The 121,896-nt window shown below is 40.9% G+C and overlaps 3 protein-coding genes across 7 annotated transcripts; 2 read left to right on the plus strand and 1 right to left on the minus strand.

Moving 5' to 3' along the window:
- The first annotated feature begins 23,836 nt into the window (after positions 1–23,836).
- CRBN (cereblon) lies at positions 23,837–48,040 on the plus strand. 4 transcript variants are annotated; one of them, XM_047746371.1, is made up of 11 exons: positions 23,837–23,951; positions 28,124–28,236; positions 28,858–29,060; positions 29,934–30,083; positions 34,006–34,165; positions 42,410–42,472; positions 43,681–43,765; positions 44,545–44,660; positions 45,314–45,378; positions 46,024–46,155; positions 47,370–48,040. In XM_047746371.1, the coding sequence occupies exons 1-11, from the start codon at positions 23,885–23,887 to the stop codon at positions 47,548–47,550; spliced, it is 1,335 nt and encodes a 444-aa protein (XP_047602327.1). In that variant the 5' UTR covers positions 23,837–23,884; the 3' UTR covers positions 47,551–48,040. The 4 variants fall into 4 exon arrangements, with proteins under 4 accessions (XP_047602327.1, XP_047602355.1, XP_047602335.1 ...); XM_047746379.1 differs by having other exon boundaries at positions 23,856–23,951; positions 28,127–28,236; XM_047746390.1 differs by lacking the exon at positions 23,837–23,951 and adding an exon at positions 25,031–25,356.
- Positions 48,041–49,340: 1,300 nt separating this feature from the next.
- TRNT1 (tRNA nucleotidyl transferase 1) lies at positions 49,341–69,085 on the minus strand. 2 transcript variants are annotated; one of them, XM_047746408.1, is made up of 8 exons: positions 68,959–69,085; positions 67,767–67,942; positions 60,978–61,171; positions 57,440–57,578; positions 53,008–53,134; positions 51,476–51,669; positions 50,446–50,699; positions 49,341–50,263 (listed from the first exon to the last, which is right to left on the minus strand). In XM_047746408.1, the coding sequence occupies exons 2-8, from the start codon at positions 67,912–67,914 to the stop codon at positions 50,009–50,011; spliced, it is 1,311 nt and encodes a 436-aa protein (XP_047602364.1). In that variant the 5' UTR covers positions 67,915–67,942; positions 68,959–69,085; the 3' UTR covers positions 49,341–50,008. The 2 variants fall into 2 exon arrangements, with proteins under 2 accessions (XP_047602364.1, XP_047602373.1); XM_047746417.1 differs by having other exon boundaries at positions 68,932–69,041.
- Positions 69,086–81,306: 12,221 nt separating this feature from the next.
- IL5RA (interleukin 5 receptor subunit alpha) lies at positions 81,307–118,387 on the plus strand. The gene is made up of 12 exons (XM_047710142.1): positions 81,307–81,371; positions 82,654–82,797; positions 87,114–87,198; positions 89,003–89,148; positions 90,392–90,530; positions 93,452–93,605; positions 93,680–93,867; positions 95,892–96,037; positions 99,761–99,899; positions 111,732–111,828; positions 112,920–113,004; positions 116,917–118,387. Exons 3-12 carry the CDS (start codon positions 87,126–87,128, stop codon positions 117,001–117,003), a joined length of 1,254 nt encoding a protein of 417 aa, XP_047566098.1. The 5' UTR covers positions 81,307–81,371; positions 82,654–82,797; positions 87,114–87,125; the 3' UTR covers positions 117,004–118,387.
- The last annotated feature ends 3,509 nt before the right edge of the window (positions 118,388–121,896 follow it).

Consider the following 121,896-nt stretch of genomic DNA (forward strand, 5'->3'; position numbering starts at 1 on the left):
TGTGTGTGGTTTCATAAAATTTTGGGATTGTTCTATTTCTGTGAAAAAGCCATTGAAATTTTGATAAGGATTGCATTGAATGTGTAGATTGCTTTGAGTAGCAGGGACACCTTAACAATATTAATTCTTCCAGTCCTTGAGGAAGGATGATCTTTCCATTTATTTGTGTTTTATTCAGTTTCTTTCTTAATGTCTTACAGTTTTCAGTATATAGTTCTTTCACCTCTTGGCTAAATTTTTTCCTAGGTGCTTTATTCTTTTTCATGCAGTTGCGGTGGGATTGTTTTCTTGATTTCTCTTTCCAATAGTTTGTTTGTTATTAGTGTTTAGAAACACAACAGATTTTTGTGTTTTGATTTTGTATCCTGCCACAATACTGAATTCATTTATTAATTCTAACAGTTCTTTGATGCAGTCTTTAGGATTTTCTATATATTATATCATATCATCAAATAATGACAGTTTTACTTCTTCCTGTTTGGATTCCTTTATTTCCTTTTTCTTGCCCAATTGCTCTGGCTAGGACTTCAATACTATGTTAAATAAAAGTGGCCAGAGTGGGCATCCTTGTCTTTTTCCTGATCTTAGAGGAAAATCTTTCAATTTCTCACCTTTGAGCAGTTAGGCCATCTGCTTGGCTTGGGGTGTAGTTCTCAGTGTGCTTCCTGAAGTAACACTGGGGAACATTCTTAAGCTTCCCCTCAGACCTGCAGAATTAGAACTCTAGGGAGGTGAGACTTGGCAATCAGTGTCTTAGTGAACCCTCAAGATGATGTTGATGGACTGCTAAAGTTTGAGAATGAGTAGCCTAAGGAATGCTATGGAGAATTAAGGAATGGTATCCTGTTTATGCTTTTAGGACTGGCAACTCTTTCACTTATGCCTTGTCAAGGAGAAATTCCTGTAAGTTTTCTGAAGGTTATAATTCTGTAAGTTTTATCCTCATTGTGTGTTTGTCATATTTGTTCCCTGAATTGCTGCAAATAGGATTTAAGATGACTTGCAAAAGCCAGTCATCTTCAGTAGGTGAGGTTTTAGTTCTCTTTCTGTTATACCTAGGATACTTTCGCAGGGGAGATGTGATTTGGAGGAGAGACAGTTGGAGAATCCTACCCCTTGGTCCATCCCCCCTACCTTCCTTTTTATCAACCTCCTACCCCAACTTCCCCATCCCCAGCCAGGTCAGCCTTGTGCGTATTAATTAAGAGTCAACAAACACCATGTTGGAGAAAGTTGGGTGAAGTACAAAGCCAGTGATTTGCAGAATTAAAAAGTATTCGAAGTAGAAGTCTCTGAGATTATTTCGCAAGGCCCTCATTTTACAGAGGACTCTAAGGCCGGAAGAGGTCATGCACAAGGTCATGTGGTTAATGTGGAGCTGTCAGAACTAGCTGCCCAGATTCCGGATTTTATGCTAGTCCAGTGGACTCCAACAAGTCAAATAAAAAGTATGAGTTGTTTTCACACAAAACAAAGAAAGTTGACTAAAATAAGGTGAATCTGGCCTGCTCTCATTTTCATTAAATGTCCACACTGTGAGGAAAATCAGTTAGCAAAATGTAAGGATCAAGTTACTGGCTTTAATGGCGGGGCAGAATGAAATTGAAATTTATCTGAGGTGCGTCCAGAACAACGGTAGGCATGAGAAATCTTTGCAGTTCCGTAGAAATGAAAATCTGTTGAAGGCAAAGGTGAGAATTTTAGAAAATAAGACCATTAGGGTAGATGAGCTTTATGAAGCCAGTTGCTGGGGTGGGGGTACAGCAGGGAGTGGGGACGATTTGTACACACAAAGGGGAGGACTACGGAAAAGGGGTAATTTGAAGAAAAATGTGAAAATCCAAATGCTAAATTATAAAGCTAATCCAAGGAGTTCTTGAAATCTATTTACAGAAATAAAAATATACAAGAAAAGCTGTATATACAAAGGGGAAAAGCTGCATAATGGAGAATAGGGATTTCCTTTTATTTAACCCAGAAGATGAAAATAATGATGATTTTTTTTTAATTTTTTATTTTTTCAGCATAACAGTATTCATTATTTTTGCACCACACCCAGTGCTCCATGCAATCCGTGCCCTCTACAATACCCACCACCTGGTGCCCCCAACCTCCCACCCCCCACCCCTTCAAAATTCTCAGATCGTTTTTCAGAGTCCATAGTCTCTCATGGTTCACCTCCCCTTCCAATTTCCCTCAACTCCCTTCTCCTCTCCATCTCCCCTTGTCCTCCATGCTATTTGTTATGCTCCACAAATAAGTGAAACCATATGATAATTGACTCTCTCTGCTTGACTTATTTCACTCAGCATAATCTCTTCCAGTCCCGTCCATGTTGCTACAAAACTTGGGTATTCATCCTTTCTTTTTTTTTTTTTTTTTTTTTTTTTACAGCTTTATAAACATATATTTTTATCCCCAGGGGTACAGGTCTGCGAATCGCCAGGTTTACACACTTCACAGCACTCACCATAGTACATACCCTCCCCAGTATCCATAACCCCACCCCCCTCTCCCAACCCCCTCCCCCCATCAACCCTCAGTTTGAAAATAATGATGATTTAAACAGAAGAGTGTACAGAGATACAGTGCAGGCAGGGCAGGGAGGGGGCTGGTGATCCTGATCCAGTGTAGAAGTAGAAAATGTAAAAATTTCTCACCATGGTCTGACACATAAAAAGTGTACACAAAAAAGTGGGGCTCTTAAAATAACCAAGAAGGTATTTTCTCTTGCATGTTTGCTTTTATCTTTCTTTCTTTCTCTCTCAGTGAGAGGGAATGAGGTTATCCTAGCAGCAAATATATTTTAGGAATTGGTAAATTCAAAAATTGGCATCAGTATCTAGAGTCGGACCACCCAGGACAGGCCACAAACCCAGTCAACTTTAGTTTTCACAGACCAGGTTTAGTGAAATTGTTCCCATTTTTAAAAATTTGGTTGAGGATTTTTTTAAAAATGCCCTTCTTTTGTCATTTGTTTTCATTTCTCTGTTCCTTAGGTAGAAACAGAGTGTGTGTGTGTGTGTGTGTGCGCGTGCCTGTGTGTGTGAGTCTGTGAACAGTACTGCAAAGGTCTAATTCCCTCCTGCCCAAGGCACTCTCTTAAATATCAACCACGCCATCTTGTGGCAAACTGACATTCGTGCACAGGGTTTAAATTTCACTTTGAAAAATGAACATCATATTTGGGGGGGGAAAAAAAGCAATAACATGATTTCTCCTTACCTTCAGTCATTAAATAAAATATTAATTCTGAGGCCATGAGTTTAAATTAGAATGCAAGTATATCTTAGCTAGATGCTTGTTATAAAATATTTGTGTGAAATGAAGGACAATTAAAAATTTAATAGACACAAAATCTTTTACCAGAATCTTACACACAAAACTTGAGAATCAGATCAGTGTTTACAATTGTAAAGACTATTATGTTTTGCTGAAACTAAAGTAGGTCATCCTCATCCTTCCCTACTTCAACCCCATATCATTTCCTTCAGATTATTTATTACAAATTCTTGTTATTTTATTTGCTTCTTTCCTCCAGGAATATTGTTAGAATGTAATAAGTTTCATGTGATTAGGGGGTTGCTTTTGTGTTTTTCACCTTCATATGCCCAATGCTTAGTAGTATTCCTGGCACATAATAGATACTCAATAGATATTTGTCAACTGAGTTTCATTGGATTAAAAAATACTTCATAAATAAAATACACTCATATAAAAAGAAATTATATGAACGCGTATAAATTAGAAAAACCCCTCTGACTGAGGTGAACTAACATTGTTCAAGGAATCCTGTCACACTGGTTCTGATCTATATCTCTCATACTTTGAAAAGCTGCTCAGGGAAGTGCTACCCACAGTAAACCACTAGAATGTATCCATGCTTCACTGATAGGTCATTAGCAATGAAAAGCTCTCTTATTCAGGCTGGGATCTTAGCAGTAAATGGGTGCCTTTCAGAATCAACAATCAACTCAAAGGACAACTAGGAAATTCACATTTGATGTTTCCCAGATTTCACTGGGTTATCAAGTGACATGTAAATAATTGATCTACGCCCCAACATGGTTAGCATCGTAACTTACTAAGTTTGTAGATGTCAGGGCACTGGAAGCAACCTTCTAGGGCTCTGCTTTCTTGGATATAAACTTAGTCATGTCACATCAAATATTCACTTTAAATTCTAGTACACATCTGTACTTTGACTTCTGACAAATGCCAAGTGTTTCCCAACACACATATTCTTATCATGGGTAAAAGCTATTCAAATGCCAGCAGAAGAAATGATGGAAAGGTAGAAAGTGGAATTGCACGTGGTTTTGAATTTGACACTGTGTAGATTTTGTGTACACTTGTCTTCATTCAGTTTAGAGAGCATCTTGTGCATTCCCAAAAGTTCATCAAGGGGCATTGTTCACTTCATTGCAAGTCTGTGAACCTCCCATAGGGAATGGGGTGCAGATCAATTAACGCACATAGTACATCAAAGTCCTAGTCTTATTTGGGGGAAAGGATGTGTTCTGGTTGGCTCTTCCTTCTTCTCCAGCTCCCTCATCCCTCACCAGAGATACCAGTAAACCATGAAGAAAGTATGGAGGTGGGGATCTAGCAACTGAATTGTTTTTATTTATAGCAGTAGGATTCAAAATTTAATGTGTATTGAGATCACCTCCAAAACTTGCTAAAATACAGAGTCCTAGGCTCTGCCCCTTCTACCTCTATGGATGTGTAGAACTCAGAAATCTGGTTATCAGGTGAAGCATAGAACCCACTCTAGGACACCTTAAATTACTACTTTCATCCCTGTAAATATAGGGACTCTTCTTCACCACTGTATTCCAATGCCCCTGGCACATGGTTGATACGAAACAAGTAACATATAGTGTGGGACAGTAGGTGGGTGGGATGATGGATGGAACAATGAATATGTAAATCTTAGGGACTCAGAATAGCCAAAAGTAAAATAGCCAAGGTCCAAAGATTCTTTGAATTTATCCTTGAATTTCTGATACATCGTATGTTGCGCTTGCCCCTGATTTTGTGTGACCTTTATTTAAATACCATCTCCCTTTGGCAACAGAATAATTTTGTCACTTGGGATTAAAAGTGATATTTTTTTACAAAATGGCAAACCATCTTGACATTTCATTACAAATCTTTTAACAAATTTCTGTTCTCGTTGAAACTGTTCTTCCAAGTGGAACAGAGACCACCACCCCCAATCAAGGGTTTTAGAAAAACAAAATGCCTCTTTGTGGGGAGTTTTGAATTTGACACTGTGTAGCTTTTGTGTGCACTTTTCTTCATTCAGTTTAGAGAGCAGTCTTGTGGGGCCACAGGGAGTGGCTAGGAGCAAGGATGGCTGGATTCCACGTGAATCTCCTCTGCTAGTCCCACCTGTGACCTAGAAATGCCTGAGCCCCAGTTTCCTCTTCTGTAAAGTGAGAGGTTCGGCCAGATGGTTTCTAATGCCCTTTTTAAATGGTACATATTACTTAATATCACTTTGTAGCTTCGAAATCCCTCATCCTTGGTTGCAAATAAATAAATAAATAAATAAATAAATAAACTTTCTCAAAAGCCTCCATTGATTACATTGAGGGAAGCAGAATAATGGCTCCCCCAAAGATGTTCATGTTTTAAATTCCCACACCTGTGAATATGCTATTTTACATGGAAAAAAAGGGACTTTGCAGATGTGATTAGGTTATGGGCCTTGAGACAGGAAATTATCCTGTTCATCCAGGTGCACTCAATCTAATCACAAGTCTTCAAAAGCTGATAATTTTTCCTGACTGTGATTAGAGACAGAGATGTGACTGTGGAAGGGCAGTCAGAGAGGACATTGGTGGCTTTAAAAATGGAAGAAGGGAGCATGAGCCAAGGAAGTTGTGCAGCCTCTAGAAGCTGGAAAAGACAAGGTAACAAATTCTTCTCCAGAGTTCTGAAAAGGAATGTAGCCCTGCCAACACCTTGATTTCAGACCTGAGTCAGGCTTCTGACTTGAACTATAAGGTAATAAATTTATATTGGTTAAGCTGCCAAGTTTGTGGTAATTTATTATGGCAGCAGTAGAAACCAAATTAACCCTAATAATACGGGTAATATTCAGAAGCCCGGCCCTTTGCATGGCATTTATGGGCAAACCAGGGCCATCTGTAAGCGAATCCTTGAGGGTCATTTAGCCTGGGACTCAGACTGGGCACATATTTGATGTCCTTAACAATTCCAATTTAAGAATCCTCGAATTTAGACTTTTTGACACTGATCTCCAAACAATCTCTTCGAAAAGTGAACGTGTGTGTGTGTGTGTGTGTGTGTATACATATATATTCATTCATATATATGTGAATATCATATATATATCATGTGTGTGAATGTTACATATATATCACATGTGTACATAAATACCACATATATATCATATGTGTGTGAATGTCACACATATATCACATATATGTGTGTGTATAAATACATTGAGTCAGATATATTTAGCCAGGTTAATTTTCCACACACCTAGAAAAACCACTGGATTTTATACTGGATGACCAATATAAAAACTGAATTGATAACTTGTAACAAATGTCACTGAGGTTAAGCCAGTTGCAGTGGGCATGCCTGGTGTAAATAATAAAAGTACATTCTGAGGCAAGTAGCCTCTGTCATGAGGTTCTGAATCAGAAAGATAGGTGGTCTGGGTCTGAGAAACTTGGAGACCACAAGCAGCATTTGGATACATAGGATGGAATGGATACATGGGATAGAATAGAATAGAATAGAATAGAATAGAATAGAATACCTAGAAGGTCTCCCAGGCCTCCTCCTAAATTTCTCAGATAACCAAACCAAGACTCAAAGATCAGGAACTGTCCCAAAACTGAAGTAGAATACACCTGAAGTATTCTTTCTGCTGTAATAGAAGGTCTTATGATCAGAAGGAAAACAAGATCGCCAAGTAAACTTTGATCACTGTGTCCTAGAATCTGCTTGAGCCTATCTTGCAAGTTACCTGTCACATCACATTTTGAGGTCTTGCTACACAAACCAGGAAGCTGATCATGATTCTGAGTCAGCAGGTGAAGGAGGAGGCTGCTGGGATATGAGAACAGACACATAAGCTCTCAACTCACGCTGGCTACAAACAGGCATGCATATCTGGAAATATTAAGTAGAATCTCAAAGCAGGCTGCAATCCATCTTGACCTAAATTATCTGGATAATTTGCATACTATCACTGGTTTGATTCCATAAGAAACATTAATGGGCACCGTCTAGAATGTTAGAGGTGGAAGAAACCTTATTCATCCCCAGAGTTGTACAAATGCCAACAGGGCCAAGAGGTTAAGGGATGCATCCCAGTGGCAGGGCCCAGGATTTCGGCCCCAGTTGTCAACTCACAGGCACTTGCTCATTCACTGTGCTCTGTGAAACCTCAATGATGCTTTAGTGTGAAGACCCTCAAAGCCTCATGAAATGTAGGTTCAGTCTCAGCCCTACCCTTTGCCTGTCAGTCTGAAAGTTGTGCCTCCAGAGTTCAGAATTCATATGCAATGATAGAGAAGAAAATGGGTTTCGATTCCCAACTTCTTGGTGAATAAATAAAAGACAGTTTACCTGCAGGCTGAGGACACAATTTCTTCAAGGGGACTGAGATGGAAGGCACTAATGATTCATTATTCACCAGCGATCTGATACCCTAACAGCCACAGTGTTAGGAAAACCAGACTTCACTTCCCTTTCTTCCAGCAAGTAACAGTATGTCAACAAGCTGTCATTGAGTCCCTAGACATTCAGCTTAATATATTTAACAGTAAAGATGTCCATCCAGAGCCATTAGATAAACTCAATTTTGATAGTAATTTGACAATATTATTCTATTACTTCAAACCTCAGGCTTTGCTAGGGCAATTACTCATATCTTTATTCCCGATTTCTCTAATTTACTCTCTGAATGAAGGAGTGCACAGGATGCTTACCTGCCAGGTGCTACTGTTCTAGGAAAATTCATTTTACTGTTAACACGGAAGGGACAGGACAATTTCAGATTGGAGGTATCCGAATTCTGTTGGGGTACTGGATATGTGTCCCTGTGCTCATTTCAAATCTCATTCTAGAAATGAAATGCACAGGTAGGAAGAGTTGTGTTAAATGAGCACTACCCGTGGATTATTCATTTGCAAAGATTGATAATGCCATAAAATACTCCTAACTTTGAAACTGTGAGTAATAAAATGTAATCTTTCTTTGATCGTTCTGAGTGCACTTTAAAATTATGCAGTGCCTCAGAGTCATTGAAGAGAATATTACATTTTGTAGATCATAGGACCACAGAACTTAAGACTAAAGGGACTTTTTGTGTCATCTGGTTGAGAATTGACAACTAGGTTTTGTAGAGTTGCCAGCTACTGGTGACGGCTATGGGTCTGGTATGCCATGCTGAGGCTGGTTATGGGCTCGGTAGACAAGTATAATATGATTAGCAATGTCTGCCATGGGTGGAGGGAAAGAATAATCACTAGTAGGACACATATATACTATCCTTAACAATTCCAACACTTCCATTTTAAACATGAGTAGCCAAAAATCTAAGCATAGCTCAGAGAGTTACCAGAATGAACCAGCTGGTCTGTGGTTGAGCAGGGCAGGCCACTACTGTTTCTGTCACAGCATGCTAGCTCTGTAATATCAACTCCTAACTTCTATGAAATAGAAAATCAAATAAGGGTTTCTTGGGTATCTAAAACCTTTGGCAGGGAAAAAAAAAAGGGGCAGAAAATATCTTTGGATGGTGATGTACATTCCCTAGGAAACTGGTGACAATTCAGCAAATAATTATTTTTTTTTTAATTTTAAAGATTTTTATTTATTTATTTGACAGAGAGAGAGCCAGCAAGAGAGGGAACACAAGCAGGGAGAGTGGGAGAGGGAGAAGCAGGCTCCCCACTAAGCAGGGAGCCTGATGTGGGGCTCAATCCCAGGACCCTGGGATCATGACCTGGGCCAAACACAGATGTTTAACAACTGAACCACCCAGGTGCCCTTCACTGAATAATTTAGGAAAATTGGAAGTTAATTTTCCAGGGAGGTACCATGTACTTTAAACTATAATCAAGCTCTCAGAGTTCATTTTTATGAAGTCAATAAAAATGTTTTAGTGTCTTCTCTATACAAGGTACTGTTTTAGAGTCATGAGAATAGTAATGAGACAGTCTAGGCAAAGATCCCCTAGCATTCATTCAGCAGACATTTACTGAGCACTTGCTCGAGTCAGACAATGTACTCTGATTCAAAACCAAGCAAGATTCTGCCTTCCATGAGTTATTTTCCTGGTAAGCAGTATCTGACGCCATAACCAATTGTGTCAACCAAATGCAAACCAACTTTGTTTGGTGTTTAGATCCATAGGAAATTCCAAGAAACCAAAGATAGAGATAATGCTCTGAAGAAAAAGGTCAAGTGAGGGAGATGCTGGCCATATTTTTTAAAATAAATGCCTGATGAAGATGGGAAACTTCAGGCTTTAAATATTTTAAATCTTTGTTAATGAAGTGTGGCACATGTACCTCAATTAAAATGCACAGCTCAGTGAATTCACACACAATGAGTGGAGGAATCGGTCATCACCCAGGTCAAGAGATAAAACATTTCTGGGGCTCCTGGGTGGCTCAGTTGTTAAGCGTCGGCCTTCAGCTCAGGCCATGACCCAGGGTCCTGAGAATGACCCCTGCATCTGGCTCCCTGCTTGGTGGGAAGCCTGCTTCTCCCTCTTCCACTCCCCCTGCTTGTGTCCCCTCTCTTGTGGTGTCTTTCTCTGTCAAATAAATAACTAAATTCTTTAAAAAAAAAAAAGTAAAACATTTCTAGCACAGAAGCCCCCCCTTGTCCTCCTCCCCAGTCAGCCTCCGCTATACCCGCCCCCAAGGATAAGAACTATCCTGACTTCCCACACCAGCCTGGTTTTGTCAATTCTTGAACTTTATATAGATAAAATATAGATAAAATATAAAAATATACATAAATATAGATAAAATCACATTTTATTTATTGTTTTATATCTGGCTTATTTTATTCAACAGTATTTTTGTAATAATTATCCATGTTCTGGAGTAGCTAGAGCTCATCCATTTTTACTACTATTAAATACCCGTTAGTTTCTTTCTGTGTTCTATCGTTGTGGGATATTTGTCTTGCTTCCAGATTGGAGTCATTACATAAAATGCTTCTATGGACATTCTTGCCCTCATTTTTCCTGGAAATATACCTAGAACCGTAATTTCTGAGTCATGGGGTCTATTTATACATAAATATAATACATGGGGTCTTTATATACATAAAGGTCACTATATATATATATATATATATATATGCTTCCAAACAATTTTCCAAAGTAACTGGTAATCAATTTTAACTCATACCCATGGTGCTGGAGAGTTCCCAAAGCTACACATGCCCATCAATGTGCGGTATTTTCAGTGTATTTAATATAATCCATCTAGTGGCTATTTCATTAGTTTTAATTTGCATTTCCCTAAATTACTAAGGAAACCTAACACATTCCCACATTTATTGGGCATTCAGATATCTTTTTGTGAAGCCAGGTGTTCAGACCTCTTGCTCCTTTTTCGTGTGGATTGCCTTCTTTTTTTATTTGTGCAAGTTTCTGATAAGGCAGATTATATTTAAGGTCAGAACTTGTGTGCCTCAAAAGACACAAGTGTTTCTGGTAGAGTTTAGTCAGGTATATGATCCACCCCAGTTATTTGGAAAAAGAGGATGTAATGATATAGAATTATTAACTAGATTTAAGAAAAAAAAAAAAAAAAAGAACTGCTAACCAGATAACTAAATAGGCAACAGGAAGGCACTAAGGCATCAGGTAGATGGCAACTGCTGGAAACGCTATCTCCCTGGAATGGCAAGAACAAAGGGAAAGGATGACATTATTAAACTCAGAGCCTGGCGACTTCAGCTGGTACTGGAGTCTCTGAGAGGGACGCCTTGAGGCTCCTCTGTACGTGCTGGAAAAACAGCAGACTGGCTCTGATCACCCCCCTGGGAACACAGTGACAGCCGCAGTGAAGCATGGCTAGTGCAGGGCTTAGCAACGGGAAGCCTGCAGGAAGGGGCCAGTCCCCGCCTCCGGCCTTGAGGTATCCCTCGAGCACCCCTACTGGCAGCTGTCGAAGCTGACCCCTGGTTTGCATCGTTCAAGCCGCAACATCACAAAGCCAGAGAGAGGATGATGGGGTTGTTGCTGAGAGGCAATAGCTTGTTACCTAGCCAGAGAACAGAAGAGCAAACAGAAGAGTGAGGGAAGATGTGTATCTGACGGTAGGTGTGGGTATTGCTTTGAGTGATGCCCAGAAGTTAATAACAGCCAACCTCAAAGTTACCATGTGCCCCCTTGTTTCAAGGCTTTACCACATTATCATTTCTCCCCTCACAACAGCCTTTCAGGTGAGAACTCTCACTATTCCCACCTGAAAGATGAGGAAATAAAGGCAAGAAAATTGACATAACCTGCCCAAGGGCACACCTCCAGGAGGTGCCCATTAGAGTAAGTAACAATTCAGATCCCATCTAATTCGTTTTTATCTTCACACTCCAGCTCAAAAATAAAGAGGATTTACTGTAAAAAAAAAGCTATAAAAGATTATGGTAAATGAGACATGAAAATTAATAGCAGGTCTCCTGACTGAAGGGAACTTTTACAGTAATCAATATGTTCTGGTCATGTTAGCTCATAAAAATATGGCAGATGGCATCAATATCTTTCTTTCTTTACCTTCTACCATCTTTATTTTCCTCCAGTTGTTCCTTTAGGAATCCTTGTCACTGTGGAGAAAAACCACAGATTCTACGGACGGGTTTGTTTAAAATTACATTTGGGGGCGCCTGGGTGGCTCAGTGGGTTAAGCTGCTGCCTTCGGCTCAGGTCATGATCTCAGGGTCCTGGGATCGAGCCCCGCGTCGGGCTCTCTGCTCAGCAGGGAGCCTGCTTCCTCCTCTCTCTCTCTGCCTGCCTCTCAGCCTGCTTGTGATCTCTCTCTGTCAAATAAATAAATAAAATCTTTAAAAAAAATAAAATAAAATAAAATTACATTTGCTGCCAGTTGCTTTGATTTCTGTACCTTGTTCTGACAGATGATAATTGTGTTTGGGTGAGGACAGTCCTTCTTTCTCTCCTCTAAAATCAAAACTTGGGCCCGAGCTGCTCTCAGAGCCATCACCCACAGGACAACTCTCTCACGCTGGCTGTACACAATCGTTTGGATGCATGTGAACCACCTATGAACAGGGCACCGCCATATTGCTTTTTCTCACTCACAGACACTGTCTCAGTGTGCTGATCTGCCAGACATTTGGAGAAAAATATATGAACTTATTTATTCTCAGACTGAAGTGTAGAGTCAGCTGCAAATCTGACCTCCTGGAAAAGACAAACCAGCATGGCAGTCTTGTGGAATTAGCTCCCAAACTAGCACGGAGGTTAACATGAATGGGGCATCCTCCAGGTCCCAGGCACTCTGGTGCGTACCTTAACTGCCTCCTAATGGGGGTCTGCTCATCCATCCCCCTGTAGACTCAACTCAAATGACCCTCCACCCTGTAGCCAAATGCAAACCTGATCACATGACTCATTGTTATGGGGGAGATTGAAAGTCTTCACTCTGAGCACCAGACACTGCTTTCCCTGGAGCTTGACTTCAGCCAATTTCACCTTCACCCCCTGACCTCTATCCCACTAGGTCCTTCTACCGCAGGGCTCTTGCATATGCCTTTTCTGCTTTTTGTATCCTGTTCCCCACATACACCCCTTTCCAACAGTCAACTCTTACTAATGCTTCAGATATCATTTCCTGAGGGAAGCTTCTTTGACTTCCCTTTCCGGACAGGTGAGGTCCTCCAGTTAGAGGCTCACAGTCCCCTGGACTTTCTCTTCATGTCATCCGTCATTTATGATATATGTTCGCATGTCTGTGTGAGCCTTGTCTGTTTCTCCCACTAGACTGTAGGTTCTAGGAGAAGATGGGCATGCCTGCATTGCTCACCATCATGTGCCCACAGCACCTAACGCTGGTAGGAACATGGTCACCATTCGAGAAGGATGTCATGAGGGAGTCATTAATATCCATGATCACAGCTGGTAGGGGACACGGAGCAACCTGTTTATTCTGCCTCCAGTCTGAATTGCTCCCTCCACAAAAGCCAGGACATATTCATATTCTCATGTCAGCTGTGTTCATTTATTTATCTATGTCGGCTATCCTTGGTCATCACTCTTGTGACAGCAGCACACATGAGGCCGTGAGGGTCACTGCAGGAGCAGTTGGACTGTGAAGTTCTAAGGTGGGGCCTGCGGTTGTTCATTTGAGCAAGTGCTCCGGGTGCCCTGGGCCCACCTTGAATGGCACTGCCTCAGCCCCTCATCCTACTCCATCCTCACTCCCAGATCAACTTGACCTCAGAAACGTCTTCTCTGCTTCAAGACCTCTTCCCCTTGGGCCCTGCATTCATCTCCTTTCCCTACTGTGCCAAATTCCCACAAGCTCCATGCCTAAAATGGTGCAAGTATAACTATCTTACAGTTCTGGAGGTCAGAAATCCAGAGTCCATCTCTGGGCTGAAATCAAGTGTTGGAAGGACTGTGTTCCTTCTGGAAGCTCAAGGCGAGAATTTGTTTCCTTGCCTTCCCCAGCTTTTGCTAGCCACCATGTGCATGGGCTCCCACTTCACCGGTTCTCTGCTTCTCTTGTCATGACTCCTTCTCTGACCCCATGGATCCTTCCTATAAGGACCCTCAGTGATTCTGTTGAGTCACCCAGGAAGTCAGGATAATTTTCCATCCCAAGATCCTTACTTGAATACATCTGGAAAAAAACATACACCGTTTTCCATGTAATATATTCACAGGTTCCAGGGGTAGGATGTGGACATCTCTGGAGGATTGTGACACAGCCTAGCACACACTCCAATCCCCACCATATCATTCTTCCTTCCTACTATTTCTAGGGAAGACATGTCCCTTGTATTTGCCAAAGTTTACACCATAACCCTCCCACACCCCCACTCTTCACATCCTCCCATGTTGTGTGCCCATCATATTCTCAAATACTGCCTCTCATTTTCTTCACCTGTAGTAAGTTCTTTTTGGAGACAGACTGGTCTGGGCTTGAATTCCCAGCTCTGCTACTTTAGTGCTGGGTAGGCTTCATCTCAGAACTTCAACACTGGTTCCCTTCTAGTAGACTTACAAATGTCTCCCTTCAGGGCTGTTGCAAGGATTAATGGAAATAATAGATGGATATAATAATAGTCTCTCTCCCACAGCCTATCCAGTGGAAAGCATTCAGATAAAGGAAATGTCACTATGATTATCTTCATTGTTTCTTCCTTCTATCTTAATTTGCAGTGTGGAGGTCTACCACCACTCGTAAAGATGGTTGGGCTCTGTCTATAAGCCATCACTCCAGTAGCACATTCCATGACTGGACAGACACAGACTAGCCTCTTCTATCTGCCTCATTGTTTTCTAAGCTGAATTCAGTACAACAGTTGTTTATTAAGCCCCATTCCTCCCCTGGGCTGTTTGCTGAGCGTACACGAGTCAAGCACAGTCCCTGCCCTCAGCAGGCATTCCTCACAGTTGGGCAATAGAATGTATACAAATAAAATTTCAAAGTAAAGTGACAAATGCCCTAGTTGCTTGTAGACATCAGAACAGATTTCTGGATAAAGGGATACTTGAGCTGAGTGAAGTAGGAAATACTTTTTGCAGGAAAAGGGTTATTTCTCTTTGTATTCATCAATTATATCACTGCCTAATGCAAGGGTCCAAACTCTTATCATCAGCAAGATTTAAGCTTGAGTGTTTCAAAATAGTAAGAGCTTCACCATTCTGTTCTTTCAAGCCCCAGCCTGGCACAGAATAAGCCTGTGGTGGGGCCTGGTTAATCCCAGGATGCCTGCTTTTTCAGGGACGGGCATGATATAAATTTCCAGCAGCACCGTCAATTTGCTTGATTGGAGTGTGGTGACTGTCCAAGCATCTACAGCCAGCACAGAGAGACTCCTGCCCACAGGAACATGGCCATGTAATAAAGTATCAAGAACATCAGGTTGGGCTGTACATCAGCGGCTGTCCGATTTTTTACATCTTGACTCATTGCAGCAGAGCGGAAAATGTACCTCCACACATCCTGAGCGTGCCAGCTTTCTAAAGCAAAAGAATTCTGTGATGGCTAAGTATTGAAGCGAGCACATAACAGTAAAATCCCTGGAAGTATGTGTCACCAACCCGGTGATCAACCAAAGCAAATCCCAACATAATTTCTCAACAAAATGAATGCAATAAAAGGAGCAACAATCCAAAACCAAACCAACTGAAGGCAGCACGGGTGCTCTCCCTTTAACACAGCACCATTCCAGAAAGCCTCAGGAGTCCCTCTGCTTCATGCTTGCGTGTTCTCAGCAGAAGCTTTGCAGTATTGCCAAAGCACTGGGTGGCTTCCAGACTTACTGATAGAATATATAGTGGAAATTTTTTAGCAAACTCTAATAATGCCTTAATTTTAATTTATGAAAGCCAAGTTTTAGTTATCCATATTTTTAAACCTTATTAATAAGCAATCCTTAGTTGTGCATCAAAGTGAAAAATCGATGGGCTTGTGTCTACTACCTGCAAACAAATAAACAAAAGGGCTTAAATTCTCAGATCCACTTATAATCCATCCAGGAAAAGCCTGGTAAGCTGGAGTGGACTCAAGCGATACTCAGAGATACTCTGAGTGAATGAATGAATGAGTGAATGAAACCAACATGCATTCTTCATCTCCTAGTCCCCTCATGTGGTTCTCTTTTCATCTTTCTTGGGAGAAGCGAAGTGTCACACACCACTGCAAACAAGAATCTACAAATCTACAGTAAGAGCAGGAATGTGGAGGTAGATCCAGGTCCTGGAAGTCCAGGGACAAAGAGGATAGGACAAAGGTTAAGGAACACACAGTGAGCTAAGATCTGTGGAGACTTGAATTTACAGATTTGTAGACAATGAAAATCATTCATCTTGAACCTCTCACTTCACAGGGAGAAAGGGACTTGTGATCATACAAAATAGAAATGATGAAATGACCCTCCCAAGGTTGCTGTAAATTTGGTGAAAGGACACATGCAAAGCACATGGATTGATTTTGAGGTCTGTCAATGTTTAATAAATGTTTGTTCATTCCTGAGTGACAGGACCAGAATAAGTCTTCTCATTTAGAGGAAGTGCTTTGTCAGGCTGTTAACAATCCCCAGCATACAGGGAATTCATATTGAAACAGTGGTAATCTCAAGAGCATGTTCCTGGATCCGAGCTCTGGTATACTATGAGGGAGTTCATATGTTTCTGTTCAGATAGGCATGAATCTCAGGCACAGTTTAGGACTCCGTCCAGTAAAGTAATTCTTTCTATGCTATCCTCCCGTGGCAGGAAGTTCTGCTACATAGCTCTTGCCACATTATGGCTTATACAATTATTTACATGCATCTCATCTCAGCTACTCCTGTGACTTCTCTGGGAAAAAGTACACTTCCTTTTAATTTGTTTTAATTATGAAAGTAATTACCTATAATTTCATATACTCATAAATTACTTAGAATTATGACCTATTGGAAAAATAAAGGGGCACCTGGGTGGCTCAGTCTTTTAAGCGTCTGCCTTCAGCTCAGGTCATGATCCCAGGGTTCTGGGACTGAGTCCCGCATTGGGTTCCTTGCTCAGTGGGGAGTCTGACTCTCCCTCTGCAACTCCTCACACTCATTGTATCTCTCTCTCTCTCTCTCTCTCTCTCTCTCTCTCTCTCTGTCTCTCTCAAACTAAATAAATACAATCTTAAAAAAAAAATGTTTTAGATGCTGTGGGGGTTGGAAATCCCAGCATCCAGAGGCAACCACTCTTTCAGAATATTTCATCGTTTAGGCGGTACGTTGTTTTGTTTGTGCTGTTCTTTCTGTACACAAGGCAGGGTTTTCAGTAATGAACAGAAACTGACTTTGGATTACTTAGGCAGATAATATTTTAGTAGGAAGATAGCCGATCACTTACAAAATATTGGACATTTTGTTTCTGCCTTCCGTGTTTTAAATAATACTGCCAAGAACAATCTGTGCACAAATTTTTATCTGTTATTTGAATTATTTCCATAGGATTGAACTCTAGGAGGAAGGACTCAAGGTGAATTCTTTTAGGTCACGGGATCCCTGTTTTGGGGTCCTGAATTTTGATTAAGTTCTTGGATAGAGAGCATCAGTCTGGAAGTAATTTTTATGAAGGAGAATGAGTGATAAATGTCTTCCATGTGCCTTCGTGTCTAAGACCCATATAACGTCAGGTCTACCCACTGCTCTTTGTCCCAACTTTGGCTCCTGCTGCAGCCAGATGAAGGGGTCTGATGTCACTGTTGGAACGTGGGCAGTTGGAAGAGGGGCCTCCCTATGTGGCGGCTGCCACACCAGCCCCGTGTCAGCACTGTGTGTAACCATTGAGACAAAGTGGCTGTGGCCCCCTTCCACTCAGTCCTTCTCCTGGGAGAAGGTCCCTCTGCCCTTCTTGTAAAGAAATGTGCCCCTCCCTCTCCAGCAGCCATCATGGTTCACTGGTCATAGAAAAAGCACACAGTGTGGCCCCCAGCCCTGGGTACCCTGCTACGTTGTTCATAGGCCTGCTTCCCCCACCTCTACCCTCACACCATAACCCAGTCAAGGACAGAGATCTGTCTGAGTCATCTTTTTTCTCTGCTAGCTCATTACCCGCTCTCTCCCAGTGAAATGTAAGCTCTGTCAGGACAGGCACTTCTGTCTAGATTTTTTTTCTGGCCATTTCCTCAGCTCCTGCAGCAACCCCTGCCCCATGACATACACACAGTGAATGCGATGATTAACCTGAGTTGAAGAATAGCCAAGCAATACAGAGTCGAGAGTCTCAGTGTGATTGTTTTTCTCTCTGAACATATCAGGATTCGTTTCTTAGCTCTGGCCCTGGCTTGCAAAGCATCTTAGCCCTTTTTTTTTTTTTTCTTTTCTTTTTGGTCTTCCTGGCTCTCCAGTTAACTCCTCACTGAGCACATTATTCGACTCTCTTTTATCCATCTTTCTATTTTTCATTAATTAAAAGCCACATTGTTCAGGCATATAAGGTATTTTTCCCAATGAGCACCTAGGTTATACATTTTCCTGCTGCTTCCTAATATAAATGACAAACTGATGTCAGTTGCAGCTAAGGATACATGTACGAGAACTGGGGAACCCAAATTCAATTCATGCATTTGGAATTATATGTATTCAGACCCTAACTTGATTGGTTTTCTGTCTCTCTTTGAATTTCCCTCATAAGTTGCTTGACTTTCTCATGTACAGATACAATGAGATAGATTTTTCTGATTACATCTGAATTTGGTCATTGTCCTGGTGTCTTATTTTCAAGCCAGTGGCTTATGAAGTTGTTTAGTTCCAGGCCATTGGATCGCATCACAGCATTTTAGAACCACCAGGGATCCTGGAACTTGGTTCCTCTGCAAGTATAGAAGGGTGAGGAGAGTTAAAAGTGTCAACCTCAACCATTCCAGTTTCCTTCCTCATAGTTGTTTATGCATGCGTGTGAAACGTTGTTTCAGTGAACTATTTTGAAATATATATACTTAGGAATACCTGTGTGAACATATGTGTGTATACAAATAATATTCCTTCGCCCACATGTACATATGCACACACAGGAAAACCTCTGATGTCCTTCCACCCTGTGGCAGATGTTACAAAACATGGAACCAAAATACAGCGTAAGTATATTCCTTTCCTGGCCCCTTGAAGTCAGGCTTGGCCCTCCAATTCAAGGTGGCCATTGAAAGAAGAGTGGAGGTGGTGTGTGTCACTTGCAGCCAGAAGCACCTAAGAGGTGGTGCTCGGTTCTCCAGAAGCTCGCGCTGAGATGGAGGTGCCCGAGATGGAAGCAGTCTACACTGGGGGTACATCTCCAAGAGTTCCCACACCCAAAGCAGACTTGATTTGAGCAAAACATATCCTTGCTGTGTTAAGGCACTGAGATTTTGTTACTGTGGCAAAACCTCCTGCTTCCTGGTCATTGCAAACCTTGAATACAAGGCCAAGAGAGAAGATACTGAAACGACCTGGCTGTGGCCCAAGGTCACCATGGGAGTCGAGGCCATGGGTTGAATCTAGGACTCCTCTCCCCCAGCATTGTTCTCCTCTCCCTGCAGCACTCTGTACTCCTTACTACAGTGGAAACACCCCCATGCAATCAGGAAGAGCTAGAGGGTGAATCATGAAACAGTTTTGTACACAAGTTTAAAAACATAAATTGTTCACCATTTTACTATCTTGCAAAATCTTCCCTACTTTACCTGTCAAACCAGAGATGGATGTGATGGAAAGAAGTCTCAGTAAATTGCAACATTAAGTAGCGTCACAAATAATCATTCTTGCAAACAATCCAACAGACCTGAGACTTGAATAGGCTCTGGGGTACCTGAAAATATTACCAAAGCAGTGAAAGACATATATAAGGGTGTTTTTTAAAATCCCAAATTATTCACCAATATTAGTGAAATATGAAAGTGAGTAGTTAATAAAATTGTCAACATTTTGAAAGGGCTGTGAAATATCCTTACTACGTCTCGTCCTTATGCCTGCTCACAGAGCAGTTTTCCCTGTTCTCTCCCCTGCAGGTCTGCATAAAGCAGACGAGATCCATCTTTCATCCCCTTAGAGCCCTGGGATTTATGGGATCACAGATATCTAAACACACATTCTGATGCAGTGGCTGCCAGACCCAGAACTTGAAGGTGAGAAGTAGACAGAAGAAAGGGTGTAATCCTGGATATATGTTGTGGGTTTTTTTGTTTTTGTTTTTGTTTTACCCCTGATAGGTAGGTTGCCAAAAAATTTTAACTTTCTCCACTTGGACAAGTTTAGGAAAGTATTTGTGGCTTCTGGAGACCATAAATAGGAGAATTACCATAACTTTATTCTAAAGACTTTTAAGATAGTGACAGCACCAGTAGAATAGCTCACTGGAACTAGGTGGAAATGATCCCCTTTCTGATTGAATCAAAGAGCTACAAAGAACTGAACCATCCCCAACTCTGACTCTTAATTGTCAAGGGAGACCTTATGTGAGCATGAAGTCTTGAATGATGGTCGAATCAGCTCTCAAAGGCCGGACCCAGAGCTTGGAGCACCTTTGAGGGACACAGAATTCATGGTACACGCGAGCACACTTTGGAGACAGGATGGGGGAAGCAGAGTGTGCTCTGGCAATAATTACCGTGCTACACCAGACACATGCCAGGGCTGCCCGGGCAAGTCATGGGGTGTCGCTCTGTCGATGTGTGCTCACACAAGAGGTTGCAAACACAGTTATCTGCCAGATCCGGGCAGGTAACACACTGGCCCCAACAGGCGCTACCCATCTACATGGACCACCTGCCGCTTCCTTGCAGACAACTGTTCCCCTGCTCGAATCCCACCTACAGCTGCCAAATCTTCCTATTTAAAAAAGAAAGAAAGAAAGAAATCAATATTTATATGTGTACGTTTCAATTTCCAAATGTTGCCCACAAATTGAAAAACTCAAAATATCACAAAGACCAAACAAATTCTCATAATTTTCGCTGGGAGGTCACCAGTATTTGGCCTCTTTCCTGGGAATGGAAGAGACATGTGCTTTTGCACCAAGGAGTAAAGAACAGGAAGGCGTATGCAGTTTCAAAATTAATGAATTAATCTCTTAATTAAAAATGGTAACAGATGAAACACCACCCTTTTCCTACCCTCTCAAACGGCTGTGTGGAGGCTCTGGGGGCTCAGGTTGCCCCTAATTGACTGATCTGGTGGCTGGGCCTCTTGCCTGGAAACTAGGGGTGGGGGAGGGGGAGAGAAGCATTCCAGGCAAATGGAACAGCCAGTGTAAAGACTTTGGTGTGAGTGTGGCCCCTACTCAGTTGTGAAACATGAAGGCCAGGATTGATGGAAAGTAGTGACAGCCTGGAGAGAGTAGCAAAGGGGAGCCAGAGCAGGGTGTGGAAGCCCACTGTGCATTATAAGGGCACCGTTAAGAACTGGCTTATACGTGATGGCAATTGAAGGAAGTGTTCTAGGCAGGGGAGTTACATGATCTGACTTGTGCCTTCCTGGGATCATTCTGGCTGCTGTATTAAGAATGAGCTGTAGAGGACAAGGATGGAAAGCCTAGGCAAGAGATAATTGACTGCTTCAACCAAGGTAGCAATATTCTGCAATACATTAAAAAACAAGAGAGCAATAATACAGAAAAACAGAAAGAAGTCAGAAATTTCTCTTCCCAGTATATTTATCCCTTGCTGCTAATAAAATGCAGAAGCCAGAAATTTTTCATTCTCATTTTCTCTCATCTAATACCAGTCTTAATTATGTCCTATTAAAGTCAATGCTTGAGCTACAAGGCAACCATCTATGAATGTATATATTTCCTTCCCCTCTGGTTTGCAGAGCTCCTGATCAATGAACACATTTCATGCAAACAAGAAGAAATGTGAGGGACTCAGTATGATACTTTGTTTCAGGATAAAGTTACTGAATTAAAAATAAATATGGGGGCTCCTGGGTGGCTCAGTGGGTTAAGCCGCTGCCTTCGGCTCAGGTCATGATCTCAGGGTCCTGGGATCGAGCCCCACATCAGGCTCTCTGCTCAGCAGTGAGCCTGCTTCCTCCTCTCTCTGCCTGCCTCTCTGCCTACTTGTGATCTCTCGCTCTGTCAAATAAATAAATAAAATCTTTAAAAATAAATAAATAAATAAATAAATGGGAATGGTCGTGTTTTCCTTTTTGGTTTTAATAATCAAGGCTTGGGGCGCCTGGGTGGCTCAGTGGGTTAAGCCGCTGCCTTCGGCTCAGGTCATGATCTCAAGGTCCTGGGATCGAGTCCCGCATCGGGCTCTCTGCTCAGCAGGGAGCCTGCTTCCCTTCCTCTCTCTCTGCCTGCCTCTCTACCTACTTGTGATCTCTGTCTGTCAAATAAATAAATAAAATCTTTAAAAAAAATAAAATAATCAAGGCTTAATCCAAGAAACTTGCTTACATGGATGTTTTTGTTCAGTAATCATTTGTTATCATCCTTATTGAAAGATGTAGCTTTGGATGAATGGGTAGACTCTGGAGAGATGAAATGAAGGAGGGAGCAGATGGTGAATGGGAATGGTCGGGAGAAAAAGGAGGAGAATGGGGAGTAAAAGGTCTGGAGATGGTAGCATTTTTGACCCTGGAGCAGGGGCCAAAAGAAGAAAGAACGAGCTAATGCTTTTCCAGCTGCATCTGCTGACCCCACCGGACTTACAGCTGTCCTTTCTTGTCCACACGGGTTTTGACTGACCCAGGATGCAGATCACAATTTTGGTGTCACCTCTGGGGAAGACCATGGGCAGGTCATGTCTCCTTCACGTCAAGGCCAGATGCTTGATGTATAAAGAAACGTCTCGTACAGGTAAATGCAGTTTGTTGAAATTCTATAAATCACAGTGAGGTTGATAATGCTACAGCATCAAACATGTGTATCTGTATACTTGCTTTCATCCTTTCCCCTGGTTCACCCTCCCTGACACCCATTCCCTCCACATTCTATCCTGCATTTTCTTTTCCGTCATTCTGGCATATACTCACCCTTCAATTGACTAGAGTGATCATCTTACCACTAAATATCACAATGATGTGTTCTATGTAATTGTCATTAACCCAAATGTAAAAGGTGATACTGTCATAAATATTGCAGACATTTTTAACCAGAACAAATCGGGGCAGTACTGGGTCTATTCTCATTCTGCAAATGGGTAAACAGAGGCCTGAGGCCATAAATGACTCTGCCAAGGCCACAAAGTGATTTTCGGGACAGAGGGCAGGATGACACCAAGTGGATTCCTGAATTTCACTCATTAGGAGGTTTTAGCTTTAAACTTTTCAGTGAGGCACATTTTCTGAACTTCTATTTAAATCTCAGATGTATTATTGTTTTCTCCAGAGCAATGCTGCTGGTTCCTTGTAACCCCACCCCTTCTTACCATGTTGAGATATATTATTTAATTTCAAGATTTCTCAGCTCTCCTCTGCAGCAGAAGAAATGGTGGTGAGGACACTACAAAAATTTTTGTCCGTTCTCCAAAACCAAAATCTTACCAGTCACAGTCCCACTACTGTAACAGAATTATATTCGTTGTTGCATACCTTACTTCTTTCGCCATATAATAACTTATTTTTACTTAAGTCATAATGACTCAGCCATTTTATATTCAGTCTTACTTACCAGTCAATCATAAGCCTTTTTCTATTCTGTGTAATCATTTCAAGCATTTGCTTCTGATTAATACATATCAATTTGGAATACATATGGAAACTACTGAAATTTGTTGAAAAGAGTATCAGCTATAAGCTGACTGCCCTCGAAAAAACTGATGCATTTTCCCAGTCTTCATACGTATACTTTGTATTTTGGGAATCAGAGTTAATGCCCTATAAGCGGGTTTCTATTTGCTCCACGCCCCCTTCATTAAGCGCAAGGTGGAGACAAGGACCCAAGCCTCAGTTTCCCCACAGGTGAAATGTCACGCCAGGAGCGGGAACCTAGCAAAGGCTCCGCAAAGACCGCAGTAGGCAGGAAGTCACGAGTGGCAGGGACAGCTTTCTGACCCCGCGGCGCGTCCGCCTTGGGGCGGGCCGCACGGTTTCCCGCCGCGCTGTGGGCCCCGGGGGCCGCCAGAGGGCGCTGTGGCCCCGGTGCGCGGTGCGGCGGCGCGGTGCGGACTCTCCCCAGGCTGCTCGGGCGCCGCCCTGTCCCAGCCTCCTCTGCGGGTAAACAGACATGGCCGGCGAGAGAGACCCTCAGGACGCTGCGCACAACATGGGCAACCACCTGCCGCTCCTCCCTGGTAACCTCCCGGGGCTGGCACCCGGCGGCGGGACGGGGCTAAGCTCGAGCCTTGAGCGGCGCGGCAGGGCTAGGGAGACGGGCGGCGGGGCACCGAGGCCTGCCGGGGCGCCCCGGAAAGGCGACTGCACGTCAGGCCTCTGGCCAGAGACCGGGTCCCGGCGCATCTCTCTCACGCCGGGTCGCCCCAAGCTATGGGCGAGGGTTTTGGGATTGGGGAGGGGCCTGCTCCCAAGAACAGAGACCCTCCTCTCTCTGTCCATTGTGTGTCCAGAGCTTGGCTCCAAGGAAGCGGCTTAAAACTGAGGGGGAAAGAGGGAGGGGATATGGGGGACCCGGACAGGTTAACAGCCGTTACTTTTCTGGACTTCTTCCGTTTAGTAAGAGTGACAGCTAACAAGTATTAAGCACTTAACCATTTCAGGGGTCCTACAGTAAGCGCTTTGCATACATCTCTCTGTTTAATCCTCCCCGCATAACTTCTCTGATCCCGATTTGGTAGGTGAGAAATGGATTAGTGGATTAGTTCAGTGACTTGCCCAAGGTGACACAGTTGCAGAGCCGGAACTGCAGTTCTAGTCCTTCAGTCAGCATAGCCTCTGTCGCTTAACCACTTCACTGCCAAGGCAGTATTGGTATGTTTTTCTCAAGGTTTGTAGCTCAAGCAGGTATAATATGCTTAGAATATAGATTATGCTCGATAGAGACTTAGGAGTGTGATCTTATATTCAGTTTTCTTTTTTCCATTATATTTCACGAAAATTTAGACCTTGGCTTTATATTAGAATCCTGGGCGGAAAAAAAGTGTATGAATTCATTGTACAAATTTGTCATGGAAGGCTATAGAAGTGATGCTTTTTAAGAGGTTACCAGACAAACTGGGTCTGTTAGGTGAGTTCCTTCACCTCGTGCCGGTTAGATGTTGTGGAGTTGAAAATAGGTATGATACACAGTCTGGTACTTGAGGAGGTTTATATTCTCTATGAGGCAAAAGGTAGTTGATTTAGGACCTGATAAATTAATGCTGTTATTGTCCTTAAGAGGGATTCAGGTAAAGCACTGTGAAATGGATCTGGAGACATCCGAAAGCATACACTTAGGATGGGGTTGTGGAAGAGAAGGCCTAGGCTGAGGTAGGTTGAGTCTAATTTGTTGGGGGAGCTTGAGTCTCTTGCCAGTGGGTTGAGGCTTTTTTCTGTGGGTTGCCAGGAAACAATTGGGGGTTACAGGGAGTTGCCCAAGGAAGACTTTTCTCGAAGGATGAATTTGTCCCCTGGGAGTTGTGTGAATTGAAGGAGAAGACTGAATGCATGCCCACCATATAGAAGGGACCTTTTATGTAAAAATAAACCAGAGTCAGAGTCGGTGGTTGTTCCTGAAGCCAACCTAACTGAATTGACATGAAGGTAAGTGTGTCAGCCTTTGCCTGAAGAGCTGAGCTGTTTATTTCAGAGACATCAGCCCCACTCTGAATCTGCCAGATCCAGTGTTTCAGGAAGGTTACTGATGTTCTGTCGGCATTCATGCCGGTGCTCCCGCATGAGATGAGTCATCAGACTTCACCCTGGTAGTTCTGAACACAGTGTGTGTTTTGTTGAAAAGAATCAGGAGTGAGGGGTTGTCTGGGTGGCTCAGTTGGCTAAGCAACTGACTCTTGATTTCTGCTTGGGTCATGATCTCAGGGTCCTGGGATCTAGCCCCCGCATCAGCTGCACACTCAGAGGGGAGTCTGCTTGAATATTCTCTCCCTCTTCCCCCTCCACGCTCCCATGCGCACATTCTCTCTCAAATTAATAAATAAATTTTTTAAAAAAGAAAAAAAGAATCAAGGGTGAGAAGGCCCAGAGAGGTTGTAGATATAATAAAGCTTTTCTAAATCATATGTTTTATTTGTAAAGAAACATTGGATCACCCATAAGTCCATGTAGTATGAGTTGTTTTGAGGAGCAACACTCTGTAAATGCTAAGGAAATAGTTTAATATTTAAGATGCATAGAATCCATCTTGGCCAACAGAAACATTAACAAATAAACAACCAAGTACAGGGAAGTGGGTTTTGGCCATATTTATGAGAAAGGCGACTGTATATAAGGAAATTGATTGAGATTCTTTTTTTTTTTTTTTTTTTTACTTTTGGTGAAAATTCTGTTTTTAGCAAAAATATGTGTGAAATGTTAGACAACTGGCCAACCATTTAAATATAAGTTGAAATAATTATGTTACTCTTTTTGACCAATTCCTGTATCTAGGAATTCCTGAGAATTAATAGAAAGTCCAGGGCAATTACTACATTGAAAAACATTTTTTTTTTCTTGTCAGGAACCCAGCTGGAAGTAACTTGATTTAAATAGTGACATACACAAAAGAAAATGACAGTTTTGTAATGACATTTTACCTGTTTAGAAGTGTATTTGGGGCATGTAAAGTATGGGAAATATGAGGTAAAAAATGAGATTCAGTTTTTCTAGGCCAGGATTTCTTAACCTCAACACGTTGGATTTGGGGGGCTGGAAAATTCTTTGTTGTGAGGAACTGTCCTGCCCGATGCAATCCTTATAAGATGTTTATCAGCATCTCTGGCCTCTGCCCACTAGATGCCAGTAGGGCTCTCCTAGTTGTGGCAATCAAGTATATTTCCAGACATTTCCAAATATCCCTTGAGGGACAAAATCGCCCCTGGTTGAGAACTGCTGATCTAGGGTAGGAATTTTACCCACAGCTGGCGTTAACAGGACAGACTCCCATTTAGTAGAATAGCACCTATTTTTCTAACTTTCTATTACTAATAACATCAAGGTTTTAAAGTAGATCGGCTTAGTTTTTACAATTCAAAAATTATGTGTGGGGAGAGTTTTCTAAGATACTACTTTAAAAGATGTTTTAAGTTCCATGTGAGCTTTATTTTTAATTTAAAATTCCAAAACAAAATTGGAATGAAAATGATTATTGACGTTTCATTTTTTAATAGTACAGTGACAGCCAAGGAAGTGATGTCCCTGCTATGAGAATATTTTTGCTGGGTAGTAATGTTAACTTTTTCTATTTTAATTAAGGGGCTTTCCTTCCTTCTTTCCTTCTCTCCCTCCCTCCCTCCCTCTTTTGTTCCTATCTTCTGTAAAAACTCTTAAAATTAAGAGTTTGAAAGACGCTTAGAGATTCTCTTGTTCCTGGCTGTCATTTTTCATATGTGGAAACTAAGGCATAATCAGGTGAAGTAAATTGTCTAAGTTAGTTACTACTGGCAAGAGGGAAGAAACAAATCTCGCACACTGAAGAATTTAAGTATTTATGTAGATACTTCCTTTTCAAGGAGAAGGGAGCATAGTCCCTCACCTCTTAAGTGTGAGTTGTGCTATGTAATTGGCTTCCAGAGAGTACAGTGTGGAAAGGAGGAAAAGTAACTTTACAGTAGAGAAACCTGACAATACCTCAGGCGGGTGGTTATGGTCAACATCAGCAGTGATAAGTCATATTGATCGTATGCACCCTTGATACGATGTGAGGAACACAGCCCTTAGCCCCTTGTGGTGTTCTCCCCAAGGTATATAACCTCAGTGTAATCATGAGAAATACATCAAATTCTAATTGAGGGACACGCTACAAAATGCCTAAGTAGTACTCCTCACAAATGTGAAAAAATGTGAAGGCCATTAACAATAAGGAAAGTTTGAGAAATCAGCCCCAAAGAGGCTAAGGAGACATGACAGGTAAATGTCATGTGCCAACCTGGATGGGATCCTGAAACAGAAAAAGGATAGTAGGTGAAAATAAGAAAATCCGAATAAAACGTGGTGATTAGTTAGTAGTAATGTACCCACACTGATAGCTTAGACAAGTGTACCATACTAATAGAAGATGTTAGCTTATAGGGTAAGTGGAGGGGAGAGCTACAGGAAAAGGAAATCTCTGTACTATCTTTGCAATCTCTATGTAAATCTTGAACTATTCCAAGGGGAAAAAAAAAAAAGTGGTTAGTGACAGAGCCCGGCATACACCCCAGGCTCTGGCTGCCTCTTCACAAGATGTGGAGATCACCACATGCGAGTGGTGTTTAGAAGAAGCCCTCTCATGGGCTCAGAATCCTCATGAAGGAATTATGCATTTGAAGGGGAATATTGCTTTGACATTTTCTTGCATCCATTTTTTGTTTCTCATACTCTTTTACTTTTATAGCAGAGAGTGAGGAAGAAGATGAAATTGAAATGGAAGTCGAAGACCAGGATAGCAAAGAAGCGAAAAAACCAAACGTCATAAATTTTGACACCAGTCTGCCAACATCACATACAGTATGTACTGTAACAAATCTTATACAGTAGATGCATACATACGACAGTAGAGGGAGGTTCCTTACAACAAGTGACTGAGGTTAGCCTTATTGGATATTACTTCATAGTAGGAATTGTGGATGAGGACATGGGCATTTACCAGGAAATACACATGCTTAACTCTAAACACATGCTAATTTTCAAGCGGTTTGATACTATGTCCTGGACAATTCTTTGAAGAATTGTCTTCCTCCGTATGTTTCTGCTAGTAATGGAGCTACTGAAGTACTCCTTACTCTCTGCACTACTTGGTACTAGGGTGTTAGTTAACATTCTAACATTTTATAGTTGTCATGTGTGATATTTGGACATAGAGATGTTTTTTATCTTAGTCAAAGAAAAATATTTTGAACTAAAAAATGCTCTTGAATTTGTGAGACATTCCTCAAAAGATAATAGAACTTCCACTCGTTAAGAATCAGAATTAGATTCTGATTCGTGTGGGAGGCTGATGCACCGACTTTGTTATTTAAATAAATAGTCGTGTCTGTTTATATTTCTTTTAATCTGATTTGCTCCATGTTGAGTTTGTACTTTTATTACATGTCTGAAATGACAGCGCATCTGTGTTTTCTTAAATAGTATCTGGGCGCTGATATGGAAGAATTTCATGGCAGAACTTTGCACGATGACGACAGCTGTCAGGTTATTCCAGTTCTGCCGCAGGTGATGATGATCCTGATCCCTGGGCAGACCTTACCTCTTCAGCTTTTTCGTCCTCAGGAAGTCAGTATGGTGCGGACTTTAATTCAGAAAGACAGGACCTTTGCGGTTCTTGCATACAGGTACAATATTACAGTGAATTTGCTTAACGCATTCTCTCTCGCGTAGAGCCACAGCAGAGGTCAGACTTATTATTTTGCATGCACAGGAGACAAGATAAGACAAGGATGTGAGGTAAGAAATTTTGATGAAAAGATTAAAAGTGCAAGTTGGACTATTTTTACTGTTCTTATTACCATTTAGATCAGACATTCACTGTAACACACAAACTTTCTGATATTTGAAACTTAATCACTTATGTCTAATGAAAATTTCTGGCATCTTATTTTCAAGCACTGTCATTATTTAAAGAGAAAGAGGGCTTTGACATTTTAATGTGAAGGATTACTTTTACAAAGGAGTAACTTGTTCTTTTCTGTGTCTCGGAATTCCTGCGTTGTCCCGTTACAGGCCGGTGGCAAACTGCTATTTCAGGTGTTCTGGGGTAACCGAAGGAAGTCAGTGGTAGAGGCAGGAGATGAACGCGGGGATTTCCCACCCGACTACAGTGCTGCTAATATTAAGCAGCGGCAATGATGGTCTACTGAAGTAAAAGAATGTCTCGTTTGGAAAATGAGAGTTTAAACCCCTGTCAGTCTTAGATCATTTTCAATGACTAGAGAGACCTATTATTTTCCTAAAGAGCTCTAATTGGAATTCCTTTTTTTGTTGTTGTTGTTTTTTGCTCTCATTGTAATACTGAAGACTTCTATGTCTGCATTCCTCATGTGATTTCAAAATAAAATGATAATAGCTTTGCAGTAGGGCTAAATGCTGTAACTTTTTTATCATGTGTATTGCTTTTGCCACTTTGCACATTTAAATTTTTTTGCCAACTTTGCATATTTAAAAATTAAATGTTCAAAATTATTTCCTTTTAAAATTTATCTTGGAAGTAATATACAGGAGAGGGAAGCACAGTTTGGAACAACAGCAGAGATATATGCCTATCGAGAAGAACAGGATTTCGGAATTGAGATAGTGAAAGTGAAAGCAATTGGAAGACAAAGATTCAAAGTCCTTGAGCTAAGAACACAGTCAGATGGGTAAGAAATACCATGGATCTTAAAGCTGTGTGTACATCATTAAATGAGGTGGTTTTCTTATATTTTTTTTCTATTGTACTGATCCTTAACATTTTGTAACTTTGAATTAGTTGTTCTCTTTCCTTTGAAGGTATAGCCTGGTGGTTTCCATCTTGGCTATGCATCAGAACCACTTAGGAAGTTTTAAAACTATAGAAGCTTGGGTTTCATTCTCATCTCCCATCCCTAAAGAGTGGTTTAACCTTGGGTGAGGCGGTAGCATCTTTTTTTCATGATTTCCAGGTGATTCTCATGACCCTCCAGGTTTGAGAATAGTCATACAAACCCAAAGTGCATTGTCTTTGGGGATAGGGCCTCTTTGGGATTGAAGGCCTGTCTTCAGAGTGGAGAGGCCACAAGCTTCTGCGCTCTGTGTGCGCACCAGGACACCTGTGGTGTTTGCAGTATTCCTGTGATATTTGAAAACCACACCAGTTGCACCTGCCAGCTGTTCCATCTGAGCTGTAGAAGCCATTTGCAGTTAGCACTCATCTCTGGTGTGAATTTTACATCACCCACGAATGTATTAACATATAATAAGTGGTCAGTAAATGCTTGTTGTCTCTGTACCTTATAAAGTTTGGAGATTCTCTGAGTATGTTGTTTTAACAGTTATTGTGGTATGGTTCTCATGGTTCAAGCTTTTAAAGTATCACTAACATCATCAAAAAAAAAAAAAATCCAGTTCACCTTTCTTTATCCTTTTAAAAACAAAGCAAAACAAAATAAGCATTTGTCCAGATAATTGATGTTACCTCTTGAGGGAGTGGTTCTCAACTCTGGCACATAAGAATCACCTGTGATGTGTTATAAGGATACAGATTCTTGGAGTTCACCCAGTCCTAGTGAATTGGTCTCTTTATAGTGAAGCTGAAAATGTTACCTGACCTCTGTTGTTGAACAGATAATATCTTATGAACACGTGGAACTTCAGAAGTGTTGTCTTGTTCACATGGTGGACATTTACAAATATCACTGAATTACGGAAGTATAATGGACAAATAAAGCAACCCTTTGGGGCTAGAGAAAGCATAGAAAAATGAGGGATGAGATGCCAGAGCCCTCAGTGGTACCCCCAGAACATTCCCAATGCAGACTCTTATGGTGTTAATACACTGTACTATCATTTTAGGATTGTATATCAGTCTCCATCAATAGATGAGCTGCCTGTATGTTCTATACTTAGAACCATAAATGCTATGTGAATGAATGAAAGTGTGCTCCTGGGGGCTCTGCATTGTGATAATTAGCAAGCTGTTTTGTTACTGCAGATTTTACTGACAGTTCCATATTTAAAGTACTTCTTATCCTCCTCATAAAATTTTTATTATTTGTGGATACTATATTATAGGAACCATAAAAGAAAAATGACTTGGGAGAAAAGTATGTTTGTGAGGCTTTCTTCACTTTTGATTGTGGAAAAACTCTTTTCAACACAAGATGGCAGTAGACCATTAACTCTGAAAACAGGTCAAAGACTATGTTTGACTCTAATGAAGATAAACATGAAACTGATAGGGTTAGACAAGATTTGGCTTGGGAACATTCTCTTTATTATTCCATAGGCCCACTGCTAAGACCTCTCACAGAGGTGAGTCTTTCTTACTATAAAAGGCTTCCCTAGAGTGGGATTTCTCTGGTTGCTTTGCCCCTCTGGCTTATAACTCCCTTTAGTAGAAATGGTGAGATAGAGATAATATAGGGCATTTCCTCTTTTTCCAAATAAGACAACTAAGTCCTAGAGAGATGAAGTGATTTGCCCAAATTCATGCAGCTAGTAAGCAACAGTTGGTTGATTCTAGGTCCCCTGACTTCCAAACTTACGCTCCTCTTACTCTACTTGAACTCCCTCCATAGCACCTTGAAACTCAAGCCAGTTTTCCTTTTCTCCAGTCAAGTAGTGCTAGATAATAGTCACATTTCTTTTATGTAAATGACCCTTCATTTAAAAACTATATAGCACTGCTTTCTGGCCTCTTCTGAGTTAGGAGTCTTTATTTCTTCAGCATTTTCTGAACACATGGAAGGTTTTTTTTGTTTGGTTGGTTTTGTTTTTTTGAAAAGTTAATGATAAAGTAGAAGTGTGTCATTGAATCACCATAGAACCCTTCAAAAATTCCTGAGTATTCCTTAGCATGTGGAGAGAAGGAGATTAATACCCTTTTGGGAATTATAGGACAAGTTCTCTTACCTGTCATATCCAAAACCAATAATCAATAATTATCTGAATTACTAGAACTGTCTGAACCTAATTTGGAAGCAGTTTTTATTGCTCAGCTTTATTCATTAAAGCCATTTTATTTAAGTCATATTTCATTGTTTTTTTAATATTACTTACATAAATTATGTACCTATAATCACAGAGCAACTGCTATATACAGATTGGAAAGAAAGAAAAGTAGATTTGTTTAAAACAGAACCCACCAGGTGGGAGAACTAGCACGTGTGTGCAGCGGACCCTGGGAATGTCTAGCAAAAGCAGCGGAGAGCGTTGCTCAGTCCTGCAAGGCAGTTGGGACAGCTGGTACTGCAGACTAATCAGTAAAAGGATCAGAAAGCCGATCTTTCAGTAACATTGATATTTTTATCATAATACAATAAAATCTTACATGATAGTTGAGTTAAACATCATTCATTATTTAGTTGCTGATGACCTTCAAGAAGACTCAGATTTCTAAACATTTCTGTAGAATGGCACACACTTTGTTTTTAAAAATAAGATTTGTGTTCATGTGACAGCTGAAGAGATTTTTTTGTTTGTTTTTAACGACCTCTAATAATATGAGAACAATTTGATTATAGTTTGAACATGTTTGTTTTTTTTAAAGATTTTCAGAAGTCATGCATACATAAATTTGAGCTTGCAGGAGGGAAATAACATTAGTGGAACGAGTCTAACCAAGTTAGCCATTTTCATTTAATAGATAAGTAGAAGTATCAAAATGTCACTCCTTACTTTTTGTGGGTCAAGGCAGTGAATAATATGAAAAACCACTTGAGAATTTCTAAACATTATTAATAATGAAGCAGAAACTGTAATACATTGAACTTTGTCAGTCTGATAGTGATTTGTTCCAGCATTCGAATGTACTAATACATTCTGCATTTCAAGAGCCATACTCTAGGAGAAATGCTTCAAAAGAAAATAGCTCATAGGTACAGTATTCCTGTTGGCATTTCTTCATGATGAGATGTTTGTGGGTATGATATTCTCAAGTAGTCTGGAAATGGTGACTTCACTCTCATGGGAGTTTAAGTAATTTTTAGGTAAGAAAAGATAATACGCATATTTTGATTCTTTGCATTTTCAGGTTAAATGTTTGAGGAGGAGAAAAAAGAATGCACATATCAATACAGGGTACATGTAATTCTGTAGTCTTATTTTAACTATCCATAAAAGTGGGTTCTTATTTTCTATTCCTTTCTCTACCTATTCTTCCAATTAGATTAGACTTAGGAGAAGGGACAGGTGTAAAAGCCAGGCAGCAGATGGGGATCTGGGAGGGATTGTAGGGTATTTAAGAATGTCTAAGAAACTAATTTAGAAGTATCAAGCAGTAGTAGATGGTTGTAATTTGATTTTTTTAATTTCGTTTCATCAGTAGACTCTATATTTATCTGAAATATACAAATCTCCCTTTACATTTCACAGTGAGATTGAAAATCTATGCTTTAGGTTCTCTTTGATTTTAACATTGGTATAATTTCTGGAATAAAGTATTTCTGAAAATTCTTGCATCTTAACATCAGTATCCTATAGATATGTTTAAAAAAGAAAACTGAAAATCTTAGTTTTTAAAATTACCCATAATGTTTAGAAACTTAATAGTTTGAGTTAGTTTATTTTAAAAATGAACACCGTGCTTGGTTCTCTTTATTTTAGAATCCAGCAAGCTAAAGTGCAAATTCTTCCTGAATGTGTGTTGCCTTCAACCATGTCTGCAGTTCAGTTAGAATCCCTCAATAAATGCCAGATATTTCCTTCAAAACCTGTCTCATGGGAAGACCAGTATTCATGTAAATGGTGGCAGAAATACCAGAAGGTGAGAAACTGACTTTTTATGCATCTTCAAAAAATGAAGACAGGTTGTTTTTTTTCCTGTATTTAAGAAAGGAACACAAACAGCTCTCATGATTCATTCCCCAGACATCTTCTGTGGTAATACTCTAGCTGCATTTGATCAAAGCTAGAGCTTCTGAAAATTTCATGGGCAGCCATTTATGTAAAAGCAGTTTGCAAAAATAGTAGAATGTCACAATTCTGTAAGGTGTTCTTGCTGCTATGCCTGTCAGTTGTATATTAATTAATAGTTTGTGATTTTTAATTCTGGAGAAATCTCTTACTAAATCTCTTACCATCAGATCAGATGTTTGGCTCTTGAATTACAAGCACATTATCTTAAAGAAGCATTTCAAGTAGCACATAGTAGTCATGTGTTTCAATTTTTCTGGACTTCTGAAAGAAAAATTTTTTAGCTGTCTGTTTATACATTGTGGTTGACACCACAAAAGTTGGCTTGAGACTATGTGCTCTGTTAAAGCATTGGTTGTTTCGGCATTAGTTCTTACACATATCCTTTTGGCTAGATCACTCTAGAAAATAATTGATGAAGCCTGTTTCCACTCATTTTTGCGATGTATCAGTTTTGAGTATACAATTCCTGCCTAAAGGAAATGACTATCCACTTTTAAATTTAGGAAGTACAGGTTCTTTGAGGTTTATCTTTTTAAAATATGGGGATAATTTCTATTTTAACCTGAAAAATTGTGCACTAATCACCCCTATTCTTTGTCAAGTCATGCAGGTTTTAATTGTGAGTAAATTACCATAGGATCCTGATTTAATATCAGTATAGACAATTGAAAAAGGAGTATTCTGCACTAGTCCATGTACCACCACTTTTAATGTTCTTGAGGTCGAGTTCATCTAGTTTTCAGAGAGGGCCTTGTGAGAATGGCTTCTTGGCAGGCAGCAGGCTCGTAACCAGGTGTCTGTAGGCTTCTTGATCTTGTTATTCTGTTTCTCAGTTGGACAATTAGAGACATGGTTTTGTGTGTTTTAACAAGTGTTTCTAGAAACAATCTAATAAATGTTTAGATTGCTTAAGGATTCCCATGCCACCTTAACACTAATATTTTTGAAGATTTAAGAAATACTGCCTTAAGTTTGCAGGCAACTTTTGTATAGTTAGGCAGTCCTTCTTTTTTCAAACCTGATAGAGACATACTTTCACCCCTGTTTTAGTTTAATGGTAGAACAGTGGAAGATTTTGTCCCCATGGTCATTTTAAATATCACTTGAAATAAGTATGTCAGAGTCAGCTCTGAGGTACATGGGCTCCAAGGAAGTAGCTTTGGAATTTATTGTTTAATGCCTAATAGTGTGTCCAGCACCGGGTGCTGGTGTGATGTTATGTGGCGAGGAAACTGCATCAAGATGCTGCCATTTATCGTATTTGGATAGTTGCATGTTTCAACCATGGGCTTGTTTTTTAGGAGATATCAGTTGTTTTGATTTGTATCATTCTTCTGCACTAAGATTGGTTGTTAAAAATTAACCATGAGGGGCGCCTGGGTGGCTCAGTGGGTTAAGCCGCTGCCTTCGGCTCGGGTCATGATCTCAGGATCCTGGGATCGAGCCCCGCATCGGGCGCTCTGCTCAGCAGGGAGCCTGCTTCCTCCTCTCTCTCTACCTGCCTCTCTGCCTGCTTGTGATCTCTCTCTGTCAAATAAATAAATAAGATCTTTGGAAAAAGAAAAAAAAACATGAAAAAAATCCCAATTTTTCTTTGTAAAGTGGTAAGCGTAGGGTGTGACAGTCATTCATTCCTGGCTTAAGTGCTCCATGCTGGCTGTGTGTCCTTGTCTGTGGGATCTTGCCATCTTAACCCTGATGAGTGATGAGTTAAATTATGAGTTAAACAAATAAGACTGCTTTTTTATTCTAATTTTTGTATGAACTACTGATTGACTTCCTGTCCTGTGGCTAAAGCACCTTAGCTTGTTCACAGTAAATTCCGAATTAGGCCTTTGCAGCAGGGCTGCCACTGGCTTACCACAGGCAAAGAGAGCCAGACATGAAAAGACCAAGGAAGCATGTTTCTTGAACCAGGTCCGTTTTTCCCCTCTTGTCTTACTTATATAATAATAATAATAATAATAATAATAATAATAATAATAATTCTAGACCCTCAAACATTAGCACTCGGTTACTTTCATGTTCAGAGTTGCCAAGGACTAAACAGAAGGTGCTAAGGAAGAAGAGAGGCATAAAAGGTTTTAGATTTAGGAAATACAGTTCCTTCATCCTGTGTGTATTACAGATTGTTAAATGTGTTCCCTTGCTTAAAATTTGAGTAGGGTTTGTTAGGTTCTGAAATTTGGGTCTAGATCACTAGGCAAGAAAAATTGCTTCATCTGTTTTGGACTGCAGATGGCCTAAAAAACTGTTCTCCACCCTGAGCCACTCACAAAGTGAAGGGAAAGGGGATGGTAGGTGTCCTTGGCAGTCCACATGTGCTGGTCCTGTCTCTGGTTTGGCTTACTACACCGTTAGCCAGGTGCTAACGTACCACAGGACTAGATCGCATAACACCGCTTGTCTTTAGATGGATCTAAGGCTCAAGGCACTCCTCTTCATAGAGTTTATTCACATCTGCCCCATACTACCCACCAGCATCTTAAGCAGCGCATCCGTTTTTCTTCCACGTCTGAGAAGTAGTCAGAATTGGAAGATGCTCGTGTGATTCTAAGCCAACCCAAGCTTACCAAATTGCCCCACCTTTTTAGCAGAAATGTATTTCGAGGGTCTCAGAGTGTGGCCTTCCTGATGTATATTCAGTGAACCTTGAAACTGCACACACTTCTCCACATTTGCCATTGAGAGCTGCACATCCCAAATGACAAAGAATTAAGCTTCCACAAGTATTCCAGTGTCATCATGCACTACAGCAGGGCAGCATCAGAGAAGATGTCCCTAATCCCCTAAGGAGTTCAGCCAGGATAATCAGGGAACACTCTTCCAGAGTTCATTTCCATCTGGAAATGTTCCTTGTTCTGTGATTTGATCTTTGAAACTAATGTTTACTTATTTCCTGTCTCAGTGCCTTTCACCCCTCCCTGGGTTTCTTGTAGTGGGGACTCAGCGAGGAAGCGTTTCTTTAACCTACTCGGGGGCATGACGTACACGTTTTTAAGTACACTCCCTCCTTACCCAGACTATCTCTTCATTCCTTTATTACAGCCCTACTGCGTTCATCAGAAAAGAGTTGACTGTGAAATATAAAAAACTGAAATGTGGAAACAAATTAAGAAAGTGTTTGATGCTCATCTTTCCAGTCTTGCTAAATTTATAAGCCATGCTCATATGGAACAGGGAAGAACTGAACACTGACTGATTCCCAAGAACAAAGCCCTCCAATGCGGGCTCACACATTGGTTTCCAAGTCTGCCATACTTTCTCTGTGAAGACACAGATATTCTCATTTTGTTCTGTATTCTTACGTGAAAGATACACTGTCCCGGTCCTTGTTCTTTAAATAGGAGATTTTCTGTATTGGCTTTTGGAACACAGCTTCCTTGTTACTGCCAGAGCTGCAGTGTTCTCTGGTGTGGCTGCACTAGCCTGTGTCTAACCAGTCCCCAAAGATGACCGTGTACACTGACCCTTCATACACATAAATATGTATGATAAATTCTGAGACATGGGATTATTGAAGGACAGGGAAGCTGCATTTGTAATTTGGACAGATATTTTCAGACTGTCTTACTGAAGGTTTTTCCTAAGTGTACCCTGGTATCAGCTTCACAGACAGTGTAGTGTTCAACTTAGTTTTTGATGATCTGATAAGTAAAATACAGAATCTTATTGGAGATTTAATATGAATTTCTTTGGATACGAATGAGGTGTAACATTTTGTGTTGAATGGCAATTTGTATTTTCTTTACTAGGAAGCATCTGTTCATTGTATTTGTCCTTTGTAGATTTTTAGTTCATCATATGTCAGGAAACTTACCCTTTGTCTGTACCTAATAGGTTTCAAGTATTTTCCCTGGTTTGTGACTTGTCTTTGGCATATCTTAGAAAGGTTTTTTTTTTGTCCTTAGGTAATTGAATTTACCTTTGTTAATGCCTCTGTATTCTGAATTATATCTAGAAATTACTTCCCCAGAGGAATCTTGTTAAAAAAAAAAATACTAAAAATGTCATCTTTTACTCTTGATTGTTGATTTCATTGCTTTTAATGAAATCAAAACTTTTAAGCTTTTATCCATGTATGGTTTATCCTGCTATGAATTCAGTTCTGTTTTTTTTCCTGATGGCTCCCTATTGTCCTGTTAGCATTTTCTGAAAAGCTCATAATTTCCTTCACTGCTATGACCGGATGTCATGTAGACCAAATTCATGATTCTTCATTTTCTTCTGCTTTGTTGTCAGTCTCCATAATACTGTTACAGCCGTTGACAATTTATAATTTTTATAAATATAAATATAACTGGTGACCCCCTTGCTGGTCTTCTCTTTTTTCAAGGTGTTTGGGGCTACTGTTGCTTTGCCTTTTCATAGGAACTTAAGAATCTGTTTTTGTCTTGTCCCAGAATAATAATAGGGGCAGTAAAACAGTAACATCCATTGCCTATTTTTATAGTAAAGAAGAAAAAAGTCTTGAAATCTTAGGCTCTGCGTGGTCAGGCACTTCCGTGGACAGATTTGTGATTTCCCAGGCATACATCTTATCCTTGTAGTTGTGTATCTGCTTTGAGGAGTTTAGAACTCTCAGAGCAGGAAAGAGCATATCCTTCCATTCCCCTTTTTTCATTCAAGTAGGGATTTGGTAAATGAAGGAAGGAAAAAAAAAAAACTAGTAGCTTTTGAATTGCTTGGATAGATTATTTTCATTATTTACATTGCTGATCGTGATGGGATTTAATACAATAAATGACCACCTTTGGTCACTGTGTATATCAGTGATGATGATTTACTATTCATGTTTAGCCTTTTACATTACTCTTCCAATTTCATTGTACTTCAAAGAACCATTTAAGTGGAGTTTCACATTTTTTTAAATATTCCACATTATTGGAAGACAAAGGTGGAGCTATAGTTATGAAGTTTAAAAGTGAAGAATGTGATGAGTTTCCTTCAGGTAACAGATATTTCATTTTAAGGGGCTTTCTGCCTTCTTTCAGTAGTTAATCCTGTTCTCAGAGTGACTACATCTTCTCTAGATAATCAGTCAGTGGTCATTTTTAAGCACCTAACTTTTGGGCTGGTATTAAAACTTTTTTGAGGTGTAGCCCTTTTAAGAAGTAAGTCATGGTGTTGATATATGTGAAGAATGCCAATAAATTGCTAGAACTTACCATCACTATTACCCAGATACAAGACAGGAGCCTCTGCTTATTGTATCAGAAGTCTAAATTGGACTTGAAATTGGAGATATTGAAATGGCCTAAATTTGGGCATTATTTGCTGTGTATTAGCTAGCTGGTCTTTTTTGGTGTACTTCTCTTCAGTTTGTATAGTTGACTGTATAAAACACATCACAAATATGAAGGATAAATATATTTGATCTATGATTAGAACTTTAGAGTCTGTCACGATAATTCTGATAAAGAATTTTAATGGCCTTCTCACTGTAAAAAGGTACAGAACTGAGATACCTGTGTTGCAGGCTGGTCACATTCACAAGCACGCATGGGCAGTAGGGCATGTGGTTACCATCCTGACCCGCTGCTCTGCTCTCAGTAGACTAGCTGGCCATGCTCTCTGGTCGCCTTATGTTCTCATGGGAAGGAATGTTTGTAGATGAATAAATTGGTTTGGCTCCTATCTTGACATGAGTGCCAAATAAAATTATATGCTTTTGTATTACAAAAATGATCATTTCCCATCGTTCTAAGTGTAGGTTAATAACTGAACAGGGAGTGTGTAGTGTGTGTCAGTCAGCCACACTGAAGCTTTGTTGGATTTTTGTCATTTTGTAATTCTGAGTATACCACCAGAAAGTAAGCTTCTCTGCACTAAGTATATGCTCCACAGGACAAGAATTTTAGTCTTTGTTTTAATCCCTGGTTTACCCCAAATGTGTAAAGATAATTAATGCCTGACACATACTGGGCGCTCAAAATATTTTTTGAATATTTGAATAATGGTTAGTCATACTCCCTGGATGCACAGTCTAGCAGTCCCCATTTATGAGCTGTGACCTTGGGCAAGTTTTACCATACTTCTGTGCCTCTGCTTCCCTATCTTTAGAACGTGGATGATAATGCCACCAAACTAGAGAACTTTTGTAAGACACATACGGACATAGACGCCTCTGTTATTATTGAATAGTCAGGGTTGCCTGATAGGCTGCTTTAGTGTGTTTTTATTTTGTGTGTTTATTCTGTAGTATTTATTTGTACTGTGATCAAAATCCTTAGTCTTAACTTTTTTTGGCTTAAACATAAAGAACTGATTGGAGAGTAACTTAAGTGTCTTATGTTCTGGCTCCTCTGGCTTAAATTACTTTTCAAACATGTACTTGGAGGCCATCCCAGACCTATCTTTTGGTAGCTTCAAATACAAGAAGGATTATATTGAACCAAAAATTCATCTCATTAAAGAATCCATTGGTTCATGAGCCTTGAAAAGTCTATCCTCATCCATGTAAGTATTTCCCTAAAATATTTAAAAATAATTATCATGTCCCCTTGAGAGGCAGCTCCAAACTGAACATCTGTAGAGCAAACTCTTGACCTCCTCCTAGCATCCTGGTCCCTGACAATTGAGGTTCCCATTTCTGACTGTTACAGAAGGGGAACATTATTGTCTCATCTTAGATTCTGGACTTCTTCAAGCACAGGATTGCAGAAGAGAGTAGGATATGAGCTCTGCAGCACAAGGGTTAGTTTGTAACTATCAGCTAAGTCCCAAGTCTTTCCTACATGTATCATGTACCTTCCCCATTTCACATTCATTTGGTCTTGCAAGTACAAGCATAGGATCTCCCTTTCATTTTGTTAAGTCTTAAGAGCTTGCTTTGCTTGTTCTACTATGGGACAGTCTGTGTTGAGCCACGTCCCTCCTTTCCCACCCACTTTTCATGTGTCATACCCAAAGTCAGTTGTCTACAAAAGTATGAATATCTGTACCTCTGTAGGTTTTGTTTTCTTTATTGAGAAAGATGTAATCATTCTTTATTCTCCTCGGGTTTGGTAGGCCTTGCTTGATCAGGTGCAGTATATCCTCTCCTGTATACATACACAACAATGTATTACATTGTTCCTTGACATTTAGGTTGTCTCCAGTTTGTTGCTGTTAACAGCACTACTGCAGTGTATTCTCCCAATCATATTTTTGTGTCCTATAAAACACCTTGTTTTCCAGACTTTCTTGATAGGTTTTATACATTTATTTTTCCAAATGAACTTTAACTTATGCATCTTAATTCCAATCGTGTTGGTATTGAGGACTGACATCTTAGTGATTATTGAGCCTTCTCATCAAATGTAGAAATTCTACTGAAATTTAAGTACAAGTCACATTTTTCTATGGATTTAGGCACACTCTCATTTGGATTCCAAAATGCTACAATTGGAAGACATACCCAGTGCTTTTCCCCTTTCCTGAATTCTGTTAAATGGAGACTTAATCATGCTGAGTCTCAAGTGTATGATCATTGTTTTCTTTGAATTGCCTCATTTCTTATGTTTGCCTCTTGGTAATTCAGTTGAAAGCCATTTAAAGTTTTACACAAAGACCATTTGGATGATATTTTCCCTGCACATACTGAACCAACAAATAATCAATAGTATAAAAGCAGGTAATGTGGTCAACAGAAGTATGTTTAGTCACTCTTCAAGTTCATCTTAATTTTACTAAGTTTGCTTGGCACTGAAATTTCATGAACTTTGCCAGTAAGAGTGACGATTCTAGGGCGCCTGGGTGGCTCAGTGGGTTAAGCCTCTGCCTTCAGCTCAGATCATGATCTCAGGGTCCTGGGATCAAGTCCCACATTGGGCTCTCTGCTCGGCAGGGAGCTTGCTTCCCCCTCTCTCTCTCTGCCGGCCTCTCTGCCTACTTGTGATCTGTCAAATAAATAAAATCTTAAAAAAAAAAAAAAAACATGATTGTCAAATTTAATAGAAAACCATCAGATACAGGGTTATCTACAAAATGTTCCATATTTTTGAAAGTAAAAATTTTTTTCCAGGGTCAAAATTAATTTTCAGGTTATTTTTCTTTCCACTATAAGAATCTTTATAGAGTTTCTTAAGTGACTTTTTTTTTCTGTTTTCAGAGAAAGTTTCATTGTGCAAATTTGACTTCATGGCCTCGCTGGCTATATTCCTTATATGATGCTGTAAGTATTACCTTGTACTTTTTGCTGGGGTAAGCCTTTTCATAATTAAGGGTCATAGTCTTTCATACTCAGTGGTATCTCATTTTCAGAACTAATCCAATCTTTTGCATTTAGGTAGAGCACGAAGGAATCAGATACTACTGAATTCACTTTGCCTTTAATCTAATCTATAGAATTTTTCATTTTCCTAGTTTCTAGTGGCTTATAAATTTAAGACAGGATGAGACATTTTGGGGTCTACTAAGGATTTGAAATGTGGTGAGCATAGGTAGATTTAGAAAATTAAAGAATCCCGTAAATTATTTTTTTTTTCCCTATATGAAAATATGAACTTCTTATCTCCTGATCCCCAGTTAGTCCTCTACATCCTCAAGTGTTTTGCTTCTCAAATTGTAATACTTAGGCATCACCATGCCTTTCAAAACTTAAACTGGAATTGTTCAAAGAATCTGGGTTTTAGACACAAAAGACTGTGTTTGAAGCTCTTCTATCATTTCCTCTGTGGTTGGGGCAAATTACTTACCTAAATAATTGGATTTTAAAAATGGGAATAATGATAGTTACTGTACTTGGCACATAGTAGGACATTCAACAAATATTAGTCATTTCCCTTAGTGAATCATCTCATGCACAGATGTGGAATCTTGCTTCAGAAGACTAAGCACTGAAGGTTGAACACTTACCGCAAGCACAACACTAAAGGAAACTACAGTTCACTCTGTCCTGCAGCAGCTTTGGGCCATTACAGATAAACAAGTACTGTTCGCGTACATTTGTGAAAAGATAGTATGCACTGTTGTTTACTAAAGAGGTGCCAAGTAAGGTATGTAGGTAGCAAGTGCTCGTGAAGTTTATAGGAGCCACTGTCCCTACGAACAGAGTCAGAAAAGCCATCCTAGAAAGGGGGAGAAGAGTGGCCAGTTCCACACAGTTGATCAGAGAACACCTAGAGGACAGCAAGTCAGGAGCCTATGCCACTGGGAAAAGACAGTCGAGGAGAGGGGCCTGGAAAGCCAACTTAGTGCTGGGCCCATGCACTGGGGCTTTGGTCATCGGAGCGTAAGAAAACAGACACTCTTAAACAGGGATTCAGATTTTAGTACAGTGAGAACTTAAGTTGCTACTAATACATTAGTTTTATTTTATGAGTTGAAAATCTGGCATTAAAGTCTGTGAACCTTATTATGGCTGCTTTTATTTTAAACAAGGAAACTTTAATGGATAGAATCAAGAAACAGCTGCGTGAATGGGATGAAAATCTAAAAGATGATTCTCTTCCTTCAAATCCAATAGGTATGCAAAGTCTACTTCCTTCCTATTGCCTTTGATGTTTTAGTAAATCATTTTTCTGTTTAATATGTTTATTCATTCAAAACATTTGTTTTGAGCATTTAAAAAAAATGAGTAGTTAATTGTAACAGAGTTCTTCAGTTTTGTGAGTAGTCTAATCTTAAGCAGTTTTCCTGTTAAGTTCAAATTGCAGACAAGATCAGGCATGTTCAGGGTGTTATGGCCATAGACCAAATTGCAGTAAATGGGGCACATTCAAAAACTTGAGTGTCAGGACTCTCCCTGTTCTTTAAGGTGGCTTTCAAAAGGACCCTAGTTCTAAGACTTATTTATCTTACGTACATATAATCTCTCTGGTTATTAGGTACAATTACTATAGCCATCTTTCTAGTCTTGTAGCAGATTGACTTCTTATATCATGGGTTTGATTTTCATGTTTAAAAGATTAAAAAAAAAAAAAAAAGTGTTAATAAAAGAAACCCAAACTCTGGGGCGCAGCTCTTTGGAGCTTGCCACTCTCGCTGCAATAAACTTTCCCACCTATATTGCTCAAAATAAATAAAAGACATTTCTAAAAAACCAATTATGGGAAAAGAAATTAATTTTGGAACTTCCTAAGAATATATACTCAATAGCTAGTGTATTTTAGTATTGTTTATAATAATTATGTCTGGTACATTCTTTGGGAACTCTGTAGAGAGGGTTTATTTCAAAAAGACATTATTGTATGATTCATATCTGCTTCAAAAATTTAAAACTTAAAAAACCACCATGTCGTTAAGATTTTTCTTACAGAGTAGCTGCTTGTCTTCCTATTGATGATGTATTAAGGATTCAGCTCCTTAAAATTGGTAGTGCCATCCAACGACTTCGCTGTGAACTAGATATTATGAATAAAGTGAGTAAAGTTACCATGTTCATGACACCCATATTTTAGGCTTGATTATCTATGGGACCCAGTCATGTAGTCATGCAATTAGAAAACTAGTTGTTTGCGAGTTTTACATGATTTATTTTTTTCAAGATTTTAATTATTTATTTGAGAGAGAGAGTGCCCTAGAGAAAGACAGCAAGCATAAATGACGGGGTGAGAGGGGAAACAGACTCCCCTCTGAGCAGGGAGCCCAACGTGAGACTCTGTCCCAGGACCCTGAGATCATGACCTGAGCCGAAGGCAGACACTTAACCAACTGAACTACCCAGCCACCCCGCTAGTTTTACATGATTTAAAGGATAATTTAGATATTTCATTTGGGATCATACAGACACTTAGACTGTTTTTACATCCCTCAAACACTTCCATTTCTACATAAAGCATTTGTGCTTGTAAGTATCTATTACTTTTTGTCCTACAAAGTCAGTAGTTTTATAAGTGAGTATGTGTCAGATCTCAGAGGTTTTCTCAGTCCTGCTTTAAAACTCTGTTTTTGAATGGTTGGAGGAAAGCATGGTATTTAGAGGGAGCAATACTCTAGTTTCTTGATGGGCTGTGTAATTACATAATTAAACAAGTGTGAATGTTCCCCACTAATTTTCTCTTAATTTTTTTAGTGTACATCTCTTTGCTGTAAACAATGTCAAGAAACAGAAATAACCACCAAAAATGAAATATTCAGGTGAGAAATGTTCAGTATACTTCTGAATACATTTTCCCAACTGCTCTAACAGAGTTATAGTCAAAGCTATATTTCCATATCTTCCTTATTAAAAACAGTCATTCAGCAAATGCTCTATGGGAGTTTAAGAAACCCTGACTGGGTGCTCAGCAGCAGTGGTGATGTAAGATATTATTCACAAGTAACAGGCATGGTAAAGTCAAACAAAGGGGCAATTCTTTTCTTCCCCATTCCTGCTAGGTAATTTGTTTATCTTCCTAGTGATTAAGGACCTAAGATGAACGCCTCAGATAGGATCTTCTAGCACACATAGGGCCCTTCTGAACATGTACTAATCCTGTGTGACATAAATGTGTAAGAATTACTTTAGTACAAAATGATAATTATAAATCAGGACAGTAGGGAAACTGTTGCCTACAAAGTAATCAGTTACCCAAGGATGCCTAATAGGACCTTTTCACTGTACTTCCACTCTCAGAGACTCCTTTAGATGAGCTCCATTTTACAAACATGTAGACTGAATGAAACTGGGCTGACTCCCAACCTCCTGTTTACATACTAAAGGTCTGATGTTACCTCTTAGAACCTCATTAGACTTTCTCCTTTCCATTCTGACTTATCTTCTATGCTGATTATCTCTTGTAGTTTATCATTGTGTGGACCGATGGCAGCTTATGTGAATCCTCATGGATATGTGCATGAGACACTGACCGTGTATAAGGCGTGCAACTTGAACCTCATAGGCCGGCCTTCTACCGAGCACAGCTGGTTTCCTGGGTAATGTGGTGGTTACTTTTGTGGGGGGGGGGTTGCCTTAATTGGACAGAGTCCTAAGCAGAGTTGTTAGAATTATAATCAAAAATAGACAATGAGATGAATACTATTTCAATGCTCTTCATTTTATGAATGGCTAGTATAACAGCTACTTTGGCACTCTCACGAAATATGAAGTTAGAAGGTTGCCAACTGCAGTTATCCTTAAATTAACTATGCATTTCATCCAGACTTTCCATTTTTCCTTTTAGCTCATTCTGAAAACCAGCTGGCTTATAACCCAGTAAAACTGTATCTAAACCACATTCTGTAGTATGTCAAACCAGAGAGTATTTCCCAAGCAGTGACAAACAAAACAGCTGGAAAAGCCATTGAATTCTGGTTTTCTTCAATTTTTTTTTTCTTTAGCCCAGTGCCCTTCAAAGTAGGAGCCTAGGACCAGCAGCACCACCTGGGAACTACTTAGGGTTCTTGAAAAGAGTAAGAATGAGGGAATTCTGGGTCATTCTTTGATTTTGAAAGAGGCAAGCAGAGATTTTGGGGGGCACCTGAGTAGCACAATTGGTTAAGCGTCTTTTAGTTTCTGCTCAGATCGTGATCTCAGGATAGTTGAGATCAAGCCCCACGTTTGCTTAAAACACCATCCCCCAGGCTTTCTCTCTTTGAAATAAAAATAATAATTGCCATTTTGGACATAGGACCATATCACTTGGATTGTCCAGTCTTATTTATAAGGATTAAAACTAGAATTAACTTGTTAATAAACATGTGGGAATATACCGAGGGAATGGTTTCAGTTACATGATTTGGTTTATTTTGCTAGTTATAATTTGAGTTTCTGGATGAATTTTCTGACAAAATCATAGTTCAGTGAAGTAGTTCTTAGATTTTTAGATGAGAAATTCATGTATCTCTCCCTCCCACCACCTATTTGAACTCACAAGAATGTATTTCTGGAGGTGGATGGTGTTTTATAACATGACTGCAATACAAAACCACCAAGGAAAGGTACCTGTGAGTTAATCCATATCAACAAGATTCAGTTTTTTGTCCAACGCCAAGAGAGAAAAAAAATAAACACAGCTTAAGAGCACAATCAAATTTGTTTCAGGAAACAATATAGAATTTAGTTCTGTCTTGATAACAGCTTTATACAATGATAGGCTTGGGGTACAGAGATGTGTTTCCTTAGCTGATACCCTTCTTTAATTTTGTAGGTATGCTTGGACTATCGCCCAGTGTAGGATCTGTGCAAGCCATATTGGATGGAAATTTACGGCCACCAAAAAAGACATGTCACCTCAAAAATTTTGGGGTTTGACTCGATCTGCTCTGCTGCCCACTATCCCAGACACTGAAGATGAGATAAGCCCCGACAAAGTAATACTTTGCTTATAAACAAATGCAGTAGAGATAAAGTTAATATTTATTAAGTTGGTCTTGTAAAATCAGATCTGCTTTGGAAATTACTGCATTTGATGCATACCCAAGTAAAAAGCAACATTACATGGAAGGTTGCAGTTTCTTAGTCAAAAGGTATTTGAAGTTTTAAATTAAAATATACTATTGAAAGGATGAAAAACAGTCTAGAAAACTTGGTTTTTAGGAATATCTACCTTAGTACCTTGGTATCCTTATAGTCTGGCCTGCTAGGACATGAAGACCTCTCTGGAAGGGAGGAGATGGGTTTCCTGCACAAACTTACTTGTAATTCCTCTAACACGAGGTTAGCCACTTGCTCATGATACATGGAACCAACAGCAAGTTCTTACCTGTGCTCTGACAGAAGTTCCCAAAGCTAGGGTGCCAAATACAAGGTCCTTTAATTTTCTTGAGTTTCTCTCATACTGATTTGTAAATTTTGAAAATATTAAAGAGTTAAAATATACAGTTTGAGCCCCAAAATAGTGTTCATTTCCTTACGCATTTGTTAGTGAGAAATATAACTTATTCGCTCAGTGTTTGTCTGAACAACCTGGTTATTCTGTTCCAAATTCCAATTTGAACCTAAATTAATACGGAACAGAGATATTTATTAGAACACACCTCCCTTCTATCTGGTTAAAAGTAACTGTATTTTGTAAGCACCTCCGTTCCATGTAAATTGAAAATCTGTAAGTAAAATTTAAGAGCAAACAATATTACACCATCTTTGTTTAAATAATGGAAAATATTTACTCACAAGCTGCTTAATTTAAGCATTAAGATGAAGTTTTAGATAGAATGATTAGCCACCTACCTCTTCGCTTCTGTGTTCAAGTGTTGATTAGAACCTTTCACATTTGTGTAAATATGACACCTTTACTGCTTTACATAATTGGGGAAAGTTCAGCGAATGGGGAGAAATGTATGAGGCCAAAAACAGACTGTTAAATCTCTTGTTTTAATTTATTAATATTTTCTTTTATCAAATGTGCAATGGTTATGATTGCCTAAACTAAAATGCTCAACTGAAGATCTCATGTTGTGTATTTATGTACAGGAGGTAAGTGAAAAGCATCTCAAGAACGCTGTCCATTCTGTAGGACATCCCCAAGCTGTAGGGGTTTTGTAGTACTAACAACCTTGGGTTTATAGGACTGTAACCAGTTGTTCAGACAGCCTTACCCTATGCCAGCAGCACAGTCACAGAGAGTGCACACTACTTTTACTTTTGCCACCTGAAGGGTGTAGTCTCACAGTGTTCTATTTTGTTTACTAACACTGGCCAATAAAATTTTCAGATACAAAAAAAAAAAAATTTTTTTCAGATACATAAAAGAAATGCATTTAACACTATTTTAAACTGGTTTTGTAAGTAACAAAATAAGACCTCTGAAATACCTCTCTCTCTCTACATACTTCTATTTAGAAATACAGATTCTCTGATTTTAGTGAGACTTAAATTACTAACTTTTCCCCACAAGGGACAGAGATGCTAGGACTGGCTACACAAAAAGTAAAATCAATTATAAAATGTCAGAATGTAACAGCTGAAACAATACTTGGCACTGTACACCCCTTTACCTACTGAAAGCATTTGGGGCTCAAGCCTTTAAAAACCATACATACAAGTCTGGTCATGGATGTTTTAATGTAGGCCATATCTTTTTAATTTGTGAAAAAAATTAATGACTGAGGGTACAGGAGTACTGTTGCCGTCTATAAACCTGATGTATATTGTCATATACCACATAAACACATTTATCTTCCAATTCCAAAGGGAATGTTTATTAAAATAAAAGGCTCAAGTGTAACTGTCAAGCCAGTCTTTCTCAGGCCTAGTATGCATAAAGAAATCGTTGTTAACAAAGGACGATATGGACTACATACTAAAACGTAGAGACTGCTAGAACAAGTTTTGGGTGTATGAATGCCAGCCACCAGGGACATACCTGGTCTTTATAATTTTATACAGGATATTTTATTAGCTACTTTCAACACAATTTTATTTTGAAATTCAAGTAAGAGTTGACACTTAAAGACAATGGTAAAATAATGTAGTTATTTCAACTGCAAACATCAAACACTTCTTTCTTAAAGACAGCACTTTTTAAGATCAGTAATGCGTTACCCTGGGGTGGGGGAGGGGGACGCCTAGACAGATGAAGACAGGGGAAGCCAACTGTACTATCACAGCAGGAGTTATTCCGAAAAAATCACAAGGTTCAAGGATATAAATGAGATTAAGAGGAGGTAGACTTGAGTTTACTGCCTGAAACTCACCACAGAAGACCTCTATTGATCTGAAAAGGTCCTCTAAGCTGGTCTAAGCTGGCTTTCTTTCACCTACATATTCAAGTCTCTTAAATCTCACTGAGAGGGAGAGAAGAAAATCTAACCTTACCCCAAATTTTCTATTGAGTGCCAGCTCTCATCAATTTTCACTCTTCTTTATGTAACTTAGGAGTTCATCTTTCTCCATTTGGTAGCCGCTTTTTTTCCACTGTTCTCGCAACTGCTGCAGCAGAGCCCCGATTTCTTTTCCTGAAGAAATGCCCACTTTTCTGATGTCATGCCCACTTACAGGAAACGGAGGAACGCACCACTGCTGCATCTGCTGCAGAAGACCGTGCTCTCCCTGGTACTTGAGGAGCTCATATACGCGGGTGGTTGCATCAGATTCCCTAGCCTAAAAGCCAAAATCAGACATTTACTTCCAGCACACGTTAGAATGATTGCTATTGATCCTATCCTAAAATGCAAATAAATAACAGAGGTGAAATTTTTCATTTACAGTAAATGAAATCCACAGAACACACTGTGGGTCTTAGTGTTAATAAATTAGTTCTGACCAAGCCTATATATACTTACGTCTATAATGTAGTCTTGATAGGGTTTCAGTGGCTCTGAACTATCTGTTGCTTTAACTAAATCTTTCCTGTTTTTAACTATGAATATGCCAAGGTTCTTCTCTTCTTTTGAAATCTTCAACCTCAAATCCAGTTTTGTGACATCATCCTGTACTTTGAATAATGAGGCCAAGAGAGTCATTGGCTTTGGTGAAAAACCATCAACATTTTTACTAACTTTGTTAAATTCTTCCAAACTTGCATTAGTAGGTAAGCCTGGAAGGACAAAAAAAATTTTCACCAATTTTTACTTTTTATAGTGAGTAAATTTAATAAAACACACTCATATCCTCAACCAACCATGGTTACAGTATAGAAAACGCCCAGTCACTAGAACTCACTGGTTCAGTCTGATGCTCCATCTTAAAGGTTAACCACTGATAAACACTGCTGCTATTCCCTCCCATAATGTCCCCCAAACCTAAGGGAGTCCTAACACATGAGTTTCCATTAATGAACTACATCTGGAGGTCTGGAGGCCGTGGTGGTAGTGTCAGACTTGCAAGAGATACTTACTCATGACTGCCCACTGACCTACTCTCACAGACCATCCACCCACCCCTACTACCATTCAAAAACTGTATTTGACATACCCCCAAGTTTCCTGAAGTGTGCTTCAGCATAGATCACTGTTCTTTCTGAATATATTTATTAATTTCTATGTATGTCACTCTTTAAGTGCTCTACATGTATTAACTCACTGAATCTTTCATCCCTTCTCTTAGATGCTATTACCTTCACACCCCTTTTTTAGATTCAGCAACTAATAATCGAGGAACTAATCCAAACCACAGAGCTGATATGTGGCAAAGCATCATTCAAACCCAGGTCTGACACCGAAGGCCACTGTGTCCCACCCCTGACCCCAAAGTTTATCTTATTTTAAAACACTGCATTTCTCCTTTTGTATTAGTCAAACATTTTTCCCTATGAAATTTTAAACCAGATGTTTCACTGTGAAAAACTCAAATACTTTATAACTTGGCTCTCACCTATGTAAGGAGCCACATCAAGGTCATAGATGAGGTGAATCAAATGATTTACATGGTTACCAATAAGAATTTTTTTCAGTTCAACCCAAATCCTCTCTCCTGATATTCCAGCCAAGCCTTTTGCATTTTCTGCAATTGCTTCCAAAGTCTCAGGATCATGGTCACCAGGTTTGTCTACAATTCTCCCGTAAAACCTGCAAAACAAAATTCTCATGCCATGTTACCTCTATGTTGGCATATCACCAGAAAAATCTCATTTTGCATTTTACTGGTACTATTCTATACATCTAATATGAGACAACACAGATGATTTAGGTTTAAGAGGGGCTTTAGACATCTGTTTAATTCCTTACCTTCTTTTTGCTCCCAGATGACAAAATCTGAGAGCCAATAAAATTTAAACTAGCATGAACTAGAACCCTCTGCTCACTTTCATTTCCAAATCAGTGACTGAGACATTTAGAATGGCCATCAAATGTACTTCCTAAAACTGGTACCCTTACTGGAGGAATAATGCAGAACATTCTTGGAAAGCCTGGAATGCCATCAATGGAACAGTGTGTACAAAGCTTACTTGTCTGTGCCCATCAATACTTTGAAGAGTTTCAAATAGGACTGATCTAGCTGCACAGAGTGGAGTGTATTTCTAGCAATCTCAGAACTGGAAGCCTTAACGTATGCCTGTACTAACACCTTTAAAATTCAGTTCGTTAATAATGTAGATTAAATGACAGTAACTATGGATGTCAGTCTGTGTTCTGTTACCTGCAAGAGTGTTACAAGTACTCAAATTTAAGGGAACAGCACTGGGGTGCCTGGGTGGCTCGGTCGGTTAACCATCTGCTTCTGGATTAGGCCATGATCCCAGGGTCCTGGGATGGAGCCCCAAGTCAGACACCCTGCTCAGCAGAGGAGTCTGCTTCTCTCTCTCCCTCTTGCTCCAATAAATAAAATTAAATAAACAAATAAAGGACAAGCATTTACTGACAAAATATGTAGGCTCCATTACAAAATATCCTAAATATGATCCCAACCAATGAAAAAAATTAGGCATAAACTAGCCAGTCAGAATCATTTTTAAAAAGGGTTACAGCTCAGAGTTAAAAAATCAGTGCTACCCACAACACCATCCAAATTCATTTCATGCTTTTAGCAAGCTCATCTAAAACTATAAGCCATATAAAGGCAAAGGCACTCATTCCTCCATATTCCAAGCACCCAGCAAGTGGCTGGCCTATGGTAAACACTCACTTATCTATGTAATGAATGATCAGTGCAGGAAAAAAAAATGGACATTTAAACTGAATTTTATACAAGACCATCACAGAATGGAGTATCTGTGTTTTGGGGGAAAAAATAATAGGAAGTATCTAAGTATACTATCTCAGTTAGGTCACACTTTACTAATCAGTCTATCAGAGACAGACATTTGGGATGTCTCCATGTTGTTGACCTGCGCATTTCACATGATTGGAATTGTGCTCTGGGATATTAAAATCTGTATTATTAAAGTATTTTTTAAAAATTCTTACCGGAAATATCTTAAAATTCGAAGATAATCTTCTTGTATCCTCTGTTTAGCATGTCCAACAAATCTAACTTTCTTATTTTTTAAATCTTCATAACCACTGAAGTAGTCAAATAAGGTACCATCAAAACCTATTCATTAAAAAAAAAGGGGACAGATCACTGTTAGCAAATAGGAACTGGAAAATAAAATTCTCTTTTAAAAACTATTACAAACAGTAAAAACTAAGTGAAGAGTTACAAAGTTAAAATACAGACATGAACACCATTCATAAATACCCACTGTCAAATGAAGACATGATGGAATAAAAGGCTGTATTCACAACAGCAATTAAAAAGGTAATACCCGGGGCACCTGGGTGGCTCAGTGGGTTAAGCCTCTGCCTTAGGCTCAGGTCATGATCTCAGGGTCCTGGGATCAAGTCCCGCATTGGGCTCTCTGCTCAGCGGAGAACCTGCTTCCTCCTCTCTCTGTCTGCCTCTCTGCCTACTTGTGATCTCTCTCTGTGAAATAAATAAATAAAATCTTTAAAAAAAAAAAAAAAAAAAGTAATACCCAGAAGTGAAATGAATTGGTGTGGAGACACCAAACAAGCTGATTTTCAAGTTAGTATGGAAAAATAAACAAGAAGAGCCAAATAATCTGGAAAAAAAATAAACAGCAAAAAGACTCTGGAAGAACTAAACAATAAACCATGGGGGGGGGGAATTTATGATCTTAGAATGGGGAAAACCTTTCAAAATATAGAGTTAATTCTTAAACACAGGTTTGCATTCTATGGGCTCACTGAGAGGTAAATTTCTTTTTTCCTAAAGATTATATTTATTTATTGGAGAGAGCAAGATGAGCACAATGGGCAGGACTGGGGGCTGAGGGGTGTGGTGGGGAGAAGCAGGCTTCCTGATGAGCAGGGAGCCCAATTCAGGGCTTGATCCCAGGATGCTGGGATCATGACCTAAGCTAAAGACAGACACATTTAACCAACTAAGCCACCCAGGTGCGCACGAGCGCCCACATGTGTGTGTGTTTTTTTTTTTTTAACAAGACTATAGACATTTTTTCTCTTAATTTTTCCTAACATTTTCTTTTGTCTAGATTGCTTTATAGTAAGAAAGCAGTGTATAATACATACAACACACAAAGTTTGTATTAATCGATTGTTTCTGTTATCAGTAAAGCTTCCTACCAATAATAGGCTATTAGTAATTAAGTGGGGGGCGGGAGTCAAAAATTAATATGCAGATTTTAGTCTACTTGGGGGTTTACCAAGAAAACACACACACACACACACACACACACACACACACACACACACAACACACCAGAACCTTAAAAGAAACAATCCAACCACCTAAACATCAAGTATGTCTGCATGGCAAGAACCACCATAATGAAAAGCATAAAATAACTGACATACTGAGAAAAATATTTAAGTCAATATAGAATCAAATACCTAACTTCCCTAATACACAAAAAGCTCTTATAAACAAAAATACCATATATAAATAGAAGAATTAGCTAAAAATACCCTAAAGAGACATAAAAACCTTTAAAAATGCAGATTTTTTTGGAGCACCTGGGTGGCTCAGTTGGTTAAAGCTCAGGTCACAATCTTGGAGTTGTGGAATCGAGCCCCCATGGGGCTCTGCACTTAGCTTAGCTTGGTGTCTGCTCAAGATTCTGTGTAAGATCCTCTCCTTCTCCACACCATTCAACCATCCAGGTGGGGAGGTTGGTGATCCCAAGAGACACCGCCACTACTACTGGAAAACAACCACACAACTGAGTTCTGTTTCAAGTTCAATGCTCTTTGATAACCCAGATGCAGAATACTAGTAAGCTCAGGCTTAACACTTCCCAAACTGACTTATACGGCATCTTGATATGTATAGAATATTTTAAAGGCTCCAAATTCAAAGAAAAACAGAAAATGGGAGGGTGGAGAGGAAACAGGCAAAAATATGATTACAAAGTAGCAACTATGTGTGGTATATCTGTTCCTAAATGACAAGACTGGACTCTCCCTGCTGAGCACGGAAGTACTAAAGTCATTTTCAGTAAAAAAAAAAAAAAAAAAAAATTTGCAGGAAATTAAAAAACAAAAAACAGGGGCACCTGGGTGGCTCAGTGGGTTAAAGCCTCTGCCTTCGGCTCAGGTCATGATCTCAGGGTCCTGGGATCGAGCCCCGCATCGGGCTCTCTGCTCAACGGCGAGCCTGCTTCCTCCTCTCTCCCTCTCTGCCTACTTGTGATCTCTGTCTGTCAAATAAATAAATAAATAAATCTTTAAAAAAAAAAAAAAAAAAAAAAAAAAAGATCAGACAAGAGCAAGGTTCGAAAAGCAAAGTAACCAGAAATGCCAGAGCTCGTAATGCTTCATCCAGTAAGGCTTGAAAAAAGCCTGGACAGAAAAATGGGTTGAAAGTTAAAATTAGTGAGAATATCCTATCAGTGTGCACTTTGTTTTTTGCTTTGAATAGCACTTTCAAAATATGGTGCATAAAAATAAGAAATAAAGTTGAGCTGCTAAGAATAATGTCGTGGTTAAGAATGTGACCTCCGGAGCCAGGATGCTTAAGTTGGAATCCTAATTCTGCAATCTACCAGCTGCACGACTTTGAAGCCAATTACTGTGGGTTAAACAGCAGTATGTGCGTCACAGGGATGCTGGGAAGATTAAATTTCTGTGATGTGCTTGTGCCAGTGCCTGGCACATTGTAAGGGCTCAGCAAATGTTAGAAAACAGTAGTAGCACTAAGAATAGTTTTTATTTCTATCAAGCAGTATACTGGAAAGGAATATGAGCTTCTCTCTTTTAGTTAGATATGCTTAGGAGAAGCCAGTTAGCAAATTTTATACACTGCACTAGCTGGAGCAGTTCACCCTTAATGAGAATGAGCGAAGATGAAATAAACATGTGCAGTTTGGTCACATAATGGAGAGAAAACACTGCCCCAACTGGGCTCCCTCTGGTCATAAATCACCTAGGCTTTGGAAATCCAAGTTCCAATCATGGCGGTCTGTGACTTGAGCTAAGCTCCTTAAAATCTCAGCCTATTTCCTCATCAAATGGATTTAATACTTAATGAAGTTTTTCTGACAGTTCAATGCGATAAAGTGTATCAAGTAACCGAGAACCTAGTAGCTGCTCTAGAAACGCATCATTAATGCAGTTAGCAAGAGATGCCCATCTTGGCATACAACCCCCTTCTCCATCCCATGAAGCAAATCCTACTTTACAGGTTTTCCCCCACTGTCTCCAAGTTCATTTAAGGCCACATCACCTTTATAAAAGACCTACATTAATACCTGTTTTTGCTAACCAAAAGAAATCTGGAAGAGGATTTTCATTGTGATGACAGAGTAATTGTTTCCACACCTTATACCACCTTCAACTTGAAAGTGGTTACTAACACAGGATACTTTTGGGTAGCAAGGAACCTGTCCTTAATCCTTTCACTATTACAGTTGCCACAACTATGTTATGAAGAGTGGTTGCTTCAGCTCTCTTTTCTAATCCAAAGTCTTAAACACAAAAGGGCTTGACTACAATTTAAAGGACAAAAAATAATGCTTCAATAAAGCACTAACTTAATTCACCTATTATGAATCTCAAATTTTTTAACAAAAAAAATCAAGTTGAGATAATAAATGGGTTTTCTCTTGCATGCCAACTCTGATTACAGGTGATTCCTAAAATGCAATGCTATGAAAGAATCTGACCTTGTGTCTAGGCACAGCAACAGAAAAGGTGCTGAGGTCATTCACAAGTGTGTGCCGTGGGCACCAGAAAAGAGGAAAAAAAGCCTAGGGTGGGCATACACAAAAGACAGAGCAAGGGAGAATGATATGGGGGAAATGTATGTGGGTGCATTTTTCTTACCTAAAATGTTAACCATTTTTAGATGCAATTAATAAGTGGACACAGAATGTGTACATGTGTCAGGCACTATTCTAAAGACCTAAAATTATTAACACCTTTAATCCTCATGACAGCCTTGCAAAGGAAGCAGGTATTAGCACCCTCAGTTTACAGCCAGTGAGGCAGAGTTAGAATCTGAACCCAGGACTCTGGCTCTTGACTCATCTTTTAACCCATATGCTACACTCTCAGATGAAACTAATGCAACCTCTCAGGTTGGAGAACATTTCTAGAATGCAGATTCACTTGAAAAGGAGGCTTTCAGCAGCACCCGGGTGGTACAGTCGGTTAGGCATCCAACCCTTGGTTTCTGCTTGGGTTCGTGGGATTGTACCCTGCAATGGGCACCTCACCCAGAACAGGCTCAGCTTGGGAGTCTCTCTTTTTTGCCCTCTGTACCTCACCCTGTTCTCTCTCTCACATAAATAATCTATACCAAAAAAAAAAAAAAAAAAAAAAAAAAAAAAAACCGCTTTCAGAAAGATTAGATTAAAACATTATCTCCAGATATTACCTAAAAACATGGAATTTATAGTGAGATCTCTGCGTTCAGCATCTTTTTGCCAATCAGTTGTGAATTCTACCTCAGCATGTCTTCCATCAGTGACAACATCAATCCGCAGTGTAGTAATTTCAAAATTTTCTTCATGAAGCTGTAATGAAATGTTTTTTAATTAATTTTTAAGTATCACTGGATGAGTTGAAAAAAATAAATGAGTCCTGACATGTGTATCTTCTTTCTTTTAAAAGTCACCTAGTGCACATGTATTCTGAAACAGAAAGAAATCCACAATATTCAAGATAGATCCAAATAATATTTTTTAAGAAATAAATCCATCTCAATTAAAAAGGATGAGTCTGACATTAAAAAAAAAAAATGACAACTCTAACAAATGTTGTGACAGAGAACGGAAGAGGCCCTCAAAACAGTGTATTCCAATTCTTCATTTCCAATTAGGCTACTCTGAAATAGTTAATGGCTCCAGTTTGCAAAGAGCTGAATTCAATTTACAACAAATACCACTGAGCAAAGGACTGACAGAAGAAGAAATATGAACTACTAAAACCTTCTGCAATTCTTTTACTGGTAACCATCAATGATGTTGAGATAAAGTAATATATTTATCATGGGAAGAGAGATGAGCTCCAGCTGGCCAAAGCTGAGTAGCTTCAGGACAGATGACATACATGCTAAGCCCTGAAAACTAGTAGGTGCCGGGGTGGCTCAGTTGGTTGGGCAACTGCCTTCAGCTCAGGTCATGATCCTGGAGTCCCAGGATAGAGTCCCACATCGAGCTCCCCGCTCAGCGGGAGTCTGCTTCTCCTCCTGACCTTCCCCGCTCTCATGCTCTCTCTCCCCCCCTCATTCTCTCAAATAAATAAATAATCTTTAAAAAAAGAAAGAAAGAGAGAGAAAGAAAACTAAGTAGGATCTGCACATGCACATGTGGAAAGAGTATTTCAATGAAGAGAAAAGATGACCAAAGGCACATGGAGAGAAAGAGGGATATATGCACAAGAAGTACTGCTGACAGATAGCATGTTAGCATTTAGTGGTAGACAGCAAAGGTTTTTACATGCCACTGAGGAATTTGGAATCTCCTCAATAGGAACTGAAAGCTAATAATGATCACTTTAAGTCTATTCTAGAATTCCTCTCAATCTTATTTCTTTTCTGGAAACAAGTTAGAGCTCACGATAGGGTTCTAGAACTCAAGAATTTGAAGCACAACTTTTCTCTAAAGGTAAGTGGTAAGAAAAGGGTTTGAAATATGGAAGACTGAAAATCACTGTGGGAAACAGACCCCTGGAATGTCTCCCTTATCCAGGCAGAGAACCACAGATTAACTCAGCAGAAAGACTGAACTATAAATAGTCACAATTTGGGACACCAGATACAGATGATGGTGAGAGTGAAGTACTACAATGAAAACAAGATAAAGGGGCGCCTGGGTGGCTCAGTGGGTTAAAGCCTCTGCCTTCGGCTTGGGTCATGATGCCAGGGTCCTGGGATGGAGCCCCGCGTCGGGCTCTCTGCTCAGTGGGGAGCCTGCTTCCTCCTCTCTCTGCCTGCCTCTCTGCCTACTTGTGATCTCTCTTCCTCTCTGTCAAATAAATAAATAAAATCTTTAAAAAAAAAAATGAAAAAAAATCAACAAGACCCTCATTCTCTTTCCCCTCTTGGTTTCTCAAATGCTAATAACCAGGCTTGTTCTAACCTGAATGACACTAAAGGATTCCCCGGATTTCCCCTAATGAAAAGGCCTGCTGATACTAAATTGGTGATTCCATAACTACCTGGCTGACATTTCCTACACAAAATTACAGTAAAGTTCTCAAGTCACTTTACAAACACCAAAGGCTCACCCAAACTTAAGAAGAGAACCAAACCCCCATCTAAGGAAAGCCAACAGGAAAGACAGAAAAAGCTCAGAGGAAAGAGAGACAGTGTCAAAGTAACTATAACTGATATCCTAAAGGAAGTAAGATAATGCATCTGAAACAAGAAGAGGAAGTTTTCAAAAGAAATATTCTGAGAAACCCCTCTTAAAAATGTTAAAAATAGCAAAGGTTGCAAATATAAGAGACTGGATGATGAAGTTAAGGCGATGTCATGTAAAGTAAAATAAAGATACGAATATAAAATAGGAGAGGGGCGCCTGAGTGGCTCAGTCAGTTACGTGACTGACTTCAGCTCAGATCATGATCTCAGGGTCCTGGGATCAAGCCCCTAAGACTCCGAGCACAACAGGGAGTCTGCTTCTCCCTCTTCTTCTATCCCTCCCCACTGCTTGTGCTCATTCTCTCTCAAAAGAATAAAAAAATCCTTAAATAAATATAAAATAGGAGACAAAAAATAAAACCAGAAGATCAGTCCCTATGGTCCAACATCCAACATCACAGTAGATTCCAAAGGTGAAGACCCTGAGCAAAGGGGACGGAATTACGAGAGGATCACAAAAAGGCTCACTAAGTGTCCCTGATGCAAAAACACATCCAAACCAAAGCACAGCATTTCAAATTATTAACACTACCTAAAAAGATCACAAAGTCTTCCTTTTAAGGGGTGAAGGGGGGGTTCTGGTCTGAGGAGAAATCTGAATGAGCTCAGACTTCCCAGAGGCAGCACTGGCAGGTGGGAAACAAAGGCTTTCCATTTCTGAGTGAAAATGATCGCCAGCCTGGAATCCCACAGCCAATAAAACAATCAGACCAGTGTGAAGGTAAAATAAAAATATCTGCAGACATGTAAGGCTTTTTCAGGTTTCAGATGATTAAAATGAGAGCCATAAATAAATAAATAAACAAGCAAATAAACAAAGAAAGGAAGAAAGAAAGAAAATAAGAAAAATTATCACATAGGACTCGAGAACCAGGAAGTCTAACAAGGAAGAGGCCAGGAAATTCCCAGGATCCGGTGCCGGCCAATCTCAGGACGAGGAATGTGGCGCCGGCCCACAGCACGCACATGTAAGAAAAGAGAAGGCACCAGGTGAGGTGGCTCAAAGCACAGGAACTGAAACTTGATGGGTTTCGTCTACTGAGAGGAACTTTACAGAGTACAGGAATGAATTAGTGGCACACAGAGAGCTACATAAAAGAAAAATCCTGTCAAGTGCAGGGGAAAGCAAAATCACCTAAGAAAGACATGCAGGCACGATACACTTCATAATCCAGCTGTAAGCAATACAGTCCTAAGTGAAAACACCGAACATGAATTCGACCAGACACGACGGTCCAAGCATAGTGTGACTCTCCCGGGCAGCAAGTCCGCACATAACTGGGAAATGTGAAGCAAAGACCAACACTGCAGCATAGAAACGACTTTCTAAGAAATGTGGAGCTAACAGGTAAGTACGATAAAAACTGATCGGAAGTAGCTGTAGCAAAGGAGGGTGCAGGAAGAGGGAGGAGAGACGGACATATTTTTAGTAGTTTTTGTCACTTGCTTTTTAAAACTAAAAACACACACAAAAAAAACAAAAAAAACACGTAAAACTTTTAAAAATTACAAAAAAGACAACGTAATTGCTGTCAAACCTTCCACTCACCCTGGCAGTAATCGTTCCATGCTTTTCTCCTTTGTTGTTTATCATACGAATACCCGCGGCCTGAAACATGTCCTTCATTTGAGCAGGGGTCGCAGTGGTAGCAAAGTCCACATCTTGAGGCTTGACTCCATTTAATAAATCCCTCACTGCTCCTCCTGCTATTCTTAACTCATGATTTTCTTTGACAAATAATTCTGAAAGGAGAAAGAATATTTTTTACTTCAATTTACTTACGAATTACAGAAGTACAAGGTTTTTCCAAACTATTAGGGAGAGCAGAAATTATTTAACTGCGCCTTTCCATATAAAAATTAGAATAAGGCCCACAGAAATGAAGTTGATTTACCTAGAGTAGAATGCCTCTCACAACTCTGAGAGCAGGGAAGTTGCAGATTGTTTTTCTTGCCAGATTCAGAATATAATTCAGAATTATCTCTGAATTATCTTCCACAATCCCCCAAGGTCACCGATACACATTTTAATTACAACCAAAAAGTGAACAATTCTGCTTTTTCGCCAAGTTTCTGTGCATACTTCAGAAATTTGAGGTGTTCTTAGACATATTTCCCTTTGTGTACTGATGCTGAGGCTACAATGTTCATGCATGAAACTATGACACTGTCAAACATTAGTCTATCACCCCAAGTGTGATGTTACTACTAAGAATCCATCAAGAACTAATCTGCAGGGGCGCCTGGGTGGCTCAGTGGGTTAAGCCGCTGCCTTCAGCTCAGGTCATGATCCCAGGTCCTGGGTTCAAGCCCCACATCGGGCTTTCTGCTCAGCAGGGAGCCTGCTTCCTCCTCTCTCTCTGCCTGCCTCTCTGCCTACTTGTGATTTCTGTCAAATAAATAAATAAAATCTTAAAAAAAAAAAACTAATCTGCATACAATGTTTATTTCTGCTCCTCTCTGAGCTCTAGAAAAGCCACAGGAAATCTCAGACTACTGTGAGGGCCTCAGTACAGGAGACCCAGAATGGACTCCTCTAGGTACTAGATAGACAAATTCCACTGTTAATTACTCACGACCAAAGGACAGCATATGGCACCCAGGGAGAATGACATCCAGGAACTGGCCCTTATACAACCCCCTGAGCCTTGGTATTGCCACAAACTGGCCTGGCACCCACAGTCGGGCCCTGCTGTTCTCCTGTTGAACACTATGTCAGAGAATACCCACATCAGACAAGTCCACTCGGTGACCATGACGGATCGGTTAAAAGAAGACAACTAGTAAGCATGTCTGAACACAGGAGACATGAACACTGTCAAGGACACCACCTTATGACAATTAATATGTGTGACTTCTTATTTACCCATCGGTTAACAGATCATAGCGCTGTGTTCTCATCTTCTCACCTGAAAGGTGAGAAAGCAGAGAGCCGTGTTCTCACCTTCGAGGTAAGAATCAAGATACCCGGGGCACCTGGGTGGCTCAGTGGGTTGAGGCCTCTGCCTTCGGCTCAGGTCATGGTCCCAGTGTCCTGGGATCAAGCCCCACATCGGGCTCTCTGCTCTGTAGGGAGCCTGCTTCCACCTCTCTCTCTATCTGTCTGCCTCTCTGCCTACTTGTGATCTCTGTCTGTCAAATAAATAAATAAAATCTTTAAAAAAAAAAGAATCAAGATACCCATCACAGATTTATCCTTGCGTCCTGATACCACCTAACCCTCAGGAAAACTGTACTTCTTATACCCACCCCAACACAGAATATAAGCACAAATCCTACAAGAAGTCCTTTCTAAAAACCTTCGGCTGAGATACTCCAACGTTCTCCATGGTCAGTGTTCTCCCTCACTGCAAGGACTAATAACTCACCTGGTCTCTAGCTGGAGGGCACTGACCTGAGCACTGAGGGAAATACATCAGAGTTCTGGCATCCCTAATCACAAGTTAGTATGTTAACCTCCATCCCTACCCGAAATCTGTGCTTGCTCATCCTCTTCCTCTTCCTGTTCTTCCTAAACCTTCAGCCCAACTCTGGAGACTACCTAAAATGATCTGCTACTAAGTAACAAATGCTCCCTCCCTCTACCTTCTGGCCTTAAAGTTTTAGCTGTCCCAGACCACCCTAAGTCCTGTCCAAGAGTATGTGATCATTTCCTCTCGTTCCACATTTCTAATCAAGTCCTACTGACTCTGTCTCTAATAAGGGTTCTTTCATATAGGGTTCGTGGTCTCTTAAAATATAAAAACCATGTATGATAGTCAGAAAAACAAAACCAACAACAAAAAAAGCCATATATGTTACTCCAGTTTTCATGAGATTTAGAGAGGTCCATGACCCCGTAAATTAAGGACTGTCAAAATGTTTCTGGACTCTATCCTCATTTTTCCCTAGTTCAGGGCTTCTTCGTCTCCTTCCTGAACAGGAGTGCTACACCAGCCCCCTGAAATCCCACTTCCACTGTCTAGACAGAGGGTTCTAAATCACTCGCTTCATTAGGCCATGCCACTGTTGCTCTGACTACTCCCAGCACAGTATCTACATTTCTGCAAAACATTATACCAGGGCTTCCTGACCCACTTCCATCTCCTCTCTTACTAATCTCTGCATCACGCTTCACCCTCAAACTCTTCCTGTAGTTTCCCTCTCTAACTTTGCTTGAACAGGTCACTTCACCCAAACACCTTCCCAACTTACTCACCTAGAGAGCAGCTGGCCATGAAATGCCTTGGTGCACAACTCACACCAGAAAGACATTTTGCATGTCAGTCACTCCTACCTAAACCGAACTTTCAGGAAATACTATTACTTCAAACCACACAATCTCATCTATTCTACCCTCTTTTCCTCTGTTTTTCTAATGCTGGTCATGACCACCAAACTGACTTTACGGTCACTAGTGGGTTACTATCCACAATGAGAAAAACACTGATCTAGCTTATCCTTACTCATCTTTTGTGATTCAGGTTAGAAAGCCTCTCCTAATGGTGGAGTTAAATTAATCTCTTCTAAGCTACTACAGAAGCCTTTTTCTTTTTTTAAGATTTTATTTATTTATTTGACAGAGATCACAAGTAGCAGAGAGGCAGACAGAGAGAAAGGAAGGGAAGCAGGCTCCCTGCTGAACAGAGAGCCCAATGTGGGGCTTGATCCCAGGACCCTGGAATCATGACCTGAGCCGAAGGCAGAGGCTTTAACCCACTGAGCCACCCAGGCATCCCCAGAAGCCTATTTTTTATGCATACTAATTATATTAAAATTGCCTGTTCAGTCTCAGGGTAGAATACCTATCTCACCCATCTTTACACCAACACGGCTCATGACGGAACCTAACTGTGATATCCCTGCTTCAAAAAACATAAATAGATCAGAGTGACCTCACTGTAAACTGTATTTTTTAAAGGTTTTCTTCCTTCACTACAGTAGGAAACTATTGTGAAATGCAAAAAATTAGTTTTACTTTCATTTGAACCTAGTTTAACAGGAGGAAGAAGGTCAAGACTGAATACAAGATAACCTCTGTTTTAAGAGTCTCATGCGAACTCAACTAAAATAAAATTCTAAGTTCAAAGTCACCTAATAACTGCATTACACAAAGAGATCCAAAATTTAAAGTAATCTATTCATCATTTTGATTAGCCACATGGAAATGGATAACTATTTCCAAAAAACTCACAATTCTAACATTATAATATAACTGAGAAAGGCGTATTAAGGCATATGCATGTGCCTGTGTGGAAAAGCCATAAAAACTGTAAATAATGCAATGACTTTATACTGACCTAGAAAAGTAGGAATTATCAAGCTTAGACACACTTTTTCCTCAATTACTGGTATCTGCAATCTCACAGAAATCCACATTCCAATGATATACTCAGAAAAATAATACCTAGTACAGCTAAATTTAATTGTAAATTTAAGCCTAAGACTTAAGAAATGCATAATCTCATCATTCCAAACTATTAATAGTAAACCTTTGTAATTATTATCATCAGCAATCAAAAGGATATTATGTCAGAAAACTTCTATGATTGTCTTTTTTTAAATTTACTTTTCAACCTAATTTTCATTAACTTCTTCCCTTTATAATTTTGAATTTTAAGTTTTGGAGGCAGGGGATGCAGAAAGTAGAACTAAAATGGGAAGACCATCTCATGTCATGGCGACTACTACCAAAGACCATCTCATGTCATGGCGACTACTACCAAAGACCATCTCATGTCATGGCGACTACTACCAAAGACCATCTCATGTCATGGCGACTACTACCAAAGACCATCTCATGTCATGGCGACTACTACCAAAGACCATCTCATGTCATGACGACTACTACCAAAGACCATTTCATGTCATGGCGACTACTACCAAAAAAGAAACGATCTGTTCTTTAGTGTTTCCAGGAGCTCCCAAACTTGAAGAGTGATCAGGTGTTCCTACTGTCCCAAAGTAACTATGATGGCTTTATGACAGCACATACCAAAGCAGTTTAAAGCTAACCACTGAATGCTAATGCCCAGCATTTCTTACGGACCACAGCCAAGTGGCCAAAGCAGCCCTGGTTTGTCCAAACAATGTTTGAAGTTCAGTCTCATGTACAGAATGGGGGAAAAATCTCCTATGCCCCTAGCATGCCTCTACGATGTTGTCCTCAAGCAAAAGGAAAAATAAATTACATGAAATAAACTGACAACTTATAAAATCCTATAGAGTGTACAGATAATCCACTCTCTTAGCTTCCCTAAGTCTTGCATGCTGGGAATTAATTTCACATGTGGCAAAGCAGCTACTAGGATTCAAGAACCGGTATAGTATTCAACTGCATAGCATCACCTCACAATAGCCATCGTGTGTGTGTGTGTGTGTGTGTGTGTGTGTGTGTGAATTGTTTTCTTGCAGAACACCTTGTTTTACCAGAATATGCAAGTCTTAGAAAGTAGCAAAAACCAGGTAAAACCAACTATTTGATTTTCTAACTAATGAGCCTTACGCTTAAAGATTCCATTCTTGCCACTTCCACTCTACCCTAAAAAAAGTCAACTTTAGAATATTTCCACGCTACCATTTGCCAGGCTTTGGAGGACAAGACCCTGCGGCAAAGAGATCTGTATCTTCCCACCATACTGAGTCTCTAAATCCATAGGATTTTACCTCTTAAGGTAGAGACAATTCCACTCTTGAGGTAAGGGTTAGTAAGCCAAATGAAAATGGTTAAAATAAAAGATGTTCAAAACCTATAGCAATCAATATCCAGAGCCTTGTTTCCAAAAGAAAAATGCAGAAGGACCTGAAACAGGCCACTAAGAGTTAATTACCTACATCCAAGCATTTGGCACCTTTCTTCCAAGAGGCCTCTTGCAACTGAAGATGAGAAGATTAGTAGCTGGGAAAGGCATATAAAGAAAGAACAAGCTTGAATTCAACTCAGATTTGAAGCTTCTCAACTTGTTCTGTTCAAACAGTAGGCATATGTAGTTACTGAACTGAGCACCTGAAATGTAGCAAGTCTGAATTAAGATGGTCGGATGCGCTAACCTCTAGATTTCAAGGACTTGCAAGGAAGGATGTGTAACAGCTTAATAATAATGTTTACATAAATTTATATTTAAATGATGGTATCTTAAGTGATAAAATGAAATGCTATACAAAAATAATTATTAAAATTAATTTCACCCATTTCTTTCTACCTTGAATGTGGTTACTAGAAAAGTAAACACTGCACATGTGACTGGTATTTCTACTGGACTGGAGTTTCTAGCATTTTTCACTGTAATGACAACTCAGCATCAAGTATCAGCTTTAGACCCTCCACTTCAAGACCACATGAAGAATCTATATGAATCAACAAGTTCTGGACCACAAACCTCTGACATGTATCTAAAAAAGCATCTAAATTCAGGAATAGAAAAGTAGCTCTGGGAATAAACTCATACAAGGAAAGTCAATTTAAAGCCATGGTTCCTCCACCTTCTGTGCATCAGAATTAATGGAGTAGAGTTCTTATAAAAATTTATAGATGCCCATCCTCCCCAGAGATTCCAGTCCGGTAGGTCAGGGTGGGACCCCAGCATCTGTGTATTTTAAAAGCTCCCCAGGTGAACCTAATGCACAGCCTGGGTTGCCACTGTACCGGTCATGTTTCTACACACAAATACCTTTATGTATTTCTGAAGGGTCCATAAAATACCACCTGCTTGGAAATGCAACTGTGTGGCTGCTTCAGCAACAGCATAGCTGATACTGAGGACCTAAGTAAGGAATGGTAAGACTGTGGCAAGCAACATGAAGCTGCTGTAATCAGGGACTTAGCTTAGGTCATTTCCTGTGCCCCTTCCAGTAAGTCTGGCATGTGCACAAACGGAGGAGATTCCTATTTCCTTCTGTCTTCAGTTCACTCAGAAGGCATTTATGATCAGGAAGGACATGTATATAGCTTGGTGGTTACAAGCTAGGTACTGAAAGCAGACTGCATAGCTCTCTAGTTATTATTTAAAAATTTGGCATGTCCCTAAGCCTCTTTCCTCATCCACAAAACAAGAAAAAAAAAAAAAAAAAGAATCTACTCATGAAGTTAGTAGACCCAATTCTGTAATGTATCTTTAAAGTAGTCAGCATAAGATAAAAAAAAAAAAAAAAAAAAAGAACCATGCTTTTTAACTGAAGTCACTGACTGACTCTTTTATGTCTGGCTATAGTTTTAGATTGCCTACAGTAAACCTTTCTTTCATTAGCTCAACAGCAAAACAAAAACAAAAACAGCCCTGAGTGTTGGCTAAAACACATTAAGCCTCCATTTCTCCATTTACCTGGCCTTCCAATGGAAGAAAGCATCCTAATCTCTCACCTGTCAGACTCTTCAATCCTTCTGTGAACAGTGACTGAAATTCTGGAGACTGCAGCTTCATTGTAAATAGATACTGCTTGAAAAGGCACAGCCTACTCCAACTACAGCTCAGTAATGGCCCACGCCAGGGATTCAGGCACCTCAGCATCTGGGGGTCAGAGTCACCAACCACACATCTACAAGACAAACACGCAGGTGCGATAATGAAATTTACAAGGGAAGGAAAATAAAGGAATATACTGCAATTCTATTTCACATCTGAGAGACCCTCATCTCCTGTTCAGATGAAAACACTGAAACCAGTGACAATTTGAGACCAGATCTAGGCTTGTGGCTGGCGATGCAGTCTGGTACTCCTGAAGCACTTACTGCTAGAGTCGCCTTACGCATTTTACTGTTACTCTCTGGAGCGATGGGTTTCAGTTACAGCTTCAGGAGAGCAGGCTGCCAAGACCAGGGGTTGCAGAAAAGGAAACTCAAAACACGGCACACTCACACGTTTGCCACTGTCCTTCCCCACCGGCACCGAAGATTATGTCCCAAGGGCATTTCCTAGGCACTAAAACATTTTCCCAAGACTTGTCTTCCTGCCCGCTTTTTTCTCAATCACCATTCCTTCCCGTCCTGCCGGCTCCTGAGTCTCACCCACACTCTCCATGTGAAGTGGGTCTCCGTGAGGGACCAGCAAGATTTCAGGTGGCCCCTACGCAAACCACTAGAGAGCCACTGCCTTCCGTGGTAAGCCGGTTTCAAAAAGCGGCGTTTCCCACCAGGGGGCGAGACGCGTCCTCCCCGCCCAGACCACGTGGGGAAGAAAACAGAGTGCTTCCAACTCCGCCTCAAATCAGAAAAACCCACTGAGGACCCTGGCCTTGAAGTGGCGTGTCCCGCCCCTCACACCAGGTGCCAGACCAAAGACCCTTAGTGAGACCCCCGGGGGCCCGGCCACAAAGAACGGAAAGTGCCCGGGTAAGCCCTATGGTTCAGCCTGCGGTCACTGGAACGTGGCAGGGACGCGGCCCCACGACCTGCACGTCGAGCTCGGTTCCGCAGCGGAGAGAGCGCCTCTTACCGCCCCAGGCTCGCGCCCTCCCCCGACCAAGCGGCCCCGCGCGAAGGAAGGCTGGCCTCCTCATCGCCCCGCTGCCCACCCTGCGGCGCGCACCCGCACGCCCCCTGCGCGCCCGCTCACCAGCCCCACCGCCGCCGCCGCCGTCGTCGCCGCCGTCGTCGCCACCCCGCGCACTTCCGGACAGCGGACGCCGTAACGTCACCGACGCGCGTCTGTCGTCAGCGAATGGGGAAATCGCAGCGGGACGTGGGCGGGGCCCGAGTGGACTCTCTCCGGCCCTCCCTCCTCCCTACGACAGGGCTAGAGGCGGAGGGCGGTTTTCCCGCGCCTCTGAAGCCAGCTACCCTTCACCCCAGGTGGTGCTCCTGGGGAATTCGAGGCACCAGAGTCGTTTACTTCTTTTAACTACATCTCCCTACACCTCTTTCTTGCCCTGGGGTGGTCAAACGGCCACCTGCGTTTCATGCCTGTGTGATCTTGGACAAGTATCACTCTTTTCCTTTGTAAAATGAGAAGGTCAATAAAACCAATTTCAGGGGGTTGCCAGGCCCTAATGTCATGTTACTTCCCAGCAAGCAGGGGATGCACAGAGAATGTTATTATTCTTGCCTGAGACACTTTGTCAGGTTTCAGACACACTACTTCTAAATTTAAGCCCTCTGGTTCCTTGAAATTACTGGGCATATTTTATGTTCCCACCTGGTTTTTGTCAAGTCTGAAGGCTATTGCAGCTACAAAGTGAAAAACTTGGATTTGATTCAGTTCTTTCATTGTTTCCAAGGCAGAGAAGAGTAAATAAAGTGCAAAGGAGTAGAAGCAAAGCTCTAAATCCTTAAAAAGGCATATCTTCAATTAATTTACTCATTATCTTTAAAAACATAATAAAATAGGGGCACCTGGGTGGCTCAATAGATTAAGCATCTACCTTTGGCTCAGGTCATGATCCAAAGGTCCTGGGAAGGAGCCCTGCGATGGTCGCCTTGCCCAGCAGGAGGTCCTCTTTTTCGGCTCCCCCTCCTCTGGCTCCTACACACTCCCTCTCAAATAAATAAATAAAATATTCTAAAAATAAATAAAATAAAACCTGCATCATATGTTTTCAGAAGTATAGTCTTTTTAATAGCATTTTAATTTCCCTAAATTTTTCCAAAAAAAACTCATGTGCCATAGTATTTCTGTGATTTCCAATGATCACACCTCTTATCTTCAGGGCTACTAGATATCCCATTTTGAGAAACACAGGACTAATTTTCCAAGTTGCTGTTCAGAGGCCAAGCATTGAATGAATATATTCATTCAATGGAAATGAATATATTCATATCCTAACTAGGTTGTCCAAGCCAAAAAAAGAATTCAATGTGAAAGGGCATAGACTCATAGACACACAGACTTTAACAAGATAACAGAAGATGTTCTGGACAATTTTATGTCAACAAATTTGACACTGAGGATGAAATGGACAAATTCTTTGAAACAGACCTCAAAACACAAACAGAATGAAATTTAAAAATCTAAATAGTCCTTTACTATTAAAGTAATTGAAGTTTGTTCAACCAGCTTCCCACAAAGATAATTCCAGGCCCGGATGGTTTTAGTGGTCAAATTTATCAACCACTCAGGGAAGAAATAACACCAATCTTGCGAAATTTTTGTTCAGAAAATAGAAGGGAAAACATTTATCCTCTTATTTAGGGCCAGCATGACACTGATAACAAACCTGAAATAGATATAACCAAAAAAGAATTTATACATCAATATCCACATGAACCTAGAAACACATATACTTAATGAAATATTAGCAAACTGAATCCAGCAAACTGGATTTTGATCAAGTGTCATTTATCCCAGGAATTCGAGATAGGTTTAACATTTGAAAACCAGTCATTGTTATTCACCATATTAGCAGACTAAAAAAGAAAACTGTATGAGCATCCCAATAGGTACAGAAAAGGCATTTAAAGATCACACTTATTAATGATGATAACTCTCAGAAAACTAAGATTAGGAGACTTCCTTAATCTGGTGAAGAGCATTTATGAAAAATGTACAGCTACCATCATAGTTAATGGTAAAATACTGACTATATTTTCCCTGATAGCAGGCCAAAGATGTCCAGTTTCACAATTTCTTTTCAATATTTACCATAGTTCATAACCATTAACATGAGAAAAAAATAATCAGGAAAGAAGCGACATTGTCTTTTCAAATGCCATAACTGCGTAAGAATCGACGAAACTACTAGAATAAGTGGATCTAGCAAGGTCTTAGGATTCAAGTTTAATAATTTAAAAACAAATTTATTTTTATTCAGTGGCAACAAATATAAATAAGTTTTAATTTTTTTAAGGATTTTGTTTATTTGACAGAGAGAGAGTGCGTGTGAGTGAGCAAGGGGAAGCACAAGCAGAGAGAGCAGGAGAGGGAGAAGCAGACTCCCCACTGAGCAGGGAGCCAGATGCAGGCTCCATCCCAGGACTCTGGTATCATGACCTGAGCAGAAGGAAGACACTTAATTGTGTGAGCCACCCAGGTGCCCCAGTAAGTTTTACTTTTTTTTTTTATTATTATTATTTATTTCTTTGACAGAGAGATATCACAAGTAGGCAGAGAGCCAGGCAGAGAGACAGGGGGAAGAAGGCTCCCTGCTGAGCAGAGAGCCCGATGCAGGACTCGATCCTAGGACCCTGAGATCATGACCTGAGCCAAAGGCACTGAGCCGCCCAGGTGCCCTGTAAGTTTTACTTTTAATAAGAGCTTAAAGTATAGAGATACAGATTATAATATAGAAGAAGCTACATGGTTAGCAACCAGTCATGTAAAGACAGGCAACATCATCAGTTATTAGGGAAATACAAATTGAAACCACAATGAGATGCCATTACATACCTATTAGAATGTTTCAATCAAAAACCTGGTAATGTCAAGTGCTTCGGAAAATGTGGACCAAACGGAACTCATACACTGTTGATAAGAATACAAACTGCTGCAATCACTTTGGAAAACAGTTGGGCAGTTTCTAAGAAAGTTATATCTAATCTTAATGTACAACCCAGCAATCCTACTGCTTGATATTTAACTGAGAGAAAAGAAAGCTTATGTTCCATTAACAAATGCATGTGGGGCCCCCGGGTGCCTTAGTCAGTTAAGTGTCTAACTCTTGATCTCAGCTCAGGTCTCGATCTCAGGGCCATTAGTTTAAGTCCTATGAGCCCACAGCATGGAGCCCACTTTAAAAAAAAAAATATATATATATGCGAATGGTATTAGTAACCTTACTGATAATTATCCAAACTTGGAAAAAAGCCAAATTTCCTTCAACAGATGGATGGATAAGTAAACTGTAGTATATCCATACAAAGGAATATCACTTAGCAATACAAAAGAGTTAACTCCTGATATGTATCAAATCTAAAATAAAGAAAACCAGACTCGGGGCTACATAAGGATTCTATTCTTATGACTCGTGGAAAAGGCAACAGTATAGAGACAGAAAACAGCCCAGTTGCCACTGGGAACTACAGATGGCCAGAGGGGCTCACTACAAAGTGGCAGAAGTGAACTTTGAGGGGGATGGGATGGTTCTATATCCTGATGGTGGTGCTGAGCGCATGACTGTGTGTCTGTCAAAACATATGAACAGGACACTAAAAAGGGTAAATTTTCCTTTATGTAAATTATACCTGAAAAAAACCTGACCAAATATTTTCTTTCCATATCTTAGCCAAAAACTAGAACATGAATGTTTGTTTGTTTGTTTTTTTAAAGATTTTATTTATTTATTTGTCAGAGAGAGTGAGCACAGGCAGACAGAGAGGCAGGCAGAGGCAGAGGGAGAAGCAGGCTCCCTGCTGAGCAAGGAGCCCAATGTGGGACTCGATCCCAGGACCCTGGGATCATAACCTGAGCCGAAGGCAGCTGCTTAACCAACTGAGCCACCCAGGCGTCCCAGAACATGAATGTTTAAAAATATATATTTAAAAAGGCTCTCAAGAAATGCTTATTCAAATAAATTTAACTATTAAAGTATTTCCATAGGAAGGTAGAATGAAGAACTTGGAGGCCATTAAACTAAAGCAGAAGTCTGTAGACAGAATACCACTCATACCAGTCCCCCCACCCCCCATCCGCCACCGCCCCAGGATAATGGTGAGGACAACCAAATCAAAGCAAAAGTCCTCTCTGCTGCACCCTAGAGGTTTATTATTACCTCTTAGTGCAGACCCAGCCTGAGGGAAATACAATTTTACCTGCAAAGGAACTGACATTTATTACACAGAACTACAGGAAGTATTCTCGTCTACCCCCAAGTAAATGCGAATAGAGAGGACTGGTAGAGTAGGGCCAGTTTCCATTATATTACAGAAACACTACTGCCAGGAGTATTATTCCACAGTTAGAAGATAACATGTTATTAAAAAGTAAAGAAAATGAGATTAAAAACAGCTTAGCATTATTTGCTGTAAATACAAACCCGCTCTTAGCTATCAGTGCTGGTTAGTTATCACATGGTTGGCCTGCACTTCAGTGCTGGCTGAAGATTCCCTTAGGAGTGGATGCCTTTCAACTTTCTTGAGTGAATCAGATTTTTTTACTCAAGTTTATATACTTAGTAGCCAAAATGTGGCTCCAAAATGTTCAGTTGTCTCTGTTTATCTGAGTTTTGCTTGTGTTCCTTTAAAACTGAATCATCTCTGCAAATCAGAGAGAAGTAACAGAGTATGTCAAACAGTTGTGACTGCAATGCTGCTTCCATCCAGACATCCATCCAATGTTTGTTTAGTGTCTACTATGTGTCAGTCACATGTGTGAATGCTCACAGGAATGATAAGGCTACATAGTCATTTATAGTATGCTTAGAACAGGGCCAAGCACTGTATTTTTATTAATCCTCAGGAACAAGCAATAAGGTATTTTCCAATGAGAAAACATAAGCACAAAGAGGTTAATTTGTCTAACGTCATATAGGTAGTGAGGAGCACAAGCAGAATTCAACTCAGACAGTCTGACTCAGAATCACTAGTGAACGCTGATGAATCCGGAAAAGCAGGCAGGACCAGACTATGCAGTGCTGGGCACTCCACAGGGTGCCCCTTGAACGTCATTTTCGTGGTAATACGAAGGCACTGAAGGTTTTTTAAGCAGGCGTTTTCATAAACCTACTGTGTTTTCATGTGACTAGTCTGGCTGCAGCATGGAAAATGGGTAGAAGGACCTCGCACATGAACTTATTGCCTACCGGTTCTGGAGGTCACAAGTCTCAGATGGGTCCACGGGGCTGCATTCCCTCTAGAGGCACTTGGGGAGAATCTCTGTTTGTTTTGTTTGTGGTCCTTTCCAGCCTCAAGAGAGAGCTTCCATCCCTCCATCTTCAAAGCCGGCAATATAACCTCTTTCCTTTCTGACCTCCCTGCTACCTCTTTATATGGACCTTAAATGATTACACGGAGCTCCCGGGATAATCCAGGATAACCTCCCCATTGAAAGAGTCTCACCTTAATCACATCAGCAATGTAAGGTGATATGTTTGCAAGCTCCAGGAATTAGGAGATGGATATCTTTGGGGGGCACTATTCAGCCTACTGCAACCTTCAAGTGTGTGCTTTCATGGTTAGGGGGATAGGAAGACATGGGAACACCAATGATTATCATGTCACAAAACAACTGATTGATCAACTTGGGGCATTAACTGTGTCGACCTTAGTGCTGTATACTTTCTCCATTTCTTTCTAGTTCTGGTTTTAGGCAGAGGGACTGATTTCAAGCAAAAACACATGGCTAAACAGAGGTAAAAACCATTAAACAGCAGAGTGATCACCCTGAGATCAGAGCTCCTCACCCCACCTGCCAGCACCCAATTCCAGGACCTATGGCATCCGTGTCCTTAAAACATCACTGCTCCAAGGAGCATCTCTATTTTGAAATAGAACAGAGAAAGGAAAAGAATGCTTCTCATAAACATAAGAATTTATAATAACATTTTAAGCCCCTTGAGGAAGATATTTGAAGTGATATTTGGACAAGTCAGATAAAAAACATAATTTTGACCTAATTTTAATATTCTGCAATTTGGGAGTTGAGGCTGGTTAAACCTCAAACCCTTCCCCCACTTCCACCCCCTTTTTTTGGGTAAGCAACACTGAGTAATTTGTTTAAGAGACATGTTCTGTTTCAAGAATGTATTCTTTCTTCGAAACAACAAAAAGTACCTCTTTGAAAGAAAAGTCATTCACTCGTTTTGTTCTCATAAAAGTTTAATAGAAGCCAACTAAAGTTTAAGATCTCCCAGAGGACAAATAAAGAGATTTCTCAGAAAATGTAGAATCGCAATTTTCATTGGTGCTAGGGGATTTTACACACAAATGCAATTTTATCTTACATTTAAAAGAGGTAAGTAAATAGACAAATCAATTTTAGCGGTTCTGAAATTTCATACTGGGTCATTAATTTTAAAAGATGGGACTTCAATAATAGTTAAAAGAACAGAGGCCCAAGGGTAAAGACTGAGAATAATCACCTTCAAGATTCTGACTTATCAGCAGCCTCAGATCGGAACCAAGAGTCTAAACCAGCTTCCTTGCGATGTTCTGCATTGCATTTCCACCATCAAATAGAGAAACATATGGAATTCCCTATTGTAACAACACAAAATCCCTCTTCTTTCCTTAAAACTGAATACTCTGATGTATTCTGACAAAACCAGGCTAGATCAAATTAAGACCTGCCCTCTCATCTAGTGGTGGAGACAGAGATATAAACATAATATTCAAAATGCGATAAAAATAAAATAGTTTCAGCTGCAGAATGAACACTCACTTGGGAGAAAGAGTAGAGTCAGAGAGGTCTTCCCATTGGAAATGATGTTCAGACTTAACCTGAAATAATTGGAAGTTTCTCAAAAGGCATCTCCCCCACCACCCGTCCCCGTCCCCCACTAAGTAGGAGACTTAGTCCTTGTTAAGTAGTTGTTACACTGTTTCTCTTAAAATAATCATGACAATTACACAACTGAAGTGTTGTCATTGTGGGCAATGTGACTGTGGGGAGTATCACAACCAAAATGGGCTAAATTCTCTGAGTGTCAGTTTATTCATCTGCAAAATCAGCTTATAGGGCTGTGCTATGATAACGTATATAAAGCAACTGACACTCCCAGGCATGAGGTAAGTTATCTCTTGATTGAAACAGAATACTAATTTACCTTAATAAAGTAAGCTTAATTATATAGTTCATTTGTTTCTACATTCTGGCTGATTTCCTGTATCTGGCTTTGCATGTAAAGAATTGGTCCCTGTAAAATTATTTTGTAATATGTAGTTACTACAAATCATTACGTTGTACACCAACTTAGATAATGTTATATGTCAATTCTACCTCGATACAAGTGAAAAAATAATAAAAGCAATAGTAAAAAGAAGAACTGGTCACTAACAACTCAAGATGCTTAAGCCACTGGGATTCTTTTTTGAATCAAGATATGTTCTTAATTTTAGCTACACGTGGTAAACCTACACATTGATTTTATGCTGGAATTATTCTAATAATTACCTAGGATTCTATTTAAATCCTGTTAGGACATCTTCCAAAAATATATAAATAAATCACAGTTTTAATGAGATGTATTCACATCATAAAAGTCACCTCTATGAAGTATGTAACTCAATGATTTTTAGCCTAGTCTCCAAGTTGGCAATCATCACCACAATTAGGGATATTTTCTTTACCCTCTAAGAAACCCCATCACCATTGGCAGTCACTTCTCATTTTGCCCACACTCCCCACCCATACCTATGCAATCACTAATATACCTTCTACCTCAATGAATTTGCCTATTCTAGACATTTCATCTAAGAAGAATCATAAAATATGTGATCTTTTGTGAACTGGCTTCTTTCACTTAACTTCAGGTTTTCAAGGATTTGTTTTATTTTGATTTTTACCTTTTGAGAGAGAGAGAGAGAAAGAGTGAGCAAGGGTGGGGACTGGTGAGAGAGGAAAAGAGAGATTCTTCAAGCAGACTCCCCCCTGATATCACCACCTGAGCTGAAACCAAGAGTTAGACACTTAACTGACTGAGCCACTCAGGCACCCCGTCCATTGCATGGATATACCACGTTTTTGGTGTTTTTTTTTTTTTTAAATCATTGATTGACAAGCACTGTGTTATTTCCACTTTTTGGCTATTATGAATAATACTGCTATGAACATTCGCATACAGACTTTTGTGCAGATATAGATCTTCAATTCTTTTGGGTATTTGCCTAGGAATGCAACTGCTGATTCATATAGTAATTCTATGTTTAACTTTCTGAGAAACTGCCAGACTGTTTTCCAAAGCATCTGTACCATTTCACATTCCCACCAACAGTGGGAACCAACAGGTTTCACCCAGAACCTATGAAGTTTCTAATTTCTCCACATCCTCAGCAACACTATTAGCTGTCTTTTTAATTTTAACCATCCTAGTGGATGTGACGAGGTATCTCCTCATAGTTTTGACCTGCATTTTTCCAGTGGATGATGTTGAGCAGATTTTTATGCACCTGCTGCCTACTGGGGCATCTACTTTGGAGACACGTCCATTCAAATATTTTTGTCCATTTTTCATTGGGGTATTTGTCTCCTCATTGGTGAGTTGTAAGATTTCCTTGTTTTTTTCCTGGTTACAAGTCCCTTACCAGATATGTAATTTGTAAATATTTTCTTCCATTCAGTGGATTATCTTCACTTTCTTTCTGGTATCCTTTGCAGCACAAAAGCTTTTAATTTGGGGTGCCCGGGTGGCTCAGTGGGTTAAAGCCTCTGCTTTCAGCTCAGGTCATGATCCCAGGGTCCTGGGATCGAGCCCCGCATCAGGCTCTCTGCTCGGCGGGGAGCCTGCTTCCTCCTCTTTCTGCCTGCCTCTCTGCCTACTTGTGATCTCTGTCTGTCAAGTGAGATGAATAAAATCTCAAAAAAAAAAAAAAAAAAAGCTTTTAATTCTACTGAAGCCTGACCTACCTTTTCTTCCACTGCTTTTGGATCATGTTCAAGGAACCACTGTCTAATGTGAGGTCACTAAGATTCATGCCTATGTTTTCTTCTATGAGTTTTAGAGTTTTAGTTCTCACTTTTAAGTATTTGATTTCTTTGGAATTAATTTTTGTACGTGGTATGAGCTATGGGTTGAACATCATTCTTTCGCATACTTACATGCCATTTGCTAAAAAGTTCTTTCTTCGTTGAATTGCCTTGGCATCCTTGTCAAGAATCCAATCATAAACATGAGAGCTCATTTCTGAACTCTTAGTTCTATTCCATTAGTCTGTATGTCTCTAGTACTTTATTTTTTCCTGCATTTATACAGCATAAAATATTTATACATATAGGAACATAAGAAGAAAATTGAGGGATATGTTAATCCCACTGCAGTAGACGAGCCATTGGTTCCAATTCTTCACTGCCCTCTAGCAGTTCTACACATTCACACCCTTCTCATGGCCTTATCATGGTGGGGGAGTACACTGTGGGCTGGGTGCCCTTGATTCTGGGTGTGGCCATGTCATCTGTCCTGACTTTTGAGATGTCAATGAATGTGACATAAGGAGATACTTAAAATAGGCTTGCACAGTTGGTCCTGCTCTCTTGAACACTTGCAATCACCATAGAAAGAATCCACCTTGGGTACCCATTGGTTCCAAGAGAATGACGGATGCATAGAATACACGTGACCCCACTCTGATCTGGAACCCAGCCAAATTTAGCCAGAGTCTAGTCAAAACTCAGACACATGCTTATCAATGTTTACCACTGTGGTGTTTGTGGGTGGTTGTTTGCAGCAATAGCTAACTAATAACCTACCACTTAGAGATAACTGCTCCGATCAGTTTGGGCTTTTGATTAAAAATGAGATTATGAAAAAAAATCTATTTATATATGTATACTTGGTCTGTTGTTTTTACTTAGCATCTTTCCGTAGTACCCCGTATTATTAAAAGTTCTTGATAAACTCTATTATCTACATATTTCAACCTTTGAAAGTTATCTTTCTCCAACTGTCCCCATATTATTTTTCCTATGACAAGTAAAGGTATAATGAATTTCACTCTTTTTCTCTCATATAAATCTTGGTCTCCATTTCATATTTCCATGGAATGGATTCCTATTTATAGACACCTGTAGTAAACTTCTACAACTAGAGTCCAAGGTGGGACCACCGAATCCTGAGTTCCTTCCTGTTCTTCTATTCATATTTTCACCTATACTATTTGGCTGAACCCAGATTGCTTTTCTTCTAAAAGAATACAGGCAAATTTGACTCTACTTTAAAAAAAAAAAAACACAACAATTTGGGGGATTCTTCCAGCATGTTCCACTATACTATATTTTGACATTTACAGTTTATTCTAAAGAAGAAAACTGTTGCCAAGTAAACTACACAAAGCACTCATTTTTCTTCAGGCTACGATGGAAATAGGACATGGAGACAAAATGTGAGTGCATTTTTAAAGTTATTATTGATATAGTTGATAGAAGATCAGATATCCAAGAAGATGGTATCCAGGCTAGTAGCCAAATCTAATTCTATGTCCTTAACAGTGCCTGGTGCTGTGCACAGACACATTCAGTAATTACTTCTCGAGTAACTGAATATAAGAAATAGAACATGAAAGCAGACTCTCAGGCCAGAAATTCTGGCCCTTGCAACAATTAATACCTATTTTAGGGCTTCCATAGTAACAAGTACACTACAACTGACATTAGATGTGTGGGACGTCCTAGAGTATGTCAGAGGCTGATCTCTATTTTAACTCTTCGGGGTGCTTCTTAGCAAATAAATGGATGTCTCTCTGCCACTTCCCTCTTCTCCAGGGAAAAATCACATTTTTTCAGGTCATCCAATAATGACTGACCAGTTTCATTTTGGCAACTGCTACAACAGGTACCTTAAGAACCCCACTCACTGTTCTTACACATTACCTACACTGAGCCTCCTGGAAGTCTCATTCAGGATGGTTCCTCGTCTTGCAAGTAGAACTGATCTCACCTGGCAACTGCCTCCTTGCCTCCTGGCCCTTGCCCCCCCTTCCTCCTGCATTGGCTTCTCATTGGCCACCACTCAGCTCCTTGGGCTAAGAGCGGGGGTCCCCTTACAAAGGCAATAACTGGTACCTGGCTCAGTACAGTAAGTGCTATTCTTTTTTTTTTTAAGATTTTATTTATTTATTTGACAGATGGAGATCACAAGTAGGCAGACAAGCAGGCAGAGAGAGAGGAGGAAGCAGGCTCCCTGCTGAGCAGAGAGCCCAATGCGGGGCTCGATCCCAGGACCCTGAGATCATGACCTGAGCCAAAGGCAGAGGCTTTAACCCACTTAGCCACCCAGGCACCCCCCCCCCCCCTTTTTAAAAAGATTTTATTTATTTATTTGAGAAAGAGAAAGAAAGAATGTACACAGAGGGAGAGGGAGAAGCAGACTCCTTGCTGAGCTCACGGCCTATAAGAGGCTCCATCCCAGGACCAAGGGATCATGACCTGAGCAGAAGGCAGACGCTTAACCAACTGAGCCACCCCAGGCATCCTAATCAGTGCTATTCTTATCCATCCACACCCTAGGCCCCATTTTTTAAAAATTAGCTTTGCTAGTCAGTCACCTCAAAATTCCTAGACAGAAATGGAACAAAGCAAAGGAAAAACGCAACTCAGTTTACTTCAATTAGAGCATCCCGAGGACAGCAGAGGTATTCTGCTGGAACCTGGGAGTTGACAGGGGGAACAAGGTCCTGGGCTGTGGCACTGACCCAACTGCCACCATCTGTCACAATCTGTATAGAATGAGCCGGGCTACACTGAGCTCCTAGCCCGGCTAGCCAGCAGTTTCTCACACTCAGAAACTCCCCCTGCCCCTGGCACACACAAGTATTGCAGTGCAGGGCCTGCTAGCGAAGAAGAAAAAGCCTAAGACATTCTCTTAGGTCTAAGAAGTGCTGCTATCGCGCCGCACACAGACAGAACTATTCTGCTTGTCCTCCCATGTGCCCAGCGCTGTGTGGGTGACAGAGGCACAACACATCCCTTGGCTGAATGAAGCCTATGAAGAACGCAGATACGCAGTGCTCGAGACTACCCACAGAACACTTGACCTTGTCACCCATGAGTAAATGTTACTTTCAGCTCCTGAACAGAGAGCCAAACCTCTTGAAAGAGAATAAAAATGCAGAAGAGACCGTTATCAGATAGTGGCTATCCAGACAAGAGAGATCTTTCACTTCATTCCTCCGGGGGTTGCTCTTGAGGCTCGGTCCATAACTGCTCTTACAAAGGCTCCTGGAAATGTGCTCAGAGAAGCTCTGTTTTACCCCCATGGCAAAGCAAACGGCCCGGGAGTGTGCAACCATTACAGCTGTGATGATGAAACAATGAAGAAGAACCGCCTCTAAGTCAAAAAGTACACCCAGAGATAAGAAGATTCATTTTCAATGCCCTTGCAGCTGCTCCTGATGGCATGGCCGGCACACTTCTCACTGAGTGGGGATCCAAGGCTGATTCATCGAAAAGTGAGCAAATGCCTTTTTTTCTCTAAGATCGCCCTGTGCTCTACCTCCTAAGAATTTCAGTACATGGGGAAGGGGGGAAGGAGGATAGGAAAAGGGGGAAATAATGATTTCTAAAAATACAATGAATTTTTAAAGAAAAAGGGGAAACAAAACCCCTTGTAACTATTATTAGCAGGGGCAGAACTAATAATGGTGCTATAAAACGTCTATCAGGCAGCTCATATCGATTCTGGGAATGGCACTCTATTCTTGTGCCCTTATAACTCAGCTAAGTAACTGAGGAGATTAAGTCCGTGGCCAGGTGAGTCATATTAACAAGACACAGTTTTTGTTGACCCTTATATGGGAGACTGGTTTTCCACTGCTGCAGATACTTTAGGGATTAAAAGGAAAATATAGACTCTGCCAAGATTTCTCAGAAAATACCTGAGGTTAGAAAACAGGGTATAGCAGTTAATGAAATATCTTTGTGAGGACATTTCAGAGTTAATTAAGAAAGCTACACATTAAGGAACAACAGCAAAGGGAGATGATTACATTGTATCTAACTGAAGTCATTCTGCTTTTTGTCTCTCTTGGGGATTCGGGGATTTTTTTTTTTTTTCAAGATTGTTTGACTTGATACAAAATGTACAATAATTTGAAGTATCTAAAACAAAAATAGCTAAAATATCTCACTTGGTTTTGTTAATTATTTACCCAAAGCAACATAATATTTTTACATTTTTATTTATACAGGAGAAATAGATTGAATTTTTTTTTAAAAAAGGAAAATAAAAATCCTTCAATACCCCATGAGCCTAACATTCATGAACAAGTGAAAAGTGACCGCTTTTATAGCCATACTGATTAATGTATTCAATACTCAGTTAAACGGATTATCATGCCAAAAATTTCATTACCTGGTACAATTTTTATTTTGCATGAAAGGTTGTGTTCTCTTTTGTAGTTACTGAAAAATATATTAATGTGTGTAGCTTTTTGTTAAAAGTTTGCCTTTCAAAATGAAAGAAAGATTTGGAAATCAAATCACCTCATTTGTTTTCATTACATGAAATGCTACTGGGGGAAATTTTTAGGCAAGGTACCAAATGTATCTCTCTCTCTCTCTCTCTCTCACTCTCACACACACACACACACACACACACATCCCACCCCGCCCCTGAAATGGACCAGGCTTGTTAACATGCTCCCAGCCTCCTGTGCTCTGATCTGTTTTTCCCCAGGCTAGGTTTTAGCCTACTGACTTGGTAGAGTATTAATTTGCCTCTATTCTTTACAGGACCAGGCACTTTAAGCATCTGCCCTGGGCCTGATGCTGTGCTAGGGTCTGGGTCTGCAGCCAAACGCACGGACAGGATGGATCTAGTCCTGGCCCTCTGCTATTGAGCACGGTTGTTGGAAACAAGAGGATCACCAGAGGCAGGTATGGCCAGGAGTGGGGGAGCACGGATGCGGGATGGCAAATCATACCACATGAGATTACTTGGGAGATATTCAACCACTGTTGGGAGATTAGCATCGAAGTCCTTCTTCCTTCATTTTCCCAATGGAGCACCATTCCTACCTTGGCTAAAGATTGTTTATGAATGTATAGGGCAACAATTGGAACCCATGACTTATATTTTATGACTATTTCAAAAAATTGACCAAAATCCAGGAATAAGAAGAAAAAAACTGCGTGCATTATATGCAGTCCTTATCACTCATTTATATTTTTAGGAAGACTGCATGGGTTTTCATTTGGGGAGTAATGCAATATACCTAAATGTTAAATGTGTCCTTTGCATTGCACACCTTGGGTTATTTATTTTTCATCACTCAAGAGATGAGTTTTATTGCTGATTACACTGTACAGGGAAAAAAAGAGGAAGTAAAAAAGTAAACTCTTTACTTTTAAGAGCCTAACAGAGCATGAATCCTCTCTGTTGCTTTTCAATTTCTGTGCACTGAGGTTGAATTTGGAATTAGATGTCACCACAAGTGACTCAAAAATGCTCTAAAAACAGGGTTGCATATACAACTTTGGTTATAAAACAAATGCCCCAGGCAAAAAAAAATAATAATAATAATAATAAGTTGAGAAGAAAAAAAGAGGGGAAAATATTCTTAAGTCTGAACTTCTGTAGAATTTGACCAATTCTTAGGAACACTGGGGAAATCCATTGCCAATTGCCAAAACTTTACCCAACTTTCTACAAACATCTGTAGTGCAAGAGGTTGTGCTCCTGTTTTCTCCCAAATTTCCAATAGAACACTTATCAGAAGGCAGATTCTTAGAAGGCACTCGAGGAATTTTAGGTAGACTCGGTGAAATGTCACAGGAACAAGTAACCTATGATATCTCTAAGAAGACCGAGTTTGTACTTGTGATTATTGTAATTAAGTCCAAGTTTGCTTCATTCTGCTTAACTTGAATTTATTTTAACAACTTGATAGCTTTCTGGTGGATTTTAATCGGTAGCCATAAGTAGTTGATCATATTGCCATTTTGATATATATATTTTTTTAAGTTAGAGAGGTAGCTCTATATTTCTACAGTGAAAGGTTGCCCAGCTGACATCTATTTAACAATAAGCCTTTGGATTAAAGACATGGCCTGGAGAGATTTGGGTTGTTTTTCCAGCAGTGGTAATTGCTATGCCTGAGACCAGAAATAATAATGGATCACGGACAAAGGCTGGAGGAGCTTTCAGGGAACAGAACAGAGAATGAACAGGATTACGGAAAACCCGGGTCAACTGCCAAAGCTCCAGTAATACCCAGTCTTGGGGGGAATTTAGCTGCCTCACAAAAAAATTGCCATTCTCACTAATATTTTGACTTCTATTTGAGAGTCTTGTGTTGTCTGTAGGACACCTAATTTTGTTGTGTCACCTTTTTGAATGGAAAATATCGCAATGAGATGAGAAAAAAAAGGGTATGGCTGTTTAATAGCCCCCCAAAATAATAATAATCATCATCGGAAAAATTTTGAGTGATTGAATACAAAACGTAATTCCATTTTTCAGCAGCTACGATGTTGGAATATGTAATGAATTCTAGGGGAATGTGCTTGGTTATGTAAAATATTCAGTTATCTACCCACTTAGACACTCAACAGTTTCATCTTTCAATTACTTAACTGCAAAGAACAAATACATGTTTGGTCATAATGTACTATTTACTTTGCCAGCCAGTACAGGTCGCTAGGGAATATCAATCTTGCATTTCTTTTTTTCTGACCTAGAATTCCTCTTAATGACAATTAGTGCAAAGTTAGTGCATATATAACATTTCAGGAAATGCTGACGTTTCAAAGATGTGACCTTACCTTGCAGAGGAAACGGTCTTTATTGTTATTTGTTAAAGGTTTTTTTTTTTTTAAGTTTTATTTTTGTATCTTTGCTTCTCAACAAATTACTAATGCTTCCCTATAACTCCTTAAAATTCTTACTTGTTGAAAAATTTTAAAGTATTAAAATACCTTTTATTGTCCTTGCCATTTTTAAAGTCCTCTTTCTACACAGTGTGAGATCAGAGTAAGAGAACATTATTTTTATCAAAAGTAGCACAATTCTGATTAGCAATTCTCTATTTGAAAAAAATTGAATGATTTGTATGACATTGCTGTTTGTTCTATATTGAGATATTTTACTAATTTCGTTACAAAGTTAAGAGTGATAGTAGTAAGTAAAGTAATAAGTTGATTAAATAGTAAGCTCAAAAATAATAATTAAAAATTTCTTTATTCGGGCGCCTGGGTGGTTCAGTCCTTAAGCGTCTCCCTTCGGCTCATGTCATGATCCTGGGGTCCTGGGATGGAGCTCCGCATCGGGCTCCCTGCTCAGCAGGAAGCCTGCTTCTCCCTCTCCCACTCCCCCTGCTTGTGTTCCCTCTCTCGCTATGTCTCTGTCAAATAAATAAATAAAATATTTATTTAACAAAAAAAGATTTTTTTTCTCCATTTAGCCAAAAGTCATCTTCTGTGGTTCTGCCACCATTATATTTGCAAATACCAGTCCTTTTAAATAAACTTTCTAAAAAATATTGTATTTTTACATAATCATTATACCCAATGTAGGACTCAAACTTATGACCCTGAGTCCAAGAGTCACATGCTCTTCCAACTGAGCCAACTAGGTGTCCTTTTTAAAATAAATTTTTAAACTGAATACTTGAAGTCATTTAAATTAGTACAGAGCATAGGCTTTGCTGTTGGAAGATCCAAGATTACGTCTAAATTCCATTATCTATTAGATGTTTGATCTTTGGAAAATTATTTGAGTTTGCAGACTCTTTTTCTTCATTGTCAATTGGCTAATAACCATGTGGGCCACCCACGGAATAAAAGGAGGCATGAGAAATGAAAGGAAGAACTGCTTTGTAAAACCCAGGGTAGCACACAACACTGGGAAGCTGTTAAAATTCTTTGTTCCTTAAAATCCAGTCCATATGAAAAATGCCTTTCAGTATCTCCAGAGGAAACCCTCAAGATTTCTAATTGATAATTCCCAACAAGGCATCCACTCCCTTCTTTGACATCATGTCCTACAGGATGCTGACATTAACACCCACACTTTCCAGGCTGCCATATTGATTTATCACAACATTACAACTCTAGAGTCTGTTTCATTGTCCAGTTGTTTCAAGTAGGTAGCAAGACGGTGTTTATTTTCTTTAGGCCTGTAACTATGTGTTTTTTTTTTTTTAAAGATTTTATTTATTTATTTGACAGAGAGAGATCACAAGCAGGCAGAGAGGCAGGCAGAGAGAGAGGAGGAAGCAGGCTCCCCGAGCTAGCAGAGAGCCCGATGCGGGGCTCGATCCCAGGACCCTGAGATCATGACCTGAGCCGAAGGCAGCAGCTTAACCCACTGAGCCACCCAGGCGCCCCTTTAATTCCTTTTTTGGCCTGGCCCTATTTGGATTCATCAAAATATTTAACCTCTCCAAAGCTCAAAGTGTCATAAATTTATTCCAAGTTTTGTGATACAAAGTGTCTCTTCCACACATTAAAATTGTTTTAAAGTTTCTTGTCATGTTGCCTCATATTTAAATACTTGTTAATTAAAATTAGAATTTGCTATCTGATTAACAGTTCCCAGAATTTTTACTGTTCAAAGATCTGCTCTGGTCTCCTGCTCAGTACCCGAACTCACCCACTTAATTTCTGTTCTACGGCTTTGCCCTTTCTGTGGATTCCACGAGGACTGCCTTTCCCCTTTGTGTGACAAGAGCTCTAGTTAGGGGACGCATGGGTGGCTCAGTCAGTTGAGGGATTGGTCAGCTTGTGATCTTGGGGTCATAAGATTGAGCCTTGCGTTGTTGGGCTCCGTGCCCAAGTCCGCATGGAACTCTCTCTCCCTTTTTTTCTATCCCTCTCCCCTGTTCTCTCTTTTCCCCCCTAAAATACATAAATAAATCTTTAGGGGGAAAAATAAAAAGAACTCTAGTTAATCCTTCTGGAGTCAATTCAAAAATCTCTTGGTTCTTACTGTGTCCCATTCACACCTTTATTGCAACAGTGTTTAACTGGACTACAATTATTCATTTACATTTCATCCTGCCCTTCAGACTATGGATCCACTTTTTAAAGACAAAACCCAAGATTTGTTCATATTTGTATTTTTAGCACATAACAGATAGTTCATAATGTTAAATGGGAAAAGTTCTACATTTTACAGTAAAACGTATCTTCCAGTTTCTCTTAAAAATGGCATCTGGTGGTGATTTGGATCTTCATCCTTCTGTTTTCTGTAGGATGGGATTATCATGGCATCTGCATTACTGATTCTGTTGTGGGCTATGGTGATACTGAGAGCAGACTCACTTCCTGATAAAAAATGTAGGTACCACCTATTAAATTCAGCAGTGTTTCTTTAAAAAAAATATATATATACACGGGACGCCTGGGTGGCTCAGTTGGTTGGACGATTGCCTTTGGCTCAGGTCATGATCCCGGAGTGCTAGGATCGAGTCCCGCATCGGGCTCCCAGCTCCACGGGGAGTCTGCTTCTCTCTCTGACCTTCTCCTCGCTCATGTTTTCTCTCACTGTCTCTCTCTCTCTCAAATAAATAAATAAAATCTTAAAAAAAAATATATATATGTATGTGTATACATATATATATATATATATATATATATATATATATATAAAACAAAAAATGATAGCCTTATTTTTTTCCCTTAAAAAAATCCCTCAATATGAAAACTATGTATGGATTGTTAAAAGAAGAATATTTATTCTTATCAGAATCCAAACTCTTTAAACACACTAGTACTTGAAGAAAACAAAGTTGGCTGGAATGCACATTTGATGACAATGGGGAACCATATTCAGAGTTTGGGCGCATGGGCTCTGTGGAATGGAGCTGGGGCCCATGTGTGGAATGGCTTCCCATGCAAGCAAGGGGCTGGTTACGAGTCCTCACAACCAAAGAATAAAAAACTTCCACTATGTTTTGGTTCAGAAACTTGTTAATCTATGGATTTGGTATAAGGACAGAGTCTAAAAAAAGAAAATTATCACACAGTCTGTATGTAGTGTTGTCTAAGAGAACTTTCTATGATAAGGACACTATTCTATATCCTCATTCTGTAATGGAGAAGACACTACACGTAAGCGACACAGAGTGCTTGAAATATGGCTCATGCAACTAAGGTAAGGAATATTTGGTTTAACTCACATTTAAATAACCATATATGGCCAGTGGCTACTAATGGACAATGTTTTATAGACAAAGCCCTACAAGCCTTATATGTGACAGGTATGGATGCAGAGTTGTACAAGGCTATTCAAAATTAAAGGTCAATGGAAATATCCGACCAAGTAGTAAGTGAATAAAATTCAGTTTCCTAATAGTGTGTACAATATTGTCCTAGTTTTAGGAAGCAATTTAAAAAGTTGTAGCAACATATGCCAAGGACAGAAAATAATGAATGTATCACATATTAACACTATTCTCCGTTGCAGGATTAGAGATAATTTTTCTTTCTTTTTCTTTTTGCTCACCTGAGCTTTCCAAAATTCCTACAATGAGCAGGCATTGATTTTGTAATTTAAAGGAAAGTTTTTATTTTGAAAACAGTGGTTCAAAGAAAAAACCCTCTTTTCTATTAAGGTCTAAGTAGTTTTGCTCACAAATTGTTTTGACTTTGAATCATAATGAGAAATAAATTAATTTTACTTCAAGAACCAGTGCAAATACAAATATTGAAGTACATATTGATGTAGTAGAAAAAAGAGGTTTATGAAACATAGTCATTATATGTCATACACCCTGATATTTTCTATCCTATTTCCTTCCATGTCATTAAAACAAATTCTAGCCACAAACCAGTAAGTTTTTCCAGCTGATTTATAGATAATGGCCCTCAGCTTGAAGACTATATTTACAATAAATGATATATTAAAGTATTCATATTTCAGTTTAAAAAAAAAAACCTGCATATGCTACAGGGAAATACCTGGCAAAGTTAGAAAGATAATGAATTAAAAGCAGTTTTAAGCAACTGTTTTTCCAAAATTATTTCCATCTTATACATTCTAATACTCATAAAATCCTATACTACACCCTGAAGGTCTTGGGAAATTTAAAAGTGCTACCTCCATACAATCGAAGATCACGTGGCTCCTTTTCACCAACAGCTTTACTTCTCCCACCTACCAATTTCACCATCAACGTTATTGATCTAGCCCAAGTTCTTTTGCGCTGGGAACCAAATCCTGATCAAGAGCCAGAGAATGTGGAGCTAGGCTATCACGTGAGAATAAATGCTCCGCAAGAAGAAGATGTAAGTATTTATTCTGACAGTCGTCTTTATTCAGGGTCCATTTTAACACTGACTGCTTTTTCCCCAGCGAACGAACTCCCCGCCAAAAATGTGGACTCAAGGGTTTTCTGTTAGACTCTGAGTTGAGTAGGGGGCCTGTTGAAATGACAGTGAACTACTGCCATGCGTGTTGCTACTCATTCCACGGCAGCACAAACTTTCTAACTTTTCCCCGATTCTTTAACCAAGAAAAGCAAGATTTGATACTTGAAAATAGGCAAAGAGAAGAAGATAGGGAAGAGAGCAGGGGAGTAAAATGGGAAGTGGCTGGAGGCCTAGCCAGAGAAGCAAAGTTCATTCCAATTTTTAGTATATGTGCTGCCGAAGCAAGCACAGAGAGAAGCAAAGTTCAAATCCAGGGTCCACCACTTCCTGCCTTGGCGACCTTGGGCCAGTCACTACACATCTCAGAGACAGGGCTTTGCCGTATCCCACAGAAGGGATTATGTTAAAGCACCCAAGACTTAGGACATGTGTAGTAAAATAAGATGAAGGAAGATGCAATTAGTATTAGCTTTTTTTTTTTTTAAGATTTTGTTTATTTGAGAGAGAGAGAGAGCAAGAGAGCGAAAGCATAATCAGGAGAGGAGGAGCAGAGGGAGAAGGTGAAGCAGGGAGTCTGACATGGGGCTTGATCCCAGGACCCTGAGATGATGACCTGAGCCAAAGGCAGAGGCTTAACTAACTATGCCACCCAGGTGCCCCAGTATTAGCTGTTTTTGCTTTCAATATGGAATTCTAGAGAATTTTCCCTTAGAAAGTACCCTCTGGGGAAGAGACTGGGACTAGAGAGATGGCTGAGGTGAATGTAAGCCCTAATCATAGTATTTTGTTTGTTTTTATAGGAATGTGTTCATCTATCACTGATAAATCATTATATATTATTGTACTGTTTTTTTTTTTTTTAACACCCAAATGCTAGAATTGGGTCATTTATTTACTTGTTCATTTTTTAAAAATCAACTTTGTTGTGGTATGAATGGTGTATAAAAAGCTGTATGTATTTACCTAACTTGATGAGTTTGGGGATAAGCAGATATGTACCTGTGAAATCACGTGCTTAAGTTTTTTTCTATCCAAACTAGTTCATTGCCTTTTATTTACGTGCCATTTAAAGAGTGGAAGAAAATGCCTATCAGATTAAAATAGCTCTTTTAATGCTCTTTCCCTTTTCTGTATCATGACTTGTGGAGTTTATTTTTAGTATGAAACCAGAAACACTGAAAGCAAACGCGTAACCGTTCTTCATCAAGGCTTTTCAGCCAGTGTGCAGACCATTCCGTGGGATGGCCACTCCCTCCTCGCAAGCAGCTGGGTTTCTGCGGAGCTTAAAGCCCCACTGGGTAAGACGGTGCCTAACGGCCTCACATTGTATTCGTACTTTGCAGATCAGGCAAAGCTGGAAAAGTAATTGGCTTTTCTTTTCCACAGTCAGTCAGCAGTTCCTCCTAAGTCATAACCCACCCCATTCCATCTGGTGCACCCCTGCACACAGCTCGCACGTCTCACTTCCCTGCTCCCACGTCACAGGGTCATTGGCAAAATCACGGCCAATGAGGTCTTTCATAATTGGGCTGTAAGACATTTTCCAACCATACCCAACACGATTCCTCTGCTTTTCTCAGACAGATTTCTAACGTGGACTCTGCCTCCGCACCCCCTCTTCTGGAGCAGCTTTTTCTTCCCTCAGAGACTTTGCTTTCTTGGATTCCCCTCTGCCTACTTTTCTGAATCCTTCCCATACCTCAAAGCCCAAATCAAATTGGACCTCCTTTATAAAGCCCTTTCATTTTTCATCCTATACACCGAAGAAGGCTCTTCCTCCTCAAAACCCATTCATGGGCTGTGTTACTCATTTGGCACATATGCCTCTATCTTTTACAAATTAATAGCTTTATACTCTGCCACCTCTAGATATAAGCCTTGGGGTGGGAGGGCAGCAGGGACGGTGTCTCATGCTTTACTGGGCCGGGAGAGCAAGCAATACAACCTTCCAGATGGAGCGATCCCCCCTGTGCTGTCTATGCCGCTCTGCACTCTAGGATGTGTCACAGCAAACTGAAGGAAGCTTCTGATGGTTCACCGAAGCCACAACACTGAACAACCCACCATGAAGAACGAGGATAGATAGCAGCCACTGTCTATACTGTCCTCTGTGGAAAACTGGGGTTTCTGATATGTAGAATCAGTGATACCTGTGATTAAACCCTTGGAAAAACCACACACACACACACACATACGGGAAAGAGAGAAGGATCACTGTGTCCCAGGTCATGTGAGTGTTCCTAGTAATAGCTGTCTTGGCCCGTCTGGCCCGCAGGTAATCGTCCAACCATTATCTTGTCACCTCACTAAATGCAATGGCTACACAACCCCTGAGTTGTAGCGATGATGGAGAGCGGCACTGTGAACACCTTTCTGTTCACTCATGAGAACATGCTGCCAAAACCATGGAGCAGCCAATGCACAATGGCCTCAATTCAAGGTTCAGAGACTAATCTAAGGTAGACAGACACAAGGTCACAAATACACACCTCTGTGTGGCCACCTCAGAATCACATGTCCGCAATTCTAATTATTCTCTGAGCATGCCAACATATGGGGACATGAATGAAAAATTAACTCTCCCTTGAATCAAACTGAATTCGTACCAAATAATTCCTTGGAAGAGAGGTGGGAGACAAACAGATAACAGGAGACTCCAAACTATATTTGGGTGTGCAATAGCACACTGAGTACAAGGCATACACATTAAGTCTATGTACCTTTGTCGTATTTGAATATACATAAAAAACCTATCCGGCAGTACATGGTAATAACACAAAGTAGCTAGTGTCCCTTTTGTCCAACTTCTCTGCAGACAAGAGGAGCCTGTTTTCTTCTCTGCTTTGAACTACACTGGCTGACAGTGATAAATATGATCACAGAATTGACTTAAACTAAGCTAAAAAGACCTCTTCTATCATTTGAGACTCAATCGAAGGGCTCCCACTTTGATGAGGTCCTCCCTGTCCCTCAGCGCAGTGTTTTTCCCCTCCTATGAGCATCCACAAGGCCAGTTTCACCACATGTGTTCAGAAGAGAGCCCTAGTTAACATGGTGACAATGTGGTATGAAACGGAAACAAGGCTTTCCAGTCAAATCTTCACAAATTCTGGGTGAAGTGAACATAATGCGTTTGGTGAAAAATTGCATGATTCTTTAATATCTTTGCACAGTAAAGCTGACTTCAGCAGACTAGTGTGCATAGACTCTCCAAGGGAATGTTTTGTTTTTGTTTTTTACATATTTTAGGTATTTATTTGAGACAGACAGATATAGCAACAGAGACAGCGAGAGAGCAAGAGCAGGGGTGGGGAGAGGGAGAAGCAGACTCCCCACTGAGCAGGGGGCCTGATGTGGGGTTCTATCCCAGGACTCTGGGATCATAACCTGAGCCAAAGACAGATGCTTAACCCACTGAGCCCCCCAGGTGCAGGAGGAAGTATTGTTATTTTTTTGGTGCTGCCAGCACCCACTTCCCTCAGAGCAGCAATCTCTGTTATTCAGGACCCATTTGGGTGCGACCTAATGAATCACATATTTCTCGGACGGAAAGCAGTGCTGGAGACCTTTCTCTGCCAACTCTCCTGTTTACAGCTGGAAAAGCTGAGGTCCAGGAGAGTGGGCTTCAAGGTGTCACAGCTCATTATAGAAAAATGTAGCATTAGGCATTCCTGGGGGGTTCAGTGGGTTAAGCCTCTGCCTTCGGCTCAGGTCATGATCTCAGGGTCCTGAGATGGAGCCCTGCATCGGGCTCTCTGCTGAGCAGGGAGCCAGCTTCTCCCTCTCTCTCTCTGCCTGCCTCTCTGCCTACTTGTGATCTCTGTCAAACAAACAAACAAACAAACAAACAAATAAATAAATAAATAAATAAATGAAAAGTGTGGCATTAGGATATCAAAGTTCCTGGGCCCCAAGCCCTGAATGACAACCTCTTGCACTGCTCTTAAAATTTCATACAAATATGAAATCCCACATGCACACCTCCTTAGCCCAAAGTAGCCAGAAAGTTTAATGCCAGAAACTCAGGTTTTGGAATCCTAGCTTCATCGCCTAGTAATCTGGCCATTTGCCAGTAGGTTTCTATAAAACTTGTGGTAACGATTACTTTTTTTCATGGTAAGATGTTCCCAATCACTACAGTTTCAGAGAAAGGACAACATTTAAGAGCTGTCGTGGCAATGTTTTATTCTTATTTTTGACCCTCTTATTGACTATCCAGGGTCTCCTGGAACCTCAATTGTGAATTTAACGTGTACTACAACGACCACATTAAATAACTCTAATCCATTAAGGCCATACCAAGTTTCTCTTTACTGTACCTGGCTCGTTGGCAAGGATGCCCCCAAGGATACCCAATATTTCCTCTACTATAGGTGAGTACCTATTTTTACTTATGCAAATGCATTTTTTCCTCTCGTCTTAACCACTTATGAGTGTTGCCATTTAGGTATGGTTCCTCGACCGAAGAATGCCGGGAGTACAGGAAAGACACACTGAAGAGAAACATCGCGTGCTGGTTTCCAAGGACTTTTATCAGAAGCAGAGGGAGTGACTTGCTGGCGGTGCATGCTAATGGCTCTAGCCAATGTGCCACAATCAAGCCTTTTGATCAGCTGTTTGCTCTGCATGCAATTGGTAAGGTAGACTCAACTCAGAGCTGAGATAACCAAATCCCAGCATTAGATGGAGTTCTCAAGATCACCTAGTTTGACTAATTTTCCAATACTAAGTGACCATCTGTCCCCTGCCTGACAATCACAGGGACCAGCTTTCTCAACCTCAGCACCACCGATATTCCTGGTCGGGTACCTGTCTCGCAGGAGCTGACCTGTGCCTTGCAGGATTTTGAGCAACATCCTTGGTCTCTACCTACTAGACCAGCATCCTCCCCCACAAGCTGTGACAACAAAATGTTTCCGTATTTCTAAATGTCCCATGAGGGACAGAATCCCTACCACGTGAGAATCACTGAACCAGACACGTGACTCACTGCTGGAGGGAGCAGCCCTTTCTCAGTTCTGACTCGATGTTTTTGCCCATTGGTCCTATGATGGACTGGTACCACCTCCAAATAATTCTCATCTCCATCCCAAGATGGTCTTAGAGCTAGCCAAAGACAGCCAGCTTTCTTATCCTGAGATTTCTCTTCCCCAGCCTTCCCACTCCCAATTCCTCATGCTTTCCTCTTAGGATCCTTTGCCATTCTGGTCTATCTCCTGTGGGTGATCTGAAAATATCTTGTTCAACATGTGATTCTCAGATCTAACCGTATTAAGGTTTCATTTGCTCTGTTCTCAAAATAGAAATAGTCTCCTTCATCCTAGATACTTGTATTAATGAAACTTGTCAGGAGCCTTTCCTGTCACATTCTTATTACTAACGCTCAAGATTTCAATCGTGGCATATTTACTGGCATGGGCTGCGGAGTCAGGCTGCCTGGGCTTGGATCCTGTCTCCCCTGCTGACTAGCTGAGGGACTGTAGACAAGCTGGTCATTCCTCTGTGCCTCAGTCTTCTCATTAGAAAGAAATGGGGAGAAATTAATACTTCCTGCAAGGTTTTTGTGAGAATTAAGTATGTTAATAACCATACAGTGCTTAGCACAGTGCCTGGTAATTATACATAATTATAAATATATAAAATATTATTTAAAGGGACAGGATTTATCTAAATCTCTATCAAATGAAATAGAACTTCTTTTAAAGAACCATCTCACTAAAGAGGTTATGCAATTCTATTCAATAGTCTATTTCTCAAATGACCTAAAAATGTCACTTTCCTGAAAACTGGTAATAAAAAATGCTGAGGAGGACCTAGGAAGCAATATTAATATGAAAATGGACACAACCTGACACAGACCACAGGAATTCTTTTTCCTGTATGATTTTCATTTCTTTGAGATAAATTCCTCATATTACTAAAAGAAATACATTCTTGATTACATTTTTATCTGCTTAGGGAATGGCAGGCTCTGGAACCAACAGGTCCCATTCTTAGCTTGCCTCTATGATTCATTAATTGTGAGATCTAAGTTACATAACCTAAGAGAAGAACGCTTACTTAGAAATGATTTCCACCCACATCACTACAAGATAATCAAGTGGTAAGTCAGGGAAGAGAACTGTAGAGTTGTAAATTAAGACAAATGTGGTGCAATCCATTCTTTTTATGCAAGAGAAAGTTGAAACTTCCCACTCCATCCCCCAAACAAACTTGAAAGAAGGCAAACAAAACAAAATGAAACAAAACTGAAGCTTAGAATGAGGAAATTACTAGCCAGGGTCACACACCTGGCTCAGCAGAGGCAGGGCTCAGGGGAAAGCTCCAGAGCAATTTCTCTCCAGGATGAGGTTGACCCAGTCTGGTCCTGCAGGAGAAACAGGGATAGTGAGGTGGATCTTGCAGTGAGCTGAAGGGGAAAGGGACCCCACCATTCAATGGCATTTGGAATAGGAATCCTTTAAGATTCCAGTAGAAATCTCTTCAGCACTACAACATAGGAGTCATCAGTGAGCCACTGGGGTCTTGGGGCTTGGAGATCAGTCAGCTAAATCCCAAGGGTAGGTACTTGAGAGGATTGCATCTTAGAAATGCCTTGATGAGTATGAGTGGATTGAATTTATCAGCCCAGACCACTGACCTTTCATTCTCTAACCTAGATCGAATTAATCCTCCCATGAATGTCACAGCAGAGATTGAAGGAACCTATCTTTCTATTCAGTGGGAGAAACCCATTTCTCCCTTTCCAATTCACTGCTTTGAATATGAAGTGAAGATTTACAACGCAAGGAAAAATTATTTTCAGGTAATTCTTCAGATTATTCCAATATCTAATGATAGCATTCTCTTAGAAACATTTAAAAAATTCTATTCAGTGACAGCTGTGGTTATAACTTAGAACTAACAAGGGCAAAGGTAACTTGTATCTACACAAGTTTTGTAAAAATAAACCAAACTTTACTGACATTCTGTGTTGAAAGGACATACTTTGGGTTCAAAATAACATAAGGATCAGATAACAACTCATGAGCCCTACTATTGGTGCAAATATAAAATGTTGCAGCTGCTATGGAAAACAGTATGGCGGTTTCTCAAAAAATCAAAAACAGAATGATTGTGGGATCCAACAATTTCACTTCTTGGTATACATCCAAAACAACAGTAAGCAGCATCTCAAAGAGAAATTTGCACAACCATGTTCATAGCTGCATTATTCACAGCAGCCAAAAGGAGGAAACAACTCGAGTGTCCACTTGAACGGATCAATAAAATGTGGTCTATCCGTACAATGCACTATTGTTCGACCTTAAAAAGGAAGGGGATTCAGACACATACTACAACCTGGATGAACCTTGAGGACACCGTGTTAAGTGAAATAAACCAGTCACAACAAGACAAATATTATAGGACCGCACTTAACAGGAGATACCAAGGGTAGTCAAATGCAGAGAGACGGAAAGTAGAATGGTGGTTTCTAAGAGCTGGGAGGAGCGGGCTGTGCGGGCTGTTTTTCATGAGTAGAGTTTCAGTATCAGAGGGTCCAAGAGTGCTGGAAATGGTTGCACACCAAGGTGAATGTACTCACTGCCAGAGTTAAGATGGTAAATATTATGTTTTCTGTCTTTCACTGCAACTGAAATATACTTGTTAGCACTAAGGAACAAAAAGTTGAAGGGACAAAGAATTGAAAAGCAAGCCAGAGTTGAGGAAGCATCAGCTCTGGGTCAAGCCTTATTATGCTAATTTATTCCATCCTCCCAGTAACTCCATTAAGTCACCCTCATTCCCATTACATAGGAAAGTGAGGCCAAGAGATTAAGCCCCTTTGCCCAAAGTCACTAAATTGGCAAAGCGTAGGGAAGTAAGGATTACTGCTGGCCTCTTACTGATAGTAGGCAAAGCAAATTCCACTCCATCCAATTTGATTCAGCCAGTACTTAGAAATTGGTTTCTGTGTGGGAAGTATAAAGATAAGGAAGATAGTGTCTCTGCCATCAAGGGGTCTAGTTTAGCAGGCACAGGGGGTAGGCTAAGCTACCCCCTACTGAGGGCCAATTGGGCAAAATCAGAAAAGGGGAGTAGAAACATACATGGTGAGCAGAGGAGACCCACTTCTATAACCAGCACTTCCCAAAATACCTATGCTGAAAGACTGGCTTTCTTTTAAAAAAAAAAAAAATTCTATTCTAATTTCTAATTTTTCATTAGACTTCTAACTCAATTTCCAATTATTCTTTTGTAAAATACAGTAAAAAGGAAAGGCTAGAAAAATCAAATATACCCAGAGAGAAGCCCAGCAAGCATGGGCTTGGATGTTGGGGCCATGTCAAATCGCTACAACAGCTTTGAAGCTGTCCTCTCAATTTCTGTGTTTCCCTCACTGAGGCTCAGAAATAAATAGCTCCTGGCCCCCAGCAGTCTGCCAAGTGCTCTTGGAGTGGCGGGGGTTCCAGGCAGAAGGCGTAAGAGAGCATGGCTCCTTCAGCCAAGTGGCCATAACTGAGTCAGTCTGGACATAAAGCCAACCTTGTGATAATAAGTCTAGATCCTACACTGGGACTTTTCCCAGAGTGACTGAGATTTAAAAGGAAAGGGGGAAAAAAAAAAGGAGTGGTTTCTCCTTTTATTTATTTATTTTTAAAATTTTTTTAAAGATTTTATTTACTTATTTGATGGAGATCACAAGCAGGCAGAGAGGCAGGCAGAGAGAGAGGAGAGAAGAGGAAGCAGGCTCCCCGCCGAGCAGAGAGCCCGATGTGGGGCTCAATCCCAGGACCTTGGGATCATGACCTGAGCTGAAGGCAGAGGCTTAACCCACTGAGCCACCCAGGTGCCCCTGGTTTCTCCTTTTAAAACCTCCACCAGGGGCGCCTGGGTGGCTCAGTGGGTTAAGCCGCTGCCTTCGGCTCAGGTCATGATCTCGGAGTCCTGGGATCGAGCCCCGCATCGGGCTCTCTGCTCTCTCGGGGAGCCTGCTTCCTCCTCTCTCTCTGCCTGCCTCTCTGCCTGCTTGTGATCTCTCTGTCAAATAAAAAAAAATAAAAAAATAAAACCTCCACCAGAGGCACTGAAAGCTACTCTAAAATTCGATTCAGTACAAAACTGTGGCTGCATCTGCAAAATCAAAGAATAATAGTGGTAGCAGCATGAAAGCTGGACGCGCTTGGAGGGGGCACATGGACACAGGCATGTGGGGTTAGTGGTTCTGGCAACGGGCCAAGCCGAAGATCACAAAAGACGTCAGGCAGTGGTCGTGGGGTGGGGGAGCAAGGGGGGCACACCCAGAAGAACGCATGATGCAGGTGTCGGGGATACGTCTCTGGTGTGGGGCCTACAGGATTAGCTGAATGGTGTGGACACTGAGCAGTAGAGAGAAGAACGGAGAAAGGCTCATTTGTGAGAAAATAGCCTCGCTATCAGACTGGAGATGTTGGCCCAAATCTCCTGTGGCAAACTAGCATTTACTGAGCACCTATTATTGTATTCAACTAACTAACATTGCTGGTTTTGCTTATCAAAGATGGGTTGAATATTCATAGTTTTCATAGGATTTGACCCAGTACGTTCTTAAACTTGGAATTACAAAGGTACTTCCATTTAGTTCAATAATTCATGCTTGGGTGTTGTTATTCCCATTTTATGGATGAGAAAACAGAGGCTCAGGTCAAGGAATTTGCCTTGCAGGTAGTTTGGAGTAAAGGTTTCAAACTCGGGCCCCTCCTAGATTCAAGGACTCTGCTCTTTTCTCTTCTCTATCACAGTGCCCACCCGATGGCTTCAGCTTGAGACATTCCTACACATTGGGGAATGGCAAACAACTTCTTTTTCTCTTCTTTTTTTTTTTTTTTCTGTTAATGGCCAGATATTTTAGGCTTAGCAAGCTGTATGGTTTCTATCACCATTATTCAGCTCTACCACTGGGGAACAGAAGCAGCCATAGGAAACATATGTAAACAAATAGGCACGGGCGTGTTCCAGTAAAGCTTTACCTGTGGATACTGAAATTTCAGTTTCATGTGTCATGAGATACTCTTTTGATATTTTTCCATCATTGAGAGATACAGTAACCATCCATAGCTTATAGGCCCTACAAAAAGAGGCAGCAGGCCGGACAGGCCCACACGCTGTGGTTTGCTGATGCTTGCTGAAGAGCATGGAAATCAAGTGATACTATCTAGTAATATGACTACAGAATATGGCGGGACAAGATGGGGGGGGGATTATGCATTCTACTGGCCACTCCAGTCTCTTCATCAGGAAACATCACTAGACCCACACAAATCATCTAGATGTTACCATTGACTTTTTCTTTATTTTGGTTACAAGATCGCTTACCCCAAAGGGTAGCTGCCAACACATTCAAACTGAAACTTTCTAGAATAAACGAATCAGTGCATGTCCTATTGATTTTCAATGGATCAGGTAACAGTGAGTCATGTCACTTAGGTACAACCTTCTATTCTGATAGCTGACATGACTTAAATTACATGTCCAGAGATTCTTATAACGCTATTTTTCCCCCATTTAGACAGAAAAAATGACAACGAATACATTCATCTCGATAACTGATGATATTTCTAAGTATTCCATTCAAGTGAGAGCAGCAGTGAGCTCTGTGTGCAGACAGACGGGGTTATGGAGTGAGTGGAGCCAAACAGTATATGTGGGTGAGTCTCTTAGTTTATTTTAAAGCGAGCAACCGGTCCTCATGGTTAACACCGATAATCCTGGAAAGTGTACACATTCATTCATGGACCCAAATGCCTCATCTTCTGTCAGCCTACTGCCCTTTTGACCCCTGCCGTGCTCACTCAGCTTCAGACAGCGATCCCATAGCCTGGAGGTGTGGCCTTGCACCTTCAAGACAGAAAATTCACAGCCTGTTTGTCATTGCCTGGATGTACTGGGTTTCCATAGATGTTTTATGGCAAAGTAGACAGTCAGAAAGCGGCTAACCTAACTCTTGTGTGTGCTGCCACCAGGCAGCCTGAGGACGTGGACATATGTGGTTCAGTGTTGCATGAGATCAATGAGAACACGGAACAGTGGAGGGAACACAGGAGTTGTACCCAGATGGCAGGAACGGAACACCCAGCTGTGGTATGTGATGACTGCATGCCCTTGGAAAAAACCCCTTCTGACTTTGCTTGGGTTCCCTGGACATAACACATAATGTCCACCTCACTGCCTCACAGGGTACCATGAAATAAAAAACAATGATCACAGGTGACATTTATGGATGGCTGTTTGCCAAACACTGCTCTATGCTTTACGCCCATTACCTCCGTGAATCTTACCAACAAACCTATTTTGCAGATGAGAAAGTAGCTTTGCAAGTTGGGGCAATTTGCTTAACTCTGTATGCCCAGTGAGTGGTAGACGTGAAGTGGCAGAGCTGCCTGCGGAAGGCCACGGGGTGACAGGACTATGGCAAGCCGCAAAGTGCTGAACAAATTAAACAATGGTGAGATCCTGGGAGCTAACTGTGTGGTTATGGCTGGTCAAGCATGTGAATGTTATTTCTCACTCATCCTATGGGGTATTCATTGATCATTTGAAGAGTGTACTTAAGGAGAGCTTTCTTTCAGGCCCGTTGTAAAATTTTCCACTTAAGTCATTCACTTAGGCTAATGGGTGGGTCTTCAGGAAATTCGTGGGCAGTGACCCATTAGATTATGTGGATATGAGTCAGATTAAACACGTATCAGGTAGATTTCCAAAGAAGGTTGGGTGAGGTGAGAAAAGGCCTAATAACTGCAGAGGGACTATGAGTCTGCAGGGGGCTGGCCATGCAGAGTTGCAGAGTTTGCAAAGGGGAATGGCACCCCCTAGAGTTGTGTGACACACAATCAGCACACCCTTAAGGGATGGCCCCCATATCCCCCACTGGAACTCAGAGGAGCAGCACAAGTCTTCCTGGGAAGAGGAACAAGAAAGAAGGATAAAAGGAACAAAGATCGGGCAAAGTGCACCTACTTCCCAACTGTGCCAAGGCCAGTCTTCCCACCCTCTTCACCTCCCCAGGCTGATGCCCCCACCTGGCTCCACAGACCCAGCACACACACAACCTCCCTCCACACTGCTTCTTCTGCACAAAGTCGATTCACTTTGCTTGCCAAGAGCAAAACAGAACATTAATCAGTCCCAGGAAATTTTTAACAAGATTATTCTTTTTATCAAATGCCTGTGATAGAAACTTAATTTTCATTACTTATAGTTGGTCACTTTTTTTTAAGTCTGCGTTATTCTCCAAGGGCACAAAACTCATTGGCTCTGAATTATTGATATTTCTGAATGTCTCCGGGACATTACTGCACATAGAGCTTCAGAGATTTTTTTTTTCCATGCTGTCCAAGGACTTCAAACCAACACAGTAGAAACCAAGATGAGAACCCTGGCTAAGACACTGGTTCTGCTTTCTGAGTGTTTGAATCGTGAAGTTCAGGTCAGTGTTGACCATAGACAGTTTAGAACTTACAGAGCAAAAGCGACAGATCAGGAAATCTGGGTTTCAGCCATGACTCTGTCAATGTCTCGTTCTCTGACCCAAATGTTTGATGGCAGAAGCTAACACCTCACCAGCCAAGGGATCAGGGCTGGCTTCATGTGCTGTGCTGAGAGGGATTCTCAGGCTACATGTAGGTCTTAGGAGTGCCGATCTCTTGTCACCCTGGCAGGGTACAGAGTGGTGATGAGCGTGCCTGGGTTTGCCACCCCTGACTAGTGACCTGTGCCTAACCTCGCTGGGTCCCAGTTCCCAGTTCCTTCACTTCAAAATGTGAAAGCTGCACCCCAAGATTCTTCTGCACTCCTTCAGCCCACCACAGAAGTGCTGAGAGTGAAATTGTGATCCATAATGAGAATTTATTTTAAGCTTGTTTTTAATTAATTATTCACTCTCCACTTTAGAGCTTTCCTCCCATTATTATTTCCCAAATAACAGCTTCCTAGTTCAGAACTAGCCTCATTATAATTCCCCCCCAGGTATACCTCACTGCCATTATCTATGGCAAATCCCATTTCATTTACTGCCACCCTTTTCATAAGATGAGCTGATTAATATTACCACTCACCTTACAAATCCATCGTTTCTAGAATTTACTCCCCTGCTCAGTTTAGGATCATTAGTGAATTTAATCAATGCAGACTTTCCATTTTCATCAAGATGATTAATAAACATAATAGGAAGTCCGGGCTCCTCTGGGACATGTTGCATGGCTCTTCTTTACCCCTTGAGGATGCAACCATAATTCCGCTCAGCTTGCAGTCTATCAGGCAATTTTGTCGCTACATTCATTTCCTTCAGACACCCTTCCTCCTCTCCCACCTTGTATGTATGGCGCCCTGGAGCCCTCCCCTTCCATTTCCACTCTGCAGCCTCACTCAAATACCACCTCGTTCTCACGTATTATTAAGTCCATCTCCTTTCATATAAGCAAATGGAGACCCAGAGATATTAAATAAACCAGCAGTTCTCAAACAGCCCAAAAGTGGCTATTAATAGCTAATTTTCTCAGATAGGTGACATATTCATCCATCGGCAAAGTGGAATAGATTTGCTTCACTCATTAACCCATGATAGCCCAAGGTTATTCAATAGTGAGACCCAGGAAGGCTGTTTTGACAGCGAGAGGATCCAGCAGGCAAGTATCCAGAAACTTGGCCCTAGATGGGCCCTCCTGTGCTAGGATTTCCAACACATAAAACGTGTTTGTTTTCAAATGGAAATAGCAGTTGGTTTCATTTTATCAACACTGGTTATCAACTGCTCCTCCTCGACTGGCCTCTTCATCTTATCTTAAGAGCTAACTTCCGAATTTTCACACGTCTTTCTCCTTTTTAAATCTTTCTTAACTTCCGGATTCTTCTGTTCCCCTATTATCTCTGCTGTCTCCTGTTTACCTAAACTTCTGCTCTCCTGACCCTGGTCCTATGAAGCCTTCCATTTGCTTCAGTCCCTCATCTCTCTCCTTCTCTCCACTCCATGTACCTCACACACCATGCATGAGAAAAGCAGTTATGAAAATGAATGCCCTACAGCTGTACCCTTCCCTTTGGAAAAGAGAGCGTTGGTTGTGTGAGTCTACCCGGCACGCCTTTCCTGCCTTGTCACTGGTCAGGCTCAGTCTTTCTGAGACCTTATCAGAGACGGGTCTTAACCGCAATCACAGGCATGGCCCTCCCAACCAGCGATTGGGTTTGCCCCCAACTTCACTGAAGGCCCTATCTGAAGGCCACCAGCTATGTCACGACAATACCAGGTACAAAAATAAAAACAAAACCAGAAATAAACAAACAAAAAACCCACCCCCCAAAAAACACCTTTTAATTTAAAGATTTCTTTAGGTTTGAGATAGGTAGCATTTGTACCTCCAGGAGTAGAGCAAAGTTTTCCCGCCATCCTCTGCTGCCTTTGGAGGCATCTCTTTCCACAAGACACGTTAGAGGAAATCCGGGCCTTAGCTCTCCCGTCACAGTTTGGGGCAGGGGTTGGGGGACTGGTTCTTAGAGCCACGTGACCCAGCCTAGAGCCTGTAAGGACTTAAGGAAAGTAGGTGGAGGCAGAATATCAGGGATGTGTTTAAACATCTGGGTTGAGATGAAAGTAAGGTCCCCACAGGCACCTCTCGTGGACTTTAAGAGGCTGGGAATATGTGAGGAAACACATGCATTGGCCCGGGTCACCTGGACTCAGAAGCCAAGGGCAGGTCCTGCAGCTTCACCCTCAGCCCTGGACACCTCCAGCGCTCTCTCCTCCTTTATTTTCTGCTTTGTCACCACATACTTTCTTTTTAAATTCTCTCACTGTGGTAGAACAGAGAGAAAACGAGCAAAGGAAAACAGGAAGGGCAAACATGGCAGAGGTCCCAAATTCAGTTTCCCTAGGTCTTCAAAAAGAATTCTGCAAATGAAAAGGCTTTCATGAGGGAGGAGATGAACGCTGACAAAACTGGTCTAAAAAAATGAAAAGAGGTGACCTAATAACCTGAGAAGCCCACTTGGGCTTGCCTGAGGCTGAGGGAACTCGTGGGGATTCTGGGTTTTCTTTGCAAATGGGGGATTTCAGGTTGGTGAATATGGTAGTCAGGTCAGTCAACTGTGTCCTTAGGTCCAGGTTCTTGTGGTTTCAAAGGCTGGGTAGTGCCTGGCAGGCCCACTGTTTGCTCTCAGCAGGGGGGGTGGCGGGAGGAGGTAGAGGAGTGGGGGATTGGTGGCAGGGCAGGGCGGGGGGGGGGACCATCTCACCCTTAGGCGGTCCACATAGCCTGACGGAGGGAAATGGACTAGCAGACTAGCTAGAGGGAAGATGCCAGACTCAGTCTCCAACTGTCAGGAGCAGGGTATTCTACTGTGTTTTCTGGCATGGCCACCTCTAGTGGTATCCACGCTGGCCTTCCACACATGATTTCTACCCCACGAAGGGCCTTGCAGATGGGACAACAGCTCAGAGGAAGAAAGGACTACTGTTGAGCCAGGCACCATGCTAGGCACATTCATCTATGTGATCTTGTGTATCTTCACAAACAAAAAATTTCCTTAGTTACGTAGATTTATAGATTATGTGAAAAAAAGATGCAGAGAAGTTAAGGAAATGCCTGAAGTGACAGAGCAAGAAAGTGGTAAACCTGGGTCTGGAACCAAGCCATAGGACTGGTTCCTCACCCTGTTCTCTCCGTCATGCTTTCACATCCCAGAGGTCATGGTGCCAGCCAGGGAAACAAAGGCAGGAAGATGGGCAGTGGGAGCCAGCTTATGATCAAGTTGTCAGTAATCTCATTTTAACACAGACCCTTGAGGATTAGGACTCTCCATGCCTTGTGTTTCTGTTTCCCTAGTATCTTGATGATTTGGTGCATTCTTTTCCCCTCCAGGTCTGAGTTCATTACTCTGCATTCTCAGGATTCTGACAGCCCTTGAATTTTGGTCTTGCTTTGATGACTTAGGGAAACCCTCTTGATTCTTCCGTTCTGCCACAATGTGTTTAATTGCAATTATAATAAATATTTGTTTAGCACCTATTACGTACTAACACTGGGCTGACGACTTTACCCACTCACTCAGTCCTTATCCCCATTTTACCAAATAGACAATGGAAGCTAGAGAGGTCACCTGTTCAAGGTGACCTCGGTGGTGAATAACAACCAAGCCAACATCTCTTCATCTTGTTTCTTTCTTTTTTTTTTTTTTTTAATTTAATTTGTGTGTGTGTGTGTGTTCCAAAAGCCACTGTTTATGCACCACACCCAGTGCTCCACGCAATACATGCCCTCCATAATACCCACCACCAGGCTTGCCCAACACCCCCACCCCTCTCCCCTCCAAAATCCTCAGTTTGTTTCTCAGAGTCCACAGTCTCTCATGGTTTGTCTCCCCCTCCAATTTCCCCCAACTCACTTCTCCTCTCCTTCTCCCAGTGTCCTCCGTGCTATTCCTTATGCTCCGCAAGTAAGCGAAACCATATGATAATTGACTGTCTCTGCTTGACTTATGTCACTCCCTTGTTTTTTATTTTTATGCAATGACCACAGCCTTTCAAGGGTGCTTGCTAGCAGGCTAATGGAAGACCCAGGAGACTCTTAGGGAACAAAGTGCTGGGTTGCCTGGGAGTGCTATGTAGGAAAGCCTGCAAAGCAGAGACCAACAAAAAAACAAGTTCTCTTGTCTACTTCCTCACGTCTAGTCCTGCGAGGCCTAATGAGCAGTCCTGCAGCCATCTCTCCAGTGAATCCTGAACACACTGGTGCGCATGCATGCACAGTCTCCATTTCCTCTCCGTGTTTCAGTCTACTTGAGCCCCATTTCCAGATAGGAGCACAGGGCACGCTTTGTCTATCTTGCTCTGGACCCTGGACCACCCTACCACTGAGACTGCATTTACTGCCCTCTTTTTTCTCCCTAAACCAGGTAAAACTCACAGCCCACTTGAGAGCTGCCTCAAAAAGCTCATCCACATAAAAGGGTTACTTCTGACTTGTGCTTGCGATGGGAGCCTCTGACCTGGTTTGGGGTACTGCTCACCAAAGATGCCACAGCCTCCTCTTGCAACGAGAGGCAAACTATGGGCAGCTTCATGGGCAGATGCAGGCATAGCCTCTCCGTGACCTGGCATCTGCTGGTGCTGCTTGCCTTGTCCCAGCACCTGCTGGTTCTATGAAACAGACCAGGGCTGCTTCATTGGAAGAGTCCCATCAATTTGTTAATTAGCTCTTTTCCCTTGAAACCTATTGTTAAGTCTGAAGTCAGATTCAAAATCAATATGGAAGCACTGAGAGCCACACTTGTGTGGACAATTTAAGGTGGAACAGCTTCCACATTGAATTGACCCTCCTCGGAGTTATTAGCCTAAATGCATAGATGACGGACTTCTGCACCAAGAGGGGCCACAGCATGAGGAGGGAAGCGATCTGACGAAGTTCCAGAAATAGCCAGATGCAGGTAAGGGATTAAGTTGGTCTGGTGCCTAGGTTTATCTTCTCTCCCTGGTTGCCACCATCACATTCCCTCCCCCTCTCCATGCAGCATCCTACCCCCACCCCTCACACTGCCATGTCACAGAACAGAATTTTCAGCAGCTGGCTTGTTCTCAAGGTAAAATGGCGAGATGTCAAAAATGATAATGAAGGTCATCAGAAACCAGACAGCTGAGTTCCCAAACGCTGTAAGTTGACAATGTCAGAAGAGCATCCAGGAATGAGGTGGAGGGTCTGGAGGGCTTCTCTCCTTAGAAGGACCGATGGTGTGACTTCCTCTTTCTAAAACATCTCTGCATAACTAAATAGCAGGGCCCATCAATTTCTTGAAAAGAAACATCTGTGGCTTCCGTTTTAGGGTAGGAAAGGCATTCTCCTTGAGTAAGAGAAAAGATTCAAGTTATCTGGAAATCCTTTTTCTTAAGAAAATCTCTAAGGCCAGAGACCCCAAAATTCAAATTAATGATATATTCAGGGATCTCCCAACCTTTCAGTAGTGAAATTTTTATCACTTTGACCCAAAGGACATATGTACTACCCTTGGGACCTGTTCCCATTTTTTCTACCTTCAGTAAAATCAGAGTTGATGCTAACTTTAATTCACTCATTTATGTAACGGACTCAAGACTTTTGCATTAAAAATTAAACAGTAGATAATCCACAAGTAATTTCCTTTCGGCAGTGAGTATGTGAAAGCTTTTCCTTGTACTAATTTTACCTGCCTGTTTATGTTTCCTTCACCATAACACTGACCTTGGCTCTGTTCTCTGGGGGTGAGCTCTGTTCTTACTTGGTGGTAGGGGAATCTTTCATTCTTTCTTTCTTTTTTTTCCCAAACGTTTTATTTATCTATTTGACAGATAGAGATCACAAGTAGGCAGAGAGGCAGATAGAGAGAGAGGAGGAAGCACACTCTCCACGGAGCAGAAGGCCCGATGCGGGGCTTGATCCCAGGACCCTGGGATCATGACCTGAGCCGAAGGCAGAGGCTTTAACCCACTGAGCCACCCAGGCGCCCCAAGGGGAATCTTTCTAAAGAGCATCAGGAACACTGCAGAAGCCAGGCCAGGAGAAACGACTCCTTTGTCAACTCCCTCCAGGCAGCAACCACGACTTTGCTTCCCACATAGCAACTTACATGCATCAATAACTTTTTTTGATTGAATGAAAAAAAATCAGTTGTCTCTGTATTTTTGCTAATTCAGTGAAAAACTTCATCAAAGTGAGTGCCGAAGTGAATAGGTGGAGAGTGGTTTAACTGAAAAGATTTTTGTAATCATGGTCAGAAGTGAACGGTACTATTATCAGCACACGATGCATCTGACTATGAGGTATTTCACAATTTGAGACACAAATGGGACCAAGTGTGTGACCCTGATAATATTTACAACACAGCTCTTTCTTTCTGTGGGACTCAAACTTTACCTGTTAAACCTACTTACAAACCAGATAATTTTTTTCTGCTGACATACCCCTTGCTAAATTTATATTCCATATGTGGAAATGGAGTCTGGAGTTTCTGAATGAACTTATTAACATACTTGAATAATGGTTAAGAGCATGGAATGGTGGGTTTCAGAAATGGGGAAATGAAGCAGGAAAATCCCTTATTCAGGACATCAGACTGAGAAATAAAGCTAGATGGCATTTGACAGTATTAGTTCATCCCAGGTGCTCTTTCCATTAGCTATGAGCCAGTGCAATAAAAACGAGGCTTCACGGGATGCTCAGTCACAACCCAGACAACTGAGTATTACTCCTAAAACATTTCAGTATCTGTGGCATTTGGGAAAATAAAAGTTTTGCCTCCTTGAGTATCTGGTTTTTATCATTTTTTTTTTTTTTTTTTTTTTTTTTTACAAAGTATGACTAATGCCTCTTTGTAAAATAATAGATATAAATACCTAAAACTTGGGGCATCTGGGTGGCTCAGTCAGTTAAGCATCTGACTCTCTATTTCAGCTCAGGTCATGACCTCTGGGTTCTGAGATCGAGCCCCACATCAGGCTCTATGCTGGGTGTAGAGTCCACTGGCAATTCTCTCTCTCCCTCTCCCCCTCCTCCTCTGCTCCCACACATGCTCTTTCTCTCTAAAAAAACAAAACCTAAAACTTAAAAAAGATACTGTGGTTGTAGGTTTTTAATAAAGGGATTCAGTCCCAACTGCAGCCTGAGAATATCAGGGGGACTGCTGGTTTACAATGCAGCCAGCCCCCTCCTGTGGAAACACAGTGTGCCAACTTTGCTATGTCCAATAGTGGGGACCCAACAGTGAAACAACGCTTCCCTGGTACCCAGCTAGGAAGAGGACTCTCAGGGGCATGTTCAATGATAGAGAAATGCTTAGAATGTCTTAAGTGGAGCTCCTGCCTGGGCCGTGTGTCCTCAGTTTGGGGATGATGGGCCATGGAATGGGATCCCTCCATCACGGTTAAGAGCATCACCACTCAGCCGATCCCAGGCTGGGATCCCAACTCCCCCTGCGAGCTGTGTCCTCAGTGGACAGAGTCGGCCCTTCTCTGCTCCAGTTTCTCCATCTGCCAAGTAAGCATGGTGCCTACCTCGACATGCTGTTGTGAGAATTATGATAAAATGCATGATAAGCACCTTGCATAGTGTCTGGTACTCATGAACACTCAGTAAAAAAATAAGTACAGAAAATAAGCTGTTAGTTATGTCCGATTATTGTTTCTATTTTTTTATACTTTTTGACAATTTACAACACTTCAGCCATACAAACAACTACCTAAGATCAATTTTGTTAAAGGTAAGTACGTAGGAAATGACAGTGACCTGGATGGAGTCGGTGGTATTAGAAAAGGTGCTGACTTGGCACAAATCTTAAAGACTGTGTATTTCAACTTGCTTGTTTTTATAGATGAGGGAACAGAGGCCCAGAATGGTGACTTCTACTGCAAGCAGAGAAGAGACCCCAGATTTCCACACTAGGCAAGGATGCACCCATGAGACCAAGGCAGGCCTCTCTTTTATGAGTGTGTATGATGTGATGATGTTAACTGAGTCAGTGGAGAAAGGCAGGGATGTAGAGAATAGGAAGAATAGAGACTGCCAAGGATCCCAATATGGAGACCATCATGGGGAAGTCAGTGAGAGAAGGCGTTCTGATGTAAAGGAGAGCAGATGTTTAGTTTTCAAATTTGTCCGCTTGGAGAAATATCTAAGTGGGTTTCACCTATGGGAAATTTCCTATCTAGAAGTGGAATCTTGGTGTTAGGGCTGGGCCAGGACTAAGGACCTGGGAGAAGAACACACGGAATTAAAAGATGCAGCTGTGTTCAACACACTTTCCAGTGCAAGAGACCCAAGGGTCCCGAGCTGAGCTGAGAGGGTCCACTGAAATTAAAAAGAGAAGACAGAATGCCACCGAGGAAGGGGGATATTGGGCTAAAGAGCCAATGACTTGGTATCAAGGTGGGCGCAACCATCATGTCTGAAATTAGGAAGGAGGCCAGGTAAAATAGTTGGAAAAAGAAACTAGATGTCCTTTGAATTTGACTAGGAGGCAGCCATCAACAAATAAAAAAGCAGTTTCTGGGGTGGGAAATGAAGCAGCCTGAATCCCTTATTCAAGAAATTAGGCTAGGAAATAAAATAGGAAGGTATTTGATGATAGTTGGGAGAGATGGCAGAGCAAAGTAATGGCTTATTCAAGATAAAGGACTCTATGAATATTTGAAAGCAGAAGGGAAGAGATGAAGGAGGAGAGATTAAAGCTTTGGGGAAGTAGAAGATAAACCCCGAATAAGAGTTCTCGGGAGGCAAAACAGCAAGAGATCAAGGCAATGTTGACTACTCACTAGCATCAAATCCTCCAGACATCTCTCCCTCTTGATATGTTGAATGCTCTGAGTTTGAAGTTATGTCGGAGCTTTGGGAAGACTTAGGGTATTTATAAGGACTTGAAAGTTCCACTTACTCGATTTCATTTTATAAATGAAACAATTAATGGCAAACTGAAGTTTGGGGTCCATTTCCTCTGGTGTGGTGTGGCTTGAACTTCCCCCACGCACTTAGCACAGCTGGCATTAAGTCATTACCTGTGTTATTATTTGCTTAGAGCCTTTCCTTTTTGATGGATCTAAATAGCACACAGGGAAAGCTCACATGTGTGCTTTAATCCAGCTCCCAGCAACCTCTGCAGGGCCAAACATAGTGTGGAAGTCTGATAAATATTTGTGAAACGGGTGAATAAAGGAATGAATTAGTGAGTGGCCTCTCCCACAGAAAGCAAACTTGCATCCAGGGAGATAATGCAGGATTTGCCTTATTCTCTGGAAGTGAATCAGGCAGTTTAACAAGTGCATTGCCTCTTTAACAACCATGTGGTTAAGGACCTGGGGCTTTTCCTGAAAGCATTTCCAGTATCTTAAAAAATCATCACACACTCCAAAGATATCATGAAAACTAGTAGAAGAATCTGTCCTTGAATGCAGATAAGAAGCAAATTTAACTGGAGAGTGAGATAGTATGCAACATATTTATACTTTCTCAATGGCAATTTGCTTCTACTTTCCTATCCGTGAAATGGGAATAATCGTTAAGAGGTGCTGAACATAATTAAGATTGCAAAGTACTTTTAGCAGAGTCTGATGCATTAGGGTTAACTCTGAGTATTATTCCATCATTTACTTTCTCTAAAAATTAAGTTTCCAACCTTGTATATTATTTTTATTATAATGCAATTAGATTACTAAGAGGGCTGACCTTTTACAGCTTTTCCATCTAAAAACCTTACTACTCATCCAAAGCTGATAAGGTCCAAGATTCAGGAGGCATTACTACATCAAGTGCAGTCTATAAATACCTGTGGACTGCCTAAATCATGATTTAATATTAAAAGAGTCTTCATTTCACCCTCACGAAAAATCCCAGGCTCAGGAAGGCTAAGCGACTTGCCCAGCCTCACCCAGCATCGGCAACTCAAATCCAAGCTTTCTGATGGCTGCCTCAAGTAATTTCGCATATCTGTAGCTGATTGTAGTTCTGATTTCTTTCTTCTTCCATCAGGAAATGATGATCAGAAGCCCTCCACAGAATGGTTTCTCATCGTGCTTGTGGCAACCATCTGCTTCATCCTGTTAATTTTCACTCTCATCTGTAAAATGTAGGTATTTTTTTATTTCAATGTTTCCAATGAGGTCTGAGTATTGAATTTTTACACTTCTGCCATGCATCCGCTAGGGTGCTTGTTAGCAGTTGGAATTACAGCACTTTGCTGTCTTTTGGACAGCCTTTCCAAGATGAGCAGGGACCAAATTAAAAAGTGAGAAACATCTTTAGGTGATTTATGGAAACCAGACAGAGCATAGCAGGGCCCCTCAGCCATTACACACCCTTCTTGAATTTGATAACAGTGTATTCATTTCTGTGAAGCTTTTTACTTTCATGTTCTTTTGATTCCTTTACTGCCTTCTCAGTATTTGGTGTTCTTAGTTGAGCACTAGCAGACTCCTTTTATAGCTTGGGTAAAGGAAGGCAGCCCCCTGGAGACTGAAGTCACCCCAGTGCCCACGGTATGATCTCCAATTAGAAGGTGTTGACTCCTACCTTCACCCTTTGTTCACCTAGTCCCTGAGTGGCTGACTGTCCTTTGGTCAAATACAGACTGTAGAAAGGTCATGCAGATCTGGTGAACAATCCATGAGCCTGCAAATGCCCCATAAGAACTCCTCACCCACTTTGGCTCTAAGTAAGGCAAAGAGCCATTTAGGAGGTTTAAGAACATGTTCTGTCTCAGCCCTTTCATAATTTAGAAAGTTACTTAGGTTTGAAAGAGCTTCATTATTATAAATGTTATATGCTGTGGGTTGGAGGGTGGCAGTTCAAAGCAGAGGAACACCAAAGGCAACTCTGTGAGCCAGCACGGTTGAGTGAGGGGGCTAGAGCCGGCATCACAGAGAGTGGTGGGGCACCAAGGGCTTACAAATCACCCATGTTCAGAAATTAGGCTTGAAAACATGCACCAACGTGAAGTGGTTACCATCATATCTTTCTTGGATGATTCAGAAGCCACATCATAGCCCAACTAATATTACAATATAGATAAATATAATATTTGTAACTCTTGGTCAATAAAGTTTTTAAATTTATAGAACAGCAGGTCCTGAGATTCAGTAGGTCAATTTGTAGAGCAGATACTGAAACACAAGAAAGGCTGCTTTGCTCACCTAATTTTTTGCTTTGCTCTGTTTTCAGAGGTCACTTATGGGCCAGGCTGTTTCCCCCAGTTCCGGCACCGAAAAGTAGTCTTAAAGATTTCCTTGTAATCATCAGCCCTGAGGTAATGTTGAAGGCTCTCATGATGGGTCCTATCTGCTCGGGGTTGGGTCTCCAGAGATTAGTCATCAGGTTATTGGTTTTGCGTATTCCAGGGCAGAGTGTCTATCCAGGGGGGCCAGTGACTTGATGTTGCTCTAGTCGTTCTGCTCTTTGGCTCAATATTATGTTACATAGGTTCACTACTGTCTTGGAGAATTGGAAAGGTCCTACTCAGCTATAAGTGTCCTCACCAGTCAGACTGGAATTTTTTCTATCAGCCGTCTCTTAACTGAGCTTGGGCAATTCCTTCAACCCCATGAGCCCTGACTTCTTTTTCTGTATAGTCAAGGGCCATAGATGAGATGGTCCAATGTTCTGTTTAGCTCTGATGTTTCTGCACATGGACACCCTAATCAGTAACATTTTTCAGAGGAACTTTTCCTAGTTACTTAGTAAAAAAACAAACAAACAACAACAAAAAAACAGAGAAGGCAAATGACTTCCCCAAATATGCATTTCCTGAGGCCCTATTTGCCATTCAGAGCACTTAGGCTTAACTGAATGCTCACCTACTCATGACTGCCCAAGTGTTTTAGCATCATTTTGTTGGAGAAAAAAAAAATCATCCTTTTCCCACTGAGTTGTGTCGGCATCTTTGCTGAAGATCAGTTATCTATATATGTGTGGGTCTATTTCTGGACTATCTACTTGCTTTCATTGATCTATTTGTCTATCATTATACTAAAGCAGTCTTGATTACTATAGCTTTAGTGCAAACCTAGAGATCAGGTTAGTGTAAGGCTTCCAAACAGGATTTTTTTTTAAAAAAGATCTATTTATTTAAGGGGCTCCTGTGTGGCTCAGTCAGTTAAGTGTCCATCTTTGGTTCATGTCATGATCCCAGAGTCCTGGGATTGAGCCCCATATTGGGCTCTTTGCTTGTGGAGAGTCTGCTTCTCCTTCTGTCTGCTGCTCTGCCTAGCTTGTGCTCTATCAAATAAATAAATCAAATCTTTAGAAAAAAGATTTATTTGAGAAAGAGAGAGCACATGAGTGGGAGAGGCAAAGGGAGAGCGAGAGAGAGAATCTCAAGCAGACTCCATGCTGTGCGTGTAGCCCTAAGTGGGGCTCAGTCCCATGGTCCTGAGATCAGGACCTGAGCCAACACCAAGAGTTGGAAGCTCAACCGACTGAGCCACCCGGGCACCCCCAAACATGATTTTTTTCCAAAGTTATTCTGGTCATTCTAGGTATTTTGTTTTGCATTCCCATATAAATTTTAGAGCAACTTTATTAATTTCTACCAAAAAAGCTGCTGGGATCTTGATTAGGATTGTGTTGTACTGTAGGTTAATGTGAAAAGAAGTGACATCTTAAAAATGAGTCTCCCGATCTGTAAACATGACATAGCATCATGTATCGACCATTAGATTTTCTTTATTTTCTGTCAGCAATGTTTTATGATTTTCAGTGTACAGTTATTATACACTTTGTCAAATCTGTCCTTAAATTAAGTGGTTATTTAGATTAGGGGTCAGCAAACTTTCTCTATAAAGATCCAGATTGTAAGTACCTAACAACCAAATGGATTCCCTCAACTCTTCAATGCTGCCATTGTGGTGCGAAAGTAGCCACAGACAGTATGCAAATGAAGGGGATTGGCTCTGGCCAATAAAACTTTACTTACAAAAACAGGCAATAAGCCAGATTCTATCCACAGGCTATAGTTTGCAGATCCCTCATGTAGGTCAAGCTATTTTCTTAACAAATTCAGTTTTCTAACGAAGTGCTTCATGAAGGGATGAATAAATTGGTGGTTGTAGGGCAGGTAAGGGTCAAACTCTGACTGAAATGGATCATTTTAGTAAGCTGTGACCTTTAGAGTTTTCGATTTGGGTGTTTGGAATAATTATAGACCACAGTAGTTACAAACCTAGTCAGGCAAATAACTGAGTCAGACAGAAGAACCACTCTGTCCTTACTTCCATCCCGAGTTCGCCTTTATCAGGGAATAGGGGCTTTGCTTTTGTTAACCCATAGCTTTTCTGGAGAAGAACGGACCCCAGTGTGAAACTTTGTTTTGGTTTCATCTGAATTTGTGCTGTCAATCCCTCCTTGCTCCAGCATACTCATCCCTGATAAACTACATCTGATTTTAGCAGCCCACGGAAGTCATTTGTCTTGTCTCTTAATGGAACATCTTAATGCTGGTATCTAATTTCCCTATAGAGCCCCCAAAGATTTTCTTTAATATTCTGAAGCTGGTGAAAGAAACTGGCTTAAGAGCTTATTGTATAAGCTTGTGGTTTGTTGTTAATTAAAATCAAGTCATGTGTGCAAAATAACAACTTGGGGGAGACAAGTTGGTTTCAAAATAAGCAAAGGATTAATGTCAGAGCTCAACATTGCTAGACTCCTCTTAGACAACTTACTTTCTTCTCACGTTGTTGCATTTCATGTCAAAAAAAAAAAAAAAAAGACATGAGAGACAGAGACCAACAGAGATAGCAAGTAGAACTCAGAAAATGAAGTATTGCCCCATAATGTTGTCTCCCTATGGCCTAAATGCTCTACTTAGGAGAATATGCGAGCAAGTTCAGAGCTGACCACAACCTGGGCCCTATGTAGCAGTGCCCCAGCCTGTAGCTTGAAGGTAAAGCCCTTCAGACTCACCCTCGGGGCCTCTGCTACAAGGTTGGGGGGGGGGGCAATTAGTGCTATCGGCAGTGATGATTTTGCATCCCACTAGGAAGCCTTTAGTGAGTGGGAAAGGAAGCTTTCTGCTTTCAGTTACAACCCGAGTCTCTGAGCTTGGTGTGGGTACCCAGAGTTCTGGGATTTGGAGGATATCTGCCATCCCTGAGCTCTCATTAAGCAAGTTTTTGCTTGTTCAGACCCAAGTCAGAAATTGTTTTGTAACGTTCAAGGGACCGGTACCAGCAGGGAGAGGTGGGATGGAAGATGGAAGGCCAAAAGTTGACCTTTATCAATTACAAAGAAGGCAGCTTTTTGTTTAAAACAAAAAGATGCATCCTGTGTTTTAGATTTGTTACAAACCAGTTTCCAGCTGTTCCTTATTTCTACAATGGTAACCAGAGAGGGTTCCTTCCAAAATGAAGTATAAACCATCAAATTCTAGTACCTAAGGCAGAGAGCACATCTGCTCTGTTTGTCACTGCATACTCAATGCAAGGCAGTGTCTAAGGTACAACAGGTATTATAGGTATTAAAAAATGTGTTAAATGAGGGGCGCCTGGGTGGCTCTGTTGGTTAAGCATCTGCCTTAGGCTCAGGTCATGATCTCAGGGTCCTGGGATTAAGCCTGAGTTGGGCTCCCTGCTCCCTCTCCCTGACCCCCTCCCCATGATTTTGTGTGTGTATGTGTGTGTGTGTGTGTGTGTGTGAATGCACAATGCACGCTCTCAAATAAATAAAATCTTTTTTAAAATGTGTTGAATGAGTAAACAAAGTAGAGAAATATCTCTTGTAGGTTATTTCTGTCACAGAGTTTCTCATTAATAACATTATAATGGCCCAACTTAGACAAATACATGTCCAAATTTAAGGGGAAACTACAATAAACTATGAATGAAAAGTGGTAGAACTATTCAATGATGTAGCCCAAGAACATATATTTTGAAATATTACATGATGTCACACAGAAAGCAATTTATGAAGCTGACTATCCATTTGCTTCATTTAATTGTAAAGGTAACTTTGTACCTAGAAAACAGGGCTGGAGAGAAAACAATGAGCTGTGTTTGGGAGACAGGGTGGGGGATAGATTTTTGTTTTCTTCTTATTTTCCATATTTCCTTAGTGAACATTTACTATTTTTATAAGGAAAATACACTTAAGGAAATAATTGTGAAGAAATTCAAGAGAACAAAGAGGGTACTACAAGACATCTAAGGGAGGATGTTTTGTTTTACAGAAAACTGTTTCCAGTGAAACAGAAATTGAAGTCATAAGTTACGTGGAAGAGTCTGGACTTGAGACCCTGGAAGATTCTGTGTTTTGATCAGCACTGTAACATTCTCAAAAATGAACTCACACTCACATGCCTCAGCGATAAGAAGAACAGGAACTGTTTCTTGGCTAAGAAGAGCTCCACATTTACTGAACACTCAGTTTAGCTGCGAGGCAATACACTCAGATGAATCTCTTAAAAGCATGGATTCCTCCTCAAAAACTCCTTGCTTCTCAGGGTGGTTGATCAATCTGACCATTCTGCCATGTCTTTTCTTCCTATGCTGCAGGGTACCAACGTCTCACCTGCCAATCTCCGTGCTTTACGTTACTTACCTCAAACTTTTGTGCAAGAGACAGTTTTTAAGGCTGATGTCAATTGGTGGGGCCCGCTTTATAGCTGAGGCTGCCAATGGTAATACTCAACTGAAATGTCAGCGAGAAAGCATTCTGCCCAGCCTGGAGTTAATTATGAGCTTAGATTCAAGGCTGTCTTTCCTAGAACAAGTGGGAGCCATGGTGCTTCCCCCCACTCCCGAGTTCTAGAATACTTTTTCTTTCAAGTCATGTGTGGGGGGGTGGAGGGCTATTTATGATTTAAGAAGCACGATTTGAGGCAAACTCAACCTGAAGAGCTAATATATCACTCCATTCCAAAGCAGAGAATAGGATTTTATTTGGGATTATAGTCTTGAAGGCAGCCTTGATTCTCGGGAATATACTGAGAAAGCCATTAGGTAGAATTGGGTTGGGAAAGGGATTACTTAATCAAGAAAGAACTTTCTGGAGAGATGTTTGCTTGCACATAGAGAGCAGCTTGTTGGGTGCTAGTCAAGGAGCTCTGGGTCCATCCTACGAGCATCCCTTCAAACATCCCGATCTAGGCATCCTCTCGACATCTTCCTATAGGAGTCTGCATGTAGACTGGGGGCCTTCATGATGGGCAGTGGGCTACAGATAGAACCAAGTGCATACAAGTGTGTCAAGGGCAGAGAAGAGGTAGGAGGAACAGTTAGTAATTGAGAGGACTCTAACAGTGCTGATGGAACCTGGCCCTGGAGTAGGAAGCTTAGGACAGAGAAAGGAGGTCACAGTGTTCCAAACCCCCGGTATGGCAGCATACTCTATATGTTTTTATTGCCTGTTTCCAAGTATTAGGGACTGAATATTTGCGCCCTTCCCCCTCCAATTCATGTTGAAACTCTACACCCCAAGGTGATGATATTAGGAGGAGGGGGGTGGTGGTCTTTGAGCAGTGATTAGATCATGAAGGTGGAAACTTCATGAAGGAAATTAGTGTTCTTTTAAAGGGACCCTAGGGAGTTTTCTTTCCTCTGCGTAAAGATAGGAGAAGTTGGCATTCTGCAACCAGTACGAGGGCTTTTCTGAGAACCCTGCCATGCTGACACCTTGAACTGGGAACACCAGACTCCAGAAATAAGAAATAAATTTCTGTTGTTTATAAGTCACCTGGAGTATGGTTCTTTGTCATAGCAGCCTGAGCTAAGATGCCAAGGGTTAGGAACTACACCAGGTACTTCACACACATCATCTCTAATCCTGAGAAGCCCACATCCTTTGGATCACTGCCCCATTTTACAGGTGCAATCACTGAAAAAAGTGCACAATGAAGGGTTGCGTACCAGGCTCGAGTAAGCCCAGTACTGTAGAAAAGACTGCTGGGAAAAAACTGAAGCCTGCTTAGAGATAAGACCAAGATGGCATGGCCCATCAGGGTGCTGCAATCACTGGCAAAATGATTATCTGACTGATCTAGAATCTCTGTGGATGCGTTCAAGAACCTGATCTTTAGTGAATATTCTTAGACATTCTGAAACTTGGCAGTGCATTAATCATCTGGAGGTATCATTAAAACAGGTTGTTGGGCCCCAACCTCGGTTTCAGATTGAGTAGATCTGGGGCGAGGTCTGAGAGTCCCCATTTCTAGTAAGTTCCCAGGTGATGCTGATGTTTGTTTCCCAGTCACACTTCATGAACAGCAGCCCTGGGTGTTTCTGATGAATACCAAAATTTGAAAACCCACTACTGAAGGAGTAAGTGATGGAAAGGTCCTGCCCCAGACTGTCCCCTTTTAGGGCTGATTGTTTCCTGTCTGAGATCTTTCAAAACCAGAACGTGGAAACCTAAGGTTATGGCCACTGCCTCTGCTAGGAGGCTGGAAGAGAAAAAGGAAGCTGCCCCTAATTTGGCTGAGTCCTCTTTTGTGGGTGTGATTCAGAGATGCTTCCCTCAACCCCAGCAGCCAGCCTTCACCTAGGTACTGAACCAGTACCAGCACCTGGATCTTAGTCCTTGTGTTTCAGAAGGAACACATTGTAGATCAAGAGGTCTCCCCAGTGCATTATGACCTTCCTCTTCCTCACTGCTCAGCTCCTACCCATGTTTCGGAAATCCAAATTCCATGTCTCCTTCTCTGTGAAGCCTTCAAAAACAGTTTGGTTGATCCTGCCTCTGGGTTTTCATTCTGGGCTTCGGCCCCTCTCTTGGAGCTATTGCAATTGCACTGTAGGACATACCATTCACAGTTTGGATGGCCCCCCAAAGTGTGTGCTCCAGGAGGATGGGGATCATGTGAAATGCATCTTTTCATCTGCAGGGACTAGGACCACTGGACCCTTTAAGCCCTCTTTCAACCCTGGCACAGATCCTTGCCTGTAGTTGGAACTGAGTGATACTTGGCAGAGATCACCAAGGCCTATAATAATATCACGGAAAGGAAGACGAGTGTCTAATGAGAACATGATTGGAAATAACCAGGACACACATGTGTGCCCGACCATCTGGCTAGTGTTCCCTAGTCCTTTTTTTGCTGATGATGTGGCTAAGTGGTAATGTATAAATGCTGTCCAGAAGGAGTTAGGCTTTGGATGTGGCATGTTTTAAGCAGTCTGTCCAGTTTTCACTACCCTCTCCATGACAAATCAGAATGTGAACATTCTCTTACCAATAAATGCCCTCGTCAACAGGTCGATTAGACATTGGCACCCACCTCTTTCCATCACCCACTAGAACAAGAGAGAGGGCAAACTGTCTCCCAAAGAGCCTTCAGTCGAAAGCTCAGAACAAACAGTTCTTCTCGAAGACATCCTTTCCAATAAGGATTTTATTCCAAGATCTTTCTTGGAAGTTGGAAATCTCTGAGTGCAGCATAGGGAAAGTGCTGGGGAGACTGGAGGGGGAAGTACAGTGTGCCAACAGCACAGCCATCTGAGCCTTATTGAAATGCCTCAAGGCCTCAAGCTATTTATACAGGTTGGGCAAGAATTCCACATGGGCAAAGAACATCCTGATTAAAAATCCAAACGTTTTCATGGTGAGACTTGTATGTGTCAGGACCATCTGTTGGTGGAATTAATAAACCTTAGGTGCTAATTTGTTAAAGAAAAAGTAGGTGTCTAGAAGCGAGAACAGAGAACCGAAAACAGTCTTTGGTGGCACGAGACAAGGTGAAAAACCTAATTAGAACAGGACTTGGTGTTAGCCCAAGGATCTTTGTGACAATGACCACAGTGTAGCCAGTCCTGCTTCCACACCCTACAAATCAAGTTCCAGAATACAAACTTTTTTGAAAGCCATTTTTCAAAGAAGATTATATTGAACCAAAGACAATCTTATCTTTTGGCCAGTAGCCCTCTGTTTTAGGTAATACATGGGAATGTAAATTCACTTCAGAACGAGAACTGTTTCACACAGAGGACGGTGAGTTGTCCAAGCTCACAAACCAGACAGGAGTACCTTTCTTATTCCCTGCCCCCATATTCTCATCTTTGTCCCCAACATCGTCCTTATCATCTCTCAGCTAGGACCATCACAACTCAACTAAAATCCTGGCCTCCAATATTGTCTTTTTTGGAAGGACCTACATAAAAGGCACATCTGCCTCCACCATCCCCTTCCAAGGCCCTCAGATAAGTCTATTCCTTCAAGTTAAAGCTCCTGTCTACGCTAAGCCCCCCGGCACACGGGTCCTCAGTGGCTCCCCCGCTGCATCCCCAAGGAGCGCCCCTCCGTAATGAACGCCATGCTCTCTCAACCCTCCATGCTTCAGTGCAAGCTTTCTCCTGTGGACAAAGCCTTCTCAATCTTAACTCGTCATCGGTTGACAGTTATCTTCTATATCTCACTCCTTTGCCACCAGGAAAACTGTGTTCCCCAGGTAACTTCCGTTTGATCCTATCATATCACTTACTATACTATTTAAAATTTGGGGGTCTCATTTAAAGTGAAGACACTCTGAGGTCAAGAACAATGTCCCGCCTGTGTACTTAACCACCGAACTGGAACTGGCTGAATTTAGCTAGACAATGAAAAAGTGAATTTCTTAAAAAATGTACCAGCACAGAAAACGATGTATATTCAATTTTAGCTCGAAGGAAAGGAGCTCCACCGGGTAGACTCATTTATTAAAGCTGGACAGGGACAGCCAGAGAGTACACCATCACCAAAGCTTAAAACATGAAGTAACAAGAACTCACAGTTCGTGTGGCTCTCGTTCCGAAAAGGCTCTCAATACCTCCCCAGCCGGTCGTCACGTGGGCTCCACCCAGCTCCAGCCAAACTCCCAGGAGCCGACACTACCTACTGGCTCGCGACAAATGAGTGGCAGGTGGAGCAAAATTAGACCACGTGTCCCACGCGCGTTATCTTAAAGTTGTAGTGGACTCTTTTCACCACGAAGGTGTGTTATGAGGTTAGTTTCATTTATTAAAACGAAAAGCAAAGCTCTGTCCCTCTCAGGTGATGAAATGAAAGAAGACGTAAACCTGAGAAGGGGCATGGGGAATTGGTGGGAAAGAAGTCAACAGTAAAGTACTGGGGTCAGAGTTCAAAAGTCAGTAAGTTTCTTCTTAAAGAGCTGGATAGAAAATATTTTCAGCTTGAGAGCCATCTGTCCTCTGCTGCAACCACTCAGTTCTGCCATTAT

Source organism: Lutra lutra, chromosome 1 (genome assembly GCF_902655055.1).
Source record: "Lutra lutra chromosome 1, mLutLut1.2, whole genome shotgun sequence".
Classification (NCBI taxonomy): domain Eukaryota; kingdom Metazoa; phylum Chordata; class Mammalia; order Carnivora; family Mustelidae; genus Lutra; species Lutra lutra.

Coding starts and splice junctions, on each gene's coding strand:
- TRNT1 (XM_047746408.1), bottom strand. CDS start 67,914: ATGCTGAGGTGCCTGAATCCCTGGCGTGGGCCATTACTGAGCTGTAGT. Junction 57,579..60,977: donor ATGGAACGATTACTGCCAGG/GTGAGTGGAAGG, acceptor ATTTCATTACAG/CTTCATGAAGAAAATTTTGA. Junction 50,700..51,475: donor TGATGTGGCTCCTTACATAG/GTGAGAGCCAAG, acceptor TTGTCCTTCCAG/GCTTACCTACTAATGCAAGT.
- IL5RA (XM_047710142.1), top strand. CDS start 87,126: ATGGCATCTGCATTACTGATTCTGTTGTGGGCTATGGTGATACTGAGA. Junction 87,199..89,002: donor CTCACTTCCTGATAAAAAAT/GTAGGTACCACC, acceptor TTTCACCAACAG/CTTTACTTCTCCCACCTACC. Junction 96,038..99,760: donor CAAGGAAAAATTATTTTCAG/GTAATTCTTCAG, acceptor TCCCCCATTTAG/ACAGAAAAAATGACAACGAA.
- CRBN (XM_047746371.1), top strand. CDS start 23,885: ATGGCCGGCGAGAGAGACCCTCAGGACGCTGCGCACAACATGGGCAAC. Junction 34,166..42,409: donor GGTGGCAGAAATACCAGAAG/GTGAGAAACTGA, acceptor TTCTGTTTTCAG/AGAAAGTTTCATTGTGCAAA. Junction 42,473..43,680: donor TATATTCCTTATATGATGCT/GTAAGTATTACC, acceptor ATTTTAAACAAG/GAAACTTTAATGGATAGAAT.